Consider the following 107,690-nt stretch of genomic DNA (forward strand, 5'->3'; position numbering starts at 1 on the left):
GTGGAACAGAGGAAAGCTTGTAGAAGTGATGTGTATCGCCCACATATTGATGACTTGAGGGACCTGATTAACTTTTGTTACAGGCACCCCAGTACATACAAGAGGCAGTGCCATGCGATCATTTTCTCAAATGACGGATGAGTCGGAGCTTCAAAGCCGATAATTGTGTTCGTGCCATCTCCAGGCTCGCCATTCCTAACATGCGTGTTTCTAACGGCATTCGGCCAGATACCGCGCTTTGGGACTCGACTTCCAAGGTGATACACGAGTGCCTCTTAATTTGTTGTTGTTCCAATACAAAACCACTGGCTACAAGGACGGACCTGTCAGCTCATTACATGGTGAATGCAGTGAATTATGGCATGGAGACTTTGTACTGACCAACGTGAACATGGCTGGAAGAGGTGTACATTCCCTAGCAATATCAAGGATAATAAAGGTCGTATCTGAGAAACACAGAGAGCACATTATTGGCCGATATACTTTGTGGATTTTATGTTATTTATAACAACAATCACTTCAGGATTTACCTGAAGGCTTTCGGCCAAATTACCTTTTTGAGTGAGTGAGTATTGACTTAGGTTTTACGCCTCTTTTAGCGATATTCTAGCAATATTACAACGGGGACACCACCAGAAATGGGCTGCATGCATTGTACCCACGTGGGGAATCGAACCTGAGTTGTCGTCGTGAAGAGTGAACGCTTTAACCACTTGGCTGCCCCACCGCCTCCAGCACAGGATGACTGTTGACATATGGGTGGTTGTGTTCATGAAAGTGTTACTATGTAAGGTGCCAGAGATGATTTTCCAAACCAAGAGGCAACTTGTGTTGTTGTTGTTGTTGTTGCTGTATGTCCTTTTTTAAATAATTAGTTTATGGAACCATAACAAATGTCGATTAGGCCCAATGAACCTCATGTATGTCTGTATGAGATGATTCCCAGTGTGGATGGAGCTCCAATCTTTGTGGACGCATTCCGAGGCATAATATGTCAGCGTTGCACTGCAAGAATTGTCAAAATGATTATGTGCCATCACTAACAGACAGCAGCGAACAACCCGCATTTTTGGAATGACCGATTTCCTGGAGACATTTAAATTTTAATTCTGCTTGAATTGCAGATACTGAAACTTTAGGCTAAATTCACATTCTGAATCCGTTCAGAAAAATACATGGCATCACCACCAACGCTAAAAGGTTGTTGCGAAATAACAAGATGTTTTTTAAAAAGGGTCAGAGACAAAAGGGCAATACTGCTTTAATCATCCGTTTCAAGCATGGGGGAAAATGTTTTTGACACTTAACAACGAACATCGACGTACACAGAGAAATTTGTCAACTCAGCAACAGCATCACGGATTTCTCAAGAACATGAATTTTCAAGACATCTGTTTTTACGGAAAACGAGGTTGACAAAGTAGGTTGAACCCTCTTCATCCTCTTTGAAACCACTTGAATTGTTACCTTCTTGTTGAACGGAACAATGAATTTACTCTCAGCCTATTGCGATGACAGAAAGCGATCTTTTTGCCGACTGAAGCAATCAGTGTAATTCAAATAACGGACGTTAAAACCGTTAGATTGCAGCTATACGAGAAATATGCTGCCAGGAAATCAGAGACCGTCAGCATTTAGTATGTGTTAAATCCAGAGGTAAGATATCAGTTTTGTCAGTTACATGGTGATATCTGTGATGAATGTCCGATGAAAACCTTTCAAGGAAACTGCTTTATGTAGACCGATGTAAAAACTGCTATCTTTGGGGAACACAATTCAAACCATAACTGTATGCCGTAGGACTGTTTGGGTAAAGCCACAGTGAAGATTATGTCAGTTTCAGTTTCGGCGTGAAGCATAATGCTGCAAGAAAAGCACGAAATGATGCAAGTTAGGGATGGTTTACCCGTTGTTGAAGCTCTCTACTCTCACCCTAATCCAGGTACGAGTATGATGTTTACAAATCAAGAATAACCACCAAAGCCAGTATGGGCTGGAACCGTCAGTTCTGACAGACATATATGTAGAGTGAATGGTTCCTCCTTGTCCATGACAACATTTAGCCAACAGAATGAGTGAGGTTAGTTTTACACAACGTCCAGCAAACTTCCAGCTTCATGGCGGCAGTCTTTAAATAATCGAGTCTGGAGGTCTGCGCAAGTGAGAACCGATGAAATGCGTCAACCAAGTCAGTGAGACTATCCGATCCCGTCAGTCACTTCCTACGACAAGCATGGGTTAGTGAAGGAGAATATTCTAACAAGAAACCTTCACGGGTCTCATCCAAAAGGAATTCTCATATGAAGTGGGCGTGCACATACACGGGTACGTGACAATTTGTACCTAAGGCGATTCGTAACCAAACGTTTTTGTTGGACAACCCATACCCACGTGCACTCGTACATGGGCATGGCTCGCCCTAAATAAAGGCTCCCCATATCAACTGAATATAGAGATGACCTAAAGATAGTTTAGTAAAATTTAGATTTGGTCATCTAAATTTGGTACGACGATAAAAGTAATGTTTTGGGTGTTTTGGAAAGTCATTTCCGTTGGGTACGAATCACCGAGAGTATGGAACGCCTAGTGTCATACACACAGCACGCATTGTAATCATAGTTTGTTGACGCAGTCAATGATCATGTAATTCAGTGTCGACTTGAAGATTGAAAACAGACTCAACAGGTTGCAGATACATCCTGAAATGGGATATGATCACTGAAAAAATATATGCGAAGACCAATAGGCATTGGATAAGGTAACGTCATGACTCGTTGGGGTTGGGCCGAGGATCTCTACACAAGCATTATCGGGTTGCAACTATTCCACTAAAACAAACGAACAATAAAACAAAACATATGTTATGTATATTTGTATATACATGACAATATGCCAGTAGTCAGTATAAATAATTATAGTTTTAACATTGCTTTATTTCAGATAACAAACATTAAACAATGCATTATAACAGGCATTTGAGAGGAGAAATAGAGATAGAGAAATGAATTCACACAAGGTGCACATATACTACTATCACAGAAAAAACTCCAAAAGTCCACAAAAATATATCATTATACATGAAAAACATCTCAAAATGATAGTTTGCCTTCAAAAGAACCCTCAAATACAGAAAACACATTATTAAAACATTTCCATGGTAGACTGTGTAACACTTGAAAGAAAAGACAACAAAATGTTTAAATGGTAGATTTGAAACTTACTTCTTACAAACGGTTACCATAACAAAAATACCGCATGATGACAAAATACGGAGTATAAGACAATGGTCTCTAGTGATAACGTTGAATCTACTTAAGAATAATATATCAGTATAACTTACATGGACAAGGCATTTCCAGAGGACGTCATGAAAACATGCTTGCTGACGGGTTTATTCGGTAACGCTTGACACTTGTCAGGATGATTTAGCGTTAAATGAGTTGAAGTGTATTAAAAACCTACATACTACCCAAAATAAGTTTAAGAATACCGGATTATATACCTTCTATTACTACAGCTAATATGTGAAATAAATCATGTATTATTCAACTTTGTGTAAAAGATTTTTTGAATCTTTGAAAGGAGAAGACAGGTAAAGCTAAAGAGACAAAAATGTAATATTCGTCCAAATATGATATATCATCTCACCTAGTGGTTGAGAGTTTGCTTGTGTGGTATTTGATTAACACGGCTGCAGTGACCATACAGTCTCAAGCCTGGTAAATATGCAAGTTACAGAATGGACCATACGAAGATGACAAAACAACAGTGCCACTTCACTCAAACATTTCATATTTAACTCGTCAACAGTTTTCAGTCTGACCCGAGGACATCGAAAACCATCAACAACAAACAAAAGAACGGGTACATATCTCCAGATTAGTATTCACTGATGTAACTTTGAGGTTCACTGCATTTCTTCGTGAAGCTCATGCAGTCTGCCTGCCTCGATATAGTTTCACACGACACAATCACGTCAGTCATGACACGGAAACGTGATCACCAAGGTTACCTTAACGTCATGAATGCGAACACCATTCAATACATCAATATAATAAATAGGGACCATTTTCAATATCCATTGAAATCACTGGCGTCCCTTGTTGTAAATGCGCAACTTTCGGCATTGAGTGACAGTATTGTGGCAGTATGCCATGGCCCCCTTTTCTGTCAGTGCAGGTCAAGGTCGAAAGGTCATATACTTGTTAGCTGTGATTGAGACGTTGGCGAATTGTGCTTCCAACCTTTCTTTAAGATCCCTATGCACATTTTTGCGTTGAAACTAAAGTAAATTATTGGATTGGCGGCGCTGTTGAGGGGAGCGAGGCTCTGAATAAATGTGCTGGCGGCCACCATGTCTTGTGTCCTCGGTACATTGAGGTAGACATCCACGAGATCAAACACGAAGTAGGGGCTCCAGCAGATGATGAATACTGCAAAAAATACGGATAACAACATGATTAATCCTCAACACCAGAAAACACTGTTGTCATACATCAACACGTCGCAAGTAGCAATGTTAAAAAACAATTGGTTTGTGTCCAGGACGCAGACAAATGCCATGCTGAAACAGTTGCAATCAACTGCTCCTGCATACAATGTGTGAGACGCCTACGTCGAGGTAATTTTGTGCTACGTGACGATGCGTTGTATTGACGGCTCTTGCAGCTAAAAACAAATCCATGAAGTGCGGCCAATAACGCAGCCATACCCCCTCCTTTTGTGCAGTGAAATGTCCATCAGCGCTTGAATTCATGGTTAGCAGCGAGTCAGTGAGTTTAGTTTTACGCCATACTCAACGATATTCCAGCTATATGACGGCGGTCTGTAAATAATCATGTCTGGATCAGACAATCCAGTGATCAGCAGCATGAGCAACGATCTACGCTAAGGGGATTCGATGACATGTGTCAACCAAGTCGGCGAGGCTTACCATCCAATGCCGTTAGTCGCCTCTGGGCTACTGAAGACCAGTTCTAAACCGGATGTTCACGGCTTCATGGTAAGCAGGATACGCTCACTGTTTCACGAACACTTTTTATCAAGTCAAGTCAAGTGAAATTTATTGTATTCAAGGCCTCCGGCCCATATACAAGGAATTACGTACATATACATATTTATAATATATAATGCAATGACAAGTATGAAGTTACATGGATAACACATTATTTCTCATGACAACAGCGTGTTTCACAAACAAAGAAAGGTTACGGATGACAGTTTCATTTCTGGAAGTGAGAATGGAAACAAAGGATAATGTTGGGTGTTTTGATAGATAATTACTTGGTATATATTTTCTTCTAAGATTATCATAATATGGACATACAAATATAAAATGGATTTCATCTTCAATAGCCGAAATGCAAAGTGGGCAAATTCTCAAATTTGTTTCAATGGACAATCTTCTTCCTTTATTAATCCTTAAATCTAATAGACCTAGTCTGAGCTGAACAAATGTACGTCTGATATTTCTTGATGTCAAAACAGACAAATATATTTCTGGTTGTATAAGGCTTTTAAAAGATCGATATCGATCATACCTTGAACTATTTTCTAAAGTCGAACGCCATTCTTGATGAAACATATTAATTGACTGCTCTCGGAAACGTTTAAGAAAAAGAGTTGCATTACCTACTGTCTGATTTAACCATACAAATCCAAAGCCATGAGAAAATAAAAGATTTCTAATATGTGACGCCCAAGTTGTCTTACCCATATTATCGAGGTGAACAAGCATATTAAAAGCTATTTTAGGTATTCGCTGTTCGTGCATTTCCAAAATCTTAAGTCAATACTTTAAACATCTGATTTGTGAATTTATATAAATTGGGTATCTCCCACATTCCCCATAAACCATACAATTCGGTGTTGCTTGTCCAACATTTAGAAATTTTTTACAAGCTAAGAGATGAATCTTCTCAAGACAATCTTGACGCTGAAAACCCCACACTTCTGACCCATAAAGCATAATCGGTTGAATTTGCGAATCGAACAGTTTGAAAAATATCTTCGGAGTGAAGATACCTATCTTCTGAGAAACGGACATAATATTTATGAAAGCCTTTTTTGCGCGTGATTGCAAATCAAGGACACTTTTTCTAAAATTCATCGTGTGAGAAAACATAAGACCAAGGTAAGTATAATGGTTAGCGATAGTCAGTAATTTACCATTGAGAAACCATTTCTCCTTTGAAGCGACGGGACCGCCTCTTCTGAAGATTATTATATTGGTTTTCTCGAAATTAACCGAGAGCTTCCAATTGTTTGTGTAACATTCTAAGATATTGAGTTGATTTTGTAAGCCAGTAATTGTATCGGACACCAAGATCACATCATCAGCAAATAGGAGGATGAAAATTTCGAGCATATCAGGGAACATTTGAACACCGTGTTTACCAGAGAGTGTGATATCATAATACAGTTCACTTATAAAGAAAGAAAACAACATTGGACTTAGAATACAGCCTTGTCGTAACCCAATGGTAAAAAAAGTCTGTTACATCATCACCACAACGTACACATGATTTTATGTTTGAATACATCGACTTTAAAATGTTATACATTTTTCCTTGTAAACCAGCTTTTCGTAAGCAATACCACAGTTTGGGACGATCTACAGAGTCAAAAGCTTTCTTGAAATCAACAAAAGCAACATATAATTTGCGTTTACTTCGTGAGAGACATTTTTGTATTATAGCATATAATGTGAAAATATGATCTGCAGTTGAATATTCTTTTCTAAAACCGGCTTGGCATTCAGGAATCAAGTTTCTCATACTTGACCAATTTGAAATTCTGTTGTTTAATATGGCTGTAAATATCTTGCCTAAAATACTCATTAACGATATACCTCTATAGTTATCCGGGTTGTCTAAAGTTCCCTTTTTGTGTAACGGAACAATAATTGAGCGAGACCACTTGTTTGGAAATACACCTCTGTCGAATATCAGATTGAAACATTTCCGTAGGAAGGGCATTAGCTCAACCTGAGAGTATTTTATCATTTCTATCACAGCGTTGTCAGGTCCAGCTGCCTTACCACACTTTAAATGATTAATCGCGTTTTTAATCTCATCATCATAAATTTGTGTTTCTAAAATCAATTTATCGATACTTTCATATTCCATTTCAAGGTTGATATCACGAACGTCACCATCAAAAGCAAAAGTATCATTCTGAAAAATACAATCATTTGAAAATATTCTTTTAAAATGAATCAACCACTCAGATTTAGAAATATTTATTTTGAGATTTTTAAAGGAACGGATTTGTTTCCAAAATTTAGCGGGATTATGCACACACTCATTAAGTCTTCTTAGATTTTGGTTGCGCAGCTCATTTTTTATCATCATTATTACATGGTGATTCGTAAACGTTTGTTATCTGATGTTAGTAGACATTTCAAATAAAAATATAAATGTGGCTGTTTCGTGGCTGATTATCTAAAAATATATTTAAAATAATTCATATTTAGGTTTTTTTGTATGGATTGCATCACATGTGAAATCCAAGGATAAAAATACATCTTGGTAATTTTACACACTATGCATTCTGAACCATTTAACCTTTCACAAACCCATTATAGACAGACGTTCATATATTTTATGTTTAACATTATACGCATGTGTTCAACATTTGACTTATATTTTATATTAGCCGTATAACGTACATTTCATGTAAGATTCAGGCGCTGAGACTTCTTCTGTTATGCAAAGTGATTACACATCATAGTTTTCTGTCAAGCATTACACATTTTTCTCCATTGTTTTAACATGTAGTGTTGCTTCAAGTGATTTTCAGCAGGGTGTAGCGCATTCTCCTTCTTTTGATACAATATATGATGTTAACACTTGGTTGTATTTAGTTTCTATTCCATATTGTGCTCTTCTGACGCAATAATTGATGGTAACACTTCATTGTATTTAGTTTCCATTCCATATTGTACTCTTTGATACAATAATTAGATTGTAACACTTAGTTGTCTTTAGTTTCTGTTCCATATTGTGCGCTTTGATACAATAATTGGTGGTATCATTTAGTTGTTTTAGTTTCTATTCCATACTGCGCTCTTTAATACAATAATTGATGTTAATACTTGGTTGTTTTCAGTGTCCATTTCTTGTTGTGCTCTTTCAGAGTTTAAGAATAATATGCACGATTAACTTAACATAATGCTTTAAAATCTGTCATTGCATGCCCTTAATGGAATAGGGGTGTCCCTTTATAAAATTCTGTCATCGAACAAGGTCGTTCCAGTTGTGTTACTACATCATCGCCCGTGTTCTCCGGAGAAGATTGCTGGACATGATCTATGGAATGCAGTATTTGTTCTTCTTTCTCTGAAGGGAAACCAACTTGGAGTCCGATTTGAAAAGAATTACACACCCAGAAACATTTCTTTCTGTTCCTGTTGAAGAAATTCTTGGATTATTTAATTTCGCCTACATTAAAGAACGATATGTCAGCATGTATATCCAATTTGTCAAAGTGCGTGTCAATCACAAAAACAATTTGGAGGTGCTTTCTTCATTTCCTCTGAGTTAGCCTTATTCTTCTTCTAGATAATTCCCAATCGTTTTCTACACTAAAGCCCGTATGACCAAGCCACCTTACATACAAACTCCGAATCTTCTTTATTACTCTTGACTTTTTTATTAGGACGATATTGATAAATATTTAGACTGTAATTCAACTCCGATTTGGTAAGTTGAGAACTTGACTTTCACCCCCATACATCTTCATCATCTGAGACTACTTTGTATAGCATTGTCCGTTTGGAACTGTAATTTGTTGACATAAAGTTTCCCCTTCATGACACTAAACGCGGTAGCCACTGCATTTATTCTTGCCTTAAGTTATGCAAGTGAGTGAGTTATTTAATGTCACACTGGCAATATCTCATCCATATCGTGACGAGCCTTGGTGCAAGAGGCAATAGCATCGAAATTACCATAGGCGCCAGTTTCCCATGGAAAGTAAACATTTATCGATTCAATGAGTCAGAGTATCATCCCAGTGACTGGAACAACCTTCAAATGCAGATTACATAAACATATTGGAAAAGTAAAATGTGGAAAAAGACTGAGATGAATTCGTATGAACGAGAAAAGAAAAAAAAAAACACACGAGAAATTAACAGCATTTTACGGCAGGTGAGATATAAAAACTGAATTGTGAAATACCCGGGAGGGCGACAACTAAGTTTGCAAGGAATGCAGGTTTGACAAAATTACTTTTTACCCATCAGTTAGATCATGCTTGAGTAAAACAGGCTTTGTGGGAGTCTCCGAATACATCCGTATAGACGTATATCAGTTGTTTGTTTGTTTGTTTTTTGTATTACAGATGAAGACATGTTACATTTAGAAGTCCGTCACCAGGTTACCACCGGACCCCTTATAGAATATGTCACATCACATTGATCTGGATTTTGTTAGGCGTTACAAAACATACACACACAGACATCCACTAATATATGACTGAATATTGTGTGTAGTTTTCAATAATCTTTTGTTTTAGGAAACATTCTGGCAGGAAAATGAGAAATTAAAAATGTTGACATTTGTTAACGTAATAAATGTTGACATACTAAACATCGTATTCCCCGCACACGCCCTACGCTCCACAACCTGAGCTGCTACAAACTACAACAGAAGCCTCAACCCATTCCCCCCACCCTTGATCGTTGAGTTAAACAAGACGAAGAACATTGTAGTTAACCACTAATGTTTGGGAAGAAGATACGTCGATGCTCATACGTTGAAATATGGTTATCTGGAAGCAATGGAGAATTTTGATAGGCCTGATTTTTTTCGATTTTATTCTAAACGTTATTACATCTACACATCTTCCTCCATGTATATTTTCTGGCCCCAAATTCAATTCTTCTGGTGACGTGTCTTACTGCTTAAAGATCCGGGTTAGAATTGGTTGACGGTTGACACATGTATCCCATTTGCGTAGATCTGTTCTTATGCTGTTGACCACTGGATTGTCTGGTCTGGACTTGATTATTTACAGACAGCCTCCATACAGCTGGAATATTGCTGTGCGTCACGTTAAACAACAGTCAAACAAACAAATAGAAAAATTCTATTTTACTTCACCAATCTCAGCAACATGCAACTCGAAACAGTCGTTATTCATACCTTTCAGCTAAGTCATCACAACAAAACAAACGAATGTTCTAGAATGGATAAGATGGTTTGACAAATATGGCCAATTGTTCTATAAATATTGTTTGAAGTCGCTTTGAATTTCATTTTAAAAGATTATTCAGTTGTCAAAGGAATTTACATTTCTCTTTTTCATACATACTAAGAAAAATCAAACCGACATACCTGATTAGGACATAAACGAAGTGGCTATCAGTTGTGAAAACAAATGGATTAAGTAGTTTATTTAAATAATCGTGTCACTTTCGGTTAATATCCACTTCCTTTGTTAAAATTGTGCTAAAATGTTTTTAAAAGGATTTTAAGATCCTGATAAAATTTTCATGCTCTGGAAAGCTGACATCCTCTGATCTTTTTCTTACATCAAGGAGAAACTCGTTCGATTTCAGTTATCTGTTTGAAAAGCATATTTTTTCCAATTATGCTTTTTGTCGTCCTTGCATAATTCTGATTGATTAAAGTGAAAAGGTCTCTGTTGCTTGAAGCAGAGTGATTCTTTTAGCTTTCATCTGGCATTTTTATTATCAAAGAATGGCATTCTGTCAGCGTACTGTCAGGATTGTCTTGTGGTTCTTTTACACCTTTTAACGTGTTATTCTAAGATAGCGCAGAATGTAATGAGTATAATTTGTAAAATATAAATCGGAACAGGGCAAACTTTGCTGATTTCAATAATAAAGCTTAAAAATTTAATTTTAATTTAATAATAAGTGAACGACATCTTATTGAAAGGGGGTAATATTGAATCCTATTCTCTTGCTTATTTTTCACCAATGTCTCGAAGACCTATCTAAAGACTTACCGAGCACAATCACTAAGGTCATCTTGATGGTTTTGATCTTTGCTTTTGGAATAAGTCCTCTGGAACTGGTGGCACTGTCCTTAAAACGTGCGTTATTGGCTGCAGCGTACACGTGGCCTCCTATAAAAACAATAAGCACACATTTTTTGCAATCAACGTTGACCACAATATGTATTTATACATCAATATCTATTTATCTAAAACTTATACCAATCGCAGTGAGTTTCCGTAAGGACGTTCTATAGTTGAAAATGTTGAAAATATCCAGTTGAACATTGCGGTAGTTTGGATAAGGATAATCCTTCAAATACATGTATGGACTCGACAAATCAATAGGTATGTTGTTGAGATTATAACTATGCATGTTTACATTTATGTACTTGACCCATGCACGGTCAAAGATCATTCAGAGGGGAACCTCACCAAACCACTGATGTTGGCCCACCAAGAAGCAGTCAATGATCTCCTTTAGGAAACGTTCGTTGAACACGAAAATAAACACTGGATAACGACAGATTCTCTTTTAGTACATCATTTTCATTGTTACGTGGTTGTCGAGTTCCAAACAACTACAGCAGAGTGTGGCCATGATAACTGTTGATTAGAACCTGTTGCCGTAGATATTGAGAGATTCGTCAAAATGAATATTAGGGATTCCTTAGACATCCAACATTGATGACTACCGATATGATTGTTATAATGTCAGAATTTGTTGGGAAGACATAGAGGAAGTAGCTTCCTGAGACATTAAAGGATCATTTTAAGTGCCAAACGAAGCGTTCAATCCGTATCTACGTATCCCGAACCAATTTGTGTAAACGGAATAGTACGCACTGCAGGAGCTTCGTTATAATCAGGCTCATTGGCGCCATTCAGAAACTGTAGCTTCTGCTCACATTTGAGATCATGAGTCCAATCTCACGGAAAACCAGATTTCAACAATCACCGCAAACATCCAATAAGCCACCAAAAGTCTCTAGGAATTTTGTTGCTTCTTTGGTAACAGTCCTCTTGATACATCTCCAGTGTAATCAGAGGAGTTCCCAACGCTTCGCATTGAATTAGACCGCCTCACTTATCTTATTATCTGATCTATGGCAAAGAAAACATTGTTTGATGTGATGTCCCGAGTGGATGGTTCATTTGTCTGCACCAGGCCATGGACATCGGTCAGTCACGAAGTGACCTCATGGATGACCTGACGATTCGTATTTGTCCAGAAGTATCTAATGAGCTCACGTTTAATCTCTTGATCATACAGTAATGACAGTTAGGGACAGATAAGTAAATTACCTGTGATTTGTGCTGTTACATATGCAAATGAACAAGCACATTAGAGAAAAAAATCATTAGTGTAAACAACAAAATCAGGATTAATCTTCATGGCAATTACACACACCTTGCATACATTATGGCAAAATTGGGAAATGTCCATTGATTGCAGTTTGGGTTCATTTTGAGTGAATGACAGTATCTATCTGTTCCCATCCCATCCCTGAAAACAACCACTGAGTTGAGTGATAGCGAGCCACATGTAGTGGTTATAGAGTCACTGGTACAGTATCATCGACCTATGGCTGGGAGAATGTCAGATTCCTAAGCGATTTTCTTTTCCCGGCGACCAGAAAGGCCACTCACACATTCCTTGTACGCTATTGTGCTGCGGTCTGTAGAGTAATCTTCGTGAGATAACAGCTAATGACATGTGTCCCATGTTGGCAACTGCACAGAAACAAATTGACACCGTGTCATACACTTTCTGCTCCTCCACACTTTAATGGGTTCTTTTGTAATATCAGTTTCTAATGGGAAGTGGCAGTTATTTCATAACATACAGAGGTTACGTCAAATACGTCTGTATCTCACATCATTGGTCAAAGCGTCTTCTTACATATCAGAAAAAACTGAGTAACATACACATGCATGATAAATGGTGTGTATTTTTTCTGAGAAAGTCATGTACACTTATCCTTAAAAGTGTCAAACACTGACACATAAAGGACCAAATCACATCATAGACACATTACCCTCAGGTCGCGTTGTGTTTTCTGCTCATCTGTTTATGCGTTCAGCGGATGCTCCTGAGCGACGTTCATCTTGGATATAATCAGCTGAAAAAGGGTTCACTTTAGGTATTAACTGTTTATAACCTTCGGTGTTTTTACTCAACTGAAACCTGTTGATTTTGTGTTTCTTGGTGACAAACCACAAGATGGGTTTTACTGGAAATCCAGTGCACAAATACTGTTTTGGGATTGTAAAAGCTGAGGCAAAGGTATCTTTCTCAGTAGTTGCAGAAACAATCATTGATATTTCCAAAACCTTATCGTAACCCGCGCGCACATACACAAAAACACAAGATAAACTACAAACCAGAAAACAACCAAGAAAACACCGAAAACTTAGACAACTTCCAACGGGGTCAATGTTTCAAAACAACGTTTTTTGTTGTCGTGGACAGAAATTACTGTTCTAAACTTGGAACATAGCAAGTGTCAGACCTACTTAATCTGCAAACACAATCTTGCTCCACGGTCATTCTTATTGACAGCTGAACTGACGCTTCTTGGTCTCAGAGTCAGTGGCAGCATTAATGATTTCGTTAGGCAGCCTCAGAAGTCACGTTAGCGCAAACAACCGATGGCCACAATTTAACGCGAGTGAATGTTACAGAAGACGAGCGTGAGAGATGATAGCACGAGGGATTTAATGTACTTTTGGAAGATGCTTAGGATGAGTGAGGCATGCCACTTTCTAGCTTTAATTCAATGATATCAACCAGTGTGGGAGGAAAGACCATTGCGTCTCTTTGGCAAAAGCTAATGATGTTCCAGTTGAAAATGATGTTCCGGTTTAATATCTAAGGCAAGAATAAAGCGAATAAAGTATCTAGAAATAGTACCTAACATCGGAAATACTGAAATGTGAACTGAAATAATGTTGACAGCTATCGACTGTTTCTCCCTAGGATCATGATAACAGACAATGATCCAGCTATCGACCCACTGAGGTATTTTAAATTAAAATGAATGAAATATTCGTAAATAAGTTTCTTCTAATGCGTTTCAATATCATTTAGATGTGTTATCCGATCACAGTTAAAAAGATTTAATGAGTTATAGCTAAGGATTAAACGGGAGCCTATTGATTAGAATATAGCTGATATATGAACTATCAACTCAAACGAGTTCGTGCAGCACACAACGGTAAATGCATGTTACCAGCCAGTTATTTAGCCAAAGTGCAGTTTTTTTCACCTTTGCATTTGGGAAGTCAACGACTTGTACTGATGAACTTTTTGAACTGTAGCTGAAAATCGTTGTGTTGAGGTAGCAAGTCATTGTTAGGTTACTTCTAAAACTTCGCAGACCATTGATTCTAATGCCTGTTGACATGAAGTTGAACAAGACAATACCAATATTTCTTGGATTTGAATTTTTAGCATCTATAGCCACAAACTACTGTGACTTCGGTAAACAATGATACAGGAAGCTCAGGAGGAGTACCTGGTTCAAACCAATCCTTGCGCACAAAATGGGCCTATCCATATAACGTGAAGCCTGATAGGTCTAGCTCGGGTGAATCGATTTCATTTTAAGAATTACATGAGTGACTCTGTACCTCAAATTAGCACAGTTTCGTCTTTTCTATGTTTTCAATCTCCTGATTCCGATGCAGTTTTCTTCACAACATCGCGTCTTGTCAGATTAGGAGGCAACAATTGTAACCAGTCTTTTTTACCAATGGTGGGGCGCTGAGGCATATAGGACATTAACGTCTAGTCGCATATAATTTAGTATTCATTAACATGAACTAATAACGCCCCATGCTATAACTCTTACTGAATATGTCATACAGATTGATTACATCTACTAACCTTAGATGTGCAGACTAATGAAGGCCAGTTCAATAGCAAACTCCAGTGTGATGCTAGGAGCTATGTCTGATGGTATGCTTAGTTTAATGAAAGGTATTCCAAGCCAATCCTTACATAGCACAAATTGACTTGGTCCAGTTTGATAATGAATAACAGGCAAGACAATGAAATTACTTGTCCCATGGAATTTCATGGGTTTATTTAAATATAACACTATACATTTTCATACTTTTTTCGGGTTTCTGCTGACCATTCAATATGTTTCCAGTTTGGGGGCAAATTAAGGTATTGATAAATTAATATTAAGGCTTTACATGAATTCCCTAAATGATACATGTCTCTATGTGTATAACTGTACATGCATTTGTCTACCTTCCATCACGGAATTCGTTAATAACTACCTCATGTACCTTCGCCAAGTAGCTTGCAGTAAGATATGTAACTCCAGTGTGCCGATACACTGGGTCAGTGACTCATACATTGGATAAATCGTCTTGTCTTGTCCTAAACGGATCGTTGAAACGCTATAGGAATACTAACGGTAAAGCTGACATCCAAAAAGTCGTGCGTTTGCTTGGTACTTAACTGTCACAGTGCTAAATAATTATAGCATAATAGATCCTGGAGATAATAAATTACACGGGTTTGTTCAGTTAAATATGCGCACATATGCGTCATGATAAAGCGTCTAAAACGCAAATACATACATACATACATACATACATACATACATACATACATACATACATACATACATACATACATACATACATACATACATACATGACCATACCATATTATCAAACATACATACATGGCCATATCATCAAACATACATACATGACCATGCCATCAAACATACATACATACATACATGACCATATCATCAAACATAAATACATACATGACCATATCATCAAACACACATACATACATGACCATATCATAAAACACACATACATACACGACCATATCATAAAACATACATACATGACCATGCCATCAAACATACATACATGACTTTAAGATCAAACTTACATACACGACCATATCATCAAACATAAATACATGACCATATCATCAAACATACACACATGACTATATCATCAAACATACATACACGACCATATCATCAAACATACACACATGACCATATCATCAAACATACATACATGACCATATCATCAAACATACATACATGACCATAGCATCAAACATACACACATGACCATATCATCAAACATACATACATGACCATATCATCAAACATACACACATGACCATATCATTAAACATACACACATGACCATATCATCAAACATACATACACGACCATATCATCAAACATACACACATGACCATATCATCAAACATACACACATGACCATATCATCAAACATACATACATGACCATATCATCAAACATACATACACGACCATATCATCAAACATACATACATGACCATATCATCAAACATACACACATGACCATAGCATCAAACATACACACATGACCATAGCATCAAACATACACACATGACCATATCATCAAACATACACACATGACCATATCATCAAACATACATACACGACCATATCATCAAACATACACACATGACCATATCATAAAACATACATACACGACCATATCATCAACCATACACACATGACCATATCATCAAACATACATACATGACCATATCATCAAACATACATACATGACCATATCATCAAACATACACACATGACCATATCATCAAACATACATACATGACCATATCATCAAACATACATACATGACCATATCATCAAACATACACACATGACCATATCATTAATAAGTATTGGCCATCCATCGTGTTAGTGTGCCATCTTTGGCACCGAAAACTATATTTCACCATTTAGAACATTCTTTTGTCCAAAAGTTGCCTTGTGTCGAGCCGTAATGTCGACCAATGTGCAATCACTACTCCACGTGAAAATCCTTTAATCACATTCATACAGCATCTCTGTTATTGTCTCTGTAAGTGTCGCATATGTTACAAATCATACATCATTTATGGTAATAGTATTGATGAAAGGGTTAATATCGAAACCAGTATATTCAATCTTAGTTATGTACCACAAGAATGATCACATGGGCAACTCCTTTAACCGTTAAATCATCATTACCGTACCATCATGTACAGATGAAAAACATTATATGGTTCATGTATCATCATATCGGATAATCCAATGACTAAACTAAGGTTGAAAACAAATGTTCCCCGGGGCATTCACTCGGATCTACGTCGGAGGTGCTTGTTTTGAAAATGGACATGATTTTGACTCAGTGGATTCTCTCCTGAGAGGAGACGTACGTACCAAAACATTCACAGTACATTAAAACTTTCCACTGTTTTTAATCGTAGTTTTAGAGCATGGCTACATGTGTCTGAAGTGCTAACAGTTCACGGGATTGTGTTAGGGTCCATGCAGGAAGCAAATGTACTGTAAGTCCCCAGTATGCTGATCTACCTTCGGTCGTTGGCAATATATTGCCAGGTTTTACCTTGTATTGTCATTTGTAGTTAAACTGAGATCTAACTACTAGTTTTCAAATATGAACATAATCTAGTTATTTTACGGTCTTTTTTGACAGGTTTTTACAATTTACCATAAGCGACTATGCATAAAATGAATTGTTTTTGTCATGATATGGCTGAAATATTGCCAGTGTGATTCTGACCTTTAATGACATACGTGTACGGCCCAGTCAGTTTGAGCGTTGGTTTTAGTTGTGTTGGGTTACGTCCCTTAGGCGTACCGGGATCCACTATTGACCATGGTTCTTGGTTTCAGGAAAGAGGGCTTTCTTTCGACATAAAGCTGACACACTGTTCAAATCTGCTTGACACTATTCTAACACATGCACACACTATTATCATACCTGTGGAGAAGAAAAAGATTCAGAAATGATCATAACACTAAAAATGATGTGTGGAATTTTAAAGACCAACTGTTCACACACCTATATACCTTTCCTAAGAACTCAATCATCGGACAAAATAAAAATCGGACAAAATAAAGAGTCAGTAAGAAGTTGGATTTGCGCGTATAAGTTATCCTAGCATTCAGCCCAGAAGAATAACAAGTCAATAGATGTTGCGTTATTGATTTGCTGGCCACGGCCAAGGCAGTCCACCCTGAGAGTCGAAGCCGTATATATGAAGGTAGTTTCACGTGCAAAGAATCTCTATTCTTCAAACTTGTTTCGTATGTTATAGATTACGTGGTTAAGCGTGGGAGAATAGATTTTGTGATTGGAATGTAGTCCACGGTCGCCAGACGTGGACAGACACCTGTTATTTATATACTGTTAACAGTACATTTCCATATATCCCAAAGATAATGCAACTTGCCATTGAGGTTCGGCTATAAGCACCGGTTCATGAACTCGTTTAATTAATGCTGTGGGTATGTTGTCCTGAAACTGGCTATATAGCCAAGGGAAATATATTTCTTCTATAATACACTGGGTGATATGTCGATATACTACCTGTTAAAATATACTGTGATAGGAACCCAAATCAAACTACTGTACGATTCGGATTGTATCAGGAACATGTGTTTATGAACCACTATGAAACTTATGTGTGAGGCAATTACCAGATCACCAGATCACCAGATCACCAGATCGTTACACTTACAACATGATGGTCTGCATGAAAGGAAAGCATTTATCACAAATTCATCGCATTGGTGAAAACTGCGTGCTCGGTTATGGTGAGGCCAAACCTAGAAACATTGTTGGGACAACTCGGGATTCGAACAACCAATGAAAGGTTACTGGCTCCCAACGGATGCAACTCTGCACAGCGGTTCCTCGGATAACTGGCCACTCTGTACCAATGTAAGAAATGCCGATTATACCAGATGTTCTCGAAGAACTGAATGTATAAATTCAGCCGTCACACACACACGCACGCACGAAGACATGGCAATTATTCTCCTGGAAACACAGTGAGAGCGTACTGAACCAAAAGAGGTCATGCTTGCTATCGCGTCTATAAATCCATATGATACTATTGTTCTTCTTGTCATTGGTATACTGTAGACCTTTTTCTTAGAAACAGTCATTGGCATTCCCATTCTCCATGTTGTACCAGTACATATAAAAACAATATAGCCCTGTATCAATGAGGCGTGAATGCAAATGGGTGGTTATAGACAGTGTCATATGAAGAGGAATGGATGTGAAAGGATGTTGTCAGCTGAATTTCACATACGTGGTTCACATGCAGATTCGCCAGTTTTCAAAAGAACTACACCAACGAAACAACTTATGGATTTTAGATTACATTTTTTTCGGAAACTAGCTAGAGCTCTGGAATCTAAATTGACAGGTAAAGCACAGAGGAAATGGCATGTGCAATGATCTAGTCCCTAGTTCATTTTCTAAAAGCAATTTAGTTAAGCTATTTTATTCATTAGATCTAGAAAAAAAGAGCGAAATTCTCTCAAGACCGTGCACTGTCGCAAACGACGATTTAAAAGAATTACAGTCTATATTACGCTGGTGTTGGTGTTAGAGTTAGTGTCATTGTGTGCGTGCGTGTGTGCGTGCGTGCATGTGTGTGTTTCGCCATCTTCCGTCCGCACATAATATTCAAACGTGAAAAAAAATAGTAGCAGTATCAATGAAGTGATGCGGCGGTTTCATAATCAAGATGTCTCGATCAATATCATTGATGAAGTTAAAACCTTACCAAGTGAATTATATATGAATTTTACAGAAGATAAACTATACAATTAGTGGCAAATGTTTGTTTTTCCTTTTTTGATTTATATTTTTATGCCCGCTGGCTCTTTTGCTTATTCAGATTGGAGATATGAGGTAGGCCTCAATGTAACCCAAGGGGATGAAGAACTGTCAGTACTGGTAACCATTGGCATTTTTACAGATCGCCATCATGACATAGGAATTTTGCTGAAGGCGAAAAACACAAAAAGGCAAATATATTATTAATGGTACGTCTAAATCGAACAAAACACCGTAAGCGCCAAGATTAATGGCCTGAACAAACGTTTCTTTCTCTTCAATTTTACGAAAATTCTGAAATCACATGAGATGCGAAATGAAATGGACCTATTTGGAAAATTGTAAATATCTCCTACACAGACAAAAAACAGTCTGGTCGGAGGCAGTAGGGCGATAGTATACGGTGATAGTATACGGTCACGCACTTGTGATATAATCATGAGCGAACAACCCAATAAAATCCTGTCTGGACCGGGTCCTAATATGTTGCCGGGAGCAAACTGCAAGCCATCAGTCCTCATCACGACACGCTGTGGCAGGCACGCATCCTCCTGCTGGAAGTGTAGATGGAATATCATTGATGTCAAATTCACTCAGGCTGTCAGTGTTCTTGCACAAGCCCGACACACACACACCGTTGATGTGAAAAGAAACTTTATAATGTAGAAGCAATAATATCGACGACTGAGAAAAAGTCTGAAAAAATATTAATATAGATTATCCTCCTTGCACAACCGTTGTGGATCGATACATTCGACCTGCATTTATACCATTCCTTAAAAATCCCTTATTTAATCGCTGAAATTCCAAATATTAGTGAATCTATTGAGGCCAAACGGATGGTGCTTCGTTAAGAACAGATAACTGTCTCTAACAGCAAGATTTATGTGTTTTGGCTTTTAACCTTGAACTACGAAGCAGTCATTTTTGTCACACCTGGTATCAAAGAATGATACCCACAGCTAAGAGTCGTTCATATGTATGATTGTAATCGATCGTTATCGGTGTTAGAGTTATTATCACCCTCACTTGTGTTCAGAATCTACCTCAGTAGACTAATATGCCCCGTTATCTCCAGAACCGACTAATGGACTTCTAAGTGACAAAGCAGTCACATGTACTCTACCAGTGTATCTCTATCACAAATGCAGCCAGTACAACTATACAGCGTTTACCTGTGTGTCATAAAGATAGCATACGTGATGTCGCAGTATCTGAAACCCCGAATCATTACAATAGCAGGATCTTCAGACATACGAAGCTCATCTCGCTTGACACGTTGTGATGAATGGGGTTAAGCGATCCCATAACCTGCTGAAATAACCTAAACCATAGGCAGCATATAAATCATCTGTTCAATAAACAAGCTAAGCGTAACGTGAATGAAAGCATCGTGAAAATGTCAAACCGTTACCCTCTTACGTCTTCTGGTCCCACGACCAGGCTATCTACGACAGTTTTGAAACCAAAGCGAGGATAGGATCTCACATCTTCCTGTGTCGGAATAGAGGGTTATTAATAACTTCCATTCTGATTACCCCACGGTTCTGTACATCAGTGGTTACCACCAAACAGGAAATTGGGACATAATGGCTGGAACACTCTTCCTTTTAACTGTGGAACAGTAGCTGTTAACAGCATTAGACAATCAGACCGGCATTTCAACTGACCTACAGAGGCGAGATCACGTCATTCATGATCAAGTCACGAATAAAGTGTCGATCAGGTAAGAAATTGAAATAGATATATAAAAAATATATCAAGATATATGCTGATGTGATACTCTTTCGACTTGATTTTGCTGCGGAGGTGAGTTCAATAATTCGGATGGAATTATCAGTTGCCTGATCCATCATCCATTGCTCTCGATTGTTGACAAAACTTTTAAGAATCTAAACACTGTTAGTATATTTTAAAATTATATCATGAATAATACATAACTGTTTAAATATTAAGGCAACAACGAAATTGATTCAGTTTGGAAACCACAAACACGAATGATAAGATATTATTTTGTAGTTGTTTTAATACATTGTTCAGATTATAAACTAAAACAAACTGTCAGCACAAGAGAGGAAGAATTCCAGACTTCTGTATTAGTATTTGGGTATGTTTTCACATGGACAGCGATAGAAAAGAACCGAGTGTGCCTTCAATATCTTACATTATTTGCTGAGGGTTGTTTGAATCAGAAGTGATAGTACAGGATAGTACATTTGTGCAGGACTGGTTCAGTATGTTCATGTGGGAATAATATGTCACTGTTTCATATGCATGTTTCTGTTCTGTACTCCAGTGAGTGTGTGAGTTTAGTTTTACGCCGCACTCAGCAATATTCCAGCTATATGGCGGCGGTCTGTAAATAATCGAGTCTGGACCAGACAATCAAGTGATCAACAACATGAGCATCGATCTGCGCAATTGGGAACCGATGACATATGTCAACCAAGTCAGCGAGTCTGACCACCAGATCCCGTTAGTCGCTTCTTACGACAAGCACAGTCACCTTTTATGGCAAGCATGGGTTGCTGAAGGCCTATTCTACCACGGGACCTTCACGGGTCTCTGTACTCCAGTGATATATGACCTGTATGTATGTTTCTATTCATGCCTCCTTCACGTATGTCCTTCACGTCATCAATCGATTCCAGTCCTTGAGAAAGATATTTATCCTGACGCATACTTAGTATAACGCATTGTAACGAACAAGCGTCAGTAGGAAATAGACATCTGAAACGTTTTAGAAGGAAAGCGTGTACTATATGATCTCCTTCTTAAGGAATGCTTCCCAACAGTTGTTTTATTGTAGTATCTAACACATGGGATAGGTCATCTATGGTAAATGACAGCTTGGTATTGCTTTCCGGCTTTTCTGGAAACGCTAAAAAGGTTGTGCCAATCTGAACCTGACACACAACAAAGACCACTTAATCTTTGGCAATACCTATACTTATCGCCAAACTAAATCTCAAACTATCAAATGTGTTTACTATTTCTCGGTTTCTTTGAAGGCGTGCAGAGGAATGGCCTTTTCCAATCTTTGCCAGCCTTCATGGACATCAAAGATGCCAAACCTTCGCGAATACAGAAGATTGTCGCCAGCGAACAAAGGCTGTTTAGTTATGGGGGTATTGTCAGATATTTAACGTTGACATCTAGGCACAGATGCCGACTTCTTAACAACACAGGGTAACATTATTAAGGTGGCAGCTACAAAAGGTGTACTTTCTACCATATGGAAACATGAAAACGTATGGTAGGTTCTGAATTTCTGTTGTGACAAGTCATGAATGCCATTGCGTGTTCCTTTTTTGACGTTTTCCTGTTTGTGACGGACAATGAATGCTTCTGCCATGTTACTGCTGCGATAGAAAATGAACGTTTCTCCATGTTGAAACAGAATAAAATGTTTTTGTCGTGTTCCTTTTTGTCACAGACAACGAATGCTTCTGCTTGTTTCTGCTGTGACAGACAATGGGTGAGTGAGTGAGTGACTTCATATTTAACGTCACATCGGCAATATTTCAGCCATATCGTGACGAGAACATTGAACACTAAAATGGAATAGTATGTACACTGTAAAACCTGTCGACGGTGGACAGTAAAAATACTAGAGTATCAGAGATATAAATATAAAACTAGGATGAAAAACCTAACAGAAAATGGATTCTTCTGTTATGTTACTTTTGTACTTTTGTGCACTATTGTGCATGTTTCTGTTTAGACAAAATAGAATGCTTCTGCATGTTCCTGTATGTGAAAAACAAGGAATGCATCTGCATGTTCCGGTTTGGGACAGACAATGAATGCATCTGCATGTTCCAGTGTGGGACAGACAAGGAATGCATCTGCATGTTCCTGTTTGGGACAGACCAGACAATGAATGTATCTGCATGTTCCGGTGTGGGACTGACAATGAATGCTTCTGAATGTTCCAATTTGTGACAGACAATGAATGCATCTGCATGTTCCGGTTTGGGACAGACAATGAAAGCATCTGCATGTTCCGGTTTGGGACAGACAATGAACGCTTCTGCATGTTCCTGTTTGGGACAGACCAGACAATGAATGCATCTGCATGTTCTGGTGTGGGACAGACAACGAATGCATCTGCATGTTCTGGTGTGGGACAGACAATGAATGCATCTGCATGTTCTGGTTTGGGACAGACAATGAATACATATGCATGTTCCTGTTGTAACAGACAATGAATGCTTCTGCATGTTCCGGTTTGGGACAGACAATGAATGGATCTGCATGTTCCAGTGTGGGATAGACAATGAATGCATCTGCATGTTCCGGTTTGGGGTAGACAATGAATATGTCTGCATGTTCCAGTGTGGGATAGACAATGAATGCATCTGCATGTTCCTGTTTGGGACAGACCAGACAATGAATGCATCTGCATGTTCCGGTTTGGGACAGACAATGAATGCATCTGCATGTTCCGGTTGTAACAGACAAGGAATGCTTCTGCATGTTCCGGTTGTAACAGACAAGGAATGCTTCTGCATGTTCCGGTTGTAACAGACATGGAATGCATCTGCATGTTCCGGTTGTAACAGACAAGGAATGCTTCTGTATGTTCCGGTTGTAACAGACAAGGAATGCTTCTGCATGTTCCGGTTGTAACAGACAAGGAATGCTTCTGCATATGCCTATTTGGGATAGGCAGTGGATACTTCTGCATATTCCTGTTATAACAGACAAGGAATGCTACTGCTTGTTCCTGTTGTGACAGACAATGCATTCTTCTGTCATGTTACTACTGTGCTTCTCCATGTTTCTGTTCAGACAGAATAGAATGATTCTGCATGTTCCTGTATGTGAGAAACAATGAATGCGTCTGCATGTTCCTGTTGTAGCAGACAATGAATGCTTCTGCTTGGCCCTGCGGTGACAGACTATGATCACCCATTCACTCAATCCCTCCATATTGTAATGTAACATTCGGTGTGTATTCTGTGACCCGAGAGTTGTTTATCTTCAAATCCTAACACCCTCTAACATCAATCTTCTGATACAAAGTAGCTTTGTTCTATATTTCCTCCCCCTAGACAAGCGGATGGTGAAAAGTACAAAGTTTACTTCCCGCTGTTACGACACATCTGATAACTTGCACGATATTTAATTCAGAAAGTTATGCCAAGCTAGCTATCTTACATTTACACACCTATTCATCTTACAATTATTCAAATCGGTAAGCATAACCCTTTCATAATGTCTCATAATAGATAAATGTCAATCTGTCAACTGGTAATAATCAACTAAAATGAATGAATAAATGCATTTTGTGTTTCACAGATCGCGTCAGTTCTGTGTTTTACAGATCGAGTCAGTTTGTCTGTGAGGAACAATAGTGTTTATTTTATGGAACATACACATGAAATCGTATGTACTAATTTGGGAGACAAGGCCTTTCTTCAGCAGTTTCAGAAAACACCATGATACTCTTTAACATTGTTTCGAATGGAAACATGTTACATTTATTAACACAATATCTCTGGCAGTCATTGCTGAGATAAATATCACGGCTGACTGTCACTCTCGTCTTAGAAAGCATTGTCTATAAACTTTGTGGTAAAATGGACACTGGTTGAAATACGAATTAAGTATCAACTGACTGTAGACAGTGCACATATTACGGAGTTTCTGTAAGGTTAACAGGTTCTTTCTTCTGGATTAATATGAGATTTGAAACTGTTTGAAATAGCACCAAAAACATAAAATGTTCTTGAATTTGCCATGTTTTTGAATACTCCACAGAGTAACATTAACCAGGACTTGCACAGAGACACGGGTATCAGAGTATGGAAGTCTTTAAATAAGTTACATTTTTTAACAGTGTCACGCGGCTCTAATGGAAACTTCTGATATAGGTTTTGTCTGCGGCCAAAGAATACAGGCTAGCATCATGGGCAATCGATGTTTCTTTCCCACAATGAGTGAGCCCCTGGCTTGTCCTGTGTTTTTTGACGAAATTCTCAATCATTAGAAAGTCATCTGCGAAACCGGAGTCTTCTCAGCTCACATTTTCAAGGTTCGTCTGACAATGTCTATTTTAATTATCCTACTTCAGGCTGAACACGCGGACCTTATTATCCTGCATGGAAAAAATATGCTGCAAATATAATGCAAACAAAATGTGACCTCTCATCAAGCTAGGCTTAATTTCACACGTCGTCCAGAATGGAGCATTTGGCTCTCTCTAAAATTGATCCTGGTTCATTTATGTAACGGAATGGTATAAAAGTCCCATCTCACTATTTCCTAGGCAGTCATGTTGCACATAAATCCGGTTTCGACGTAGCCTTACTTCGAGTTTTTAATTAACGAAATCGACATCCTCTTTTCGGGGAACGATATTCTTCACTAAAATCTGGATTCGTTTAACAGTCTTCCAACCTTTCGATCGACGCATTATAACCTTGACCTTCAAACAAAAAGGACATTTGTCATGCTGCACACGCGCATGAGCAGACTGTTCGATATGGTGGATTCCGAATTATTTAAACCTGTCCTCTTTTCAAGGAATTTGAAATGTGTTCAATTGATGGAATAAAAACACTCCCGGCTTCGTGAGAGTTTCGTGACAGCGTAAATAAATCTTGTTACCGTAGGTGGGAAATAATTCACATACAAATAAATTGCAAACCTGTGGTTGAGCGCTACTTTCATTAATCATGGCACCGCTTTTCAGAAGATTTAAATTTATGGATGTTTAATGGTAATGCTTAATTATCCCAAAACTGTTCTAAAGGTATTTCTGAAATTAAGTGTTGAATAAATTACAATTTCATATCATAATTTGGCGTATACACATGTTGTCATGAAATGTCTGCTTATTTTCATGTTCAGGGTTTGCAACCTTGTTTTCTTGGCAAGCGATTAAAATAGAATAAAGTGCGTCATCAATACAATATACTTTTAGGTTTAATAACCGGTATGAAATTACGTCAAAAAACGTTTCACATACTTAGATACTAAATATTCTGTTTTCTTTGAAAGCCATACTATCCATGATTTAACGTTTAAAGACTCGATTACTTGCAGACATAGCTGGAATTGCTGAGGCAGCGTTAAACAGCCAACACACTCAAGACACACACAACACTGTATCGTCTACGTCCCTTGTGTTGAGCAATATTCAATCCCAGGCCCTTGGCGACTCTAGCACGCTCAAAATTTCTGAATTAGTCAGTCATACTGAATCAGTCAACGACTACAATGACATCCCATGTATCATTTGTTATAAGGTTATAATATACATCTCCTTTTCACTTGACATGGCGTTGCATGTGTTTGTGACGGCTAAACATATGGGGCCTGATACGCACACCTTCAGGGACTCGGCAACACATGGTCCCATAACTATTTTTTTTTTGTTAAACTGGAATGTCTTATAATGACAGAACGGGATGGTTAACCAAGCGTGTTAATGGAAATGTCATTTGAAAAAATACTACAAGGCCTGAAATCCGCTTTAATTCTGTTTACTAGCAATAAATAATATTTGTTCAAAGTCAGCTAACTCCGATCAACTATCCTCTGCCATGGTTTCAGCTTGGGGAAAGTTCGATATTTCAGGTACTCGTGTAGTAAACATAACCTGACATAGCGGCACATGTAATATCATCCACGTAATCCTTCATGTTTTGGGAATAATCGACGCTGAGGGCATCTTGGCCTTCAGCTTCTGCTGTGAAGCTGTTCCATATCTAAGGAGCCCATACACACCTACTTATTGGCTAGGTTGAAATATTGCCACTGTCACTTAATTTCGTTCATAACCCGCCTTTTGATAGGATAGTCAAAAACGCCAAAAGGGGACTCGGCGTTAGAACCTAGATTTCTAACTTGGATCTAAAGGCTTTTGATGCTTGTAATCCCACACACAAACTACTACTAAATGCGTAAACCCTCCGTTTATTGCCCATTCGTTATTTATCAGTCTTTCTACCTTCCGATAACCAAATAATACAACCCATGAGGATCCTTTCACACATATGACCAGAATAAGCTATGTAAATATGCCAAATCGGGCGGTGAAATAGCTGTATGTCCAGGCGCCAGCGTCTGTAACCACCTGAATTAAACGTAACTGGAGATTGGAAGCGTTGACATTCGATCCATCACTGAGCTGCGTTTTTATAATTTGGGGAAATGAACATGTTTCGTTTCTGGTTTTTATTGATATAATTTTTTGAAGTATTTAATTGAAAATGCTAATACGAAATTGCCCTTTTTAAAAAAAGTGAAAAAGAAAAAAAAAATAGTGGCAGTTGTAATTTTGGACATGATAGGATGTTCCGTTATGATATCTGTCGTACAATGTGCCTTGTGTCATGGTTTTGAGAAATTAAACCATCGTCTATATTAATACGATGTGATCTGCATCATTTACTTTTCGTCCACGTTTCAATACAGGATCGCAACGGTGCATAAAACTTTGACATCATCGTGACAATATATGTTAATTTTGAAAATGATTTTTATAGGATGGTGTTATTCTTGTTAAACCTACAAGATGCTTCAAACTAGACTTCATTACCTTCTGGTTCATGGTTACCAACACTGGAAACAAATGTTCTGGCACTTTTGCTGCTGTGTTCCCCAACATTAAAGGGACATTGAGCGGAGACAGTTGTCATTAGCTAAACGAAGCCAGTGATGCCAACAGATCTTAGCTAATATTTGACGCTTCACTAACTAAGACCATCGTTTCATTGATCCGCGTTCGTTTTAGTAGCCGGTGGTGTTAAAAAGCTTAACGTTGTGGAAAAGAAACACGAAGCTGGCTTCAATAAAACATGGATGGTATTGGTGCGACTTGCAGATCAGAACACAGGAGTGGTTTTAATTGTAAATGAATCTGGTGACTGGTGACCTATATCTGGAACAGGTGAACGCGGAATAATCGCTTGGTATCGCATGTCGGTTGCTACGTGGGTAAAAATATCTCGCATGCACAGAATCAGTATTTCAAACGTCTTCAAAACACATCTTGAAATGGATAGGAGCAGTGTATTTGTAAACGAGAGTCTGTCAGGGAGGACGTGTTTTGGACGGTGCGAATCGATGTGATGCTTGTTCTTTGGATTCGCCAGTAAATGATAACAACCTTCAAGAAAAGTTCAGTTGTTCTGGAACAACACATCAATATCACACTTGTTGCTCTTGTCGCTTTCGAAACCGTGAAATTATTCCGAGTGATTCAAAGCACTAGTTTTCCATAACTTTCACGCAAACCATACATAATTGTTAACTGGTTCAAACATTAGTAGTAGTATCATAGCCCATGCACTGTCCGTATGATTGCGGAAATACTTTTCTTGTTTTCGTTGCATTAACACAATTCGTTGACTGTTAAAATATATATGGATTCAAAATGCTTTAGTTTAAATTAACCCAATAATTAAATACCCATTTGCACGCCATTGCTGCTGAAACAGACACCACGGAATACTACAATCTATTATTTTCCAGTGACTCTTCAGGCAATGAGAGCACGGTATCTCAAAACAAATAGTTATTTCACCATTCAATATCTGACTTATATGGCAGTGACTATACCTAGAAGGATATAAAATGTATCAATTAGTTTTTTCCTTGCGCAAACCTCTGACTTTTACTGCGAACATTAGACGTGTCCATCTCGTTTGAAAAATCAATAGAGTAAAATGAGAAGACGGAATACAGACATTCATCATGTCAGTGAAATTAAATTACTCTAGATGAGACAACCAGAGGCGAAACGTAGATTAGAGCCTTCCGACATTAACGAGACAAATATGTCCAGGTAACCCATCGGTGGCGACAGCTGACAGCGTCCTTACATTCCGACAGAACATGATGATGTTAAATCGGTAAAACGGTGAATCTATTCGCCGACTGAGGATGAGTGACTTTGTAACTCTTGATCATCTTAAATCTCTTTAAATTCCATGTGCTAGAACATACTGATTCATCTCTTAACTGTAACACTGCAACAATTACAATACATCAGTGTCGTTGGAAACTCTTCTGTTATAATCATATCAAGCCCTCACAGTGTACGTTCCTTCTCTATGCTGCAGAGTTCCCTGTTAGTGCTAATGCTACCTTGCAATAATCTTCGGTTTAAGGAGCGGGTTGCATGGTGGTGAAAGTCAATTATTATTTTACGCAAGAACGCCAAAAATAGCACATAGAGTGAATGCTTCATATTATACGTATTTCCATGGCAGATAGAAGCTTTCGTAATTGTGAGTTCCACGAGAGAAAAGCAACGGATTTACACATCTGAGGATAAGACGTAGAGATGAAGGTGCCAAATGATATTACGAGGTGTTGCAAGAGAATCCAGCTAAGATAAGAAGTTATACATGTGCTGTTTACGGAATAGTCAGTGTGGTATTAACAGTGATAAGGTGTATCCATATCCAAATTTGCCTTATAATGTCAAACAGGATATTGAACCCACAGAACTTATTACTGCCCTTTCAAAGGACATGTATTCATTACGCTGGAAACCCTGAACCATACATTTCCTTGAATTACGTCGACAGGGGAATAAGACGACCACGCTTTAGGAAACGATATAGACACTACCTGAAATATTCCGCATCGCGGTAGCATTTATGGTATGATTGTGTAAAATTGCCATGACAAAATTGTTTAGTTTAACATTGAAAGGAGAATATTTACTTTGGAAAGTCGAAGCACTGCTGCCTGTTCTCTCCGTGGGTCCTTCATTAATGTCAAATAACATCTTTGCTTATCGCGCCTTAGGGATTACATCCGCGAGCGATGGTCACAATTTGACATCGCCGACTCTAATTTAATGATGTCAAGAAGAGACCATTCGGAAGGATTCTGTCATTTATTCTGTAGCGCTCGAAACAGATCTTGCTTAGTCCGGGTGTTTGAAATTGGGTACGAACAAAGAACAGATTGAGTACCATTGTGAGTTGTCAGTTGGTATGGGTTGAGCCGCCGCTTTCAGCACTAGCGCAGCAGCTGTGAACACAACATGTTCCAGTGTCGTTCACAACACTGCAACCTCTGGACAACAGTCGTTAACTCTGATGCCCTTGCCCTTGGTAGAATACTCTCTGGTAATTCTGGACCCTCTAATTGGTGCCGTGGTGGTCCGATAATGTGTTTCAGATTCAAGATGCGTTGTGAACGTTGGTTTGACAGAATAACCGTGGTCACTGCTTCTACCGATGCGCTAAACGCCTGAGACCTCCAGCGGACCCCGTTCCCATCACGCCGAGCCGTGAAAACACTGTTCACACTGTTCACACAGAAATCACTCTCTTTGAACTGACTGACTCTGAAACCACAGTGTCTGCAGATCTCGGGAGGCGCTATTTCCGGTACCAAGTTGGTTCCCGGCTACCCTTGCAGGCGCCAACTTACCAGACGGGGCCCTACTTACTGCGGGTACCAGATTTCCGGTGACATGCATACATTCAAAAGCCAGTTCTGGTTCCAAATTGCGCCACCGCCAAATATTACTTTATTGGACCCGACCAAGTGTACAGCCATATCTGGCTGTCAAAACTGCTGATAGTCGTAATATATAGTTGGTTAGTTTGGGGAAGGTTAGTTCGGAAATCTGCAATTCATGCAAGGATTATCGGCTCCTTACTGCAGACCATGAGACTATTCGGAAAGGTATGAAACGATGTTTGTCACGGGCAGTACTTAGGTCTCGTAAAGTGCGGTTGCCTACTCATTGCCCTATTGCAGTTCTCACAACTGGGTTGACGAGCTTCTATAGTACCATCAAAGAACAGACATCGCTCTTATTCGTTTACTCATTAAAAATATGTATTTGGAACCGTGTAAATAAATTAGGAATCTTGACATTTAATCTTTTCTTCTGTACTTAGATAAATTCACCCCTACGCTTCTGATGGCGACAAGACCATCTTTAAGACTGTGGTATCGATTAATGGGGCTTTTAGCAGCCTTTCGGGAGCCAGGACAAACCCTTACTGATATGGTTAAGATGCCCTTGTGCGTCAATACATACTTCAAACCATCCTGTTCATTCATAACCCTTAGTTAACCAAATTATCATTGGCTCTTTAAACAATAAGCCATTCTCGAAAAGACTCCTGTAAATTGTGTCTCTGAAGTTCGCCTCTGGTTCTTCAATTTCATTATATCGCAAATTATAATGGCTTCGTTGCCAAAATATTCAAGACACGAGACCAATATAAGACATTATTCTAATTCAATATCGTCAATGGGCATCTATTCCAACGACAAAACAAATTTGCATGGATCAACTGGTACTGCCATTGGACTCGGTCAAATGACAACCAACTTGTGTGCAAACCGCTTGCCGCATCACCAGCAATTAACTCAACAAAGTTCCCAATGAATATCTCACAAGCTAGGCACACGCTCACGAAAAGGTCAGTAACGATTAAAGAGGCTTGGCTTGTTATGCTGCCCATCTCTTCGCTCTTCCAACTCGTCTTAAAGGTACCGCTGTGTGTGTAGTCGGCAGGAGCCATCGCATGGAAGAACGCACAGTGTGTTCCAATTGATTTTTCACTCTCCGACCAGTGCAATATTAGCATGGTCCACTGCCAAAGGGTGTCATATCAGCATTTTCTCCAACATATCCAACCTGAGGTTTCTCCTGTACCTACGCAGATGAACAGTAGCAGCTGTAAAACTATGTGATTTCAAAGACACTCACATATCCGCATGTAGTGCACCAATATTTCGTTCGGTTCATTTGAAAGACTAATACCAGTTATAAATTACTAGTATATGCTAGATAGAGAAAAGATTATGATCTCATTTTGGAGCCATTTTATGTTGTGAAGACTGACAACGAAATACCACATTGTTCCCTATATGTTCAATTCGATTAGAGACGGAAATCTTTAAGCTTCAAATCGCGTTGTGTTACGAAAGTCACTTGAACTACAGTTTTTGGTTTGTTCTTTGTCGCCATACTCAGCAATATTCCAGGTATATGGCGACGGTATGTAAATAACCGAGTTTTGTGCAAATAATCCAGAGTGAGAATGAATGAGCATCGATCTGCATAACTGGGATATGATGACATATGTCAAGCAAATCAGGGAGACTGAAAACCGGTGCCCTTAATCGGCTCTTACGAAAAGCGTGGGTTACTGATGACCAATTCTAACCTGGATCTTCACGGGTCAATAGTGATGCTGGTGGATCGTGATCAAATGCTCAAACAAGGTAACATGTGAGGCTGTTCAGATGTTCCACGGTTAATCTGACAAAAGGGTTGGAGTGATGTGACTATTTGTGATAGGTCGGTGTCCACTAGTCAAGATGGGCCCGTGTCACAAAGCGATCTTAGCGCTGCGACAGTCGTGTGTCTGTGTTAAAGTATGGGAATTACACTCACCTTGGCACTGCGACTATCGTTTGTCTATGTTAAAGTATCGCAGTTACAATCACCCTAGCACTACGCTTCGTTTGGGATTCCGAACTGGTTTGAATTAACCCTGTTTTCAGATCCATTAACGTTAATGTTACAAATATGTTAAGAAGACTCGTAGGCACGACCGATGTTGCTCCAGTCTATAATACCCACAGATAATCCTGTGAGTTTTATGGAGGGATGGACTGTTTTATGCCGTAGTCACGCTTTGTCAACTGGAAATCATCTGTCACTCGACGTGTCGTGTGACATCTCAAGGGTACACACGTTCAAGCGGATCAGAAAAAAAGATCCGCTCAAGGCCGAGCCAGCGTTTAGAATGTATAATATTAGTTATATAATACGTCAGAAATAGCCTTGACTCGTACAATCGGAGTCAAACTCCATTAGGCGTAAAGGGGCAAAATAACCACGAATGGACATCGGGAAAGCTGTGGGAAAACCTGTACTGCCATACTGGAGGCAGACGTACGAGACCTCCAGTTGCATCTCTGGATGTTCTGCATGTCTGTCTTGTCTCTGTTTTGTCCTGTCATACTGGAGGCAGACGTACAGTTGCATCTCTGGATGTTCTGCATGTCTGTCTTGTCTCTGTTTTGTCCTGTCATACTGGAGGCAGACGTACGAGACCTCCAGTTGCATCTCTGGATGTTCTGCATGTCTGTCTTGTCTCTGTTTTGTCCTGTCATACTGGAGGCAGACGTACAGTTGCATCTCTGGATGTTCTGCATGTCTGTCTTGTCTCTGTTTTGTCCTGCCATACTGGAGGCAGACGTACAGTTGCATCTCTGGATGTTCTGCATGTCTGTCTTGTCTCTGTTTTGTCCTGTCATACTGGAGGCAGACGTACGAGACCTCCAGTTGCATCTCTGGATGTTCTACATGTCTGTCTTGTCTCTGTTTTGTCCTGTCATACTGGAGGCAGACGTACGAGACCTCCAGTTGCATCTCTGGATGTTCTGCATGTCTGTCTTGTCTCTGTTTTGTCCTGTCATACTGGAGGCAGACGTACAGTTGCATCTCTGGATGTTCTGCATGTCTGTCTTGTCTCTGTTTTGTCCTGTCATACTGGAGGCAGACGTACAGTTGCATCTCTGGATGTTCTGCATGTCTGTCTTGTCTCTGTTTTGTCCTGTCATACTGGAGGCAGGCGTACAGTTGCATCTCTGGATGTTCTGCATGTCTGTCTTGTCTCTGTTTTGTCCTGTCATACTGGAGGCAGACGTACAGTTGCATCTCTGGATGTTCTGCATGTCTGTCTTGTCTCTGTTTTGTCCTGTCATACTGGAGGCAGACGTACAGTTGCATCTCTGGATGTTCTGCATGTCTGTCTTGTCTCTGTTTTGTCCTGTCATACTGGAGGCAGACGTACAGTTGCATCTCTGGATGTTCTGCATGTCTGTCTTGTCTCTGTTTTGTCCTGTCATACTGAAGGCAGACGTACAGTTGCATCTCTGGATGTTCTGCATGTCTGTCTTGTCTCTGTTTTGTCCTGTCATACTGGAGGCAGACGTACAGTTGCATCTCTGGATGTTCTGCATGTCTGTCTTGTCTCTGTTTTGTCCTGCCATACTGGAGGCAGACGTACAGTTGCATCTCTGGATGTTCTGCATGTCTGTCTTGTCTCTGTTTTGTCCTGTCATACTGGAGGCAGACGTACGAGACCTCCAGTTGCATCTCTGGATGTTCTGCATGTCTGTCTTGTCTCTGTTTTGTCCTGTCATACTGGAGGCAGACGTACGAGACCTCCAGTTGCATCTCTGGATGTTCTGCATGTCTGTCTTGTCTCTGTTTTGTCCTGTCATACTGGAGGCAGACGTACAGTTGCATCTCTGGATGTTCTGCATGTCTGTCTTGTCTCTGTTTTGTCCTGTCATACTGGAGGCAGACGTACAGTTGCATCTCTGGATGTTCTGCATGTCTGTCTTGTCTCTGTTTTGTCCTGTCATACTGGAGGCAGGCGTACAGTTGCATCTCTGGATGTTCTGCATGTCTGTCTTGTCTCTGTTTTGTCCTGTCATACTGGAGGCAGACGTACAGTTGCATCTCTGGATGTTCTGCATGTCTGTCTTGTCTCTGTTTTGTCCTGTCATACTGGAGGCAGACGTACAGTTGCATCTCTGGATGTTCTGCATGTCTGTCTTGTCTCTGTTTTGTCCTGTCATACTGGAGGCAGACGTACAGTTGCATCTCTGGATGTTCTGCATGTCTGTCTTGTCTCTGTTTTGTCCTGTCACACTGGAGGCAGACGTACAGTTGCATCTCTGGATGTTCTGCATGTCTGTCTTGTCTCTGTTTTGTCCTGTCATACTGGAGGCAGACGTACAGTTGCATCTCTGGATGTTCTGCATGTCTGTCTTGTCTCTGTTTTGTCCTGTCATACTGGAGGCAGACGTACAGTTGCATCTCTGGATGTTCTGCATGTCTGTCTTGTCTCTGTTTTGTCCTGTCATACTGGAGGCAGACGTACAGTTGCATCTCTGGATGTTCTGCATGTCTGTCTTGTCTCTGTTTTGTCCTGTCATACTGGAGGCAGACGTACAGTTGCATCTCTGGATGTTCTGCATGTCTGTCTTGTCTCTGTTTTGTCCTGTCATACTGGAGGCAGACGTACAGTTGCATCTCTGGATGTTCTGCATGTCTGTCTTGTCTCTGTTTTGTCCTGTCATACTGGAGGCAGACGTACAGTTGCATCTCTGGATGTTCTGCATGTCTGTCTTGTCTCTGTTTTGTCCTGTCATACTGGAGGCAGACGTACAGTTGCATCTCTGGATGTTCTGCATGTCTGTCTTGTCTCTGTTTTGTCCTGTCATACTGGAGGCAGACGTACAGTTGCATCTCTGGATGTTCTGCATGTCTGTCTTGTCTCTGTTTTGTCCTGTCTTTATTCGAGAGAAGTTTCATCTTCTATGTTTTTCGCCTTTTGAATGAGTGTGGTAAAAGAGCATTAAGCTTTTTATGTGTCACGGCGGGGTTCTAGAAATGGACTTCTAATACATGGGGAATCGAGTTGGGGTCTATTTAGGAGATAAACATCATGTGTTGGCCAATTTCCGGGTGTTATTGAGTATTTGAAGCACGGGAATGCATTTGGAACCGACGGCGTCAGCCGGAGGTTTCAAATGAAATATTCCCGTGCTTCAAATACTCAATAACACCCGGAAATTGGCCAACACATGATGTTTATCGACATTGTAAACACAAAAGTAAACCAAAGGGTTTTACTGTCTGCACTCGTTTACATCGAGAACGAGTACAGCAGTGAAGTGTCATCAGCTGGCCGTTTCAACTGGTTCCCATGGTAGCATCTGGAGTTGCTCATTTGTGACGTCATTCTAACTTTACGTCACAATATGATTTGAATGACGTCACCACTATTGATGACGCACCAAAACAATTGCGAGGTTTCTACGTGTCAGTACGCAGTAAATAGTCTTGCAGTTTCCGGGAATCTAATACCATTTAATCATGTTTTTCAACCAATCAGATTACAGGACACAGTGACTTTTGGTTTACAATACCCGAGACATTCTTGACATCAGATAAGATGAAGGTATTACAAGTGTACCAACGAATACGACTAGGGGCACGAGATGGTCTCTGTGGTAGTGCTGTGTATGGTGTATACCCTATTTTCAGAAGTAACATACACGTTTAAACACAAGTCTACAATTAAGGATTAGGTCTACAATTAAGCATATCAAATTTGTACTTGTAATTTGACATTCATTTCTTTCAAATCAAATAATTCTTTCAACATATGTGTCAACAATGCAGAATAATTTTATCAGCAATGTGCCGAGGTTGGAGATTGAACGACGGTCGCACTTTGCTTATGAGGGAAACGTGTTTGGCTTCCGTTCATGTATCCGCATGTGAAAATATTTTCATGGATTAACTTTGGACTAAGTACCAGTCATTTAATTTGTCCAGGAGATGCAACACCATAAACGAAGCCTTTGCCAATGTACCCCCAGGGAGTTTTGAAGACCTTTACACCAGATGGATCGGTTGCATCAGATAATCGAACATGGCTATTTTCTGATGCTGAGGTTTTACATGAACAAAAACACCTGTGTGTTGAAACAAAAGTAAGGGCCCATTTGGAATTGTCTAAGCTGAACTTGCTATTAACGTATCTTCAGGAAAAGAAGATATCAGCACATTCAGTACAGTCAAACAGCAGGTCCCGAGCATGCAGTTGCTGATGGAGGTCGACTCTTTCGTGAAAACACATCTGGCAACATCCCAGGCTTTTCAAAGGTTTGTCCTTTCCTGAAATCATGCCAGAGGATCAAAAGAACCCAAGGGCTCCTGCGTGTCTTTGATGAACAGAAAAATCCCATGGTACCCGTGGTAGGGAGTAATATCACCAATGTAACAGCACAATCAAGCCCAAGCTTTGACATGATGAGACAAAGCTCAAAATACTAGGCTCACCTGTAAACCACATATCTACGTGTCCCTTCAAACAGGCTGTAGTTCGGATAAAATGGAATACTAAAGTAAAAAATAAAGTAACCATTTTGAAGTAACTATTTGAATAATATTATAGATACAGAACTGCTGCATGATGGAAACTGATCGATGTATTGTCATCAAGAAAACACGCCTGTGATCAGTCCATGTTTGCGTCAAATGCTACGTCCCATTCTGATCCATGAAGATCCGGATTTGAATTGATCTTCAGCAACCCATGCTTGTCGTAAGAGACGACTAACGGGATCGGGTGGTCAGGGTCGTTGACTTGGTAGTCACGTCATCGTATCCAAATTGTGTAGATCGATGCTCATGCTCTTGATCACTGGATTACCTGGTCCACACTATTGTTAATTGCTACATAGCTGGAATACTGCTGAGTGCAGCATGAACTGACACACACTGTATCAAACACACGACGTTGTAGGTCACGTTATGTGGTGGTATACCAGTGTTTGCTCTATCGTTGTGATAGCTTGACATTTCCAATTTTGGTCATATTATACATTACATATGTACTCTGCGTATCTGACATTTCTTTGTAGTTCATAAACCCAACATGTCCTGCTGTATATCGAATACTTCAAGGCGGATAGGGACTAAATTGAAAAAGAGACATCTCATGTGATCGGAAACTCAGCATCTATTGCTCTATACGAATGACTGCATTAAACACCCTACGGAAATATGTCTTTAATTTGAAATGCACTATTCGAACAACACTGGGTTAAATGAATTATGACACCAGTGAGTGAGTGAGTGGATATGGTTTTAGCAATTGGAATGTGTCTAGCAATATTCCAGCAATATCACGGCGGGGGACACTAGAAATTAGTTTCACATTGCACCGATGAGGGGAATCGAACCCAGGTCTTTAATGTACTCTAAAGCGAGCATTTGATTGATAAACTACTGTGGTTCAATCATATTTAGCAATGAGTTGGGACAAAAACAAAACGTCTCACTTGACGCCATATTCAAAGCGTTAACGTATCATTGTAACTAAATCCACCAGTTTGGGGAACGTTGTGACCTTGACCTTGATCCTGGGGAGTTTGGTATCATGATGGTGATTTCAATGTAGCTCGTAACATGTTTTCCCCACATTTTCTAGAGATAATCTAAACTATAAAAGAGTCCACAGAGAGTCCTGACCATGCGTACCTAACGGTAACAGTAATGCCAGACCACCAGAGGGACATCGAGAAGTACCACTCTCCCTGAATCACATTCATTGACATCTCTTTACGGAAGCCAGTATTGAAGTCTAAATGAAAGCCGCCATCAGCGGTTTGATCAATATGCTTGACAGGCGTCCGCGTGTGCGAAAAGCACACCTCAAATCAAAACCAACTTTTGATCCTCACTGAAAACTTTACAACACCTGTTGATCCACAACACGCCCACTGCAATTATTGATTTAGTTCTAACCGGTTTCGATAAAGCTTTTGAATAAAAACACGATTGGATCAGCTCTGCGTATCACTGAAGGGAAATGTGTTTACATAGAAGGATTTCAGTGGCCATATGAGGAGATCTCTAGGTAATGTAACTTCTCGGATAGTTTTTTGTACATGGAAACTAACATTTTGGAGAAATCAAAATGTTGAAAAGAGTCATCATTATCTTCAGTTTCAGTCCGTGAAAGGTTACATTACACTGCAAAATATTTCACTGGGCATATAAATACTGACATACATGGCGGTGTACATACTGTATTTTGTAGCATACGGTTCTGAGCATCATGTAGACTTTCAACCCTTATATTTTATCTGAATTTAAACATCCTGGTGTTTGAAAATGATATGCCAGGGAGGACGAGTAATGTAAGTAAGACTTCGAAACCTCGTGCCAGTTTGTTCGAATACCTCCAAGTGCTAGCAGCAAATCCGATCCGTGGGAAGCAGGATGGAGGATGTATGGGCCTCCTGACCGACTAGCATGCATTTGGAAGCAAGAGTCATGTCTCAGTCGAAAGATGTTACTGTCCAGCTCTTCTCTTGTCGGAAAGTATTATCTTCAACATTTTACGACATTTGAACCAGAGACAGTACCAGTTTTTGACGCCCCCGAGACTGCATTAAAAATCGTGTTTTTGGAGTGGCAGCTGTTTAATATACCGTATGGTACATATTAGTTCTGAACTAAAACTTGACTTCAGTCTCCATTAATACAAATCTGTTGCAGCAGCAGCACTGTAACTCCGTTAATTCGACATGTATTGTGGATAGTGTAGGGACTGACGTGAAATAGACAGAGTTCTACGTTTCGCTGCTTCACGGCTTCTATCAGGATACCATGGTTCAGAGTGTACTACCAAAGTTCTCGACACATACCAGCCACACCATCTGGGTACAATGAAAAGTTGGACAGTCCAGACACGATAAACCGCCTGTGTACGATGTAAAATTCAGCATTCGAACCGTGCTAAACCGTCTGAGTATTTGAATATTCATAGTACACGCTGCTAAGAGACACCTACACAAATGTCTCTTCACACAACATACATTGACACACATAATAACACTGAGATCTCTACGTATTCTTGACAGTTCTGTGATGGATGCAACACGGAATGTGTTCCCAGGTGTCTCAATATTTGGCAAGACGATGTGTCATGACAGTTAACTAAAATGCACTGCAATGACAATAGTACGTGAAGGCACAGGAAGACAGTGTGTTAAACGTCCTCGCTGACACGAGATGTCCGACAATATTGTGTTGAAAGGACAATTCTCCCTTGCAGAAAATAAAAAGTTCAATGGATTGAAGCAAACATCAAACAAAAGTATAATAATATGTGTTCAGCAACGTCCCTGCACTCTCAAAATAGTCATCATCTTAAGGCATGAACATTTGTTGAATGAACAAGTATATATACAGATGTATTCAGCCATGTTGCACATTCGCCACCTGCACCTGAATAACGAGTGAGTGAGTGAGTGAGTTTAGTTTTACGCCGCTCTCAGCAATATTCCAGCTATATGGCGGAGGACCTGAATAATGAAGGGTTGAAAATATGTTTTACCATTTTTAATATATCGATGCTTGCCTTTTGGTGCAGAGACTTGTAGCGTTGTTTTAGTCCATATGATGACGACGATGATGATGTAACACACTGCGATGATAACGGCGGGGATGAAGAAGAGGACGATAGCAATTGTCGTGATGTACAGCTGAAACAACGTATCAATATGCATGTACAACGGTACCATATGACAACGAGGAAGTTTGTACACAAGAGTGAATGAGTGACATTTTACGTCGCTTTTAGCAATATTCCAGCAATATTACGACGAGGGACACCAGAATAGGCTAGACACAACATGCCCATGCGGGGAATCGAACCCAGGTCTTCACTGTGACGAGGGGACACTTTAACCACTAGGCTACCCTACTGCCCCTTGTGCCCAAGTGAAGATACTCGGGGTGTACAATAAAATACACGGCGGTACAATGTAACCTGCTGAATCAGGGAATCGTTAATCCAAGCCCTAGCGACTTCCGTGAAACGGACTTCCACACAAATATAATATCTTGATAAACACGAGTCGAAGGAACCGGTGGGTAGCCTAATAGTTAGAGCGTTCGCCGAAGGCCATGGTTTCGAATCCCCACATGAGATCCATTTGTGGTATCTCTCACTGTGATATTGCTGGAACATTGCTGGAAACACTATACTCACTCACTTTGTTAATCGGGACGTCCAGAATTAATGGGTTTCACTGCACAACCATAACGTTTGGCAAATAATTGCGTCGACTTTAAAACTCATAAAGGGATAGGTATAAAACCGTCTGTCCCTGATTAAACGCTTGCAATATTGCGTCAGTATGTTCACCCAAGATTTATAGCTCATTCGATTGTCGCCGCGAGATAGCTGCACCATTGCTGATAAGCGTTAAGCAATAATCACTCTCTATACCCGAACTCACTCAACCCGATTCCTTAAAAGCTATTGCGAGATTGCGAGGAAGACATCTGTACCAAAAAAAATATAACCACACGGAAACTATTGGTAAGAATGATATTATGAACAGAGACACATTAACGATTTGGGTATGAATTTAATCTGTGCAATCTTGATGATGATTGTATACTTCTTGGAGTTCACAGTTTTCGAAATATACTTCGGGGATTGTTGGTAATACTTATTATATGGATATCATTATCCAACATGCCATGCTGCCGCCATGTTTTTCATAAATAACAATAATAAAGTTCACCAAAGCCACACCATTCTCTTAACGTAGAGGGATATATTGTATGTTGTGGATAATGATGGCTCGAGACAGACATGTTTATGATACGTCGAACTGTCCACGGTTTCACCACAGGGAGGTTATATGCATATGAGAAGAGACAACTTCAACGTTGCATGGAGACGTATGGCAATGTCAAGCGAAATACTTTCAATGGCATCGAGACAAAATAATGTTCTGTGGCTCACTGGAATATCTGGTTATTTCTAACAGTGGACCCGTGCAGTTAGAACTGGTCATTAGCAACCTATCCTTGTGGTAAGAGGCGACTAACGGGATCAGGTAGTCACACTCGCTGACTTGGGTGACACATGTCATTGTATCCTATTTGTGTAGAGTCATTGTATCCTGTTTGTGTATATCAGTGATGGATTGTCTGGTCCATACTCGATTATTTGTCGACCACCGCCGTATAGCTGGAATATTGCTGAGTGAGGCGTTAAATGCCTACCGTTGTAACGTTATTGATTGTTTAATGTGGTTTCATTCTGTAAATATGATTTAAACACATTCTAGATGGAATAACTACCTCGGACAATTACAAGAATGATTTAAATGAAAAGAGTGTCATCTGAGATGCAGAAAAAACATGCATGAGCAACGGACATTCAAGTTGATAAATTCATTTGGGCCATGAAAGAGAGGTAACGTTGGAATGTTGGAGATTGATATAACTTTCAAAATTATCTGAATCTGATGGCGGCTTTCTATTTTACGAAGGAAATACATAAATGAAGAGTGAAAAGGCTACACAGACTGATCACATATTTTTCTCTGTCCAGTTCCATTCCTTTCAAACTAAGCGTGGATATGTATGTTGCATTTTACAAAAATGTGTTATGTATCCGTTTAACTTCGTATTCAGCATTTCGTTTCAGCTATGTGGCGCTTGTCAGTAAATAATCGTATCTAGGCAAGATAATCACGTGTTATTTGAACGCAAATAATATCATCGCATGCCTCTTTGGGGTATAACTGCTACAGAGCCGCGTCAGAGTTTTATTAAATCAAGGCTTGCCCATGTTATCACTATTCAGTTTGAATTAAGATAAAATACATCTGAATAAAGTTGTAAAGATTAGTGCCTAAACTATATGAGAGATGTGTAAATACATTTTGCTGGATCAACGGTCAGATTAATCTTTCAAGAGATAGCCAATTATTTTTTACAAAGGGAAAATGATAGGCAATCAGCTGCAATTGATTTATACCACATCCTATTGTTGTCCCCAGAAAACCTACTCTCCTGAGAAGAATAAGGGATTTTCAACGCAAAAGAATTCTCTTTTTTCACGTTTCAATTAAAGTAAACTATTTAATCACGTTGATGCTTTCAGCTAAGAATTAATCGGCTTTCTGCGATTCTAAGAAAGCGTTTGGATATCACCCACCAGGCAGCACACTGAAATTTAGAGATCTTTTTGCAGGCTTTCAGCAGGACAAACTTCCAGAATGCCGGTGCCCTGAAGTGTGAAGACACAAAGTAGATAGGAAATTGGCACCTAACTGGCACCCCTGTTGGTATTCCGCGCGAAAATATTGGAATAATTGGCAAAATTCTCAACAAATAAGGAAGGGATTTCAAGATTACAGCGAGGGTTATCAAATCGTGGCTCCAATTTGCTACCATCTTTGGTAGTATAACACTCTTCAGTCAATTTTGTACTCTTTCACCTGTTTCGGGTCCTCAAATGTGAAAAGTAAGCCAGCACTGTTGGCCCAAATCAGTCCGAAAAACTAGTTTTGAATGAAATCCGTAATCTGAGGGTTAGGATCAATTGACTGGAAAGTTGTATCGATTTGGGCACACTGCTTGTCAGACAACTGCTAACAAGGAAAGGTAATTACATTGGCGCACCAAATGATGTTTAGGTATCTGTGTGGCAGGATCGATAAAAAATGGGTCAGTTTATAGGAAATACTTTCCTTACAACTCTTGTCTTTGACGACTAAATTCTGCCGATATATCAATGCCTTCCTATGACATATATTGCATATCGACCTGAGTGTTTTTTGTGTGTGAAAGTTGAAATGATACCACTTCCCTTAGAGCTAAGTCCAATAACGCTAAAATGAGAACGCATCAATGCAGTAATTCCTGTTTAGGGACTGGCGTTATGACATATATAAGCACATTGTACTTTAACCAAATGATAGGCGCCATTTAACTACGTTTTTTAAATGTTCATGACAAGAATGGGATATTTCCACGATGGAAATAACACATAAAAACGACTAATTAGAACTCTCCCGAGATACGATTGATTAACTGCAGAGAACAAAACATTAAAAGGGAATTCTTGAATGTTCATGAGTTAGTTACTGTTTTTTGTACGTGACGATGTTTTTGCGTCTTCCAAAGCTTCTCGAATTTCGACAGTCATGGCAAATAATGATGTTGCTTCACATTATTTGTTTGTGCGTATGTTTGTTTGTTGATTAACGCTGCACTCAAAAGTTCACTTCTCTATGGCGGAAGTCGGGTATATTCGAGTCTGGATCAGACAATCCAGTGACTCACATCATGAACATCTGTCTACGTAACTGAGATATGGTGACATGCGTCAAGCAAGTCAGCTAGTTTGACCACCCTATTCCGTTAGTCGCCTATTACGACAAACATGGATTACCGAAGATCAGTTCTAACCTTCAGGTATACTTAGGTTACTTTCAGTTTTTGACAAACTGTCACGCATCTTCGAAGACAGATAACTGTATCTATATCTCATCACCTTCACTGAAAATGCACATGGGGCATACTTATAAGCTTTTACTTCAGTTTAGTATTAAGGCTATATCAGAGCTGTACAAAAATGCAAAAATCTAATGTTTTGATATGATGAAACTTGGTATATTCATCATTAAATCTGTGGTGCAGTAACCGTTTTAACCATGCTACTGGAATTTATAGAGTCGCCATTTTTCCTCCTGAAGAAGCATTTTCCGTTGCATTTTCCAGTCGTGTGTAAAACATTCACAGCGATGTTTCAACACAGACCTCATGTGGACAATGGCTGATCATTAATCGTTTTCAGTTTAAAAACAAAACATTCATGTTTTTTCTATGAAATTCGAATTTGCACATTTCCACCTCAAAAACATATAAATATTAAAATGTTCAACTCACTGGCTTTAATTTCAACTGTTCCCTTTATGAAACTTTTCATGTCTTTTGAATCCAATAAATAAGCCACATAAGATTCCTTTTATCATAACAGCTCGAAACAAACGACTCTAAGTGGATGTTTTGAAACTTTATCACATTTAACTTAACCAAGTAATCCTCTTTTACACATCTATCTCACTCTCGGTGCTGTTTCTTGCATTATATTCTTTGATTAAACTTGAGAACTTACAATAGAAAGAATATCGGTAATATTTCAAAAGAATTACACAGACATAAATGCATAATTTTCAACGTTATCCTAACAAACTAATAGTGTCTTCGCTATTAATGCTAATCGCTGTGTGCATACAGAAGAATCACATATATCCAAGAATGGCAGAATAGTTAATATTGACCAGGGATGCTGCAATCTCGCGAGACCTCGTGGTAAATAACATTAACTGCAAGCAAATACCATTACGATTTCAGAGACTCAGTTACGGCACCACAAATCGGCATGGTTGTCGCAAAAAAGTGTAGTGCAAACACTCGAGTGTATAGTTCGCCTCGACCTGGCCTTTCAAGGCCTTATTTTCTGAGGAACTACCCCAGGCGTTTGCTGCAAGTTAAAGGTCATTGTCTATTTAGCAATATCCTACAAGCAGGTCGCGTCTGACCCCAAAACAGCCATGATGTAATCGCCTGTGTGAAGAACACACCAGCATAGTCTTTAGGGCAGATATCTTTTCCAACACATAAAATCGCGCTACTAAAATAACCAAACAACCCGAAACACTTCAATCTCATTTAGTGATTCAAATATTTGCAAACAAAATTAACTATTTTTTAACAAAACGTAAAGGTGTATGCGTAATGGATGAATGAATTTTTCAATTTCTCCTCAGAAATCTGGATTTCGAGAAAGACATTTAGAGAGTCATTGTTGTGCCGGATTTCACTCATAGTGAGTTGATTTATCAGACGGTAGATCAATCACAAAGTTGTTTCGATTAATGTTACAAGTTCGTTTAAAAAACGAACATATTGCAGTAAACCCATGTTTGAATTCGTAGTGAACATTCTGAATGTACCTTAACTGTCAGCCTTGAAATCAGACGGATGCGTTGGTACAAGAATTTCGCGACTAGATGACATACATTCGCGACAAGCAAGAAACTAAAATTTAATAGTTCTTGAAGTATTGCAAAGAAAGATATGTCGCTCTAGAATACATCATATTAATGTTCAATATGTATTTTGATGATTTTTGAAGCTGTAATGTGAACGACGCGGATAATACTGTACTTTATAGCATTTTAAAAAAATTCTTTCTCCAGCATTCTTTGGTTGGGCGTGGCATCAGTGCCATATATGGCTAGTTAGAGTACCACGAACATAATGCCTGATAACAGCCACATAATTCTTGATAAAAATATGCCGATGCTGCATCGACATTACTGATGAACAGAAAATACACATCGACGTGGGAAAAGAAAATATATCCAAGGAAATGTATAATAAATGTACACGTTTAATCTGAAACTATTGTGACGTTCCATTATTTATGACGGAAAAAACAAAATGCATTATTAGGACACATGGGACAGGTTTACACAAAATAATAACGTCTGATAACTAAGGTTCTGAGTGATTCTATACCATCTCGAAAATGACATCAACGTTAACGCCTTGTGTGGCAACAACGTCTTGTCAATAGCGTGGACATCTTGATGACTGCTAGGGGTATTTGGTCCCTCTTTTGTTCCAGCATCAGTGAGTTGGTCGAATTGATGTCGAACCTATTGCATATGTGGCATTGTCCTTTTGGAACAGTATTCCTTGAGGTTGTCCTCTGAGAAAAGGAAAAACTAACGTCAGAATAATATCCTATGGATGATGACACGTATGTTCATTTCACCACAAATTCCGCCATACTTCATGTCCTCAGAATGGACAAACGTTGGTTGTTCGCATACGAATATTTCACCTTTGCATCGAAACAACCGCATCCTGAAACCACTTGTTCTTATCGTCACGATCCATTGATCAGATGTACTTTAAACTAACAAGAATCCTGCAATGGCTTATTTACACGATGCTCTCTGTGCTTTGACTCATCCCTTGTACGCCCAGTCTTACTGAAACAGATTGCCTTTTGCATGCTGCCAAGCCCTCTTACCGAAAGGACACCGGTACCATACGGACGCCACTCCCTCTCTTCTCGTGATGACCGTGACATTTCTCTCGCGTGCTTTCACCAACTGTTTTCATAGTTTTATATCCACTCAGCATTCGAAACTCGTCCTAACATTAAGACACCAGGTTTACAGAGCGAATTTGAAAAATCATGTTTCTCAAAATGCACCGATTTGAAACTGCGAAATGATTTTGGCCCTGTTTGGACAAATGTTTTCAACCAAGGTTCCAAGTGAAGGTGTCGCAACAACCAGCCGGCCTTTGCCATATAACGTGGTATTAGATATCACGTTTACAGCATTGTAAGTGAAAACCGAAATTATGATTTATTACCCGATCACACATATTGCTCAATATGTAGTTCTTGAAAATGTTGGGAAATCAGCATTATTTTACCTAGAGCTTTTCCGTTAATGTCACTCGGCTTGGGCCGAGCTGAAACGGAAATGCCCGAAGGCGTCCGAGAGGACAGATAATTAAAGCTGACGAAAAAGGGTCTCACAACATGTTTTGTTCTCTCAGGCCCGCAGGTGTTACGTATTGCTCAAGTCTGTCTGTTCGTACTGAGTGCATTCAGTGAAATGTGATACTTAATGCATCCGATGATAAGAGGACAAAGAGGATACTTGGTCCCATCTGCATAGGAGTATAAGAAACAAACATGTTATCATGAAATGGGCTCTGCATGACTGTTCGTTGTAATCAGACGTGATAATTAGGAAATACCTAACAAGCTGAGATCCCTGAGAGTTTATATGGCTTGGGGGAATCACGTACCGGTATCCTATATCACAGGAAGATCGATACACAAGGGACAGCCCGGGGTTTGTATGACAACTCAACTTAGAATCACTCTAAAATATTCTTCTTCATAGTTACTAACTCTCTTAAATTACATGTTTAGTTGCTTGTTTGCAGCCGTGGGTAGCCTAGTGGTTAAAGCGTTGGTTCGGCTCACATGAAATCCGGGTTTAATTCCTCACATAGGTGCACTGTGTAAAGTCCATTTCCTGGAATGTCGCAGTGCTGGAATGTCGCCAAAAAGTAAGCCACACACTCACTGCTTGTTTAAAGCCGCACTATGCAATTGTCCACGTCTGTAAACAGTCAACTCTAGGCCGGTGAATGACATCGCGAGCATTGAACTACGATGAGGACGCCATGATGACATGCCTCGGCTACGTCAGCGAGCCTGGCCATCCGAAATATCAAAAAATATTTAAATGTCACTATAGTGGCCTCTTACGACACACATGGCCTGCTGAAGACCACCTCTAGCTGGGAATTTCATGTTTTGCATGTTATGTAATGTCACGTTTTACCGTACTTACACCGTTATTTAAATTTGTTCTTTTGTTTGGTGTTTCTTGCCTTAATTAGGAAAATATTCAGGCTGTTTGACTAGGTCATGCAGATAGAGTCTCGACCAGACAAGCCAATAATGATGCGAAGTTGACTGCTATATCACAAAACATTCATGGTGGTATGGCGTTGTTCCTATATTGTTCCGTTGTTCCACCCGCCCTTACTCTGGGGAGAATTTGCTAGTTGCCATTTCATAACCATTAAACGATTAATATGGCTTGCTCAATGTTTTCAAGCCAAATAATTGTCAACATGTTTTGAATCTCAACATGTTTTTATCGATGATAAAATCCAGACTTACCTTCCAAAACCAGGGTTGTGGAAATTCAATCCAACATTGGCAACTTCCGTTTATGATTTTTGTTTCGTTGATTATCAGCATAGGGAGGGAGAACAGCATAGCAGATGCCCACGACAGACCAACAAGGACTCGTGCTCGGAGATCTGAACAAAGAAACCTTCCTTTAGTTTGCTCCATAGTCGGGGACAACACTGATAATTAGCACAGGAATCGCATCACTAGAGGCATGTGATAGACAAGTGTCGTACTTTCCCCAAAAGAATTTATCAAATGGAAAGACATTTCCAAATAATTATGATACCTATCAGGTGCGATCATATGATTTTTATTAATGTTCGTGCATATAAATAGATAATGAAATTCTTCACCAATATCTTTCATATAACACACTTTCTATCATTTACTGGGATTCGTCATCTACTCGGTTGTTGACATGTGTCAACAACGTCAGCGAGTGTCGTCCAGTTATCTTACCATAAGCATGGGTTGCTGAAGGCCAGTTCTAACCCGGATGTTCACGGGTTGGCTAGTAACAGTAAAGGTAATTGTGAGCAATTCGTATGTACACGTCCTCTGATAACCTGCTCGTAAGAAATCAGGAAACCACGATTAACCAGCATAAGCCCGGATTTGTACAAGAAGTCGCACGTCACTGTATACAAAGACATCTTGAACCCAGCGTTGAAGTCCTTTCACCCATCTCATGAATCGTTGGTTGTGTGTCCTGTTTGTCATTGTGTGAGCCACCGACAATTGCTGTGAAGTAACTGTTTGTGTTAGATGCTGGCCGCTGTTAAATATGTCTGACGTATAACATCAGTGTGGGTTAAATGCACTTATATGATGCAATATCATTCTCAAATGAGACTCGAAAGAATACTTATGAATGTTCACAATGAAGTTTAAATAATACCGCTGTGATTACGACCAAGGTTTATATATAGTCCTGGCACCTTTGAAAAAGAAGGCTGGTCCTGAATTAATGGTCCTCAAACTGTCTCAAAATGTTAACGAAGGCATTTAAAACATTTCTTTGTGTTTCAGGCATTGGAAAAGACAGCAAATAAAGGAAAATCCACTTTGAGCAGCAAGTGCTAACCAAGGACATTTAAAGGAGTGAAAATTAGCTCAATATCACCCCAAAGTCTATGCAAGAGCTCCACACAGCGTTTACGAGGCGTACGAGGACGTGAAGCCCTTACGGAGAAAATCAAATCCCGCGCTTGAGCGATTACTGTGACAAACTTCCGTCCAATTACAGGTCATGGACGGCCATGTAAGATCCATTTTCTGTCGCCGACAACCGAAAAGAAAGGGGATGTCACTTTTTTGGATCTTATAGAGAACTGAATGATCGATTTTCATTTTCTCAGTTAATATCACTATGGCTTTGCGCGGATCTCTTAAAGGGAAACAGCGTATCTCATGTAAAGTAGACCAGAGGTTTTATTTTTGCAATTTGTAAATTAATGTGATCATTTAATTACGTTTATGTGTACCATAACTGTAACACAGATACAACCTATAAAGTACACTGTCCAGATACACATCTAGAATGTGATCATATATTTCCGAAAGGGGTGGAAATCACTCTTTCCAGTAGATCAAATTAGGCTCAAGATAAGATTCTTATCTCTAAACTACAACTAATGGTTCCAAAATTCCCCGTTATATCGATATTTCCTTCCAGAAATGCAGTATTGACTATGCAGTATCCGATTTCATGTGTTTTCATAAAGTATAATTAAGAAATGAACGGTTAAATAGACTGATCACTCCTCTTGGTTTAAACATAACAAATCAAAGAGTGTAAAGTGCTAGGTTTACTTATGAATAAATGTCCAGACAAAACCAGGGCCTAGATTTTCGAAGCCCTCTTAGCGCTAAGACAGCCGTAAGTTAATGTATGGCACGTACGATTACCTTAGCGCTAAGAGATCTTCGAAAATATAGGCCCCTGCCGTTATTCTCGAAATGTTCGTAGCCCTAAGACGTCTTAAGTTCGATCGTAGCCAATGTATTAAGAATAGGCCTAAGACGTTCGTAGGGTTATGAAAGGGTATGTAATACTAATGATATCAGGTGTTCACGTGTAGGTGAGCGTATCCTGACCAACCGGCGCCAACCACCCTAAACACATGCAAACGAAGGCTGGTGAAACTTCGAGCGGTTTAGATCCCTTGTAGAGAAACCTTTAGCTCATGTTCGATTCCCCATATGGGTACGATGTGTGAAGAACATTTTTGAAGTCCCCAGTCGTGATATTGCTAAAATAATGCTGTAGACATTCCCTGGTCAGTTGATCGCCCAGACGATATTCGTATGGTACATGTCAAATCAGGGAGTTCCGTTGGACATTATTTTTGTCACAGACGGATCAGGTTTTGAAATGTCTTCCACGTGTGTGTCAGGAAGCATTCAAACTCTAAAGTGATTTTGGTTCAGTTTTGTATGTAGGCACAATGTGTGAAGCCCATTTCTGGTGTCTGTCTCAAAGGGGCGTAAAACTCACTCACTCACTCACGCATCTCTGTTGGATACGAGTGCATTTGGGAAATGCCTGTCATCAATCCTATGTGTACGTGATAGCGTTCCATTGACACATGAACCGTGTAGGTCCGGATTAGAATAATGGCCTTAAGTAACCCATGCTTGTTGTAAGAGGTAACTAACAGGATCGGGTAGGCCGGCTCGGTGACTTGCTTGACACATGTCACCGGTGCCCATTTGCGCAAATCGATGGTCATGTTGTTCATCACTAGATAGTCTGGTCCAGACTCGATCATTTACAGACCGCCGCCATATAGCAGAGAGCGGCCTTTTACTAAACACCCTCATTCACTTATGGACACATGCTATGAAACAGTCGTTTATGAGCCTCATGGTTATAGAAATGGCTTTGGTTGATTTTATATTTTAACAATCACTGTGTGAAATATCTCAACCCAAACATACTAAATTTATAATGTATTTTCAGCACATGCAAAAAATGAAGCATAATATTAAATTACTTGAACATGGATACTTTTGCAAGGTCAGAAAGCCAGTTTATTACCATTCCGAAATTTGTCTTATTCAATGTTTTCTTGATCTCATGTTGTGTGTTTTGTGGAAGTCTTTCCTTTCTGTTAAAATGTTGCAAAACCCACCCCTTTCTTGTCTTTGTGATGACTCACGTCAAACAATTCAGAAAGGCAATCAATTATTTATGGCCAGTAAATGAACAGTAGTATAGATATGCGCCATTGTTGATCGCCAGCATCATTCATCTCAGTCCACTGTTGAATACGATAGTAATTGAACAAATTCTGTTATTCGATCCCTACAATGTCTGTGCTTGTGGCATTAATCTGATTGCTTTCAGCGGAACAAGACATCATGCTATTCTAGAAACAAAGGGTCTGTCATTCACATTAATTATGTATTTGTCATCAGATGAAACTGGTCAGATTAAAATATTGTTCCAGCAGTCCACATTAGCAAACATGCTGTGGATTCGGAGTTTCATTTCCGCATACTTAAGGTCAGGTCAGTCATAATCACAATTCACATACGGGTCTTTCAGCATTCGCCAAATACAGCATGCCATTTTATAGGTGGTGTTGCGTTTGGAGAATGTAAGATACTGTTACGGATTTTTTGTGCGTTCGTCGGAGACAGCATACTGATATGTTTGCGTTCACAGCATACAACAAACTGCATACAACAAACTGCATACAACAAACTGCATACAACAAACCGATTCAACACACTGTTTTATGGATAGTTTTGTCAATTTGTCGGTTAGTCTTTTCACCGTAGATTCGAGCGTCGAAATTTCATTTCCTCATAAAGCCACAAACGACAGCATACCATGTTATGGATTGTCTTGCATTTGCCGAATTTAACATAATGTTTTATGGATGATGTTTTTTTTCGCGTTTGCCGAATGCATGATACAGTTTTATGGATGTTTTTTGTGAATTTGTCTGATACTTGATTTACTCGTAGATTGCCACAGCAGACAGCATACTGTTTTATGGATTGTCTTCCGTTCGTCGAATGCAGTATGGACTTTTTGAGAGTCGCCGAACACCGCATGCTGTTTTAGGGATGTTTCGGCGTTCACCGTAAGCAATATACTGCTTAATGATATGTTTTCTTTGAAAATTTGCCTTTTACTTCGTTGTGCCAAGCTCTTCCAACAAAGACTGCTTCTGTGCATTTGTGTCACGTTACAGTATCATTGCTGGTCGTGCTGAAATGAACTTTAGTGTGGGCATCAAATAATACGAGAGGTCATGCTTTGAAATTGTTTTCCTATCCTCTAATTCCGCAATTAACTTTCCAATTAAGGTTGGGATTACTTATTGATTATCTGATCCAGTGAGGACTTTGTAGGATATTGAATTTATAAAGAGTATATATAACCACGTCTACTCGGGAAGGTTGATGGTAGAAATACCTGTGCTGTACTTATATTTAATTCCTTATGGCCTAGAATCTTCGGTATTCATGACTGTGAATGCACATTAGATATGGAGTTTTGAAAAGGTGGGTAACCATGCGAGCAAGTGCGGACTGTTCACAGGTACCTAATTGTTGCTAACTCCAGCTTTAATATATCGATCAGCTTTAAATGATATCAGGGTATCATATAACTTTAATTTCGACTCTTCCGATTGATTTGAAAACTTTGCTGAGACTGACGTTTGAAGACCAAACGGATTTCTAATTGCACTCGTCGTTTGTGCAAGAAGCCAACGTTAAAGTTAAGCAATGAAACAAATGTGTTTAGGAGACTTTTAACCGTGTGTAATCTTGTGCAGAATTCTGAATAGTTTCTAAAGTTAGTATTTGACTTAGGTCGTTTTGGGCTGGGTGTATTAACTAAAGTGGGGACAGAAACCCGAAGTTGCATAAGATTGTAGACGTTTGCAACACTGTTGCAAGCCACTATGTTGCCGACAGTTCATCTTAATTTATATATTACGTTTACATATGACGTCATCGGATGTCCTGTCAGTTACTCATGGATACACTCACTAATGTGACTTGACGAAATTTCTGTGTACTTACGGCTTCCAGTGAAACTGAGTGGTCTTGCGATTGCGTCAAGTCGGTCGATGCTAAGGGCTACCAGTGCGTACGTTGATGCGTAAGTGACCACGCCCATGAAGTATCTCACCAGCTTACACCCAACAAGTCCAGCATGCCAGTCAATTGTCGTCTTCCAGATCATGTCTGTGAAAACATTCACCAATCCGGCAGACAAATCTGAAAAGATATTGCGAACAGTGAACGTGTGACAACGGCCTGTGTGAGTGAGTGAGTGAGTTATTTTTTTGCCAGTATTTAGAAATATCACGGATGGGGGCAATCAGAAATGGGCTTTACACTTGGTACTCATTTGGGACTCGAACCACTAGACGTCCTGCTATGAAGAGCATTTAAGTTATATCGGTGATCGACAGAAGACCAAACCTGCAGTGGTGGAGGTGTTAGATTTTACCATTTTGGTGAAACCAACGAGGACGGTTATTGTGCTGACAAAGCAAACTCGAACCCACGATCAAATACTCTTGGCATGCGCAATATCCATTATCCTTCATGTTGCAATCCAATGATTACTCCCTTGTGTGGTACAATGACTGCTCCCGTCATCCGGGGTTTTGTACTATCATGTCTGACTAAAGCATGGAAGCGTGACTTGCGGCGTAGTCTTCTTTTCTCTTGGCACAGAGGCCTTTTTCGCTGGGGTCCGTTTTCTTCGTATCCCTTTTGATCGATGCTCTTGCTGTTGATCACTTGGTTGTGTGGTTTAGTCTCGACTATTTACAGACCGCCGCCATATAGCTGGAACATCGCTGAATGCGGCGTTAATCAACAAACCAAACCAGTGATTGGTTGATAGTCAACGCTCTGTAACATATGGTCGACCCAGTACTCGTGTCTGCTATCTAATACCGCTGTAATCCTCTGCAAACATGGGTCGACATGTTCATTATGTGTTTTTCACGCAATTCCAGAAAATTAAGAGACAAGGCGCCTTTTCACATATTCCTCCCACTTGACTGTCAATTGTCATTGAAATAACGGACCGTTAACATGTGTCCACAGTGCATCGTAATCCAACGATTGGGGAAATTCAATTATCCTTCTTTCACAAATTTCAATAGCTTTAAAAAGAATTCTTATGTAAATTCATTCATGAAGAAATGCAAACAATTTTCTTGGTCGTTTCAGATAAATACGGCTACAGTGTTGCCCATACGTTAAAACCCTTTACACAAATGAATCGTTGTTAAGGTTGTTGCAACCCACAACCTTTGATTTAGACCATGATCATAGGCTGGTGGACCTAATTAAGTATATTTGTTGAAAACACCTTAGATTTTCAGGACAATAATTAATGAAAATGGATACGTAGACTAATTTAATAAACCATACAAACTGAAAGTAATTTTTTTTACATATTTAACAAGGAATATAATAGATTTGGTACTATAAGCCAGTATTCTATATTGTGTTATGTCCAAGTTTAAAATATTTTTTATACAAATATAACTGATCACAAGACTGTAGACACCGTGAGGTAGGCCGTTTTGTAAACCAGTGGTTAAAACGTTGACTTCTCAGGCCGAAGTATTGGTCTGCGGTTACATCGTTACACCCACTTATCTCGAGGGTTTAGGATCAGTGCCAGTGCATCCTGCCGCTTGGAGACATTTGCCCATATTTAAAGGCAGTTAAATTTGTGTGAATTGATACGCTGCGTTATTTTGTGACGTCACATAGATTAGGGTGAGAGTTGCTTCCCTTTCACAACGGGACGTTACTCTAGCAGTCCGATGGATTTCCGCGAAAGTCAGCGAGGGGCGATGTGTATGAAGGCCGTGGTTATTTTGCCTTTGTGTAGGAAAGCCATTGTCAAAGATTCGGTCTAGATCGACTGTTGTCACTCTGACACTGACACAGACATATACATTAGACTACTCATGTAACGAACTGGTTGTACTTCTCACGGCCACTTGCTGAATAGTTTATGACCAGAAATTACTGGTCCCTTTGAGTTCGATTTAAACGTAGATACTATATATTAATGCACAGACAGCTTGAATTTTTAGGTTTTAGGTAATGTAGGTGAGAGATGCTTGACGGCAGAATTAATAACGACATTAATGACTAAAGGGCCACTTCTTGTTTTGTGAACGGAGATATACTGTTCGAGGAATAATTGTTAGTATGCCGCGGTTCAGTCACAACAATAGCTATTCCTGAAACAGGATATTTCTCGTCTTAAAACACAGTTGTGTGATATTACATAAACAACTAGGAACAAATCCATATGTAGTTTTGCAGATTCTTACAGAGGAGAAAACGAAACCCATAATCGGAGTAACGAGATGGAGTTGTGAAAGTGAATTATTTCATCCCAATAATCAATAAATGTTTCATGAAGTCAAATAAGTTTAATTCGCCAAAACAACATTTTTTGCTTTTGAATAGCTTTTGATGGTGCACAGTTGATCTGAAACAAGTCCCTCTTTGCCTCCACCATGCACATTCATGATATGAATAATGATTGATGGATAGGTCGATCGCAGGTTTGCATACTGAGTAGCAAGATATTGAGATTGTTGTAAGAAAATACTGTTCATAAAATCGTTTTTCATCTCTGCAGGGTCCATTCATCATTGCCATTATTGTCAAACAGACAGCAATCGAAGATAAATATGATGGTAAACAGCAGCGAATGTTGTTTGAATATGTTATACTGTCCTCTAACAATTTCACCTTGAATGTATTGGTTTGTCTGCATTGGTTTTGTTAACTATAATGACGAAGTTAATGTCATAAGGAGACTTTGGTAATGATAATGTTCCAGACTATTCAATAACTATATTTATACATTCTCTGTAATACGTTTCTTTTTGCCTAATCATTGTCATTTTGCACTCAGACTAATTATGTCGGTCAATGTTTTTCAAATATTTGCAGATATGGCTGTTTGTGAAATGCTATAATTTTATAATCTGTCATCTATACTACTCACACTTTGCTCAGGATCAAATCTTGGATTCAACAGAAAACTATTAGATGGGGTCAAATACCTTAAAGTATGCATGCATCCTAGTTTTCAGTCTGTCATTTCATCTTGTGGATCCCACACCTGCTATCGACATCTGTTATTTATTTGTCATCGACTTGTTCCATGATTGGCAAAATTGTTCATTTTTATGGTTACTGATGTATCAAGTACATGAGGTTAAAATGGAAGTTTGCCTAAAGAAGGGTTAAAATATTTTTATTTATCCATTTTTAAATATACACTTTTTTTCAAATATAAATCTACGTTTCAGTACAGTTGTTAAATTGCATGATCCTTAGCAAAGTGTGAGTAGTATATAGTGTCAACTAGGAAAGAAATCGATGACTTGAACATGACCTTGGATAAATACGCAGGCTTTGTAATATCAGTTCCAGAACAATGCTATCCAAAATATCTTCTGTGTGACCTATAAATCTGTTTGAGTCCATTGTTACGATACAACGGAGGTGTGTTCGGGACTACATAGCAAGCATCGAAAGAAGAAGATATGTCTGTTGTTCTATGAAGATTATACTTTTCTAGTATTGTTCCAAATTCTTAAGTTTCAGTTCGTAGCTGTAACAGAAACGATATGTAACAGATGTGTTCACTGGCAGTGTGACAGAAGGGGCGCGATGAGCACATCGGGTGTTCGGACAATATTCCTATTCTGTAAAGTATGGGAGACCTGTCTCAAAAGTAAAGGCAAGAACGTACTGGTTTCCTGCCATAGATCATAATCAGGTTCAAACTGAAGTTTAATTATACGATCAGTAGACCCTGGCACTGCTTAAGAAACTAAGCGACTCTACTCAAACAGTTTCGCTGCCTTCGGTTAGGGTCTCGCTTGAGTCCTTTCCATATTCCAGAAGGAATATTCCGACAGATCACAAAGAACTTCGACATGACCAAACTTATCTGATAGATTAACTGCCAATATGAGACTAACGTCCCCATACATTATAACTCATCTGTTATGAGGATTACACATAGACGTTGATTTATAGTTATAACTGTATGATATATCTGTCTGCCACACATAAAATCCCAACTATTTTTCTTCTAGGTCCCTGGCGTCATCAGCTGGATCTGCTTCTTTCCACCACGTTCTATACAGTGGTCATTACAAAACACAGGATTTCATCCATTTGATGTATTGCTCACCAGAGAGGGTGAAAAGGGTGCACGTAAAGACGATGCATGTCTTTGTGAAGAACACATTAATACTTGCCAAGAGATTTTCGTGAACTAAACAGGGTTTCATGAGGTCTAAAGACGATAGGAAAGATGAAATATGACGAACATGTAAGCTACGAATGACACAGTGCAGAGGCTGTTAGTATTTTCATGTTAAGCCCCTGGATTATGGTTCTAAGGAACCCAGACTTAAAATCGAGACGAATCTGGGATTCGAACCCATTATCAGCGGTTCCCTTGCGATCAAGGGACGTAACTGAGCTTTGTAGAGTGACAGACAACTAGTATCACATGGCATGGGCGTTGTATTACGAGATCTTATAATGATACATAAGATATAGGATTCATCATATTGTATTAGATCAGTCATAAGTGTTAGGACACTTATGTAATGGACTCCATTTATTTTAAATCGTTTCCTAGAGAGGACCATTATGTTTCGTTTTTAAATAATCGAGTCTGGTCAACATACCCTGCACATCGATCTACGCAGTTGTGAAACGAGGACACGAATTAGATACGCCATTCTCGTCAGCCACCTTTCAAAGACAAGCACAGTCTGCTGAAGACCAATTGTAACCCGGATTTTCATAGGCCCTCAGTGATACTCATAACTGTCTGTATTACACTCACAATAAATGCGCTCTTTATGGATAAATATCAACGCAATTAGTTCATGTCGACAATAGTTATATATGAACTATGTTCAGATGTGCAAAATATAATCACATGTAGAAGTAAAAATATTGCCTGGACGTTGAATGTTTCTACACGAAGAAAAGAGTTCAAAATAATCCAACTTAACCATCTCAGCATGCAAAATAAAAGCGACAAGACCCTTTCCATAATAATGAGAAATAAATACTGAAAGCTGAGTTCATTGTATTGACTATCCTGTTGATGGAACAAGTCTTTCATCTCATTTCCTTGGAATAGGATGAAAGAAAGCCAGCAGATATCATCGCAAATGTCTCTGATGCAGAGCCTATCTAGGTTGTATGACAACACTCTGATACATTCTAGTGAAGTAAATATCTTTTTTAGAAAGAAACTAATTTGTGAGAGGTTGATATTGCTGAATGCAATTATGGCAGGAACTATTTTAACGGGGAGCTAATCGTCATGTCACGATATTCGTCTATTCGTGGAGACGCTAAGGGACTAGGAGTCATGAAGGCAAGAACTGATGCTTTGAAAAGACTAAGCACGGCTTTTCGTGTGTTAGTGTCTTGGTATATTACATTTGGCATTTGAAAGGAGTGTCGCTATCTGGAGAGCGAAATGTCCATAGATGATTTTGTTTTATGCTTCACTTTAAAAGTATTGGTTGCCGGGTAAAAAGCAACAGAAAGAAATAAAACAAACCCAATCCTGTATTTCGCATTGGTGGGGGTTAACAGTGTCGTGGACGCATGTCAACGTATGTTTGCAATGATTTGTTTGGTTGGTTTGTTGTTTAACGACTCAGCCTTATTCCAGCTATGTGGCGCCGATCGGTAAACAGTCGAGTCTGAACCAGACAATCTTGTGATCAACAGCATGAACATCGATCTAATCATCTGTGATACGATGACATATGAAAGTGAGGCTTACCACCTGATCCCATTAGCCTTCTTTTGATAACCATGAGTTACGGAACCAATTAAGGCATCAAGTTAAGCAATTGCTATACGGTGACGTGTGTCAACCAAGGCAGCGAGCCTGACCACCAGCAGTCGCCTCTTACGACAAGCATGGCCATATGCTACTGAAGATCAATTCTAACCCGGGTGTTAACAGATATATGTCTTATATGCTTGTCAGAGGCAGGTGCTTAGTAAACAACTAGCTAAGGAATATGAAGTACTGCCAGATTTTCAACGCAGTTCACGACAACTGGTCATCTGGCCTTGTACTTCCTGTAATTGATGTTATCTGCCTTTGTTGTAGCTATAAAATGACAGGTGTTGTCTCTTGAGAATATCCTGACTGGGGCAGCTAGTGAGCGCCATGCAGTAGCTACAAGACAAGAGTACATCACAGCCTTTAGAACCTTACTTCTTTCTAACCCTCTTGAAAAGAGCAGTTTGAAAACCTATCTCCTATCTGTAAACACCGAAATTCTGGTAGCATCCAAAACTGTTTGGGTGCCAGATCTCTTTCAAGACATTCGTGAATAACATTATTTTGAACTTATGAATTATGTGAATTCTGGCGCATGTTACTGCTTGCTGCAGACACTCGATGATCTAAATTTCCTTTGTCGATTTATGTAAACCTGGAACTGAGGGTTGCTTATTCGTTAAGCTTGTGTGAGCATTTGCTGATTTCAAAAGACATTTCTGAGCAGACCTGCATCCAGGTTGATTCTGCGTTCAGGTTTTGAAAGCACGTGTAAAAACCTTTTACCCGTACCTGTAGACTTATCAAATCAATCCCGTTTTTAACACAATCCATCTATACGTGTGACATTTCTTTGCTCACTCTCGTCTTATTTCTATCGGTCCTATATCATGGGTCATTTTCGGATGCGATCTTAATCCTATATTTTAGAGTCCACTGTATCTGTGATGAGAAAGCAATTATCAACAGCGGTGTGCAACTTTTGCTATATCGATAAGGACCAAGCTAGATTAACGCCGTCGCTAATGTCAAATCATGCTTGATGGATTCCAGAGATACAAAAAAATCCTTGTTAATCTCCTCGGGATTACTGTCTTCTAGGTGTCTCATCACTGATGTATGTGTCGTTGGTGAAGAATAACACTAAGAAAACAAATCGGTCAGTGTAGCTTATATGTATAGTGGGTGAGAGCGAGAGACTAGGATAGAAGACGTTTGGTGGAAAGAACGATAGAGTGAGGAAGGCTGAAACTCAGAGAAAGAGGGAGGAAGAGATGAATGTGGGGGGGGGGGGAAAGAGGAAGGAGTGAAAGACTATCAAAGTCATAGAACAACTGCAGGAGTGTGTTATTTGTCAGGGATAAACAGAGTAGAGAATGTCAAAGACAGAGATATGTAAAACCCAGACAAATAATGACAATAAAACTGACATATATCCAATACGCAATTATTGGTGTTAGTTACCTGCGATAGCCAGATTGAGAATAAAGAAGTTCATCCTGGACCGTCGATTCTTGGTCAGTGTGATGGTCAGAATGACCATGCTGTTGCCGACAATGATGAATATGAAGAGGACACATAGGAAGCTGATCTGTTCAGTCTGAAAAGCAAAACGAAACATGAACTATCTGTGATCTGTCTGAAAAGCAGAACGAATCCTGAACTATCTCTGATCTGTCTGAAAGCAAACGAAACATGAACTATCTGTGATCTGAACGAAACGTGTTTTCTAACTTGAAGAACAGACGGTTTATTGTGATTGCGCCGTTGTAACTGAAGGCTTTCTGCTGTATAACAAGAGCAAAACACCAGCCAGAACTGAAGAATTATGTCGATAACTGAGTCAAAGCATTCTCTTATCTCTTAATGGCCTCTTAATGTTCGATGATACACATACAGCCTTGACGATACAATCAAATTCAAAGCACACCTGAACTATTTTGATGTGATGTGCAGCAATGTTAACTCACTGAACTCACTGAAAGAAATATCTGCTAAACCAGTTAATCATTGTATCGTTTTACTCCGTGGTTCGAACAACATGTCTGCAAACTATATCGCAAAAATCTCATTTGGAATTTCCGTGAAAGGTGCGCCATTGTGTGTATGCTTGGATGGATAAAAGGGCATTGGTTTTGTGGATGAAATTAAGTAGGCTTTTTTCATGGACACTGCATTGTTTTGACAATGTAACTGCATTGAAGTGTGGAGGAAAATGCATTGGTTGCCTTGGCTGAGTTGGGGAGATTGCTTAGTTGTTTGAGCAAATCACGTAGGTTATTTGTAGGACTGTATGTTGGTTGTGAGGGAGAGACTGCATTGATTGTATTGATTGAATGGAGTAGCTTGTGTGTAGGACTGTGTGTTGGTTGTGTGGGAGAGACTGCATTGATTGTATTGATTAAATGGAGTAGCTTGTGTGTAGGACTGTGTGTTGGTTGTGTGGGAGAGACTGCATTGATTGTATTGATTAAATGGAGCAGCTTGTGTGTAGGACTGTGTGTTGGTTGTGTGGGAGAGACTGCATTGATTGTATTGAGAAAATGGAGTAGCTTGTGTGTAGGACTGTGTGTTGGTTGTGAGGGAGAGACTGCATTGGTTGTGTTGAGAAAATGGAGTAGCTTGTGTGTAGGACTGTGTGTTGGTTGTGAGGGAGAGACTGCATTGGTTGTATTGAGAAAATGGAGTAGCTTGTGTGTAGGACTGTGTGTTGGTTGTGTGGGAGAGACTGCATTGATTGTATTGATTAAATGGAGTAGCTTGTGTGTAGGACTGTGTGTTGGTTGTGTGGGAGAGACTGCATTGATTGTATTGAGAAAATGGAGTAGCTTGTGTGTAGGACTGTGTGTTGGTTGTGAGGGAGAGACTGCATTGGTTGTGTTGAGAAAATGGAGTAGCTTGTGTGTAGGACTGTGTGTTGGTTGTGAGGGAGAGACTGCATTGGTTGTATTGAGAAAATGGAGTAGTTTGTGTGTTAGGACTGTGTGTTGGTTGTGTGGGTGTGGGTGTGGGTGTGGGTGTGGGTGTGGGTGTGGGTGTGGGTGTGGGTGTGGGTGTGGGTGTGGGTTGTTTGCCTGTGTGGAGAAAACTGCGTTGTGTCGTGGAAAATGCATAGGTTATGAATAGAATAGTCTATTGGGTGTTTAGGGGAAATGTAATGGTTTTGAGGAAATTGCACGGTTCTGAGGGGAAACACGAATTCGACACATCCATTTCATTTTACTAATAGTACAGTACCACTATTTTACTACTGTACTAAAAGTCTTCATATTATCCAATTGTTAGAAACAGTGTTCATTACAAAGATCCATTCACATACGCTGAGAGTAACAACATAGACTGGCGGCTCTTTAATCAGGTGGGTGGTGAACTTGCAAACAACTCAAAATGACAGGCAGCAAGACATACGTATTTCGCTCGGCGGTTTTCCAAATGTGAACTTATGTGATTTTTAGCGCACAGATTTCTGTTTGGCCTGTTGGTTCAACACATAACCTACAATCTACAATGACCTGTTGTAGCAGCAGTATGTATGACGAAGGCATGCAAATGAGGGACTTCGGATCTGACAGCGCGACCATACGAGGACTTTTGGGGGACTGAATCCGGTATTCGAACCAACACTCTGAGAGTCAGGCACCTTATCTCGAAATCAGCTGTCTAACCCACTGAGTCAAGGCGACTTCCACAAAGTCGGACAACTGGTAGATCAACATTTTTCGGAATATCTTACGTGTAAATGTAGGAAATTGTCAGGAATGTTCTTTTCAAACAGAAGGGTAATAACAATAAAACCGGTGTTTTAACGGTATCGGCAGTCTTTTAGAATGGTTCATTCTGTGTCACAATATGAGTATGACCTACCCTGGATGTAGAGGCTGCTGAATGTGAAACACTAATAAATCTCGTAAGACGCTATAATACTTGTCTGAATGTGAAATTCTTAAAATGCATGTTATGTAAAGATAAATTGCATTCGCGACATTGTGCTCGTTGCAAGATGGTTTTGTCGTTATTGGCCAGTGATGCGATCCGTATACACGCAACGAAGGTTGGAATCCCACATTCGCCAGCACCATGGTTTTTCGGTACCATCCGTTTCTATGGTTTGGGATTATACAAAAATGGTTCACGTCTAAAACGTACATTAAATGAGGCTTGGCAATTCCGTTGATGTTTATGGCATTTGCTACATGTGATATTTAAGATATTTTTAAAAACGGAGTTATACACACAACAGTATCACAGTTTCATGTACAGCGTTTTCTAAGCCTTTCGTCATAAATACACTTTGAAAAAAATCCTTTTCAAATAAAAAGGTGAAGAACTGGAGTATTGCTAAAAAAAGATTTTAGTAGAATACTAAAACAACGTCACACGAGAGATAAGCTGCTTTGAAATGCCTTAGTCCTTGGTCAAAGGAGATTACGTCCATTAGGTCTAGACAAAACCTCAGACATAACATCTATCTACATTAACTTGCTATAATGAGAAATAGTCTGAAAGTGACGGGTACTAATCCTTGTTGTTGCTCACCACGGCAGCGCCTCGTACAAGGTATATAGCGTGTGGGTTAGACAACTGTCTTGGTTTGATCGGAAATTAATGACCTCCACATTGGGTGACAGTAGAGCAGGAGTTTGCCATAACATAATACATGACAGCAGTAAAAGCACTGAAGATGCTAAGTAGGCCTGTCTATGGCAATATCGCCCTGGAATGCATATTAGTTCCACAGTAGTGGTTGGTATATGTGAACACAATATGACAGAGATGAGAATTTCCTCCCCACTTTACATGTTCAACTAAGGATAACGTTAGTGTGATGCAACTCCAGCATGATCTGATAAGAAGAAAAACCATTTCCATCTTTCTTTCAGTTGAGGAAGTTTGTCATGTGCACTAAATCTTTAGAATCTCGCTAGACTGGGTCTTCGTGTATTTGCGCTACGAAATCAGTTTTGTAAATGTGTAACTATGAATGTCATATATAGCACATTGAAACCAGTCATGATACCAGATATAAGGATGAAACACATCCTGAAGACAGACATTCAACTCAAGAACAGATAGCCTCAAGATGATTGCAAAACGGGTGAAGAAACCCTTCAATCGTTACCATCAATATAAACGATTTATTTAAAATGGCATATGAAGTCTAATTTGCTGCTGTCTGGTTGCTGACTCGTAGATGATAACATGTTGTTCAGAATGGCATTTTAAAAAGTCAGCCAATGAAACAGTCCAGATCTAAAAAGAAGGATGCTGAAATATCTACCATTGGGTTCATTCACCTCATCCATAATTTATGCATAGAAATATAGTCATATAATTTATGTTGCCATCCATTTGGAGTGAATTTGTGATGAGTCAAAAATGAACTGGACCGCTTCAATATTCAAAACGATGTCAAATGTACAATTTCATATCGACGTGTCACATAACCTGAGGTGTTTCATCGTCTTGAAGAACGCTGTCAGAAACACATGGTTAGTCATAAAAACGACATATAACGAAAACCTCATAACAGAAGAACCAACTGATGCCATCGGGAAATTGAAAACGCAATTTCATTTCAAAATTGTTCCCTCACTCAACTTAAATCACATGGAGTGGACTTCTCACACAAAGCGATGAAATTGGACATCCTAATTCAATCCCACAATATCCTAGATCATGTCAAGGAAGAGGAGAAACAGGTTTTTCTGCCAAACCGTCTGTTTATTCGTGAAAGGTGGTTTAAAAAGTGACGCCAGAAGGCACAACAGACACTCTTAAAGGGGTTTTAAGTGTCGGAAAGGTCTCTTAAACGTTTATTGGAGAGCAGCAAGGCTTATTTCAACAATCAAAGACTCTTTAAGCTGCTGATTTACAGCTGACAAAATTGCAAACGGATAATGAAAAAAGGTAATAAAGTATTTTTTCGCTATATCTAAGGATTTTTCACTTATTCACAGGTGAGACAGCAGCTCATTACACAGAGAGGGAGCTACGAATCAATTTGATATTAAACAGTTGCAACTATCCTCTTCCAATTCGTTATTACGTTGAGAATGAATTCTTGAACCGTGCTCATGCGAGGTTGTATTGAATAAGCCTACACATATATAAACAGTTCAATAACAGATCGAATGTTTGTGCTTCTCTTCTGACAGTTCCTTCATATATCTGATTATGACAACAGATCCACCTCCTACACAAAACAAAGAACTCGCCAAAACAATAGTACTGGGTTGAGGGTGAGTGCCAGCATGAAAGACAGACGTTCATACTTCATAATCCTTTAATGTATTTCATGTTTACTGATATGAGCTTTTGATTCATCATATCGGGGTTTCCCCCAGAGACTACCCATATGATAACCTCATTGAGGTTCTATTCACAGATAAATGTACTTCCTGGGTGGACATTTGGAGATTTACGAAGCAGATTCAGCACAAGAGACTTGCACATAAACACAGATAATATCGACGTGTAAAATGACGCCCCTTCAATATCCAGATTAACAACTTGCAATGTTTCTTCTGCCGAGTAATCTTCAATACAAAAACACTGAAAGAGAATACAACCACTCCAGATAACAAGGTCCAGGATTAAATGGCCTTGATGGATTAAAGATTCAAGTAATCCCGTTGTTTTGCTCTCGGGAATCGCGTGAACAAATGTGACGAGAAGAGTATCAAATTCTCATCAGTTTTTACAATAACATATCATCCAATCCATTCGTTTTAAGGTGATTACCGATTCAAATCGGGACGCCTTCAAAGAAGGTATTTATGTACCTAACAGTAACATATCATCATACCCAATACTTTCAAGTTGTTTAATGGTTCATACATATAAGTATGCAGTACATTTACAGCAGGAATCACAATTTGACTTTAATATCAGTAACACTAGATGATGTGTTTAAAACGAATTTTATCTCCACCCCAAAAGTAGTGAACTACACGTGTCTGGTAAACGTGCGAAGGATGGTGGATGGGCGAAGCAGCTTCCGCTGTACCATTGGAACACTGTTAAAGCGTACCCCTGAAGGCTGGTCTCCCACTTGTATGAGTGCGGATGTAATAGGGCGTCTTCAGCAAAAGTATATTATCAGCTTCAGTTTGGAGGGAAATCTATATAGGAGTCAGCATTGGCCAAACCATGTGTAGAGATTTGAATTCTGTGATGGTTCCAGTGTTACGTCAAGGGTTTTGTTGACGCATCGTTTCACGTTTCAACAGAATCGTGTTACTGGACTGTCTGGTCAAGACTCGTTTGTTTACAGACTGTGGTCATTCGTCTGGAGCAATGTTGTACGGCGGTGTCAGACAACATACCAACACATTTTATATCCAAACTGTGTGAGTGGTGGGTGCTACTGAGAGATGCAGTTATGTAATTTTCACTTCTATTTTTGCCTTTCACGCTCAGTGGATTTGCTTAAGCGGATAATCCGGACTGATCATTCTTTTGTATTCTATTTCTATTTTCATTGTAATGTCTTCTTCAAAAAAGACATCCTAACTGCAAAATGCTTTACAGACATTTCTGATTTTTCTTTGGTGATCTATTGCTATGTTCATGTTAATGGGATTTTTTTCAACGAAGACATTTTAACGTCAAAATGTTTACAAACATTTCTTGTCATTCTTTTGCGTACTATTCCTATTTTCATTTTGATGTCCTTTTCAATGAAAACATTAAAAATGCAAAATGTGTAACGCATAATCGAATATTAGTATACACACCAGTTTGGTTAAAGAAAACCTTTGCGATTCATATCAGTGAGAGTCCCGATAATTGTAAATATAAATTTAGCACACATCAATGACAGACTCGCTGACTTGGTTGAGACATATCATTGTGTCACATTTGCGTCGAGTGATGCCCATGCTGTTGATCACGAGATTGCCTGGTCCATGCTCGATTATTTACAGATCGTCGCTACATAGGAATGGAATGTTGCTGATTGTTACGTTAAACAAACAAACAAACAAACACAATGGCTGCCATGCCACAACAGGGCATACGCCAGATACCATATCAAACATCATAAAATGACACAGGTTGTACACGGTATCATGGATTATTTTGATAGTTTCACCAGGGTGATGAAAAGACTTTCTTCCACGTCTAGCCCTTTGGACAAGATATTTCTGTAACATTGTTCGAAACGCGTTAAATTCATAGTTTTTCATACTTCAAGTTGTTGGTGGAAGATGGTGCACCGGCTGTCCAGTCCGTTTATTTCACATCTCGGAACTGAATCCCTTTGTCAGAAACCTATAATCCTTCGGCAGAAACATATAATCCTGCGTTCTAATCCCGGTTGTCCCACATTATGTTCAAGGTCTGTGAGCACTGTACTCGTTGGTTTCACCAAAGTTCTAAAATTGAGATTTTCCTTTTGATTTAATTTGAATATTATTCGAAGGGGGTTTAACTCAGCTTAATCAATCAACACAGATAATAATTCCACGTGGCGGTAATAACACGATGAAAAGGTTGATTGCATGTCATAATATACAAAAATCCCAACAGGGTTATTTACAGGCCTCCATCATATACGATAATATTACTGACTTCGGTGCCGTCTTAGCCAATCATTTACTGGGAAAAGAAAACATCCAGTAACACGATGACTTGCAACAGGGGAAAATGTTTGAAATAACTCATTAACTTGAGTTGAGGAAACCTAAACGCTAATAGATTTCGCTGTTTTCTGCATGTTAATCTGAATTCAGACAGATCGGAAATTAGATTTTAGTAAGAAATCGATCACTCTATGGATAAAGTAATCATTGTTTCAATCAACATGAAATTGTCTGTCATTTACGTATATATGAATAATGTCCCTGTATATCGAAGGGTGATTAAGGTACGGGTGCTAGGTCCATATGTCGACGTCTTGACATCAGTATCTTGGAATTGCCATGTTTAAAGACTAATGCTGTGACGAGAAGGGTGTTACAAAGTCAGCTGTTTATCCTCGTTGAAATCAATCACTGGTCTCAGTTCAGTTGGTGCATCCAAATGCAGCTAATCCCAGTTAAAAACTGGAGCAAACTCAAGCTTAAGATATCACCGTACATGAAAATCTATCACGAATATTATATTAAGTCATATGTAGACATCGTCAACCAGATGTAACAGAAAAAGATGGACTTAGATACATAATCGGATAAAGGCATGTTATCTATACTAAAACTGCTATGAAAGTGATATACAGGAAGTTTGTGATAAATATTGAACTTATGATCCTTTTAAACAATTACTTATACCAAATATTTGGTAAACTCGTGTATGGAAACACTGCCCTTGGAAATCTATTTACACTTCGTATGAAATGTCACATTTTAATCTACTACGATTGATTAAGTCTACGGGTCTAAACTTGACGCAAACGTGTTTTTGAAATTACACTGAAAGATTGCAAGTAATTATAAAGCCAATTATAAAAAGTCTTAATATGCCATGTAAAATAAACCTCAAAGAAGGAGACATTCTTTCCAAAAGAATGTAGGATTTCCGTAAACATACTTCATATTTGTAAAGCTAAGGGAAAATGACGTATTTGTGGCCCTATTTGGAGCTGTGCTTGCTCAGATTTAGATGTCAACGTTTGGTATATGTTGCTGAACGTGGAGTTCTGACTAAGTCTTGAGATCATTGTTACCACTGCAGGGGGTATTCCGTTTTGCAAGCATACCTGTAGCCAATGACGATGCATATGAGAAAAACTAATATGTATCCAATACAGATGAAACATTTCCAAAGGAATGAATAAATTGTCATATCTTCCCTTACTTTCTCTTCATCATCTCTTTCCTCCTTGGCTTCATCATTTGCACTTTATCCTCTAAATCAAATATCCGCTACTTTTGTTAATGGCATAAAACATGTATATGTTTAATCTTCATATTATGGAAGCAATCCATCCATCTATCAGTCAATGTGCGAGTGTAAGTCTATCTGCCATCTTCTCGAGTGTAAGTCTATCTGCCATCATCTCGAGTGTAAGTCTGCCATCATCTCGAGTGTAAGTCTATCTGCCATCATCTCGAGTGTAAGTCTATCTGCCATCATCTCGAGTGTAAGTCTATCTGCCATCATCTCGAGTGTAAGTCTATCTGCCATCATCTCGAGTGTAAGTCTATCTGCCATCATCTCGAGTGTAAGTCTATCTGCCATCTTCTCGAGTGTAAGTCTATCTGCCATCATCTCGAGTGTAAGTCTGCCATCATCTCGAGTGTAAGTCTATCTGCCATCATCTCGAGTGTAAGTCTATCTGCCATCATCTCGAGTGTAAGTCTATCTGTATCATCTCGAGTGTAAGTCTATCTGCCATCATCTCGAGTGTAAGTCTATCTGCCATCATCTCGAGTGTAAGTCTATCTGTATCATCTTTTCATAAACCCATCTAATGCTTTGCTGGTATTGTCCATCGAACGAAATTTCCGAAACGTGTATTTTTTACCTGTTTGTTAACTTTTAACTCGGATTTAATGGGTAGAATATGCAAACAGATGTACACACTGACGTATATTACCTCGTAGTTTGGGTTACATACAATATAACCCGTGCCAATATGAAAACAAGTAATGCTTCAATGTCAAACAGATATCTTCACCAGACATAGTTCTTGTTCATCATTTCGTTCATTAACCAATCTGTGTAAGCGTGCATTGCCGAAAGTCTTCCCGACTGTAAGCAGGGCAACCCTTACTCTTTCCGTTACTGAAAATACGCCTCAGACTGTGAAATAAGCCCGTGAAAGTGACGATTGGAGTTTGGAGTGACAGACATATCAGATAAGAACCCTTCAGACGTTCTGGCGCAATAGGGATGTTGTAACAGATAAATGTCAATCAAATTTAGATCACTTACTTCCAGGTTATTACAATAGACTAGATTATGTGCTAGCTATACCCTATTTTTACAGGATGTGGGCATAATGCCCCACTCGACTATAGCTAATTGAATGGACTGTCTGAAGTAGGGACTAATGACATTTGACTAAGGTTATATTTAATAGTTTTATCTAAAAAAGTACCTAGAGCCGCACTCACAACTATCACTTACTGTAAAGCTTCTATTAGTATGCTAGCACTGATATAGATGCTTATGTGTAGCCCATGCTTTATTCTGTTAAAGCATTCGATCAAATGGAAAAAAGGATTCTCTACCTTTTCGTTTCATTGGAATCCTTACAAAAATGGCATTTCTTGATATATTCCTCCTTTGCAATTTTGTAGTTTACTGATCATTTTGAGGTTTCAATTTTGATTACAATGGTCGACGAATCATGGTCTTAATTGACCGTGTGTAAAAAAATAATGAAATAATGAGAAAATGGGCTTTAACATTCTATGCCTCTCAGGAACTTCGACCTTTACATATTTCATACACATGTAAGTTTTGACGAGCAACTTAGAATTACACGTATTCTGTTCTCTCAAGACATTCATACATGACAATTCAGACCACCATATCATTGCAAAAAAAGTGGCCACCAGCCGCACATTTGGAATGAGAATGACACTTTGCAATCATGTCCGAAAGCTAAATGCTGACGTCTCTACGGATTCAGACTGCAAACGTCAAGAACAAATCAACTGTATACACATAATCGCATTATGTGATAGTGGGGGACTTTTCTGGTCTGGTGGTTTGGACATAACAAGGGATGTTTTGGCAGACATAGTAAGATAAATCGGTACCTTTCTCTATGTATTTCTGTACTCTACATCGAAACTAGCACGGGCCATATATCAGTAAATTTTGGCACAAGTCGAGAAAGGTAAGCTAAACTAACCACACTAAAGAAGACCTTTCACAGCTTGATACTCCCAATGGTAAATAATATGTCCCAATGTCGAATATGGGGCTATGACGTAGCGGATATACCTGAAAGTCACCAAATTGAAACGGGTGTAAACTCAGTCCATGAAACGAATTCTTTGCATGCCAAATAATGTCTGTAATTATAATGTTCCCAGATCGAGATCTGTAGGTATAAGACCAGTTTAAAACTTTGTAACAAATATCAGCCAGGCATTAAATTTACGTTCATTAACTTGTGCATGACAGAAATGGATTAAAACAACAAACTAAAATTAACCAACCTGACATCATGTCACTCCAATGCACACCCGTTGTCCTGAAAGGTACTTTTGTGTGTGTAATGAGGATGATTTCACATCATTTTTGACGTAACCCAAAACAGCATACTGAATGTCTGCTCTCCGCACGAAAGCATTATCATTGCCATTTAGAATAACGCCTCTTACGTCAGTCCTTGACATTGTTCCTGATGGGTTTCCACAACACTGCGCTCAGAGGTCCATTTCAAGCAAATGGGAAAATACCTCTGTTCAGGTAATTGATGACTTTAATTTGCATAACACTAATGCCACCTAAAAAATGCTTGTTTGTTTTGTTTTGAACGTACAGGTAAGATGCACCCGTTTGCAGATGTTTGCTTGGGTTTATTGTAAAACTTAACTGACCAACCGGATAAGACAAGGTATATGCTATTTGTAAACAACTATGGACGACACGTCTACCTGCTCAAAACTGCTGAGCCATGCCCCTTTCTGATACACTGTGCGTCCAAGATGTTTGTCGAAGTTGAAGACACAAAACCCAAATCGACCGGACACGCTGAGCAAGATTTATGACATACCAAAATATTTATGCCAGCAGGAAGAAAATGTTGGTTGTATACTAGGAAGACATTAACCCTTTGTTAAGTAGAGATGTCGTTAATTGTACACGCAATCGAATTGTGTTACTCTTCGGGCAGGAACTTCCATGAAGTAAAATACCCCGCCTTTTCATTATTTGGAAATATCAAGATGTAGTAGACTATTATTTGCTTCTGTTATTCTCCCTAATTGTTCACATATCTTTCAACCTGTATTTGATCTTAGCATCAAGTCAACATGAACTATCTGTCTTCAACAGAAGAATTGTCTTAGTTATTACACAAAACGGCAAGCATTATATAGAAACAATGATATACATGAAAATGCTTTCTTAAGTAGGTAAGAAGGCAACAGTAAGTAGTATTCAAAGCAATGATAAACACGATTACAGTCCTAACAAATAATGGAATCTAGAAAACGAAAATACACCCACATAACTTACACGAGACCCAATCTGTTATGGTAACGTTAAAATATGTTTGTGTCAATATGTTTGTTCATAAACACAATGTCTAATGGTAATGGAAACAGTTAAGCACAAGCTTTGGCCATTACAATTACTGCTGCTTTGTATCAGCACCATGCTTCATCACTTCCTGACTTTCAAGAGAAAGGGTTCATCACCCAACAACAAAGGCGGAACTCTACTTTACCAGGAGATGGTTATCACTTTACAGCTGTACTTATGGGAGGTGAACTACGATTTCTGGTTTCAAATACCTGGACAAAATACGCCTGGCTGGGGTTGCTCCAGAAGTAGCTATTAAACATCCTTGAATTACCAGCTGAGTAGCCATAACTCATCGAGGTATTTTTACGAAGCGGTTTGTCAATATTAATCAATGTCCAACCTCCCTACTGACGTGACCATTGTCCAGCCTTTGGCCATAATGGCGGAGTCGTGTTTATGTCCGGAGCTTAGTGGCTTACCCGTTGTGTCTTGCAACAACACTATCCTTAAGTCATTATCGCCTTCATTAGCTGAAGGATTTGGTTTATTGATGACAATGGGAGACATAATGTATGGACACCCCCTGATTCAGAATCATTGGCATTGTTGTTCAGAATGAGGGAAGACTAAAGACTAGAGAATAGCAGGTCTATTTCGACGCAAAAGAGTGTTCAATTATACATGAAATTCAATTATACGTGATGTTCAATCATTGATGGTCATTGTGACAACAGCAACTAGTAAGTGTCCTTTGATTGAACCCGTTCTTCGGACTGAATACCAAATCATCTACAGTGGATAGTACAGTAACACATGTGTCCATGATTAAACAAGTTTATAATCAATTGCAAGTAGCATTTGCCTTTTGACGGAAATTATTCACATATAAGGATTCCAGTTATTTTGTTTTTATCTTCGTTACACAAGTATGTATATTCCAGACAGAGATTAGTTCCAGCATCTCGTAATTGAACTTTACAGCTATATGATATCTTTATAGATAACGAAAAAACTGAACATTTACTAGGATATAGACTCATGACCTGAAATATTTCGTAGTAATAACTCCTAACGAGGTGGATCAGCGACCATCTGTATTATCCACGTAATCCTCATCAAAGTTACAAGAATCATTTTTGGCGATCTCTAGATACAGCGAAACAGAGAAAAACGCCGGGAGATGTTCCATCGCATGGTAGACGCGCGACTCTTTTGCTTGGGTGAAGGAAAAAAGGTTTCTTAATTTTGTATCGCGTTTACCAATATTCCAGCAATATCACGGCGGTGTGCACCAGAAATATGCTTCATTCTCTGTACCCATGTGAGGAATCGTGCCAGGCGATTACTTACTAGTGTTCCTCCTGTGCTTAGGGAGAAAGGGTGGTTTTTCGATGTTAGCTGTAGCAGTAAGTATACAAGAGGCAGTACGGTTAGTATATGACTGGTTAGGCTATGTATGCAGCTTTATAGATAGATAAAGTTTGGAATTTGGTACAAAATGAGTAACTTTTCTTGCTCGTATGTCCATTTTATTAACAGTGTTCTTTATAATTCCTGATTTCCATACTATACCGCTCAAAAAGTAGGAGATATTTCATTTTGAGAGCATACCACTAGCCAATGTCAGTGAGTGAGTGAGTGAGTTAAAGCCAATGTCAGTGCATGTGAGAAAAATTAATACATATCCTTAGAGATAAAACATTTCCAAACGAATGGAATAAAATTTCCCCTAATTTCTATTCATCATCTGTTTAAGTCTTGGGTTCATTATTTGTATTTTATGAATGTTTTAAATCAATGGCACATTATGCCATTTCATGAAGAGAAAAAGAGCCCAAAAAGATAAGAACGTGTTCATTGTTCTATTATGGAGTGTCAACGTTTACCTAATTATCTTGGCTACCTGGTCAACCAACACTTATTATCACATTCCACTCTAATATTGGATGCACTATTAGTTTGGTTGCATGCATCAAATTCCTATCCTTGAGTCCACTGAAGGCCGATGATATCACGTTATCTGTAACCTGCAAAATAAGAAATCAAATACGAATCCATCATGTTTAGAACCTCTGTCCAGCGTGACCGCTTCAGTATTGTCGACAATGAACATCTTTGGTACCGTTAACCTCGTCGGATCACAGTACACAATGGACTTTGGATAGCGAAACTATTATACTTAGTTTCCGATCAAGGGTTATCCTTAAAGGGGTATAGATTCCTTTGGACATTTGACATATACTACACATTATCAAGAGTTAAATAAATGATTAAAAATTAAAAATTGCCGAATTTTATACACAATATTTGCACATGCTTTTAAGAAATGTGGTACGTGATCTTCATGGAGTTCATTGCACAAGTTTGTTTGATTTGTATTTCAATGTTAGTACTTTCAAGGAAGTTATTTTATACAAATCCTGAATGAGTTTTGCTTCAGTTTTCTTATCAAGATTGCTTCAATGTAAATTCTGCTTGGTCCTAGATCAATATTCCGAGAATATGAAATGTGCAATGTATTCAGCATGGAATACGATTTCTCATGTTGCATGGCGCGTCAGCGTGTTGTTGGAGATGTGCCCAATAGATGTTCACCATCCTTTGTGAAACACGGGGAATATCTTTACACACCAACAATCATAACCTGGACAAAGGTGTAAATTTGACTCAGGGTCACAGACTTCTGGCACGCCTCTACAAAGCGAATTCCATGACTGAAACGGTTTGGTCAGGATGTCAGCATGTATACTGCCTTTACTAGCATAGATGTAGCCATTTACCTCACTCAACTGTTCTGAACTAGGTTTGCAAAATAATCCATACAGTTTAAAGGTACTGGTTACCTATGAGCTGGATTATTTTAAAACAGACCCGTAACGAGAGAACAGGTTGCGATCATCAAATTAATAAGGTCATACAATGGAAGCAATTGATGGGGGTTCATCAGTATTTAACGGAACAGTTTCATTGTCCATTCGTGTTCTTCAGAGACATCTAGCGAGGACGTTATAGGATATGTAACATATGTAAAAGTGTAAATGCTTCTTGAATGACCACTAAACCTTGTCGTCCCAAACAAATTCATTTTAGTATGTGGTCACACTCACTCAAGTACTCAATACAGTACACTACAATGAACACTAACTAAAAGCCAGTATATGCTCATCCAGGATATAACGTTTTTGAGAAATAGAGAAGATAGTTATGATTCTAATGTATTAAAACTGAAGAACCTGCTGTGCCAAGCGTTGTAAATCTAATATGTAAAGGGTGATTGAGTTATGACAACCTCTAGACATCTCCATAGAAATACTGACATAAAAGGTATAGGCACTAAAATACAGGCTTTCAACAGGAGTTAAATCAACTCCTTGAAAGCATCAAAGTGCTTATAAGTTACTCTGGCAGTTCAAATTCAGTTTTCATGATTTTGCCAAGGAACAAATAATATTGAATCCATAATTCTTCTAAAAATCAATATTGCATTAAGATATTGCAATGAATGTCATACTATGTACAATTTGCTACAACTCGTTAACGTTACTCAACATTAAGTTTTACAACCTGTTTAACGTTATTGCCAAATGGATAGAAAATGCGCAATTTCAGAGACAAATTGGCCTGTATAGTACACAAAAAGGTGCCGCTTTAGAACACCCTTGACGATAAATTAAGTCATAGAGGTGAAAAAGACAGCGGATATTGTTCAGAGCTAGCGTGCATATGATCAATTAATTCAATATGGTGTGATCTGAAAAACTTTTACGATTAACGGTATTTGGATTGAAACATCAATACCCTGAACGCAAACTCACATCTCTATCTCCGGAATGAAGATAGGATTGCTCCAGTGAAAATATTTTAATCCAAACGATGTCAGCTTTAATTCGGAAATAGATCGCCGGAGTAAATGATAGCATAAATCGAAGCTGGGTGGTGGTTTAAGGAACAACAAAGAAAAACTCGTTATTCCATGATGACGTATTTCATACAAGTGTTTTTGGCCTCCTGTTTCCAATAGTACAACGTCTTTTTCAGCCTAGTAGCGTTCTGATAAAGTTTGTAGTATGTTTTGATCAAACATTTTCAAGTGTATACCTTCTTTGACCCGGTGGAGAAGAGGAGGAAAACAAATTCCCCAGGAGGAGAAAAACAAACTTTGCCCGCCATCATATGTCATCTCCTACGCTCAACAACACGAGACGCCTTCCACTTCCGGTGAGGATGCTTTTCTTCTACCCTCCAATTCCTTCAATCTGTTTTGGCGTTGCGAACAAATGCGAACCGGCGTCAGAATTAGAGGGGGACAGACAAAGCCTCAATAAATCTTCCGACCAAGGTTAATCAGAAGATCTTGAAGAAAAGAGCTTCAAGAATCTTTATGTATGCTTGATTTCCACTTTATACTTATATATTCATATTGGTGACTAATACAAGAACATGCAGATTTGGTGTAGCATCGACACGACTAAACATCATGAGAATATGAAATAATATACCGTTCAAGAAAAGTAAAGGATATTGGATTTACAAGATAGATAAAATGCAAACGGTGAAGCCACGTAGGAAACAAATGATGAAGAGAAAATGAGGCAAAATGTGACAATTTATTCCATTCCTTTGGCAATGTTTTATCTGTATGGATATATATTACCTTTTTCTCACATGCTTTGGCACTGGCTGCTCGCAAAATCGAACATCACCTATTTTTAATGGCATATGAATCCCTGGTTCGCTCTTTTGTGGATTCATGCTGTGTCTGAACCTGCCCGTTGGTTTCATGAATGGTAATGATATGCGAGACCAGAATCATTTCGGATTTCCCTATCTCATCCAGCTGACAAACCGTGATGCAACGCATTACATTATAATTTACAATTTAAAACACAAAGAGACAGACAGTTGGATTTTTCGTCATTTTGAAAAATATGTTAACAATGATAATGCCATGAACATCAGAAAGGATTCATGCCGGAACTCGGAAGATGATTTGAAGAACCTACAAACAGGCCTCGAGCACAAGGAGAGACATTTTCTAGTGGAACTATTGCACATATCTGACCTAAACGTGTTTGACGTCATCGACAGGATGAATAACTCAGAGAAAGCAATATGGCTCAGCTAATTCGGGAAAATGAGTGAGTAAGTAACGGTTTTTACGCTGATTTCCGAAATATTCTTACAAAACACGGGCCATAAGAAAACAAGAACAAAACAAACGGAACCTACGAATACTGCTTTCCAAACTTACTATAAGGGGTGATATGGGCTGACATATGACGTCAGTGGGTGCAATATTCCAACAATATCAGGCCAGGAGACATCAGAAATAGGCTTCACACATTGAACCCATGTGAGGAATCGAATCTGGGTCTTCGGCGTGACGAGCGAACGCTTTAACCACTAGGCTACCCCACTGCCCCATACCACTTTAGTAACTTACGCAGAAGTTCAATTTACACTGGCTCCCATAAAATGTTCGGATATATTCCAACCAAACAAAAGCCCCTTGTTTATCAGCCTTGATGAGACTGTAATGACAGCTACCGGCACCGCGCATTCTCATCCATGTCCTGACCTTTAACAATATTGCATCTTGTGTAATCTACAGCACAACACCGATGCATCATCATAATGACTCAGGTGAGTTACAGGATGCAAAGTTTAATTTGTTTGCTAGGCAAGTAAATCATCAAACAATTTCTCATTAAGAAACAGACAGGGGCGTAAACAATACAGTTGTAGGTTTTTCGGATGATAGCTCCTGAAGGGCTAATGTGATTAGTGAGTGATTATCTTGCCTCTTGGTGAATTATTTAACTGAATTAAAACTATTTTCAGTTTTCTTGCACAGAGAATGGAGAGACCAACTGTACATCAGTCTTTCTCATTTCTAACGGTTCTTCCAAATACACGTTGCAGTTGATTTCTGGTGCGGGTCTAATTGACAGTCCCACACATTTGATATAAGTCTTTGAAATGAATCTAATAATTAATGTCTACCCTAATGGCATGGAAGCATGGTCTTAGTTTCACAGGAGGAACATCAGGTCATCTCCACCTAGCCCGAAATGGGACTTTAGTGATAAAGATAGTGCTCCTTTAAGGCATCACTTTATTTCATTGTTTGCTTGTTTTTTGGGCACCTTTTGCCACATAATTCACGATTCCTTTCGTATAGATGTTTGGTACTAGGTGACTGAGTTTGGTTTCAGCAATATCCCAGCGATATCACGTTGAGGGACTCCAGAAATGTCAATTCCCCGCATGTGTACAATGTGTAAAGAAAAGTGTCAGGTGTCCCCCTATGATATTACGAGAATATTACTTTAAAACGGCATAAAACTCAACTCCCTCACTAATATAGCACTCCTCATCTATAGCACTCCTCATTGTAACTTTGGAAAGTTATCTTCGTAAATCACTGACCAAGCAGGTTCTAAAATTCAAATGTAAATCCTCTCTGCAAATAACTAATTATCTCCCTGCAGAAACTGCATCAAACCTTGGATTCCGCTGATGTTTTGGAATACACAGAAAGGACTCTTCCCATGTCAGAACACCTATCCGCAAACCGAATCGACCAGTGTGTGTTAATTTGTAACAGAGCGCTAATACATTTGATGGAAATCAGAATTAGAGTATTACAGGTACTCTTACGTTGATATTGCTGAATGCTCAGAGGACCTCGCTTCAGACTCCAAGACTAGTTCATATGTTTTCATAGTAACCTTCATTGACATTAATGCCATATTAGGACATCAAACAGGAGAGTGTGATTATCATCTTATTACTACAGAAGATGAAATGACATTGCTATTAGTGGTGCAAAGATGCACTGGCCAAAGTTACATTAATCTTTTATTTACTGAATGCATCGAGAAACCTTGGCAGTAATCCAAATAAACCATTGGGACACTATTGCTGATCAACACCATCATGTCAGTCTTCTGAATGCAATCTATATTTGAAGTCTTAAAAGATTTATTCTTTTATCGTAATGAGAATTCAAAGACGTGTCAGTTATTTCCCGATTTTCTTCCTTGTTAAGTGCAATGAGATAGTTTTCACTCTGTTTTCAGCACATGAAGAAGGAGGTGTTTAAGGTAATTGTTCTGTCATGTAATCAAGTATTCTTGGTTATGAAACATCTTGGCTGTCAACATGATGCTGGATTGAATAGTTACATGTGGCCCTTTAAAACAGTTTAGATATCTAAACATTAGTTTGGTGAGTCAACAAAATTTCCAACAGAAAATATCATTCTCTTGAATTTCATTTTGACACAAATGCATTATAAATACCTCCCTATTTTACAATATGATCATACATTTCCTCAACGTAACATATGATCAACACACTCAACCATGTTCTGTACTGTAATAATTTCAAAGTTATCAAAAGTAAGAATTCACACCAAAGCGTCAGTTGGTACTGATATAAATTAATTAGTGTTCATGATTTAAAAAATGACGATAATCTTGTCATTCAAAGCCCAATGTCCCAAAGGATTAACCATAGTCAGATAAGGTTTGGTAATGTCATGCCTTTGAAATATTTATGGCTATTTTCAGGAAATGCTAGGGCTTTTCTGGCTATTTGTAAGATAATCGTTTTCTTGCATCTCCGTACTACCGATTATTGCCGACACTGATTGATATGTGCGGGGAATCAGTCTGTTGAGGACAATATTGTTCACCACCAGAAGCCAGTATCTTATGATATACGTACAATTTTTGTCATAGAATCAATACATACCCTAACCTTTGTACGACCAACGGGGAAGGAGCAATGGCCTGTTCTTATACGACCCAGTACGTAGGATGTGCTTAACTTTGAAAAGTATTTCTAAATTTATATTCACGTCTACTCGTCTTGCAGTTCTTTGACCATCCATTACCGCATGCTCAGGTACATATGCACTGACCAACCAAGGTCATAATGAAGGTGAATCTGGGTTCGAAGTCAGTGCGCGAAATAGTTTCCAAATTTTGCTAGCCAGTCGAACTAGCTATGTCTGGAAGTGACTTGCCCACAAAACATTTCAATAGCAGGTAATTTGAATGAAGAAACTAAGCAAAGGATTGATGCATATGAGAATAAGATATTGTCGGCACGACATTTCATAATGAAGCTGCTAATATGATGAACATGTCATCAGGCTATAATCTTGCATGGTTTAAAAGTGTATTATAACTTACCAAGTCGTAGAAAGTAATATATTTATATCATGACACCATGAAAATTCACTAGCCAGTCGGACCAATGACTGAGGAGATTTACTTGCCCGACTGGATTTTTGCTAAGCAAGGTTAGCTGACCAGTGGCTATTTCGCACAATCAGTTCGAACTAGCAACGTAGCGTTGGCAGCTTTTCGATCCTTATACACAAAACCTATACGTTAAAGAACAGTTGTGATTTGCGTTGTGCTAGAAGTGCGTTGTGAGACGCAAGCCCGTAGTATAGGCATCGGTTACCCTGTGGCCATGTACGATAACACGTAACGCCGTCACGTTCCAGGCAATGCTGTTAAGGTACATAGGACACCACACATGGGTATCACGACATCAACACAGCAAGGAGACATCAGAATGAAGGTTTTTATATCTGGAAGTTGATAAATATCTAATGATGTCTTTTGTGTACCACATAACAATGTGATATAATTAAAACCGCCAAATGTTATCACAACTGTTAACCAAATGTTATGATAACAGCGCTAATTGAACCTCAGTATTCTCAACGGTCAACGATTGCAGAAGTACTAGGAATGGTTCGGTATCTCACCGCAGAGAGGCATAAAGAATTTATGTAAATCATTCAACACAGTTTACATTCTTTCACAATATTCTTATCAATACAAATTGCATACAAAGGGAAGGATGGGGGTTCAAATAGTAACTGAAGACGTTCAGCAGTCAGATTATTGTGAGGATACAAATTGTTTATCAAAGTTGAATGATCAATCGAAAACCAGATATAGCAGATAATGTTAATCCATTTGCTGAATTGTGCTTTCATGTTACAAAGATGTTATAAATTGTGTTCTTACTTCAGAACTGTAGTGAAAGGATGAAGAGAATATGTTCCTATTCAGACTCATTCTATTGGAGTGTTTTTCATTGTAGTTTTAATGACATTTTAAATCAGAGAGATATAGAGCGATATATTTCATTTGTCTATGTCATTGATAGAAGGTCGAAAATCAATAAAACAGAATCTTGTTTTGTATGAAACAGAATATTTCATTGTAAAACTTTTAACACGTAAGCACCAGTGAACCTTGAATCACCAGTCAAGCTATTACATGACACGAGTTTTGATCATCCATTCAGAATTAACGCTTTCATCTTGCAAATTATTTTTCTCTATACACTACGTAATCGATTCTCTCGTAAGTTCTTCAGAATTGGATAGCTGTTTTTCGCACCAGTTCCAATATTGAAAGAATCCAATTTTTATCAATAACATTTGTAACTTTGATAAATCGGTTTTATGAAACATATTAACTGTGCGTTCTTATACATATGCACCTGCTTTACTCTTTTGAAATTTGCACAATATGGTGTTAAAACAGCATATGCAAACTGGCATATACATTGTAAACATCGTCCCATGAATTGGCCTTAAAGCATTCTTAATATTGGTTAGTCCTAACTCTCAATTTGTAGAGATATATCACACAAGACATAACGTTGATGATAACGTAGACAACGATGATGAAGAATTGTATGTGAATTTAGTTTTAAGCCACACGGTACACCAGAAATGCGCAAACCCGACTCTTCGGCGTGACGAGCGAACGCTTTAACCGCTGGGATACTCTACCTCCACCGAGGAGGTGAAAACTGGAGGAGAAGGATGACGAGGCTAAGATGAAGAAAAGTATTGTCATCTGCATAACGCTGGGCTAGATTCAATGCACTTAAATACCACGCCAAAGGCCCTTCAAAATATTTTACATACGTTTGAACTGCGTATGAGATATCCTTGTGAGATATGAGTCACTTGATATCATGTCTGGCTGGATGACAGAGAAGAGACATTAACTTTCCGGAATAAATGAGTTTGGGCGTGAGATTTTAAGTCAAGCTTTGGGAAAGTCAAAGACGAAGGTTAGGTTATTAACTGAAGACTTTGCTGGCGCTTAATCTTTGTTGTAATTGCACCTGATAATGCAACACCTTTCATTCCGATTTTTCCGACAGCACACCACGAACTTCTACCGCGTGGCATTAAATTCAACTCAACTGCATTTTCATTAACCGTAATCGTCTTGTAATAATTCATGAGAATCCGAGTCCATCTAATGCATACATTCGTCTAACATGATCCTTAGAAGAGAAAATTAGAACCTGATTCTGTATCAGATTCATTGATGTTCGACAAAAATACCGCTAGAGTTAACGCCTTCATGAGAAAGTTTACGTTTGATCTAAATCAATGAGCATTGAACGTCCCAGTGATCTTCGTCATTAACCAGTTGAACGCCTACACAATGCACCGTGTAGTTTCCCCTGGATGATGTGTACTCAAGGCGGTGAGCCCGAACCCAAACTGACAGCTTTGGTCTAATGTAGAGAGCCCCGATGCCATTTATCGAGTTATGACATTTTCAGTTAGCTGTTCTTCTCAGTAACGAGTCATTTATTAAATAATTCTGTAATCCTGACTTGTTCGAGTGGTGACAGAAAAACTAACAGCTAAAAACCTAGAATAGAAAACAGTAATAGATGAGTGACAGTGATTGATTTAACGCCAGTTTATAAAGGAGTTCAGTTATAACACGACTTGTCAGTTTCATGTGGTACAAACATCCCAAAAGACACGTGTCATTAAATGTTACTACTTTAGTTAAAAACATAAACGTGTGGATCCCAAACAGAATCAAGTTGAAAACAAGATGGACTTATTTGGAAACGTAGAGATTGAGGTGGTCTTACTGCGCTAATAGTAACACCAATAGGGACTGGAAGTCAGTGCGTCAAAAGTTCATCATCTGATATGTCGTCATATCTTTCGATCTTAATAATTATCTCCCACCTTAATACATTCATGATATACATGAACAACTCAAAATGCCATCATCGGATGTCGCCGAACTAAATCTGTCAGGAGACGAGACATAACTACCCATAACAGTTGTATAAAGGTTCAAGGCTCAAACTGCTCCTTACTAGTTGCATATGTGTAACAGATTGCGTACTGTTTCGTTCGCGTCAACATTACAAACAAAACTGGAAATAGCAACAGCACAAGAACACTAAAGGACCATCACGACCTTGCCACCTTAACTCATCACATTTGTTTTTCAAACGGTACAATCTCATGACAGGTGATTGCTTCTTATCGTCAAAACCGTCCAAGCTGGAGATATCTGGTGATCAGTGTATTCTTGACGTTCTGAAAACCTCACAAACAACCCAGTTTGTGTGATGTGTTGTTTTTCAGAAAACGTGTTTGATTGATTGCCAGAAACCAGGGACTATCAAGAGCGACAGGCTTGTCCTGGACGTCTTCAAGGCTAAAGAAACCTACACGTCAGAGACAGCAGGATGCGATTTGTATTTGGACAGGGGGCTTTTAATTTGTTTTCATTCAAAAACTTGTTGGAATTCAAACATCACGTTGCATAAAATCCTTGGAATGGTGAAAATAAGAATTCGCTATTCCATAAGCCATGATAGCTAAGAGCTTCGGGTTATTGGAGGTATGCAGAGCGTCAGTTTAAAGATGCTGACCGCAAACCAATTGTTGGGCTGAAAATAATTACTTCCATACTTTGATACTGCTATATGATATTGTTAAATATGAAAAGATTTGTTTCTGTCAAGGTAGATGTTTTCTTTTGGTATAAAATTTGTGGGATAGTCTGGTGGTTAAAGCTTTTACTCTACACGCCGAAGGCTCAGCTCCCATTTACAGCATCGTTTAATTGTGTGAAGACCATGTATCTGTTCCCTGCTGTGATATTGCTAAAATAACGCCAAAAGCGACCTTTAACCATTTTCAAATCATTGTAGCCGAGCAAAATAGTATTGTTAAACCTTAAACCTTTTTACCTGAGAGCGAAGGGCGTTTGTATGTAGATTTTGATGGGTCCCATTCGTAAATAATGTGAACGTTGACGCCAGTCGACGCTCTCCATGCCATGTCTCATCCCATCCCGATCATCATCAGTCAAATACATTGCCACGCGTTCGTGATGAGAGGATATATGCTGGCGACTGAGTAATCACATTGTCGAGCTTAATCGAAGACAAAACTATTGCAAATGCGCACTGTTAACAAATGTGACGTTGACGTGACTGTTAACGGCCAAAAGTCTCCTATTTTCGTTGCAGAGGTAATGATGGCGTTACCGTGACCCTGACATGTCATCAACCCTGTTTTGACGTAGATAGACGAAAACGTCAACAACGTACAGTTTCCATGACTTCTAGCGTTCTATTGATTCCAAGGAAGAATCTGTGTTTGTCGTGTCGTTAGAATGAGCGAGTGATTATTGCATGACGTTGTATTATAGACGTTACAGGTGACTAACAGGAATAGGGTGATCAAACATGGTGAAGTGGTTTGTTGCGTATTGTTATCAATGAACATACCATCGATCACCGGATTGTCTAGCCCATCTGTTGCTAGTACGAGGTGGCCGTGGCACAGCGTGATTGTGTCTGACTGCTCCGTGGTGAGTGAGTGAGGTAGTTAGTTTAGTTTTACGCCCATCTTAAGCTTAGCAGTATTCAAGCAATATTATTTGAGCACATTGTACTCATGTAATGAATCGAACCTAGACGATACTGATGTCTGGAGCAATAGACAAAGAAACAACTAATAACAGATTATCTATCCTCATGGTGCACCCGCCAGTAGCCTGAATAACGTGAAATCACAAACATAAAACTACCGTCTTTAGTGGCGTTATATTATTGTATCTTATCTACTGACCGCAGCCGTATGTGCTGCCGAATGTAATTGTATCATATTGAATCTATCATTTATCAATGTGAAGGCGGTTTTCTGGAGAGACTAAGAATGAGATGCTATCGACAACACGGGTACCACGGGAAAGGCCCTGGATGATACAAACAAGCGATTATGTTTACCTCGCCAAGTTTGTCTGTCCTTATCTATTTTATGCCTGAGGCCAGTGAACGGGCCAAATATCTTCGAATGACTCGCCTACTTGAACAAGGATATTGTAAATCATTTTAAAGGGGGAATTAAACCCAGGAGAATTGACAGTTCCTGGAACGGTTTTTAATCTTGTGAAAAACCGCCTTAGTCGGTAAATTAATTTCATGGTCTGCATATCGCAGACGCCGCGCCAATGATCTACGATGCGTTCGGCTTCCCTCTTTGGGCGCAGGTCACTAGGAAATACAACACGGATTAGTCGGCGCGTGGTCAGTATCCTGTGTCTGAGTTGGCTATCCATGTTACAACTTCGGTATTGTACCTCAGCGTGTTGGATATCTGTCTTATAACCTCGGTATGTTATCTGAGTTTGCTATCCATGTTAAAACCTCGGTATGGTATTTCAGTGAGTTGGATACCCATGTTAAAACCTCGGTATGGTATCTCAGTGAGTTAGATATCCGTGTTAAAACCTCGGCATGGTATTTCAGTGAGTTGGATATCCATGTTAAAACGTCGGTATGGTATCTCATTGAGTTGGATATATATGTTAAAACCTCCGCATTGTATCTCAGCATGTTGGATATCCATGTTAAAACGTCGTATGGTATTTCAGTGAGTTAGATATCCATGTTAAAAACCTCGGCAGGATATTTCAGTGGGCCAGCACTGGAGTTAAACATTTTACACAAAATATGACAATACAGCCATAAATAATTCGGCGTTTAAGCTTTCAAAGCTTTATGGCATGAATAATGTTCTATGTACACATACATTTCCATCTGTATTTATATGATAGGTTTATGGAGGCAGGATTAACAACGTTCTCCTGACACGCACACAATAAAACATCAAAGTGAAGTCTAAGGAATCACTGGATTCTCAAACATCGTTTACCATCGATTTCATTCAAATGACATTATGCTTCACTCAGCTCGGCTGCAAATATTGTCCAAGGGTAATCTCCTAATGGATCAATGGGAATCCTACACAAGACGTGTGGACTTGGGAGCCATTCACAACAGCTGTTCAGTTAAAACATTATGCCACAGTTCTACAGGGCAGAAAATGTTAAAGGTGTAGAGATTGCAGATGGACAATGATGGTACCAGACCAAGGGTTTGGTGAAACAAGAAACCATCAGATGCTGCCATCCAAATTCTAAAGTCAAATACAACGCTTAAGATCGTATGCACGTCCACGACAAATAGGAACCATCCTCACTCGTTTTCGAAAAGAAAAAAATACTTTCGATGCGAACGTCATCGGAAAACATATAGCCATTTACCACTGAATATTCTTGATGACACTGGGTGTTTCACCAAAGGGGTACGTATGTCCTACCACTCAGTAGCACTCGCTACCCATATATTTGTATAGAAAAGGTTTGTAGTCGAACGCTACACAACAATACTGGGGGATGTAGATCGGAACATACTGAAAATACATTCATTTACGGAAAATAAGTCTAGTCACACAACAGCACATCTGCTGATGCTAAAAATGTACTTGCAAACACAACTTTGGGGAACTAGTGCAGGTTTTCATTGTTTACAAGCTTAAAGAATATGCCCAGAGATTTGATAATATTTGCATTGTTGTTGCATTACTGTTTCAAATCGTTTTTAACTAAAACCTCACTTAAAATTAGAATTAGATGAAGTGTGTTTCAGTACCCTATTATTAACGGTTGCAAATAGGGGTACGCAAAAGGTGAAGGTCATTTATGCCATGTAGATTCGGTCATACAATTGTCAACATTGACGGCAACAAAGCTATTTCAAAGTTGTATGCCTAAGCGAGATGTGAGAAGAACGTTTAAGAATTTGTACTTACAAACGTCATAATGTTAACAATATATGATGGATTTCATTACACGAAAACTTGCTGTCTGTGAGACAGCAGATGAATGATGTGCAGAAGACTGCGTGGATGGTAGATGACACTTGCCAGTTATACTCATTTTTATTTTATGACCGAAAACATGGGAGATATATAGTAGTCAATGAATGTTGACATGCTAATAATGAATGTTTTCAGAGTGCATCGCCACTTGCACTTCCGTGTGACCATAGTTGTTTGTCCAATATTCGCTCTTGAAACATGAATGGTGTATGACGTCAAATTTGCATGTGTACGATTTTCATATCTGTACAAACGAACAAACACGGCTAGAAACAAACACTAACAACTCTGTGATACAAAATGAGCCATTACGGGTAAGATGTATGGATGCCAACTGTATTCTGTGACACGCAACGTGTCGTATTTGCTTACTTCTACATCAAGTCAATAAAAACCAGGATGCCAACATCATCCCGCACCAACAAAGCATTTCCCAATACCAACACTTGGCGGCACGAGTTACCTACTACCCAAGACTAATACCTTTACGCACAAGTTATCTATTGAGCAATAAGAAAATAATTCAGCTGCAATTGGCTATTAGTCAATACCAATACCAGCGCCAATTAACTACTTTGCATTGGGGAACACTATTCAGCACAATTTTACTATACGCTAATACTAATAAAATTCAGCACCAATTACCCACTGGTGTCTTGTATAAATTCTATGCATCCTGGCTTCATTAACCTGATGACGCAGTAAGACTATATTCCGAAATGTGCTCTTTATAATGAAGAAGTTGACCTACATAGAATGCCCTCGTTGTGTGGATCACTTCATGATGGGTTCAAAGGCTAGAAGGGAGTGAGCATGGTGTTCGACTCTTTTATCCAAGTCACTGCTGGGGACACGAAGAATGGGCTTCACACATTGTACCCATGATAGAAATATCACCTTGATCGAGGAATGCTTTAACTAGAATGAAACTATTTGCATTTTATGTACAAATTCAAGTGAATTCACTGCCATTCATTAAAATTTAATAGAAAAAAGTATACTAAGTTACACCTCTGTAATAATGATTGTATTAACAATGTTAATGATCCACACTTCACTGAGTGAAGGTACTTTAATACTTCTTGCTTCGATAATGATCAGATGATTAATACACACATGCTTCCGGTCAAAGTTCACTAGACAAAAGACGCTCTTGTTGCCTTCATCTACCATAATGATTTTACGAATTCCAACAAAGACAAGTATATTCAGTTGCACTGTATCATGACATTGAATAAACCATTTTATTACATGTCAGTAAATGCCTATTTTGAAAGCATAGTCTATTTCATGAAATGGCGCGGTAACTGACTGGGTAATACATGCATGTGAGGTCATCGTTTGTGTACTTCTGATTACGGTGAGATCTTAAATAACTGAAATCAGATGTAAGAAATATTTTTATATAAAGGAGCAATTGATCAAGGACAGGCATGTATAATACTTATATATCTGGCATTGCAAAAACGTAAGTTGGATGCAGATGTAGAACTATTTCCGTCTACTTTTTTGTGGTAGATATGAAAGGTAAAATAATTAAAGACATATAAAAATGGAATCAGAAAGTTATAATCAGAGATTTGTACCCCTCCTAGGAGATGCTACTTTACCTCTTTTGTGATGTAGTACATGCAGGACATTTTTCTTTTGGTGGTGGGGAGAGGTCTTATACGTCTGTTGCTATTTTTTACCAGCAGGCACCACAAAAAGTGCTAAATTGCGACTTCCGGTACTCAAAAGTCACATTTCCATCAAGATATAACGGAAAAACGTTTTAACTTGGCTCCGATGTACAAAGCACAAAGTCGTTGCGCACACAGATCAGATAACCAGCACAGAAGCAACGAATTGGAGAGTGGCTTATATCATTTTCAATAGAGAGTGAATTCCTTTGGACAGAATGGTCAGCCGTTAATGCACACATGTTCAAGCATTCATGATTAGTGCAAAATTTGATCAAATCCAAAGTGCAAAAAGTCCTGGATGGGCGAGAGGCAAGTGCTATGAATATCAAGTTTCTGTTACATAACTCTGGAAACGAATGTCTTCACAAACACACATTGGAGACATTACGTTATTACAACATGACCAAGGTCAGATGTCTCTGGGCACTTGTTTGGAAAATGCCACATTGCTGTTCCAGTAATATGAATCATAAACGATTCCTTCAAGACCCATCAAGAAAATAAACAATCTGTAATCAAAATGACATGAACGAAATGCACTACACAAATAATGTTCCAGGTGCGATGAACCGGCAACTTGGTATCACCGTTCGATCGCACAACAGGGTACTTTCAAATTCTATACATCGATAAAATGCCCCTGTTCTTGATAAACTGTTGCTGAATGTTGCCATTTTGCATTAACAAATATTCTTCACTGAGTCTCTGTGAGTTCACAATGCGCTCTGTAAGCTAAAATAGCCATATGATGAACTGGGAGATTAAGTAAATTATTATATTCGTGTGCGGTTTCTGAAGCCACTTCATTGCGTGAAATTACTTTAAAAAGGGCATTAATCTTTCTTCTAAAAGAGGGAATATTACCCTCGTATGTTTCCGTATCATAAATATCATACAAGTATATTGGGTAAAACCAATAAGTATTCTACTCCGCAAAGGATAGAATATACAATTCGTAGTCCAAATTTATCATATTAACAATTCGATTTATCGCCTCTGTGTATTGGCAAGAATTTTATAAAATGTTTAATAACATCGAGACACAGCTGTTTCAATGTCTCAAAACAATATCATATACCATATGCAACATTTCAGATGTACTGCACTCTCGTGTACACAACATCATTTTCCATCAGATTCTATAGTATCACGTTGAGTGTTATAAGGTACGAATGGAAGACAAGGGAGAACGTTGTATACATGTACATCCCATCAAACTTTTAGACGTAAAACCAAACTCACTCACTCCCACATCTCGACAGTAAGGAGTTATGATCATGTGTCAGACACACATATTCATAAAACCTCATTTCGTTTTGACATTATTTGTTCTTATTTAATAGATCACCTGTTGTATTGTCTGGATATCTATAGTCGCGTGGGGAATGAGGTTGGGAATATGAGCCATAAGGATTTGATGATGTAGGCGGCGAAAAAGATCTAGTGACGTAACGTCGATTATTGCACGTGACCTTCCCCTATGACATTGGATGCTTGTTCATGATGTGGATCAAGGAATAATATGAATTTTCTTAAAATGGTCTTCATCTTTTAGTTTTACCGGCATCGGCTGCAAACATGTTTGAATATTTCACATGCTTGTTGTATTGATACATACCTTGTAAAAGTAGAAAACGTCAGTTGGCGTGGTGTTCGTTGATACCGTAACACCACTGTCGTTGAAGCCGGTGTCATACATCGTCGTTGTTGATAATGGTGTGGTCATTTTGGCAGGATAATTCCGCTCCGAAATCACAAATAATTCCAAAATGTCTCCGTTTTCTCTTAACTTCAGCCTTCTTCTTCAAATCTGTACCTGTCAGCTTAATAGCAAAGGATTAAAAGCAAGGGTCTGACGCAAACACAGAGGAATCGATGGTCTCTTTGATCCTAAACCAGTTCCGAAAAAAATGTTATTGTTTAGAATTTGTTACTGTTGATTATCAATAATTCAATGAAAACAGGAACCTCCAAAGACCCTTTGAATTCAGAGAAGGAAGTGGGATGTTGACACCAAGGCCACAAAAACCCTGGCACAATTTTTTCACAGTAAAAATCCTCCAATCTGAAGTCTCTGATCCATCACTATTCCACAACACTCACTTTTGTACTGGTGGCGCCCTAATGCAGGGAGAAATACGTTTAGCATCTTAATAAAATCCCGAGTATATTAGCAAAGGCTGGAGAAGTCTTATTCCGCAATGCAATAAACAGAGACGCGTGTGATGAAAGTAATGAATGAGACCATATTGCACTTCAGAGGACGAAGCATGCAAAATCCTGTTTTCTGATACTCACTTCCCTAAATTGGGCATACCGTTCAGAGGTATAACAGATGGTAATCGTCCTCCAACACGTCAAGGAAATCTCTGTAAGATATAGCTAAGAGTGACAAAAGACGATGATTTTGTAATATTCCTGGTCCGTGAAAACTAACCAGTTTCTCGTAGGATTTCATATGGTGATGATGCGATGGCTTCTATCGTCACGAGTCTCTCTACAACTGGACCATCTTGTGCTGCTCTAAGTTATGAGTCTGTCGTGCGGGGAAGTTCTGACTGGGCTCTGAAAAAATAGATGAAAAACATGACTTTACTTGAAAACGTGATCCGGACAATGTCAAGAGAAGAGTGTAGACATGGTCGGTCTCGTAATGAAATTTTGTCTGCCAAGACAAGACACATTTCTTAATAAAATATATATTTAGTATATATATTCATGAACGTATCTAACGTGCAAATAGTCCAGACTGAAAAAATACCTTAGTTAAATATAAACGTATGGATTTGGTTTCTGTGATTAATTGTACACTGTATGTAAATTGATAAGGTAGTGTGTGTTAAGCTATACATAAATTGAGTATGTTGTATATATTGGGCAAATCTAATTTTCTAAGAAATGGCAACCAGAATCTGTACTCGCTCTCAAGACTCGGGAAAAGAAAATGAATGATACACACAAATAACGTGATGGTATTGTGAATGATTACAACAAGGCAGAAGATTTCACTGTTTTAGGATTGATAAATGAGTGCCACGGCTATATATCCAGTGTCGTTCTGGTTATTAAGTGAACATGGATTTATTCCTATACAACTGAACAGAATTTTGCCAAATTAGGAAAACACTTATAAACTCTTTTAAACTATTAGGGTTGCCTGTAAAGAGCGAGTGAGTGAGGTTTAACGACGCTTTTATCAATAGCAATATTCCAGCAATATCACGATAGGGACACCAGAAATGGGCTTCACACATTGAATCCATATGGGCAATCGAACCGAGCTCTTCAGCGAGACGAACGGACACTTGAGTATCTAGGCTACTAGGTGACAGTAAATCTATCGCAATGCTCTATATTGTTATTATTTTCCTGTCGACAAATTCATCAACTGCAGAATCTGGTATATATCCTGCTAACAATTTCAATGGCGTCGTAACACTGGATTTGAATAACTTTGTTTAGATATATGTCGGTTATATCACAAGCAAATGAGGAAACCCGGAAGTCATGCGAATTAGGGCCCAGAAGAAACAGCTGGTGTGTTGCGGAATGAGGCGTTTAGCAGCAAAAGAACCAAAGTCAAATGGAGGATCGCCAAAAATATTTGCAAGATTTGTTTGCCAAGAACTGAATACATCACTACTGGATTCACGAAAACCCGTCGACCCACAGACCAGCTTTCAGCGGGCGTTATGAACTGTAGGTGCATCTATACAGCTATATTCAAGACTGATTCATCTGCAGGAAATGAATCTGAATGACTGGAATATGATTACAGGAGATGGAAGTGGTCGAGGGATTGACAGCCACTGTCGACCTTAGTGTGAAGTTATTTGATCAACCGATAATCATGTGATCAGATAATTGTGAAGATTTAGTTCGTTACCATTTGTACTTGTATGACCTGAATAAGTTATGAATATATTTATCATATGAGGGCCCATCAATGACACGTTGAAAAAGAAAAGTTAACGGTAAATCTCTTGTATTGTGTTGCGGTAATCTCATGCAGATTCGTATGTCGTTGAAGTATTATTTGCTAAAGTTCTTCCACTCGTTCACCTTCATTCTCTTCCCCTGGAGGCAACTCAAGTCATATCTTCCCACGTATCCTCTGTTCTAATATGGCCTTTTCATGGTGCGAGTGTTCAGGATTTGTGATTGGTAGCAATCAGATTTAGTTGTGCAATCAGTGACGTTGTTGCGAAAGTGTTAATTCGCGAAGTCTCGGTAATTTCCGTATGCTGCGGGAAAACTAGAACCTCTGCAACTGCGCGATGCGCTAACATTTCATCTGGACAGAACTTTGTCATGTAGTGACGTATCATTGGCATCTCCATCGCCCTCGTTGACAACTGACATGTATTGTGCGTCACATCAACATAAATCATCGGCAGAGGAGGGATATTTGTGGACCCAGGTTTTGTTGCTATTTTACCGAATCTATCCTTCGCATATTGACCAAATAACTCCATGACGGCCGCCATTTTGGATCTAAGTCGGGGTAACACATGTTCTGAGTGTATACAAAAAGGAGATAATACGTGTTGCGATTTTTTGTACGAGAAACGGGAAACAGAACAGAGGTTACGTGAGAAGATATGACTTGAGTAACCTCTATGGGAAGAGAATGGTTCACCATTCACCAGAATGACAGACACAAGTGAAACGGCGTCAGCTATTTCTCACCTATTTCACAACTAGCCCTATGTATAAAAATAGTCTATATGAATAGGTACGAAGCTTTGCGTATTTTCAGCATGTTAGCGATGATAAGAACAGCGAATTACGCCGAAACGTTTAGTCTAAACATGATTGCAACAACCAATTTTAGAGTTTCCAGGAAGTACTGCAATTATTTCATTAAACATATATTTAATGTTTTCCATGACCTTTAGACACTCTACATGACAAAGGTCACTAAATAATTCAGACGGGTGCCAGACAATCCAGTGCTTGGCATTATCGATCATCGATCCATACAAGTGGGTTATTGTGACATGCATCAACCACGTCAACGAGAATGGGTACCCGATACCGTTAGGGGAACGTTTTTTCACAGTGCCATGCGAGAAATATCCTCCCATTTGTAAGGCCTTGCGAACATACATCAAGAATATATTGAGTAAAGCTGGCTACTCAGATTTATAAAGATTGATATAACGATATCAAAAAGATTATGTAAAATATGTAATGAAATATCCTTTTCGGTACGTTTCTGAAACTTATCAATACACACGCATGCTTGATAGAACAGAAATTTATCAACTAAATGCATCTAGAATAAAATCAGTAATACCATTTGCTGTAACTATCGATAAAATAACATCCTGCCATGTCGTACAGTTTAAGTGACATTTACAAAATCCCTTCATCATGCTTCGTAAACAGGCTATTAACTGTTATGCTACTATCGCCATCCTTAAAAGGGCTGAGCTCAGTCTTCAGTATAATACAGAACTCTAGAGTCAGTCAATTTCAAGAAGACAAAGGATCTCGCATTTACTCTTGGTAAACAAGCATTATGTTTGAACAGTGTAGCTTTGTAAAGGCTGTTTGTGTATTACTCAGGCAACAGCTAAATGCCTTGTAATGATTTTAACATTCCGATGGACTTCAGTGTAAACTCATTAAACACATGGACCTTTTTTGTGAGCAACACGAGGATGGAGTGATAAAAAACATATTTACATTACTGAACTGTATGTAACTATAATCTCGTGCCATAACCGAGATAGACACAGCTTTTAAAGGTGGTTGCTATGACGCATATGTTGTCATGTACACCTTAATTCTCCTACGTACTGGTATAAATTCTACACTGAAGCTGACAAGAGACACAGATCTACGTGCAGGTATTATGGTTACAGAAGCGTTATCATTATCGTCGACCTCGTTGTTTGTGATATTATCATGGTGAATACAGATTATGGATCTTGCTTGCTGAGTTGCTTGCAAAGAGAAGCCACAGGGTCGTGGTCTCATTGCCAAGCACAGAAGAGCCACATGTCCTGTGATGGCATCCAGTGCTTACTGTAGTTATGTTGACTTTGGGGACCTCACCGAAATACAGTAGTTTCTAATGTCTTTAGAGATGAATTTGGTGGCGCCAAGATCATTTGGATAATGTTAATCAACAGCGGGTAGACATCCGAATGCACATTCCCTTACACACACACACACACACACACTCTCTCTCTCTCTCTCTCTGTGTGTGTGTGTCTCTCTCTCTCTCTCTCTCTCTCACTCTCACACACTAACACACACATACATACACACACGTACACGCGTGTAATTTACTTACGCATCGACGCATCGTTTTAATATTATAAAAGTAGTCTCTCTCTCTCTCTCTCTCTCTCTCTCTCTCTCTCTCTCTCTCTGTGACTGTGTATAGGACGTGCACATGAATAAGCAATGTAGTAATAAGTAATGTAGTTTTAGTGACCACCACATGTATGTCTCCACATGGAGTCGTATTTCTGTCTTTCCTCGCGGCTACATCTGCTGGTGGCAAGTGTAAACTGGCCAACTTTAATAGACCAAGCTGTGTCACTATCACTAAGAGACAAGTAAGCGTCAATACCCAATGACAACCAAGACTTAATTAGATTTCCCTGTTTAGATGGAACTGACCACCAAAGCAAGACTATGAACTGAGGACTGTATCATTTATTCATCAGCTGCCTAATTTAACACGATACTGCATATCTTGTTAGTGGATATCACTACCTCCCGAGATCCTAATCAATATATCTATAATGAATCTTGAACTTTCGATGACTTTGAACATGAATAAATAATATGACGAAATTAACCATACTTATTTTTAGACATATTCCGAAAAACACGTATGCAAGTCAATATTAAATATGACCTAAATAATTTTAATTGTAAGATTGTACGTTAGGAAGTTTAGCTGAAATGGCTCCAAAGGATTTCCTTTATAAGTGAGTGAGCGAGAAGGTATTTTAAGCTGCAGTGGAGACAGCTTGGTGATGAAGACAATGATAAAGTGATGCAGATGGTGCTGTCAAACGTATATACATAATCAGAACAAATGCAAAATTCAAATTCCCGATCACAGGTGCCTGTCACACTCAAGGGACACAACTCTGCGAATTGAGGCGCATTTGACGACAAGGCCACTCATCACACCCTGAATCATATGCAGAAATAAGGAGCAACCCGTGGGGCTTTCCTTCAGCGGACACCTGGTGTCATAACTGATTTTAGTGATCTATCCATTTACGTTTTTGCCCTTTTCTTAAAATGGAATACCACTGGGGGTTGTCAAGACTTTAAGAAAAGGGTATACCACTGGGGGTTGTCAAGACTTTAAGAAAAGGGTATACCCTTGACAAGACTTTAAGAAAAGGGTATACCACTGGGGGTTGTCAAGACTTTAAGAAAAGGGTATACCACTGGGGGTTGTCAAGACTTTAAGAAAAGGGTATACCACTGGGGGTTGTCAAGACTTTAAGAAAAGGGTATACCACTGGGGGTTGTCAAGACTTTAAGAAAAGGGTATACCACTGGGGGTTGTCAAGACTTTAAGAAAAGGGTATACCACTGGGGGTTGTCAAGACTTTAAGAAAAGGGTATACCACTGGGGGTTGTCAAGACTTTAAGAAAAGGGTATACCACTGGGGGTTGTCAAGACTTTAAGAAAAGGGTATACCACTGGGGGTTGTCAAGACTTTAAGAAAAGGGTATACCACTGGGGGTTGTCAAGACTTTAAGAAAAGGGTATACCACTGGGGGTTGTCAAGACTTTAAGAAAAGGGTATACCACTGGGGGTTGTCAAGACTTTAAGAAAAGGGTATACCACTGGGGGTTGTCAAGACTTTAAGAAAAGGGTATACCACTGGGGGTTGTCAAGACTTTAAGAAAAGGGTATACCACTGGGGGTTGTCAAGACTTTAAGAAAAGGGTATACCACTGGGGGTTGTCAAGACTTTAAGAAAAGGGTATACCACTGGGGGTTGTCAAGACTTTAAGAAAAGGGTATACCACTGGGGGTTGTCAAGACTTTAAGAAAAGGGTATACCACTGGGGGTTGTCAAGACTTTAAGAAAAGGGTATACCACTGGGGGTTGTCAAGACTTTAAGAAAAGGGTATACCACTGGGGGTTGTCAAGACTTTAAGAAAAGGGTATACCACTGGGGGTTGTCAAGACTTTAAGAAAAGGGTATACCACTGGGGGTTGTCAAGACTTTAAGAAAAGGGTATACCACTGGGGGTTGTCAAGACTTTAAGAAAAGGGTATACCACTGGGGGTTGTCAAGACTTTAAGAAAAGGGTATACCACTGGGGGTTGTCAAGACTTTAAGAAAAGGGTATACCACTGGGGGTTGTCAAGACTTTAAGAAAAGGGTATACCACTGGGGGTTGTCAAGACTTTAAGAAAAGGGTATACCACTGGGGGTTGTCAAGACTTTAAGAAAAGGGTATACCACTGGGGGTTGTCAAGACTTTAAGAAAAGGGTATACCACTGGGGGTTGTCAAGACTTTAAGAAAAGGGTATACCACTGGGGGTTGTCAAGACTTTAAGAAAAGGGTATACCACTGGGGGTTGTCAAGACTTTAAGAAAAGGGTATACCACTGGGGGTTGTCAAGACTTTAAGAAAAGGGTATACCACTGGGGGTTGTCAAGACTTTAAGAAAAGGGTATACCACTGGGGGTTGTCAAGACTTTAAGAAAAGGGTATACCACTGGGGGTTGTCAAGACTTTAAGAAAAGGGTATACCACTGGGGGTTGTCAAGACTTTAAGAAAAGGGTATACCACTGGGGGTTGTCAAGACTTTAAGAAAAGGGTATACCACTGGGGGTTGTCAAGACTTTAAGAAAAGGGTATACCACTGGGGGTTGTCAAGACTTTAAGAAAAGGGTATACCACTGGGGGTTGTCAAGACTTTAAGAAAAGGGTATACCACTGGGGGTTGTCAAGACTTTAAGAAAAGGGTATACCACTGGGGGTTGTCAAGACTTTAAGAAAAGGGTATACCACTGGGGGTTGTCAAGACTTTAAGAAAAGGGTATACCACTGGGGGTTGTCAAGACTTTAAGAAAAGGGTATACCACTGGGGGTTGTCAAGACTTTAAGAAAAGGGTATACCACTGGGGGTTGTCAAGACTTTAAGAAAAGGGTATACTACTGGGGGTTGTCAAGACTTTAAGAAAAGGGTATACCACTGGGGGTTGTCAAGACTTTAAGAAAAGGGTATACCACTGGGGGTTGTCAAGACTTTAAGAAAAGGGTATACCACTGGGGGTTGTCAAGACTTTAAGAAAAGGGTATACCACTGGGGGTTGTCAAGACTTTAAGAAAAGGGTATACCACTGGGGGTTGTCAAGACTTTAAGAAAAGGGTATACCACTGGGGGTTGTCAAGACTTTAAGAAAAGGGTATACCACTGGGGGTTGTCAAGACTTTAAGAAAAGGGTATACCACTGGGGGTTGTCAAGACTTTAAGAAAAGGGTATACCACTGGGGGCTGTCAAGACTTTAAGAAAAGGGTATACCACTGGGGGTTGTCAAGACTTTAAGAAAAGGGTATACCACTGGGGGTTGTCAAGACTTTAAGAAAAGGGTATACCACTGGGGGTTGTCAAGACTTTAAGAAAAGGGTATACCACTGGGGGTTGTCAAGACTTTAAGAAAAGGGTATACCACTGGGGGCTGTCAAGACTTTAAGAAAAGGGTATACCACTGGGGGTTGTCAAGACTTTAAGAAAAGGGTATACCACTGGGGGTTGTCAAGACTTTAAGAAAAGGGTATACCACTGGGGGTTGTCAAGACTTTAAGAAAAGGGTATACCACTGGGGGTTGTCAAGACTTTAAGAAAAGGGTATACCACTGGGGGTTGTCAAGACTTTAAGAAAAGGGTATACCACTGGGGGTTGTCAAGACTTTAAGAAAAGGGTATACCACTGGGGGTTGTCAAGACTTTAAGAAAAGGGTATACCACTGGGGGTTGTCAAGACTTTAAGAAAAGGGTATACCACTGGGGGTTGTCAAGACTTTAAGAAAAGGGTATACCACTGGGGGTTGTCAAGACTTTAAGAAAAGGGTATACCACTGGGGGTTGTCAAGACTCTGCACTGACGTTGAATATTCACAGGATAAAGAAGATAATGACCGATAATTTCGTTCAGTGTGCACGTTTTTTCTGGCTATATGACGTGGTCTGTAAATATACGAATCTTGACCAGACAAGTCAGTAACTGACATTATGAGCATGGATCTGAGCAACTGGGACACGATGACAAGCATCACGCAGCTCCGCCAACCTGACCTCCTGATTCCGTTAGACGCCTCTTACTAAAGCCATGGGTTGCTGATAGTCAATTCTAACCCGGATCTTCACTGTAGTTTGGTTTGTCTGAGAAGCATGGTGAAAAAGGACTTGCCTCAGTGTTCGTAATCTCGTTATGAAGGATTTCATTAAACCTAGACATTCTTTCTTTCATTCTTTTGCTATGGTAATAGCATTACCACCAAACCAACAAGGTGTCTTATATAACAGTAAACCGCGCTTATATCGAACTGACGGATCTGAGGAAACATGTGCTTGGTCACGGCCAGTTGTTTTATATACTAACGAAAATTAGTAACCGTGCATAACATTGCATGAAGTAAACTTCATTTGAAAGGTTATGAAAATACCCCTAAATACACAAGAGAAAAGATTAGGATGGTGCTTGCTGACGAATTGAGACTTCATCTGGACAGCATAGATGGCAGGGCAAGGGTGTACAGACGGCGAGGTGAACGTTATGCTGACCCGAACGTTGTACCACGTCGACAAGCTGGTTGCGAAAGTGTGATGGTACGGGGGAACATCACATCTCACGCACAGAATCAGCCACTGACTTAAGCTGAATTATGGCAAGCGTTGATTCATACATGGAACAACATTCTCCAAGCTTTCTTCTATGGCTTATTGTCGCGTAGCAAAAACCTGCATCAACGTCAATTGTAGACACACACCATACTGAATTTGTGAACTGACTTTGGGCACCACGTCTCTTTAAGGTAGAGTCACAATGCTTAGTTTCAGGTCATACAGACTTCGATATTATCAGTTATCAACAGTTAAACAGTGATTAAGGCAAAAGACCAACAAATCATGTTCTTGTCCTTTTTTCATTAAAAACAGCATAACATCAAATAATGCACAGTTACTTTATTCCAGAAGCACATTAGGGTCAAAATACGAACTACGGTAAAAACGAACAGACATTAGTGTTCCATTTGAGTTTGGTATAGTCATAGTTTACTGTACATATGTTTTTCTATGTGTTTCAGAACACAAACGGGGCTGAGACACTGGATTCCTGAACGTTTTGTCAATGGAACAAAAGCATGTTATTACATGTTGTCCGAAATATCACGAATTATTGCATGGTCGTGTTTGTCCAGTAACCTAAACAACAATGTTAACGTTGCTAATGTTACATTTTTGTCTGTAATCACTATCGATTTAATTGTTCGAAGAAAATACCAAGCCTTGTTTGTATCTGTCCATCTTCGTTTACAACATGAATATTGAGATCAAATTATGGAAGGTTAGAAAGATTTAATTAAATCAGTGGGCATTATAATCTACAAACTTAGACGAGGTAATATTTGTAACTTGTGTGTATTATGAACATGGAAAAATACAAAATCATTGATGGTTTTGTTGTCAGAGACATCCCGTCCTCTCATAAGGGAATCTGTCTCTTCAAACAGTAAAAGTACCACGGCAGGTGTTCATGATATGTTCGTCCTAACTGTTTCTGTTACAGTAGTTACAGGTCAACATTAGGACACGCTAAGCGGCTAAATCTTTCAACATCATAAGACATCACTACTAAATCAAGTTCTGTTCGATTCAACATAGCGTGTGTTTATGAATCGCTATCATATAATGATAATACGGCAGGTGTTGATCTTAAATTCGTCCTATCCATTCCTGTTTCATACAATGCATGATGGTAGCTACGGATCAGCATTAAACAGGCTAAAATCGGCTAAATGTTTCAATATCATGCTAAAATTAAATTTCACTGTTCGATTCCAAATCATATAAAGCACGTATTTATGAATAAGAATGTTGTCTACCGGTAGCACAGTCATAAATACTTGCCAGGAATAGTCAATTATTCACCTGTAAACATGGGCAAAATGGGATATGAGAAGACAGTCTATTGTATCGGATATAGTCTTTGTGACTTGTGCTTCACGGTAGGAAATATTCTCCATCACTTCCTGTGAACATACATTACCAAAGAGAAATATATATTTATACAAACAAAACAAAGTCAAAAACAGCTAAAGTCAAGGGTGTTGAAACACACCAGCATAATGTTTGATTCAAGTGCTCAAACACAACAACCTAGTGCCTGTGGAAGACAGATTTCCCATTCCCTTGATTTTTTGACAGTTTCATTTCACTCAAACTAAAAAATATTGAATCAGTTGCTTCGTGGCAGGCTTTATCATGTCGTTTAAACTGCCCACAAAATCACACAAAAGGTTGCATTTAAATTAGAGTATAAATGACGTCACCACGTTTAAGTACATATATGACTGTCAAATTTTAGGGTGTTCCCATACTTTTGGTTTGTGGTATAGATTCTTAGAAAAATCAAAGTTACATGTGACGGTACATGGTGTCCATTCCTGTAATATATCACATAATTCGTATACAGAGGATATATGGGATTTTAGCAGGCACAGTTTCCTGGCACTGATGACTGGAAAAAGGTGTAGAATCCCATACGAAACCATGTGAAGAGACCCAAAGAGACATGTGAAGAGACCAAAGAGACATGTGAAGACACCCAAAGAGACCACCTGAAGAGACTCAAAGAGATTATGTGAAGAGACCCAAAGAGATCGCGTGAAGAGACCCAAAGAGATCGCGTGAAGAGACAAAGAGATCGCGTGAAGAGACAAAGAGATCGCGTGAAGAGACCCAAAGAGATCGCGTGAAGAGACCCAAAGAGACATGTGAAGAGTTATCATTATCACTCTGCAGATTACGAAAACATTTATTACCAGCAAAAATTAATATACAGACAAAAACGTATAACTTGAAATTTGAATTAACAAATGTCTTTGCAGCTGGGTTAAGTGAGATGACGGGTACAGTTTTCACACTGGACAACAACACGTACCATCTGACCCTCGCTGCTACAAATATGGTACATTCTTAGTGTCAAGTCTACAGTCAAATGATCTCGATTCAGTGCCGAACATGAAACTATGAAAAGATTCGAAAACCCATTTTACATTGAACATTCTGAGATTTTCAGATCTTTTTTAGCATTCCGTTCATATGACGTTGAGAATTTTAATGAACAGTTTCGTGTACACATCAGTTGGACGTCTTTGGCGTGACGAAATATTGTGACAGAGTGAAGAAGTAAGTTGTTTTAGCAATATTCCTGCAATTGGGTTTCACGCATTGCCTCCATGTGTGGACTCGAACCCGTTTCATCGCTTTAACCACTCGACTACGTCGCCGCTCCGAAATATTGTATACTTGACACAAATATTCAGGGATATGTGTAAATTCTGTAACTCTGAATAATGATCTATTTATTCATTGACAGTCTGAAATATCAATCATAAAAATACCAATATCCCTAAATTATTTTGTCCAGTATAAAATACAAACCGTAATGAAGTGACTGAGCTGTGATCAAGGTTAAATGTGACAGGTTATCATATGGGTGTGACGGTGTCTATGCGAATGTACATGAGATAAAGATTATGCGATGATATACCGAGCTTGCTAATCCTGCTGGCACTGTAAGAGAATGCATTCATCAATGAATATTGAAAGTAGGTATTGTTTTACGCATTGAATATTTCACCAACATCATGACGCAAAAGTAGACAACATATTGTATCCTTAAGGGAATAGCAGTTGGGCCTGGTGACGAACCAACACTCTCGTCACAAATCTAGGAACAAAACAGAACAGAACAGAGTTTATTCCGTCCTGAGAGATATAGCACAGTGGTCGTAAAGTGTATCATTTAACATATAACGGTTTACAGTATTTTTAAATTTCAACACTTTCTTACAAAATAACTGATATTCAGTTCTTCACTACAGAAGTATAGGCCAACGGCCCTTAACTACATACCTTAAAGTGTACCAGGCAAAAACAGTCTGTACAGTACAAGCTAAAAACATCAGTTTAATATCTTAGATGCATCGCATGATAGATAAAGCTAACTAAATTATTGATAAGTTTTACAATCTGATGATAGCACGAGGAATTTCAATTTCAATTTACCTGCACTGCTACAAGAGGTATTAGGTAAATCTTCTAATTAAGAAATTAAGAAAACGGTTTTAAATCATGTCGAGTGACCGTCAACCCTCAGATCATACACTCAGAAACATGGAAAATTACATCCAAAAGTTCACCTTCGAGCGACCTTCAAAATGAAAAAAAAAAGAATTTGAAAGCTATTTACAAACAAAACACTTCGAAACCAACCACAAATGTGACATGTGCAATAGAAACTGTTTTGCCTTCATAGCCATATCCTCGGGATATGACCTTTAAAATGACCTTGACCTATGCAAAAGATGGGTATGTAAATTACGTTTGCTTCAGCTAACAACGAATGAAAACCTGAATAAAGTATTTTTTCTCACAAAGTGTTAATGCAGTGATGGGTATAGGGATATTTCAAGCAAAACCTTTAAACTACCCATCGATGTGGAACGGATACAGAATTAGCGGAGAATCTACTCTTTAAAAGTATCACTCAAAACAAAAACAAAAAATCCCACAAAATTAAGGAAAACTGAGTTGCTAATGGAAACGTTACTCAAAGGAGCGAGAGAAGTAGCTCTTTCCAATCAGGATGATTAAACCTTTTTGCCCCGATCAATACATAATAATGCAACATTTTTTTTCCAATTATACCTTTAAAAATCTTTGAAACATGAGAAGGAAAGAGGCGTAGGGCATATTTCCTTATCATGAAGCGATCATCACTACACGAAAATGCATCTCCAGTTTGATCAACCCAAACTAAAATACATATTTGATATTTTTACATTATTGCATTAAGATAGGGGATGATATTATGTGTCTGTGTGATTAGAAATAGTCATTAACCTTGTTAATATATTCTACTAAGGTATATATTCGTGAACGCTAGTACTGGACACCCTTGCCTCTATCGGAAAGGTGTCAGGAATATGAAATTGATACCAACGTCCAGCAAACCATCTACGTGCATATACTCGTTCACCTACACAATTTCTTTAAAAACCTCTATGACGGTTCGTAGAAGGTACCAACATTCTACTTCGCGTTGGTCTACAACAGAAATACAAAATTCATAGATTCGTATCTAACAAAGCTCTATAACGGTGATGAAGCGGTCGTTGTAGGAAGCAACATTCTACCGTTAATCTTTTGAAAACATACAAAAATTCATAGATTCTTACCTTCAAACGGATGTACTCATTGAAGAAATACGATTTTATCCCATTTTCTAGACGCTCCACAACCGTGGGATTCAACTGATGATCACCACTGAATTTCGCAACGCACATTTGATGAAGGAAAAAGCTTATATTTCTGAGCAATGTTTTCGGCTGACCTCCACATTCCCCAACAAAGCATGTAATATTGCACAAAGGTGATCACAAGCTATGCGTTGATGCTCCGATACACGGGATCAGGTATCAAGAGTGTCATTTAACAAGACTAATGTTATTTGCACCTGTGATGAAACATGTTCGCACCTTTCATAATACTTGTCATGTCTGTTTTCAAGGAGTTTCTGAGCAGTTCTTGCCAAAGGCTTTCCAGAAGGAGAAGAACAATGTTTAGTCAGGAAAAAAAATTCGCTTATTTTTCTCTGCTTGTCGTCCTTTGATGATCAAAGCTATTGTCCGTGGTACGAAGGTTCGAACTCATTTTCGTCTTTGACTAGTTTACTTCAAATTTTGTTCAAACATTTTAAAAGATCAATCAGTTGTACATTGATGATCGCAGGAACCAACAGCTGTCCACGCTAACAGTTGCAATTTAAACTAAATCCTCGTCGAAGAGATAAAAAGGTGCTAGTTTGTGGCGTTTCCCGGTCGATTTTGTAAAAGAATATCAGATCAAAACACGCTTATGCGAAAGATTAAAACTTTAAGGAGTATCTTTCATAAAATGTCTCCATCATGTCTGTTGGCACCAGAGATGATCAAATCACACTCTATTGAACAAAATTCTTGCATTTATGATACAGAGTCATGGCTATTTCTTCGAGAATTAATGTAATCACAATTTGTTAGTCCAAAAGAAATATCTCCAAGGTTCCACGAGTGAAAACTTCTGAGGTGTCACATCTCATGGTGAGATTTCTCATAGGAGCGTCCAACTCTCTTCCTTGGTCAAGTATCAACTGGTCATTTTCCCGTGGTCACTTAAGTAGTTCTCGCTGACCATGCCCACATAACAAAGTATTGATCAGACAGTAATTTGAATCATATCGTGCTCTCTCAACTAGACCTGTGCAAATCACAGCCACCAAGACCACCGCGCAGTCTTCAATGGGATTTCCGTCACAGCAAGGAGGCGTGTTCGATTAGCAGCTCGTGTCAACTGACGCCAACGTGGATGTAGACGGGGCTTGATTGATGCCAAGTTTCAGTCATTGATCTGTTGCAGTAGCGCTGCTACAAGTTATACTACTGACAAAATATTGATTTCACTTGTCTGAAACTTCAGTGAGGGTTAGGACGTGGCACATATATACCATGAGATGAGTAGTCCACTCATTTGATCAACCTCAGCAAGTTTTTTGATGGAATAATTGTTAGTAGGCGTTAATGAAAGAAGATGAAACAAAGATTGAAGAAAAAGCATATGTTTCTCAGCAACATTTTCGGCTGACCTCCATATTCCATAACAAAGCATGTAATATGGCGCAAAGGTGATCACAAGCTTTACCTTCACACCTTTCTTTAGATTAAGGATTCGTCACCCCAAACTGACAACAAAGTGATAAAAAACAACCCTGTTTTCATGATGTAAACAGCGGGTTAACATGCCGCTTTGAAAAAAAACCCGCATTAAACCAGGTGACAAAACATTTATATAGTCAACTTCACATATGCGAGAAGGGCCAAGTGGTTGGGGCGTTCGTCCATCACGTCAAACTCGCAGGTTTGATTCCTATTCATTTTAACGGTCAAACCCTTGTATCCAAGATGCCGTATGAACAAGAAAACAATCCTCAGGCACTAACTGATAGATAACACAAAACTCTTATGTCTTCAAAATATATTTCGTATTTTCCGATTCAAAGCAGTTGCCTGATTACGTAAGCATAGAAATGTACGAATTCAAAATGGACTACCATAAGCCGTAGGATGTTTCATCGTCACTGGGTCCTACGACAACGGCATTGCGTTCGGTTCAATTGTGCTTGGTTCATGTGTGACTTGTCTTAATGACAGTCTTTATCTTTTACCAAAGCATCAATGATTTTCAGATCGCCGTAATGTAGCTAGATTATTGCAGAAAGCACCGTTAAACAACATACATCCCAGTTGCCTCGATTGATGCCCATGCTGTTAATCTCTTAAGTAGGAGTATCTCCTTCGTAGGACTTACTATCTCCTTCGTAGGACTTACTATCTCCTACGTAGGACTTACTATCTCCTACGTAGGACTTACTATCTCCTTATTGTCTCGCGTTAAGTTTGCTCTATTGTTACGTTAGTTCACTGTTACATGTTGCACTTTGTTGCATTTTTCTATCATGCACTTGATATTACAGAGGTCGTTGCGCATTAGTCATAATCTGCGTGCACAGACGTGTCTTAGACCATTGGTTGCAATCTATGCGTACTTATTCCCTTATACTTATACAAACAACTATAATGACAATCTTTCACCTTTTAATTCCGTATTGCTTTACGCCACATTCACCACTTGTTCACCCGAGTCAAGTCAACTAAATGGGAGTCTTCACATACTTCTGCATTCCTTCTGTTTGGTCAGTTGAACCTTCAGTGTCAATTCTGGCCTTGACCACTCGTGTTGTGTGCCTTGTGTCTTCCAGTTTGTATATATGTGCACGTTACTGTATGTCCTCTGATGTAAACCAACAACACCGCAGCAGTA

At 39.1% G+C, this 107,690-nt stretch overlaps 1 protein-coding gene across 1 annotated transcript; it reads right to left on the minus strand.

Annotated features, from left to right (window-relative positions):
* Positions 1-4,166: 4,166 nt before the first annotated feature.
* On the minus strand, positions 4,167-91,260 carry LOC137298350 (cardioacceleratory peptide receptor-like). Its single transcript, XM_067830569.1, has 7 exons — positions 91,153-91,260; positions 61,125-61,260; positions 53,849-54,046; positions 48,791-48,933; positions 40,613-40,736; positions 10,978-11,097; positions 4,167-4,433 (listed from the first exon to the last, which is right to left on the minus strand). Exons 1-7 carry the CDS (start codon positions 91,258-91,260, stop codon positions 4,195-4,197), a joined length of 1,068 nt encoding a protein of 355 aa, XP_067686670.1. The 3' UTR covers positions 4,167-4,194.
* Positions 91,261-107,690: the final 16,430 nt, after the last annotated feature.

The sequence above is a fragment of the Haliotis asinina genome, chromosome 10 (genome assembly GCF_037392515.1).
Source record: "Haliotis asinina isolate JCU_RB_2024 chromosome 10, JCU_Hal_asi_v2, whole genome shotgun sequence".
NCBI classification, from domain to species: domain Eukaryota; kingdom Metazoa; phylum Mollusca; class Gastropoda; order Lepetellida; family Haliotidae; genus Haliotis; species Haliotis asinina.

What these genes read in the sequence shown, in the direction of transcription:
- LOC137298350 (XM_067830569.1), bottom strand. Translation starts at nt 91,260, where the DNA reads ATGACCACACCATTATCAACAACGACGATGTATGACACCGGCTTCAAC. An exon ending in ACGTTTTCTACTTTTACAAG is followed by an intron (nt 61,261 to 91,152) that starts GTATGTATCAAT and finishes TTTGCTTTTCAG; the next exon opens with ACTGAACAGATCAGCTTCCT. An exon ending in TCTCAATCTGGCTATCGCAG is followed by an intron (nt 54,047 to 61,124) that starts GTAACTAACACC and finishes ATATCTTTTCAG; the next exon opens with ATTTGTCTGCCGGATTGGTG.